General features: G+C 40.1%; 1 protein-coding gene across 5 annotated transcripts; it reads right to left on the bottom strand.

Moving 5' to 3' along the window:
• Positions 1 to 32,906: 32,906 nt before the first annotated feature.
• Positions 32,907 to 135,780, bottom strand: SCAF8 (SR-related CTD associated factor 8). Of its 5 annotated transcripts, none has more exons than XM_082306800.1 (21): positions 135,439 to 135,780; positions 111,251 to 111,334; positions 109,702 to 109,746; positions 105,922 to 106,083; positions 102,088 to 102,244; positions 100,205 to 100,335; positions 96,547 to 96,723; positions 88,853 to 88,932; positions 88,388 to 88,505; positions 86,562 to 86,693; positions 86,295 to 86,407; positions 85,597 to 85,790; positions 82,943 to 83,043; positions 81,180 to 81,293; positions 80,424 to 80,580; positions 79,097 to 79,227; positions 77,369 to 77,513; positions 76,769 to 76,849; positions 75,941 to 76,162; positions 73,585 to 75,298; positions 32,907 to 33,813 (listed from the first exon to the last, which is right to left on the bottom strand). In XM_082306800.1, the coding sequence occupies exons 1-20, from the start codon at positions 135,466 to 135,468 to the stop codon at positions 73,599 to 73,601; spliced, it is 4,074 nt and encodes a 1,357-aa protein (XP_082162926.1). In that variant the 5' UTR covers positions 135,469 to 135,780; the 3' UTR covers positions 32,907 to 33,813; positions 73,585 to 73,598. The 5 variants fall into 5 exon arrangements, with proteins under 5 accessions (XP_082162926.1, XP_082162927.1, XP_082162929.1 ...); XM_082306801.1 differs by lacking the exon at positions 32,907 to 33,813 and adding an exon at positions 60,498 to 61,101; XM_082306803.1 differs by lacking the exons at positions 32,907 to 33,813; positions 135,439 to 135,780 and adding an exon at positions 109,037 to 109,097 and having other exon boundaries at positions 65,260 to 75,298; positions 111,251 to 111,271.
• Positions 135,781 to 138,389: the final 2,609 nt, after the last annotated feature.

Genomic DNA, 138,389 nt, shown 5'->3' with positions numbered 1-138,389 from the left:
ACTGACAGCACTCCTGCCCTAGAAACTAGCTCAGCCAATTGTGATTATGACATTGCAATGAAGAAGTCTCTGCAGTGACTGGGAACTCTTTAAATATAAAGCACTAAACAGTTTTAAGACTAAAATGAGTGGCACCTCCCACTGGTGTGGTTTCTCCTGCTGATCTTGCAGAGAGCATTTAAGCAAGATGCACTGTCTAGAGAACTAGGAATATACCTGGTCATCATTACTGATGGAAGGAAGCAGAGGAACATTGCAAAACTGTTAGAGCATAAGCACTTTTCATTATGTGAAAAAAAAATAAAAGAAGTATCAGGCAAGTATCAGTCAAAAATCAGGCTCTTTCGTTGTGTTTAAGGTAATCATTCAGGAAAAAAAGGAGTAGACTTTCCAACATGGGATGGAAAGAGTCTGCTGAAGGTTACGCAGAGGAGCCATCTGCACCATGCTCTGGTTTAGCCAACGTCGCCATGGACAGGGGTCTCTGTTACATAATTAGGACATTTAATTTGGGATTGAGCTGTTCATCCTGTTCCAGATCACCTTCTCCTCCCTGGGGACAGTTTTTCTCCTTTATACGCCTGTAATTAGAGTATCACGTTGCTTACATGCAACAGCCCTCAATAAAGACTCTAGGGACAGACTTTCGGCTGGCGTCCATGGTGTCGGCTCTACGCACCCAGCAGGAGGTGGAGCAGAACACGGAGAGCTGTTGGAAACCATCAGTGGCAGTACTGCTAATATGGCGTATGAAAAAGTCATACAAAAAGTCATATGGAAGCCTTAAAAACGATTTTTTCTTCAAGAGCTAGCTCTTGAACTTTCAGGATCATGCCAGGGTTGTGTTTCCAATTTATTTTTCAAAGGCCTGAGAGCTACCTACCTGCTTTTAAAAAGAAATGGAAGCTTGAAATTGTCTCATATTCAAATGACCTCTGGAAGCAGGGATTTAAAAACAAACTAAATGTCGTAAGAAACACTAATACCTGTGGTGTTGGTAGCACCGGCAAAGTGGTGATGGAGGCATTAATGCCCCATTGAGCCCTATACCTTTGTTCTGCTGTAATAGATCATGTTTATAGTAAACTCATATTAGTAGTAAATCCAGTTTGCAGTGTACTCCAGGGAGGAAAATCTTTACATTTGCGAAGTGTTGAACCAGTTGCCTATCAGAAAAGACACAAGAAAGAGTCATACCAGAAACTTTCATCTGCTGTGACGAATACTTAAAGCTAGTATCACCATCAAATTCTACACACTGTTAATTTACTCTTAAGACCACCATTAAAATTCTTGAAAACATCACAAAATAGTACGTCCCTTGCAGACTCACATATTACGATGTTTTGCAGTCTCGGGCCCAGTCCTTACCTCATGACTCCCTCAAGCAAAACATCTATTGAAGTAAATGGGAATTTGATAGGAAAAAAGGTAGAGATGGGTCACAATCAAAATATGGATAGAAACACTCTGGTCTTTTAAGGCAGTTTGGTTCCTCATGTGGACCCCAAGTTTGCTGTTCAGAGCTTAATTCTCACATGAGATTACCAAGGGACTTCCGATGGGCCGGCAGCGTCCTGGCTAAGCAGGCTTTAGCGAACGCCATCTGTGGCTGTTCCTCATGCACACCGGGTTCCCAAGGTACACAGTAAAGTGCTGTTTTTGTAAGAATATTCAGTTCCCCCTTTGCCCCCTGTGTTCCTTGGTTTTCCCTCTCAAGGTGCCATTGTGTTAGATGTTTCTTCGATCTTAACCACTTTAATCCTCCTCCCTTTGGTTTATTGTGGAGCAGCATGTCTGACCGAGTCAGTGCTTGCATGGATTTTCTCTCTGTGGTTGGTGTTCCTGCTTGTCCTCCGAGTGTCTCTCTCTGTCTCTCCCTTTTAAGTAGTGAAATCCTTTATCTGTCCCCTCCTGACCTCCCTGCACGTCTGGCTTCTGGGCATCTGCTTTACTTTTGTTCTCTGCTCTCCAGCAGCCATCCTTGTCCCATCCGGGCATGGCGGCTGGTCATCATTTGGTCTGCCTCTGCCTGTTCCCATGGGGCCTTCTGGGACCCCCACATCCCCAGCACAAGGGGTACAGACTCTGGAGTTGGCCATTCCCTAAATTTCCACTCATAAACTCATGGTATTCTGCCAGTCAGGAGCCTGGGACTCCTTAAATATTTAGGATCCCTTCTATCCCACCTGCTCTTCTCGTCAAAAGAGTATGGAAGTGTGCAGACAGTTTCTAGCTCTATTACTGGAAAATTATATACATGATGCAAATCATCAGATGGCCAATGCTATATATCCTCTGCAAATACACTTTCTTTCAACATATTTAATGAAATACAGTCTCCAAGAATATTTGGCTGTAATTAACACAGAACACATTTTCACTGAGGGTAAATTAGTAAAGGTAAATTAAAGAATATGAAAATGTTTCTCTTCTACTCTTTACGTGCACATACATGCACACATACACACAAACACACTTAGGGAAAAATGCCTATCTCCGATATATAACCCAATCAACATTTTGGCTTCTGTGCCCCCTCTACTGGCCTTTATGCATCTGTATTAACAAAGCTACTTTAAAAAGTTGTATTGGAATTATTGATAATTGATTGATAAACAAAAATAGCCACACTAATAAAACTACTACAAAAGACAAGTAACTTTACCAACCAGGCAGAATTGTAATTTCAGAATTATTTGCTCCAAACATATATTCAGACTCAAAATATTTTTTAAATGTTAAGAAATGTCCAAAGCTGACAGAGCACTGTAAAAATTCCTAAGAAAAGGAGCATCTTCAAAACACAGATGTGTGTGGATGGGATGTTGTATTAATTCCTTTGTAATTTCCAATTTGTTGATGTAAAAACTTCCTCCTTTTTGTATTTTTCCCCATCAAAAACAATTACAAAAGCTTATTTATCACTCTCTGCATACTATATAGATACAAATATACACATATGTCAATATTTTGAGTTTACGCATTGAAACTTGTAAGAAAAAATGTGATTTCAAAAATAAGTTATGAAAAAGTCCAGAAAGATAAAATTAAATATTTGATACAAGCATAAATATATACAGAGGAAAACAGACGAAGACATAAAACTTAGATAACAGTTCCGTTAGAGCCACGCTCAGCATCTGGGAGACCTATACTGAATCCTGCACTGGTCTCATTGACATCAGTGGGACTGGGCTTTACCAGCCCGAAGCTTTCAGCAGGAAGGCAAAGCCATTCACAGCACATCCAAAACACAGAGGACCCACCAGTTCCAGTGCAGATGTGGAAAGGGGCCAGAGCTGACCTAGCTACGGGGCTGAGAGGCCTGGTGAGTAACATCTGCAGATCTTCTAAGCTATAAGAAGTCAAGCTGGGACAATTTGAGAGAAAAAAAGTAAAGATTGTCCCACTCACCCAGCAGTTTTGATTAATTACTAAAAGAGAAACTATGTATTGTTCAAACAGCTGAAGTACAATTTAATTCAAGATGTCACATGTAAAGAACTAAAGGTAACTGTCTTAAAAAAGATATAAAAACATGGAGCTGTTCTGCAGCTTTATCACTTTAAAAAAAGCTAGAATGGAAAGAGGAAGCTGATGGGCTCAAAGAGAAAATGAGCATCAAAGATCCAAGCTCCCTAAACCCTTCTTGTTCATGCCCCTGTGTGAGACTGACCTCCAGCAAAGCTCATGGCCATGGCATTATCCTCAGTGAGTATTTTCCACATGACTAGGTATCCGGGACTATATCACTGCAAGACAAAGACACTTCTTTGCATTGACAGTGCAAATGAAAGCAATGACATTGTGATCTTTAAAGTAATCAATACACGGGCTAATTTCTGCTGAACTTCATGTAAAATCTCTTGCGGTTGCTGCGAGCACAACCCCTCCTCCCCTGCACTCACCCTGCTGTGTGCGTGGTTTTGCTTACTGAAATTCTTCCTAAACTTTCACTTACTGAAATTTCTTACTGAAATTCTGAAATTATTGTATTTCAGAGCCCCTGGCTGTTAATGCATCCAAACAATACAAAACCAACATTTTTTTCCCTGTCCTTTAGCCATTGCACCAGCCAGGACAGTCAGGGGGCAATGCACAGCGAAGCGTGCATGGATGCTCTCAGGGACCTCCCCGCTGCACGACGCCCCAGCCGGCGTGCCCTCCCTCGGGCGGCAGAGGCTCGCCAAGCCTGTCAGGTCCTCCTTTCCTCAAACCCCTGTCGCCTGCACAGAAAACGCCCTGGCCAAAGTCTTCAACAAACCGGGGCTCCAAGGCCAATCCGGGATGCTAGCATTTTTCTGGCACGTCAAATCACCCCCAGAAGCCCTTGTCCGAAGCCTGTAAAGCCAATGCAGTTTTATATTGAATTAAATCAGATTCATCTGAAGCCCAAAGATGTGCATTTTCATTTTCAGAAATGACCATTATGTGAGTGCATCGTCTGGTGAAGGCTGTTTGCCCTGTTAGGCACCAATGGAGGGGGAAGATAAGGAAATGGCAGCCTCTGGAAAACACAAAGTCATGCCTAATTTCACAGTTTCCAAAAGCTCGACTTAAAAGCCGCCTGTGTGCAAGGCAAAGCCGGGCCCCTCAGCTCCTTAGAGACGCTAATTTCACTTTGAGATACCAATTTCACTTCGAGATACCAATTTCACTTCGAGATACCAAAACTTTGGGTTTTAGCACATACTTACATTCTCAAAACATTGATGGGGAGATGACTGGTGGGACTCCATATCAAAGTCTTTCTCAAGCTTTTATCACATTTCGACGTTATCATTTTTCAAGTCAGAAGTGGCAGAACTGCCAGGACTGCTGACACAACCCCTTTCTCCTAACCCAAAGGAGCCCAGCACTTCTGCTGGCACTGATACCATCACTGGTATGGAAGATACCACAGTCACAACATATCTTATCTTCCACGGCAGGGTGTTTACAGACTCTCCACTTGCCTTATTGTATTAGCACATGCCAACCTGCAAGGCAGCTCCTAAAAGGGACTGTGCTCTCCATCACTTCATTTAGGTGTCAGCATTTAGTTTATGTGCTGATTCTGGTCTTTCTTCTTCTCCTTCTATTGATTCCTGTTGTTACAGTGGGCAGTACATGAATCCAGTTCTCTGTGAATTCATTAGCCCCTTACTGCTAGGAAAAACAAAAGTGTAATCTCCCCTTTCTCCCTTGGTAGCAGCAGACATGACTCCAAATAGAATGAGGGGGAAGATTTATTATACAGTAAGATGATTTTTTTTATATACATTAACTTTATAAAACAAGCATGCTGTTTAAAGGAACTTTTGCATTTGTACTTTCTTCCTTGTAATTTCAGAGCTGTATTTGTTATCTGTAAAGAAAGCATATAAGTAAGGTCATATGACTAATGTTGCAGATTAGCTTTCCTTTGAGTCCTCAGTAGGTGCCAAAGCATATTTAACATCTTAGTTTAAAATGCATAATCAATGCTTTCTTAAAAATATCTTTCGTCATATAGACATGGCTTTGTAAACTGACTAGAACAAGTAAACTTCTTCATACAATCAATACTATGTGGCCCGAATTTTTGGCTTGAACTTTGAGACACTGTAAAAATGTACAATATCATCACTTGTTTCCATGGTTTTCATCCCCCCCTTCCTGTCTATCCCAGCATTCACAGTCATGGAAGAGCCAGGCAGTTGGTTTTTACATTGATTCACTACTGGTTCAAAAAAAGGGTGTGTTCTAATTAGGTTCCAGGTTTTAACAGACCGAAGCTCGTGCCTACATGTTGTCCTGAACCAAGATGTCTTCCAGAGTCCAGCCTTAAACTGTCAACATAAGCTTTGGTGCAGACACAGAGTTTCTTTGGAGGCCTCTTATCCAAGCACTGTCTCTGAACCTTATTCGTGCGTGAAACGCAAAGAAGTAGAAGTATCGTGCAAACTCTGACCGCTTGTACATGCAAAGTAGAAGGCTGTGTGCATCTCAAAAGCTAATGGTTACTTAGAAAAGTCCAAAAGAAAACCACCCTGGCCAGATACAGACATGGGTTGAGAGATATAAGACTGCATGTATCAAAGGACTTCTAGATACGCCACTCGTCCTAGCTGAACCTCGTGTGCATGACTGAACTTCTTCCTGTAACAAGAAAATTATGCTCTTGCTCTTTCCTATGTACTGTAGCATTTGGACTCATGGAGCTGCCCAGCAGTGACTTATTTCTTCTGTTTGCCAGCAGTTGCTCCAGAAGAGTGCTTGAGTAGAGAAAAGGGTCAGCATTACGTGTCTGAGAGGCAGGCTGGTATCCTTTTACATAATAAGCCTGTACCACTGAATCCCAGACCACAAGTTTCTGCAGCAGGCAGATTTTTCATAATTAAATCCTGATGAGGAACAGAGCCTTTAAAAGGGTTGTGCTAGTCTGTGCTGTTGCTTTGCAGGACAAGTCGACAATCGTGGAGCACAACAAGAAGGGTCTAGTTGTATGTGACCCATGAATCTGACTTTTACTGATTTACACCAGCCAATCCAGAATTAAGGCAGAGACACAATTTTCCTGGTCCTCCATTTTAGGTTCATGCTGTAGATGTCATTTTAAGCTTTTTGAGGGCTGGCAAAAGACAGACTGGCTGGTTTAGTTGTTTCCCTTCCTTCTTAGGGGTTTTATAGGGGTTTTCATCACCATGAAATCTGAGTACCTATTTCCTTTTTGATTTTCAGAGGAAAAGGGGGGCATGTGGATAATTCTGGTGGAAAGTTTGATGGAGTCCTTGCCAGCACAAGGACTTCCTAGAAGAAGGAGCTGGCGGGAGACGAGAGCTGACAGTAGGTTCAAAGAGGAGTGTTTGGTAGGAAACTAGGGGCAAGCTGGAAGCCACAGCCCATGCTGTAATTAGAGCACATCCTGAGCAGCAGCAGTGGATCACGCTGAGGACCACAAATGAAGGCCCTGTGAACATGGCGGAGATGACACTTCATGGCATTGACCACTTGCGTTAGGTGACGTTGTGATCCTTTTTTGCCCATCAGTCTCCACACGAAGGGGGTAGTTTTACATGGAGTGACTCACAACCCACACTTGCCAGCTAATTGCACCTTCGGCGTCTGAGTCAGGAGGAGGAGTCGGTCTGAGAGCAGTCCTCAAGAACTGAGGAGGGAAGGTACTGCTGGGTTGTCAGACACAGAGCTTTGGTAGGCAACTGCCTTTTATCTTCTCCTTATGTTGACTGAGCGTAATTTATCAGGTTTTTGTCTCCTTTGCTGTTCTAATCATTCATTAACTCATTTCTCTGTCAATTAGAAACCTTTGAATAACCAGGTTACAGGCATTGATTATCAGTTCATATTTATTTCTTCTTGGCTAGGTATTGTATTCTAGATTAAATTTATCTTCTGGTGTTTTGCTTCTCACATATTCATAGACAGCAAACGTATCCCTCCTCAGAGAGAAGGATTTGAAAGAATTTCCTCTGGGAGAAGTTAGTTTTTCTCCCCTTTCTGAAAAGATTAACATTGCCATGAAGGCACAGCTTGCTTGTCCTCCTGACACAGTAGAAATGAGCATTGCTACTATGCCTTTGACATTCCAGCAGAGCTACCCCAAGGGTGAGTGAGCATTGCAGACCACTTTGAGGGCTCCCTGGTGAGAAGGCAAGCTGCTCTCTGGTGCTGTGCTCCACCCAGGGCTTGGTGAGCACCAAGCACACCCAGAGGGACATGAGATAAGTACAATGTCTGGCCAGAGAGAGGGAGGGCTGAAGCCAAGCATACACAGCTTTTAGAGACAGAAGACAAAGCAAGAACAAGTCTACATGGGGTATGTTTTACTTATGAGACTGGACTGTGTGAATAAGAGGAGAACTTGGCCTCCTTTTTGCTCCTTTTTGGGAGCAGGGAGGAAGAATGGGCTGCAGTAAGATGATGCCAAGTAAAAAAATTTCTAGATTTAAGCAGGGCTGGATCCTGCTGGTGGTTCTCAAGGGCCAGGGCTGACCAGCACACCTTCCTTGTCTTTCTCTTAACCACAAGTTGGTTGAGCATGCTAATTTGAGATTGAGGGGTTTGAAGTCAGTATTAATTAGAGCACAGCATTATATTCCTTGGACTGCATGGAAGTTTTTGTGACGACAGACCTACGTCTTATCTCATGGCACTAACCCTCCTTGGTACTATTATACTATCAAGTACACAATAACAATGAACCCATAGCAACAACAGCATAAAAACCAGATCTGTTAACCACAAAGCACAAGTGAGAAGTTTGGGGTTTTTTTTACATTTCTAATTTGCTTTCAGTCTGGTTCCTAAGGAAACAAGACTTATATGAACTGCTGTCTATCTGCCCGTCCATCAGTTTTCCTCATCATCAGTCCTGCTACCTGCAATACCTTTTGAACTTTAATCAGTTTCAAACAAACATAGTGAAAGAAATCTCAAAGCTGTCCACATATAGTGTAAATCTGTTAAGGAGATAGAGAAGTGGCCACGTTGATGCTGCTAGTGATGGAAGGGTAGTCATCGCCATTTGGCTTGTGTGCTCTGAAGGGATTTAGGAGAACCAGTTGGCCAATTAGCACTACTGTAGGTGGCTGCCTAAACAGCAATTTCTGCATGGCTTCTGAAAAAGCCACAAAACACACTGCTTTCTGCTCAGCTGCTGGGATAAGTAAAGGTAGAAGACCTGTGAAGGAGCTGGAGGTAGTGGAGAATTGGCCTGAGGGAGCTGTTAGTGATACAGGGATGTGGAGGTGATGGGGACAGAAAAAGGAGCTGCTCATACTGTTTTGGGAAGTGGGAATGAATGTAGGAAAATACGGCGCAAGTTTATAGGGAGGGTACAGCAGAGATCCAGAAAATAACCCACTAGGACAGACAATTTCTCTCCTCCAGCTGCTTCAGATTCATTCCCTTGCAGAATTCCAGCAAAATCCTCCTTGCTATGGACCACAGCCTCATCACTGCAGCTAGTAACTGCATTTGTTGAAAAAACCTGTCAAGATTTGACTGCACATTTCATTTTCCATCTTGTATACGCTTTGGAAGCTCTTGAAAAGCACCAGCCTTAAATATTATACACTGGCTTGAGTTCAAAACCCAGGAGCAGTTTAGGCCCCTTGGGGTTTTTGCGTTTTTTCCCCCCACTCTCTCAGACTTACATAGTGAAAATAAACTATCATCTGTCACATGAGTGTATGTTACTCACTTAATTATAAAAGTTAGGCTTTCCTTCTGTTCTCAAGAGGATTGTTAATAATTACATATGCATATAAATATATAAATATTAAGATATATAAATACTAAGATATATATATGTAAATATTAAGATATGTTGGGTGTTTGGGTTTTTTTCCCAAGAACCGCATCTGCATGGCTCTGAATGGTTTCAGGAGGGACTAACTGGTTTGAACACATTTTCCACACATGAAAAGTTTGGTTTGACAGGGGGCAGCTTGAAGCAACACCTGAAACGCCAAGAGTGTCAGAGTACAGTCTCTGAACTGAGAACAGCAAAGGCTGGTGAGTTTTGTCTCCAGAAGACCCCAGCCACAGCCTCTGAGTATTTCTGGAGATAAAACACAAATGGTAGGAGATGCCAAGGAGCAGGAAACAAATATACGACACCCCTACCTATTTCTGCCTACTGAGAGCCTTTGCTTTTTCTCACTGGTGGGGGGACCACATACTTTTGAGGCAGTTATAAAAACCACAGAGTCTAATCGTGCTTTCTGGGCGTTCATTTTTCAGGTGTGCATTAATGCATTACATCTAGGGGGAACAGACCCTGGAGACAGGCAGCCTTTTAATTCTGTTTTAGGATCATCTAATGCTTTATCCACAGGACACGAGCAGCCTGGAGCATATTTCATTATCAGATCCTTTTGCAAACATTGAATAACGAGTTGTCACAACACTCTTGAAGCTACTAGGTGAATACAATCAACCTTTCTTTACCTGAAAATCTAATAAAAAAATTTTCTTTGCTTAGCTGGGATTTTTTCTGTTGCCCTGGTATGTGCATGCTGGTTCAGTAACAGCATTATTCTTGGTCATTTCTTATTACTCATAGACCCTATGAGGGTACCAACAAGAAAAAAAAAGATCTGTGTTTTTCCAAGGAATTATTGCACGGTGGTAGAGAAATGTGTATGCGTGATTGTGTGTGTCGCTCATTCTCTCACCTTATAAAACTGCATAAGGAGTGTCCAAAGTCTTTCGCCCCCCCTAATTCTGACTTGAAATGGCTGCTGGAAGTTCAAAGTCTCCCTTGCCTACTGAGGTTCCCCTGTGCCAACTTGCAATATTGCTGCCCTTCCCTCGGCTCAGTGCATGCTAAATATGTACTCTTTCTTCAGTACAAGGAAATCACATGCACAAATGCCTTTTGCACAAAAAGGCGGGGTATGTGTGAAATACGTAGATGTGAGGATGCAACTCTGTCTTTCAGAGCTTTGCTGTAGGTACTGATTTAATGCACTCTTTATGGTTATTCTGCAACAGCTTAATGGGCCATACAAAACAGTCCCGCCTGCTAAGGAGCCTTCTTCACGATTGTTTTGCTATCCAATATCCAATATCCAAAATTAACTGGAAAATAAACAGTATTGTCCACAGCTAAGGACCCTTTGACTAGCCAACTTCCTCTGCAATCAAAATGTTTCCCTAGTTTTGTTTCCTTAGAGTCTGACCCTTCTTCCTCTTTTCCGTATATTTTGTTGTCTCTCCTGAAATGTCATGACAGCAAACAGCCCATTAAAAGTCCTTGCTTTCTCTGAAAGCACTCAGAAAACTTCTCTTGCCATGATAATTAGGTTCAATGGGATGACTAATCATAGGGAGTTCTGCCTAGAGCGGCAGCACTGTGAAAGGGCCATACAGAAATGAGAGTGTAAGTGAAATGTGACTCACAGTCACACTTAGACTTTTCCTGCAAATGTGCAGGAACACAATGCCCTTTTTATACATTAGTGATGGTGAATTTAGCTGCTTAAGTACAAGAATAATCTCAGAGCTAAAGCCACAACCATACGTCTTGTTAGGTTATGTGGCACCCTAGTTTGACTCACTGTCTTTTCCTAAGATCTGCTTCCCTGGTTCTGAGTAGACACCAAGATGTGCAGTGTACAGCAAAGATGTCCTAAATCTACATTGAACCTGAAGTCTCAGGCCATGGAAAGAAGAACTGGGATTCGGGAGCTGTGTTCTGTGTTGTGGGACAAGCTCTCTCTGGCTGTATCTATACGGCTAAGTTAAGTGCTGGCAGGGAACACTCAACTGTGCTTGATTGCTGGGACTTGAGCTTGACTTTGTTAAATCATTTGAGCCGTGCCCAGCACAGTTTTGCCTCCCAAACTATCTCTGAGCACAGTTGGGATAGTCCAAGTACCACTCCCTGTAGGCAGTTTGGGTGCAGCCATCCTGTTTTGGAGGGCAGGAGAGTTTAATAGTAGCGACACGGTTGGCTTCAGTCCAGAGGGTGGTCCTGGGCATTAATTTACTAGTATAGATGTAGCTTATGCCTCCCTGAGTCAGTGAGCACACAGCAGATGAAGAGTAAAAAAGTGGTGAGATTTATGTTGCTCATCTACCTTACAGTGGATTTGGGAACATAACCTATTTAAGCGCTCTGAAAATGTCTATCTGGAACTAAATAGCAACTATTTGTCCTCAAATCTATTTCATATACATACACTATGGAATATAATATCCATTCCTAAGGAAAAGCTTTAAAGGAACTGACACATGCTGCTGCTTAACTAAGGTTTCTGAGAATGCTTATTTCCCCGATAAAAATCAAGCCACTTCCAAGCAGCCATGCTCAGTTACTCTCTTATCTTTTACATTTGGGTGAGTTCTGTTTTTTTTTTTTTTTCTTTTTTCCTACCATGCGAGAACTGTGCACAACAAAGCCAACAGATAATTCATAATATCAAAGGGAATCACACTAATTTACCCGTACCAGCAGTCTCCAGCTCCCAGCAAAGGAAAAAGCAGGGGTTTTGGAAGCACTGAATAGTAACTGAAGTGAATTCTGCAGAGTGCTGTTATCTAGGGAGATGGGAAGCGAAGAGGAAGGATGTTCTTGGATCACGTGTTACGCTGCACCCAGGAAAGTGCAGATAATAGTAGTGCTCCTGCTGTTTGTAAGGGCTCTGCAGCCCTAAGATAGGGCTGGGACAAAGCAGAGAGAGCGCAGGAAAAAATATTGAACGGGGTAAACAGATATTACAGGGATGGGTACTGAAGAAATTTGTACTAAAAAATACCTAAAAGCACTCTGGTTTCTTTTCAGCGTATTTTTTTTAAACAGCTGAGATCATTTTAGTCATTTGTATTTTGTCTTTGCTTAACATGGCATCTGCCATTCCCCCCTTCTGCATGTGTTGCTCAGTGACTCCTGTGATCAGACTGTCACAGAAGACTTTATGGGCGACCTGGGGCTCATTGCAGGTGTTGAAAGGCTTAGAGCTCACATGCATTTGTACATAAAAAAAATTCAGTTAAAAGCTGGAATATGAATACAGACTTTTCTCCCAGAGAAAGGCAAAGGGAACATACATAATTTGTCTGGTTTATTTGGATCCATGTATGGCTTCACTGCCTTCCCCCCCATTTCAATTTGATTTTATATCCAAATCAACCTGGATGGGGAGACAGCACAGTGGAAGGAGATGAGCAAAGAAACTACATAAGCCAGGCGGGTGGGAAACGGTCTGACCATTTCCTCCTCCTTCTTCAAGCTCAGGGGCTGCACGGGGCCACCCTGGAGTAACTTAGGAAACCAGGAGAAAATTCTGGACCAGCTTTGCACATCCAGACATTCCTCATCCTCAGGTGCTTCTGAGGACCCTAATAAAAAAACAACTGGTAGTAGTTTGCAAGAGTCTTTGCTGTTACAAAGCACCACTTGGCATCTGCTTTGCATTCTCTTGCTTCCTCTCCCCCTCACTCTGAGCAGCTGTTTCTTTACAAGGAAACCACAGAATGGATACTGCAGAAATACCTTCTTCCAAACACTTTGTGAAATGCTTTTATCTGAGACTGAGAGGTAAACGGACGCAGAGCTAAGGGGGGGGGACATTGCTCTAAATTGCCATCAGCCTGGTACAGCTGTGGGAACCAGTCATCGGTTCCTCTTGTAACCTGCACCACCCAAGGCGATGCCATAGAAGCCTGAAAGATCCAAACCAGGACCTGCTATAACACAACTACTGCACAAATACCATGACCACATCTTTCTGGTCCTTGTCGTAGGAATGACCTAGCTTCAAAGCGCAGTATCTGGCTCTACTTTTCATCAAGGCTGTACTTAGGAGCACTGCTCTTAATGCAGCAGGGCCTTGGAGCTTTATCTTCCATCCTCTGGAAGGTGAAGGCCCTGCATCTTCATGCTGATGTGCTGGTTTTATTCTGGTGGAGCTCATTGGTGCTCAGTGGAATTGCACCAGCGTAAAACTGACATAATGGAGCAGAGAATCAGGCCCGCAGGCTGCAATTTGTTCTGAATAGGATAAAACTATTTGTCTTATACGTATTATCAAGTGACAGTGCTGATGAAATGTGTCAGAATAAAGCCCTGGAAAGTGAAGTCCTTTTTCTGTCCATTAATCAGGCACAGAATGGATGGAAAAGCGAAAGCTTCGCCAGCAAGGCTATGTGCTGCTCTCCCAATATGCCTGCGCCGAGACCCGGGTGTGCCCTCTCCCATATGACAGGCTAGTTTTGTTTCCTTGTCCATTTATTTCATGGCATCTCTGTGGAGATTGCCAAGGGGGACACCAGTCAATGTCAATGTCAGTTGTGATGCTGTTTTATTGTGCTCTGGAAACGTACCCAAGAAGTGGATGGGCTCCCCTCACCCCACATAACAATTGGATAACCTACTTCCACTCCTTACTGACCTACTTCTATGCACACTGGTGACCTAGATATGAAAGGCCCTGTATCGCGCTTAGGTCTCTGGGTCCTACCACCATGAATGAGCTCAGGATGTTACGTGTATGCACATTTTACCAGCATAAATTTGGTGCTACAGAACCACTCACTGAGAGAGAAAAATCATATTCAGAAGAGCAGCGACCAAATGAAGGAAAACATTACCTTTGCATCTTATATTTTTAGACAGGGATCATTTGCAGCAACAGAAAGGACTAGGATGTAAAGAGTGGTGATGGATTAGCAAATGGCAGAGAAGAGTCAGGAGATTGTAAGAGAGAGAAATTGTTATGATTCTGCAATTTAGTAGCCCTTCACTGATGCATAGTCTTTCCCAAATACTACCAGGTAAAGCCTGAAGACCGTCTGTTATTATTGACAACTCAAGTTTTCTACACATGTAAATTATGAGGAGAACTCTATATGGTGCAGTAACAGATCAGAAATACAACTATTTTAGCCCATAGTTATCTGAAACAATTATCTGTTTCTGTTATATATTGGATTGATAAAAATTCTGCAGTTACTGACATTCCTATTTTTTGGTGGGCTGCGTCCTCAGGAAGTGCAAATTAATGCTCCTTCATCGATCTGGATCACTGGGACAGTCTGGCTCTCGATACAGGATATGTAAGAAAATGGACACATACACAGATACTGGCCTTGTAGTATTTGATGTGAGAATAGTGATCAATTCTACGCTCATTTTATCAGGAGCAGATCCATATTGGGGTCCACAGTATCAGAAGCACATATGCAAACTGGGGTCACCACACCAGACTTTGGGAGCCAAAGTCTCACGGCAGGAGAACAACAGAGGCTGTAAGCTTCACACAGACACATTTTACACACTGTAAGAAACAGATGTCCACCCTCACCTATCTGTTTTCCAAGCCCCTGTGGTCAAGTTTTGTAGCTCGGGACACTTAAGAAACTGGGACAGCCAAAGCATCATATCTGGCTACCCCTGGTGGCTCAAATACCCACATCTGGGCTCGCTGGGGGAAACCTTGGCTAGCAAGGCTGAAGTGGCTAGCTTTGGTTTTGTGGTGAGACAACTTCACTACTCACCAGACTTCTCATGTTGCACTCGCTAAATGCAATTTTGTTACTGCTCACCCCCCCTCGGTTTTGGAACACACTTTAAATCCATATTCTCAGTAACATCGTTAAAAACAAGAGCTGGAAGCAAGCAAACATCAAGCTGGCCAGAATGACCTCAGGTCCTTCTGGCATTGCCTGTTCTCATGGGCTTCACTGGAGTGATGTCCATACGCTATTCCTCTGCCTTGGCTGTTCATATCTGCTGAACGGGAGCTAATGAGATCCCTTCAGGCTGGCTGCCCTGGGACGTGAAAAGTTATCCGTGCTCCTCACTGTCCTTTTGGGTTGAAGGTGGAGAAGGCAAAAATGAACACTGCCTTTTCTCTCCCTGGAAGGCTCTAGAGCCCGACACAAAGCCAAATCCTACCTTTTCCCCCAAACAGTACCATTTGCTGTTGACAAAATTCTGCTCTGACTTGCTTTTCCTGACAAGTACAGTTGTATTCTTTTGAAAAAATTTTAGAAGCAACCAGGTTGTTACAGCTTTTTAGCATGACACCTCACTGTAACAGTGGATGGGAGAGGAAGAGATTGAGGAGAGGTGTTTGTCTACCTGCTGCACTATAAACCATCCCCCTGAATATGCTGTGCACTACTTTTCCCAATTTTACACTGCTCCACCCTATTTTCTTTATTTCTTTTTTATCTACAGTGATCCATTCACAGAATTTGAATGTGTAGCCAGGGGAAAATGAGTTTTTCAAAAGCCATTTTTCCAAAGGCACTCATGTGTGCCTGTAATTTGATGTATGACTTTGTGAAAGCTGTCACACAGGTATCCTGCATGCTCCAGCACTGATGGATCAGCTTACTGGCGTGATGACACAAATACAATCTTTCACCATTGGCAGCACTTTTTGAGTCTGCATTTTAAACCCTGACAATTAAAAGCTCTGGTTTTCCACTAGCCTCTCACATACCCTCTGCCTGTGCTAGAACAGACTTAGAGGTACGATGAGTGAGTCATACAACAGAAGTCCAAAATTTTGCAAGGTTCACGAGGTGAGTAATGGGGTGGCTCTGCATCACACAGTGACACACTTTAGGATTACACGCAAGGGAAGTACTCCTGCTTCTATATAAGTCCACAGCAAGGACATAAGATTTTCTGAAATACTTTTGCCTGCGAAGCAGTGAGTTGCTGTGACAACTGGTCAGCCTATGGTGAAAGGAAAGCCCAGCAAGGTTTCTTGTGCAAGACGGAAAGCTCATCACTATGATCTCCTGCCTGGACTTTAGCTCTGGTCACCACGTTTCACTCTGCTCTAGTACTCAGACGTCCGGTGTGAAATGAGGTTGTGTCCTTTGACAAAAAGTTGACCTTCTTTTAACCAAGGTGATGCACAGCCCAGAGAAATCCCACAAATGCACCATTGCAACAGCATTCCCTCTGACATGCTACCTGGCAGTCCCGGTCACTGCGAAGAAATTAATGTTCATGGAAAAAGAAGTGCCCCCTGAGCACCTGGGGTGATCGGCCAGTGCGATAGGGAGATGTGCATCGTCAGCTCCTGCCCCTGGTCCACGGGGAGAGAAGCCTCCTGGGAGAGGCAAGTGGTGTATTTTTAATTCAGAAACAGGACAGAGTACTGTCACAGCAGCCAATTGCAGATATCAGACATCAGCCTGCTTTCAGGGAAAAAAGAAACCCCTGTTGCCAGAAAGTCTGTTGGCTGATAGCTCCAATTTGCACACGAGGCTTCTCAGTATCAAATGCGAGTGCATCTTTCCAGCAGAACTGGCACAGCAGTAAGAGGTTCCCTTCGTCTCAGACAGGCTTTTGTCACTTCACTGAACCAACCACAACTTCTCCCCTCTTTTCTCGACACACACTTCTGCCTTTTTTTGTCCATTTATTTCAAATAGTACAGTAGGTGGGGGCAGGTTAAGGAAAATGAAAACCACCAGTCAAGATGTCAAGTAAAGCCAGAGCACGGATACATGAATAAATTTGCTTTCCCAAAAGACATTTGCAAGAAAATAAACAAGAAACAAAAATCTGCTGGAACTTTTTACCAGGGGTAAACAGATATTAGCACAGAGTAAACCTATCCCTATTCAATGTCTGCAGTATGCCAGGGCCTGCATCCAGACCACAGCTCCACAGCTGGCTCCCCAAGGACTAAGCACTTAAGAGCTCCTCGAAAATGCAACACTGCCTGCACTGTTTCTAAATCAACACGTCTTCCCCTTCAATTAGGTTCAGCAGGTTGACATCGCTGTTACAGAGCTTGATCCCAGCAGGACCTGCAGCCATCGTCAGCCTTCCCATGCCTGCCGCAGAGTCAGCAGCGTTGCAAGGCACGGCACCGGGCAGCTGCCGGCAAAAGCCAAGGTAATGTTGAAATCCCGACGAGTGCTGAATAGCACGAATGTCACCTCTCATGGGGAAACAGAATAATCCCAAATCAGTGTTTGATAATTGCACTGCCTTGTAGGCGAAAAATACCACAATACACCTGGCATTTATAACACTGCCTAGCAGCCAATTTATGACAGATGCAGTTGCAACATGAATTTACAGATCTGTATTGTTCGTGGGAAAGGAAGGGCAACGTTCTAGTGCTACTCCATGGAGCAACAATTATAATAGCATGACGAATAAAATGTGAAAGGAACAGGTTTTTTGCAATGTTACCAAGGAGAGTTTAATGCTAAGGCAGCGCTGTGGGCTGACGCAGGGTTTGTGTTCATAGCACATGTGTTTTCTGAAGAGGATGGGCTCAGCGTCTCCTTTGCTACATCCATTTGGCCTTCGTTCTTGTTTAAAGGCAGACGGATCCACAGGCGAAAGTTTTTACATGGCTTAGGTAATAATGGCTGGCAAATCCTTCTGCTAATGGGTTAATCCTGACCACCTAAAGGGGTTATCATCGGCTGAGAAGGGACTTTGTCGCGACATACTTGACAGAGACCCCTTGTTCCTTTCTTTCGGGTCTAAAGCCAGTGACGGGATCATTGAAAATGCTTCCTGGTCCTACTGTCCTGGGGCAGAGCGGTTGAAAGTTTCTTTTTCTGTTATGCCATTTCTCTGTTAGGTACAGAATTAGGTACTGGAGTCACTGTCTGGCATCACTACTGGAACTGCTTTAAATTCAGCACAGGGCTGGAGTGACACTATATTTGACCTGAGAAAGAGTCAGAAGGTATTTTTGGTTCTCCTGGCTCCTTCATGCTGTGACGACTCTGCTCAGTACTAACAGCAGAAGGATGAGATGAAGGTAATGTTACCGACGTCAACTGAGATGCGCTTGGACCCAGAGCTCAAAATTCATTTCTGGTCCATTCATAGAATCATAGAAAGCTTTGGGATGGAAGGGACCTTTAAAGGTCATCTAATCCAACCCCCCTGCCATGGACAGGGACACCTTCCACCAGACCAGGTTGCTCAAGGCCTCATCCAACCTGGCCTTGAACACTGCCAGGGATGCGGCATCCACAGCTTCTCTGGGCAACCTGTTCCAGTGCCTCACCACCTCATTGTGAAGAGTTTCTTCCTTATATCTAATCTAAATCTACCCTCTTTCAGTTTAAAGCCATTACCCCTTGTCGTCTCGCTATGCTCCCTTGTAAAAAGTACCTCTCCAGCTTTCTTGTAAGCCCCCTTCAGGTACTGGAAGGCTGCAATAAGGTCTCCCCGCAGCCTTCTCTTCTCCAGGCTGAACAACCCCAGGTCTTTCAGCCTTTCCTCATAGGAGAGGTGCGCCATCCCTCTGATCATTTTTGTGGCCCCATGTGGTATATTCTGCCCGTATACCTCATTACAGTGCAGTGCCAAAGCAATGGGATGGGTGTTCACACATCATGATAGTGCCTGTGCAAAGCACAGCCAAAAGCAAGAAAGAAAAGGAAATGAGTCAAGTCAGAGAGCTGAAAAATATATATGTATAAAAAAAGTCTTAAATGGTAGTGATAAACACTGATGAGAAAGTTCAATAGCAAAGTGTTTCAGACTGCTACCAGTTGTAAATGAAAATACTCACAAAGTTTCACTAAGAAGTTTAACATGAGCAGTTCTTACTATGAATTCTCACCATGGAAATGCACAATTAGGGTGGATTGAAATTATTTAATACTAATTTTCATGGTTGCATTAAATAAAAATGCAACTAATTATTTTGTTTAAATGATTAAAAACTTCAGTTACAGTTTTATCTGAACTTAAAAAAAAAGTTCACCTCTTTTTCTAAATAATTTTTTATTACTTTTTATCCACTAGAAGGGAAAACCAGTAGGAATATAGATAATATGCTAATTGGGGAAAAATTTAAAAAACCTTCATCAAGAAATATATTTCACTTGTTTGTTGCAAACTGTTGGTTAAAGAGAATGATGAATATAAAGACTTTTCTCTACATTTTTTCTTGCTAATGCAAGCCCAGTTTGTCATTAGAAAATCCCTGTTAATTAAAAAGTTTCAAGAAGTTTGGTTCACGAGCATCCTTTTCAAACAGAGGGTAGAGCCAATGCCAGAGGGTTCGGGCCCTCAGTCCCACACCACCAACACTGAATAGCCAGAGAGTGCAACTCTTAGTAAGAGATGCATTGCCTGCAGCATTTGTACGGGTTACTTAGTAACTACCTGTGAATAATGAAGGTATCCAGAGAGAATAAGGGTCACTTCACAAATGCTATTAACAAAAGGAGGCTAAAATTTCTCGTGAACGTATTTGGGAGTGACAGGTTGGAGAAGGGAAGCTCCCAGCAAGCAGCAAGATTTGTATTAATGAGATAGAGCACAGGCTTTGCAAATGAGCTGAAATAAAACACAATGAGATGGTTAATGGCAGATGAGTGGGATGTTTAAACGAAGACCTACTGTAGGGGACTTTTAAAATGTAGTCCTAAAACATACAGAGCATTAAGGAATTTTTTAGATCTATAAAACAGCAGCTGATTACGTACAGATGAAAGTTAATGAACCGGTATACTCTGAAGTGTCTTCTTTTCTAGATACGGCTCTGTAACTTCCATTAGCATCCACAGACTCTTAAAATACACAAACGCATTAGTCATGCATCAAATCACACCATACATTTTGTTAAGTATCCAAAGACTGAAGTGGCTCATACAGTCAAAATTTCTTTTCCCATGTGAATCAGACGCAATGCTCGACAAATCTCCACTGGAAAAGAAGGATGTCGTCTTTTGATTAATATCTTTTACAGCACCTAACGGCGTTAGGACCCTGTCTGTAAATTAGTCACACTGATTTCAAAACTAGGTTTTCAAAACTGTGTGAAAAAAACACATCAAAATATTAGAAAGCACTTGTCAGTGACAGAAATGAGGTCCAGCTCAGCATTGTCCAGCCCACATGTAGCCAATTTGCGCCACTCAACACGAGCATCCGATGTTACCAAATGGGGATGGTCATGTTTTGCAATCACGTTGCGGAGCATTAATGAATCAGAGCATTAATGAATCAGATCTCAAAGGCTAGAATTAAAACTGTCCTCGCTCTTTTGCAAGGAGCCTGCTTTATCCGACATTTTTCCCTTCAAAACCTCCCTTTGGTCTCCAGGTTGGGAATGAGTCATGTCACGACTCCCGAGGAGTTAAACAAATCGACGCATTCCGCTGTGATTCACTGACAGTGGTTTTGCCGTCTTCTGTATATGTTGTAACCCCAAGCAGCAACAATTAGCAGAGGGTTTGTGTTTGGCTTTTGTAATTCCTAATTCTGGTTTCTTTTTTTATTTTTTTTCCTCTCAGCTTCTCAATCTGTTTTTAATTAAATTCAGACTCAGGCAAATGTTGAATAGTATGAAAAAATTCACCGTCCGCATACCATGTAAGAGCTGCAGAATCTGGCAGCCTTCAAGTGTGTCACCGTGTTTTAAAAAAGGCAACTGGCCTCACTGTGTGCATACATCACGTTCTCTGAAGAGTTTTGTTTTTTTCTGTGTAAACACGGCCTGTTAATGACGCATGTAACCCTTTCCTTCTGCCGGGCAGGGGGCTGCGGCCACCTTCTGGTGACATAAATGCTCCAAGAAAGTCCATGTGGGGCACTGTAAAGCACAGCCTTGCTGGGGCCACCAGCTTCAGACCAGCGGTGGGCCTCCAAAAGTAGATGTGGACCAGGTAAAAGGAGACCCCTACCCCTCGGGTGTTCCTGCATTGCCAGGGACGTTGCTCTGGGGAGCTCAAGGGGTTTCACCCACGTGAAGAGAACTTGCTCTGTGGCTGTACTCAATCTTCCTGGGAGTGGGGGAGACTGCCGATGTATTTTCACAGCTGAAAATCCATTGAACCTGCCTTCGCGCCTATCTGCTCGCAGCCATCCCTCCGCTATGACACGCAATAAAATCCACAGAGCTGGCCTGGCAGGCACAGGGGCTATGTTTTCACTGATGAAAGAGCTGGGTTTTTTTTACACTGAGCACAAGACACGTGTATACTGTCTTGTTGTACAAGAGCCACGGAAAGCAACCAAAGAGTTCATACTCGTGAGTCCCCCTTGGAGTTGGCCCACAGGCCCACAAATGAGGGGACTGAGAAAAGCTGTTTCTGGAGAAAGGGGAAGGCCAATTTAAATTCAAAATTCTTTAAATGTGGGGATCGTCTATAGAGATGGAGGGGCAGGAGCAGGGCAGAAAAAGACAGTACAAAAGGCTGGAAAGAGAAAGAGAAGTGTGTTGAAGAGGGCAGAGAGGAAGGAACACTAGACGGGGCAAGGTCTTGCTCTTGGTAAGGCACAAAGGACACCACTGTATTTCTTGCTCCTCAGCCTGTCCCTGGCTGCCCAGCGTGGAAAGTAAGTGCTACAGCTGCCGAGGACCATAAAGCAAAGCAGACAGAGCCACTGATTAAATGGAAGAAAAGACAAATCTGTCCAAGTGAATGAGTATTACTACCCTGGCTGCCACCTCTGCTCCAAGTAGACATTTCTGCCAGCTGTTTAACCCAGGCTTAGCTGCTTTGGCTTCAGCAGCTTGATGTTTCTGGGTCTTTCAGGTTTAATGCCAAAGGTAGAGGCTTTCTATCTGGGACAAGAAACACCCTACCTGATGCAGGAGGTCTCAGTATTTCCTTCTGTTCTGGCTGAGTTATAATGGATCTCCTTGTCTGCTTTTCTCTGTCTCTCTCATCTCCTGCTACAATCAAATTGGATGGTCTGTTATTTCAATCCACCTTTGGATTGAAGCTTGCCTGCAAACACAGACAGTTGCTAACCAGTATGCCAGGGACCTGCATTCCTCAGGCTCTGCCTGACTGCAGCGCTTTCTTTCACTGCTCACATTACAGCCTGCCCAGTTTGAATATTCACACCGACTTCTACTTCCCCAGGCATGAAGGTCCTCAGGCTGTGTGAAGATGAGATGCAGTTTCTCTTTCGGGCAAGTTGCTTTTCCCTTTTCCGGTGTTAGCAGCTGTGTACAGTAACTCCCCTCCCAGTTCCCCGCCTCCGACTCTTCACACAGACAGCAAGGGGACAATAAAAGTTCTCTACACACATCCATAGCCCTTGCTTCAGGGAACATCTTTGCTTAGTCTCAAATGCACCATAAGTGTTTGTGAGCTCTGCAACCACTGCATAATTTTGTGGCAATTCAGAGAGCTGATGGGTTCACATCCCTTCTCAGTCTTCCTTCACAAACCATCCCAAAGGTCATGTCAACTCTTTATTGGCCAGCTACATTTCAGTTTCTTGCCATATGAGGATCTGGTCAAGATCCTGTCAAGCTACATCTGCACTGCACGATGCCAAGTCAGTTCTGACCATGCTGCTCAGAGGCGACAGGAACGGTAGCAGCTGTGTTTGCGCACAGCTCTGCTTGGGCTAAGCTGTCCTGCTAGAAAGCACCTTCGTTGCTCTGCTTGCACCAGCCAGCTCCCATGTCGGGCTTGGCTGCTGAAGTGGAGACGGAGCTTGAAGCCTCCTGACAGGGCTCCCAGGTGCACCCTGGCCATGGCTATACAAAGCTGGGGGCTGGATTACCTGCTTTCTGACTTGGCCTCTGCGTTGAGCCATTCCTCCGTGGCCAGCCACACAGGCTGGTTCAAGTAGCAAGTGCTGTGAACGCCCCGGTGCCCAGACATAAAAGCTAATCTCTTGGTTAGCTGCTAATCCCCAGACCCAGCTTCAGTGCGCAGAGACATGGGCGGCTGTTTGCTTTCTGCCAGGCAGCCTGCAGATGGGCTCAACTGCAGCTGAAGCCTGAGGAATGTAGAAAATTTCTGTAATAAAGCTGATAATGGTCATTGCAGGAGAATATGTCATTTCCCATGGAAGTAATGACAGAACGGGCTGTAAAATATAGCGCCAGACTCAAAATGACATTTTTCTGCTTATTTCTTCTTTTTTTTTCTCCCTGTTGCTGCGTGAAAGGCTTCCTCAAGTACGGGGGGAAAGTGGTGATCGGACCCGAGCATGGCAGCAGCAAACCCGCCTGCGTCCCCCCCAGCCCCCCGACGGGCAAAAGTGCTTAGAAACTACCCACCCCCAGATCGCATTTTTCTCTTTCGTTTGAAATGGTTTCGAGTAGGAAACCACAGCTCTTCCAGGACGGAGAACTGACCGAGAACAACCGCTTCAGCCCGCAAGACTCCCCCGGGCACCCCCCGGGCACCCGGGCGGCCCCGGCCCCGGCCCCGGCGCCGGGCGGCGGCGGCCCCGGGCGGCGGCGCTGGGCAAGGGCTCCCTCCGGTGGTAGCTGCGGGGAAAAGCCGCTGGCGGCGGCCGGAGCCTGTCCCCCCCCCGCTGCCCGCCGCGGCAGGGGCCGGAGGAGCGCGGCAGCCCTGCGAGTGATTTGGGGCAACGACCCGCTTGCCAGTGGCGCAGGACACCCGGGGCCACGCTGCAAGCCGGGGGAAGTGAGCCAAGGGAAAATAAAGGGAAAGCAAACAAGTCCGAAGTCACTTTGGTTCTGAAAGGATGAAAAGGTTTCACAGCGCACAGGGGAAAAAAAATGTGCTAGATTTACATCGGCCAGAAGGAAAATGTACTTGGGCAAACAGCCCTTGCTTTTGAGTAAAAGCTCTTTTGAGAGGTGTTTTTATTCAAGTCTCCCAAGGAATGCAATCAGTTACTCTGTCTTGTCTAAACTTCGACTGAATATATAATTTCATTTAGCTAGTAATTGGCTCCCTTTGCCTTCATGCGGAGACCCAGGAATGCTGCCAAAGATCCCTCCCGTCTGGAGTCTGCAGTCTGCAGCGGCAGCAACCCAGCTCTCGGGTTCGGCTTCAGCCCTTTAGCTCTTGGCAAGCCCAGCAGGACATGCCGCCCGCTCCTGGGCCCGGCGGGGGGACCTGCCACCCCGGCCCACGGGCCGCCACGGGAAGGGTGGCAAGTGCTGCAGCTGGGAAAGGCAGATACCCTCCACCCCCCTGCCCCTGCCCGGGGGGCACAAGCTGCCCTGGGAAGACCTTGCGGAGACAAAGTGCCAAACGTGGCAGAGTACTGCTCTTAACCCCGCCTAAGCGACAGTCCTCACCCGTAAGAAGAAAAACTGCCATTGGAGAGCATACTCAGAGCGTGTCTGATACTTAAGAAGATGTTCTGAAACAAATACGAAATGGGTCCTAACAACCTGGACTTTTTAAGAAGACAGACAAAAAGAGTGAGGCTGACTGGAATTACATCTAACTGGGCATGTGGTAGCAAAGGCAATGGCAAAGCATCTGTATTTCTTATATAGTTTAATAATCTGAAAAGCCTAAGACTGAAGTTAAGCTTTATTACAAGGCCCTATTCATCTGCATTTGAAAGTTACATGACCCACACTTCCCAGCTGCAGCAGGTCGGTAGCTGTTGACATCAGATTGCTTCGCTGTGCTGCTGGAGCTCTGACCTCAGATGTCCTGCCTTGATTTACCCTGGAACATAGCACCTGTTTTGCTGGGAGCACGCGTCAAAAGATGAAAGATGGCCACGCACTCACACTGGCTCTGCTGCGGCTGATTGCCCTGAAAGGACGTACACAACTTTGCCACAAAGCAGTGACCAAAATTTCCAGGATCAGCAACACTCATTATAGTTTTAATGAAGCAAAACTGGTCGTTGGCTTCAACTTCATTGCATGCCCATGACTCAGAGCATGGTTTTACCTTCCCTGTGCACAAACAGAAACACAGCAAGGATGGGAGGAAGGACCTACAGGGGACCAAGCCACATAAACATGTCACTGACTTTGAAATTGCCTTTCCAAACCTGAATGGCAGCATTGATCATTTGAAGTGCTGCCGCTGTTGACGAGGCTTCATCTTTCAACTGGTCTTCGTGTCTTTCTATTATTTTTCATTGTTCTTGACTAAAGACCAGGAATCTTAGGGACAAGAGAGCTCTTGTTTGGTCTTGAAGGTTAGTGTGCCCCTGGAACCGCTGGAAACTTATTTAAGATGGCAACCAAATCTTCCTTTTGGGTTTTTGAAAGATTAAAAATACAATTATTTCAGAAAAAATGCATTGTGCCATTCTGTATTTCTATGCTTGCTACTTCTTTCTTTTGGGTTCAGTTGTTGCTAGCCTTGAATATTTAGGACTAATCGATTCCCACTGACTTAACTGGGGAAAGAACCTGCTATGTTACTGAACGGACTCATATGACGTGGATATCTTCATCATCCAAGACACTCTTTTCTCCCTTGAATTTCTATGTCGACACTGGCTCACAGCAAGTTCAGTTACACAGGGATGTCATCCTGATGTAGACAAGAGCTTCCATATGTGGCGAAGAACCGTGATTTTCTGCATAGCAGTTTGTGTCTCTGCTGTGCACTGATACATATTTACCATCGTGAACCAAGCCTTGGTCCCACAGAAGTTTGTGCAAGTTTTGCCGTGGACTTCAAGGGGCAATTGAATTACACGAATTCAGTCTGTAATTCTTAGCACAAATATATCGTCTAAAACAGTGTAGGCACATACTCTGTACTATTATGGAAAGAGATAACAAAGTGATTACATACAAGAAGGGCCCAGGACCCGGAAAGCAATTCATTACAGAACTAATTTGCTGTGTATAGGTTCTATTGATTGCCTCTGCCATGGCACATGATGCTTTCCAAGACTGCTTTGATTCATCACCTAATATATGTGGCTTAGTGCTCCTGGAGCTCCTGAATTTATGCCTATGAATAAAGAGAAAAAAAATCACCATCTCTGGGTTGGAAATCTTAAAAGCAAACACAAAAAAGAACAATGACAGCACAAAAAATGGAGCCTCATCACTGACTATATTTTATAAACTGTGACATTTGGGAAATCTAATGTTCTGGCCTGGAGATGTGGTGGGATGGACTGCCCTTAACGATGAATCACTGCTCCGGTATTCCCTGCAGAAGTTGATTGTAAAACTGCCTGAGCAGTGGAGCTGGAATAGGAATGAATATCCTTCTCTTTGGAGATTACCTTAACAGCTAAGTAAATTCCATGCTTTTCTTATTGTAACAGTACTTGAAATCAGTTATGTGAAGTTAAGCTGCAATACTGAGTGAAGAAATGATGAAAATTTCAAAGCTATGCTAACAAGTCTTTCTTTTACTCTGTCACTGTGGTAAACAGGGGGAGGCTGTGAGAATGCCCATGGAAAAAGCACTGGCTGATGTGCAGAATACGCGTTCTGAAAAAGAAAAAGCAAATATGTTTTATTTCCTTTGAGTGTCATCCAGCTACAGATGACAATAATTGTTCAAACTCTGCGGGGACAGTTTTACTTATGCTAGAGGCTGTTCCTGCTTCCCCTGCTGCGCAGAGGAGCTCTTTCACCACCGTAAACGGCAGGTCCCATCTCTGCCAACTTACGGCTTGACTTCTTCAGAGAGCCTACTCCTCCAGGTCTGCAAGTGCTTCCGTTCTTACCCAAGCTAAAGAAAGCCAAGGCGCCTAGCACCTCACATCGGCCACGTAGCACCAAGCACGGTTTTGTGTGGGGCAGGGCTTTTGTCGGAGAAACTTCAGCACGGCACTGATCAGCTGCTTCACATACCCGCTGCTGGGGAGCGGGGGGACGTGTGGCATCAGGCAGGGTCTCCCAGCTGGAAACCGTGAAGGTCTCTGCCTTAGCTTACCTGGACTCACTTTTAAATTCTGGCTTTTATTTTGCAGTGCTTTTGGTAACAAAGAGTAGTAACAAAACGGAAATAAACCCAACAGCAGATCCTATTCTGGGCCTCATGAGTGTTATTGATTAGCAATCCACCTGATTGATTGATAAAAACTGCTATAAACGAGGGTGTTGGGAGGAGAATTCCTGAAACTGTCCAAATCTGTATCGCACAGGACATGCCAGTGTCGCAGCAAAAGCAAGGCTGACAGAAATGTTTTATAGCGCTTATATGATAAGAATCTAATCTGGATCTCACATATCTTTTAGGCTATTTCTCAAAACAAAGCATCTTGTACACAAACAAGTAAACACTCTTCTGTTTTTGACTAGCTTCCAGAATTTTACTAAAGATGATAGGTGACACAGTTTTGAATATTTAGTTTCTAATTTTCCAGTTTAACTGGATTTAATAGGAATCTTTGTGCCTCAGTAAGGGTTAGGGGCTTTATTTTGTTCAGCCTGAAGTTACATATTTGGGGTTTTAAGGAAAACATCATTTTTTGGCTGACTACCACAGGTACAACTGAAATATTGCTATTTTTCTGGCATCCACTGACAGTTACAGCTCCGCATTTCCAGCTTGCCCTGGAGGCGGAGCGTGAACTCTCCGGTGCATACCCACTACGTGAATACTGGAGTACGTGGAGGGTGGTAGCTGTGAAGGGTGTCTGGGATTAGATAACAGAGCGCTTGGGGTGATTCTGGTCTAGCTTCAGTTCATTCATTGCCTGCTCTCACTGCGATGGCTGTGCTGTCCCCAGGAGTAACGACCAGCTAGGAAAAGCTTTCCCTCTCCTGCCAAAGCTCATCCGCCATGAAACGTGCCGTGGGGGGCTGTGGCTGGGCAGCGCCTTCTGCCTCGCAGCAGCTCTGGCTGCAGCTCCCTGCAGCACGGTCCGGCAGGGCACGGCTCCCGCAGCCAGCAGCAACTGCTGCCTCCCGCTTCTAAATCCAGGGACGTTTAATTCAGCTCTTTGAGTTAATACCCTTTGGCGGGGGCTGCACGGCTAGAAGGCGTGTCCCCTGGGTGGTGGATAGGGGATCCCTCTCTGGAGGGTGCACCGGATAAAATTGAAGAAGGTGCCGTGAACCAACGCAGCCTAAGGGAAGGCCACCCTGACAGAAAAACCACTGGCCCTCCAAGTCATGGGGGTTGGGCAGGAGGCCAACTACCTCCTCCCGGAAAAAAAAATAAAAAGTTGCAGAAACGACGAACATCAACTCGGAGATGGAGAAAATCAGTAATGAAGTGAGGAGGAGGAGATGGAACTGGATCGGTCACGTCTTCAGGAAAAAACCAACAGAAGACTGCGCTGTGGCCCTTGGGACTCCAGAGCACGCGGCCGCAGACCGATCGAAGTGGAAGAACGATGTTCGCGCCTTGTGTGCCTCCTGGCACTGAGAGAATTCAGATTCAGATTGAGTTAATACTGAATCTCTCCTTTGGGGAGACCTTATTGCTCTGTACAACTACCTGAAAGGAGGTTGTAGCGAGGTGGGGGTCGGTCTCTTCTCCCTAATAACAAGTGATAGGACAAGAGGAAACGGCCTCAAGCTGCGCCAGGGGAGGTTTAGGTTGGATATTAGGAAAAAATTCTTCACCGAAAGGGTGGTCAAGCACTGGAACAGGCTGCCCAGGGAAGTGGTTGAGTCTCCATCCCTGGAGGTATTTAAAGAACGGATAGATGTGGTGCTCGAGGACATGGTATAATGAAGACTTGGCAGTGCTAGGTTAACAGTTGGACTCGATGATCTTAAGCGTCTTTTCCAACCTTAACGATTCTATGATTCTATGATTCTATATGATTCTACCTGTTTCCCTGTAAGCTGGAAGATGGCAACTTTTTTTTACACTGTTTTTTCTTTTTTTTTCAAGTTGATCAAATCATTTTCTGCTTATTTTTAGTGGTAGTAATAAAAAGGTAGAAAGTCTTTTAAAGGTCTGTGCTGGCAATAGGGAGCCTCGGTGAAAAGCAGAACTGGTGTGAACAGCACATTCTCCATTTTCAGTGCCGCTTTGCAATTTTCTGACCTCACCAGTTCGTTGTCTAAGTTTGTTTGTAAGAGAGTGCCTGGCTACCTTTCCTCTTTTAACCTAAGTAATGGCATGGGAAGTTCTTCTTATGGATGGGTTTTTCCCAGTCAGGTTCGCTATGGGCCTGTACGAGCGCTCTGCTAATTCCGCCCATCGCTTCAACTTCCAGCTCTGCCCTGGGGTTTAAGAAAACAGTGACAACATCTGGGAAGTAAACTCATAACTGACGGTGAGTATTTCATTAAGTCTGCGCCTCACATCCGACACGTGACCACCTATGGAGGGCCTTGTGCAGAGCCCAGTGACACACCACAGAAACTCTCCTTCTTTGTAATGCAGCCAGGAGCATGCTCTCTCCCTCTGACTTCATCAGCAAAGACTAACTTCAAAACCAGACATGACCTCAGAAGCATCATTTATCGTCAGGAGGAAGGTGCCAGCCAAGCCAGAGAAGAAGACAGCCTTGAAACTGGCCAGGAACTGACCCAACACGAAGTACGAAGATGATCCTTCCCAGCGATTCCCGGGAGGCAGTTAAGGATGTCATATGGAGTAATACAACCTAATTGTTTCTTGCAAGATGGAGAGGGGACAGGTACAGAGGTCCTGCAGAAGCTGAGGTGAGGTGAAGCTGCTGACAGAGGGGCTTGCTTTGCATAGAAGGAAAACACAACAGGGAGTGAGAAAAATTGTGCTAATAACTTTTTAAAATGTTGGCTTCCTTAAAAGGTTATAATTAGTTTTGTTTATTGTTGATTGCAGTGCAGCAACTTCTTGTGAAATATCAGTGAAGCTACTTAACTCTCCAGTGATGTGGCTTATCTACTTATACATTAGAATAAAATGTATGCTGCCTGGAAACTTCTGTGAGACTCCCTTATTTAGTATTTGACAAGTATTTGGAGATTTCTAGATGCAGGTTGCAACAGAGAATTTAAAAAGTAAGATAGATAATTGCTTATGAAATATCGTTGTAGTGTCTCAAAAACTTGGGCTTTTTTGAGTAATAACTAAAAAATAAATGACCGTTTGATAGCCAACTGTTGGGGTTTCCCTTGTATGAACAGTATGAATCAACAGCAGCAGGTACACACACCCGTAGTTCAAAAAACAAGGGAACGCAACTGTAAGGAACCTAAAGCAAGCTGGTATTTGTAAAAGCCGGTGCTATCACAGCAATGCAGACTGGCAGTAGGAACAGAACTGCAGTCGAAGGTAAGATTTGGTGTGGTCAGCCGTAGCAGAGACATGCTCATACTTTGTCACCAAAATCCCAGCTGTGACCTGAAGAGTCAACTGTTTCTTAGATGTCTAATACCCAAACAACACCGGACAAAAGACCTGTCTCTAAACCTACTATTTATTTCAGGTCTGGGCTCTGAACAGATGTTCTTATTCTTGGAATGGATTATTGTCTGCTAAGGAAATGACTTAAGACCATCTTACTTGAATGCAAACTACATATTCACATATTACATTCAGTCAGCAAAACCAACACTCTTGCCTGCTAAGCCACATAGTCCACATTAAGTATTTGTTCTAATTGTGCAAATATTGAATTGCTCCAAGTCATCAAAGTCAGCTAATACTGTTTGTAAAGCCAGCACTACCCCGATTCAGATGTTTAAAGTTGCCAGAAAATAATGACTTTTGAAACTTTCCTTTGAAGCTGACTGAAGAGACGGGTGCACTGCAGGTCTCTCCATATTCATGCCCCTTCACAAAGAAGGGCTTGTCCAGATGCCGAGGGAAAGCACGGGGAGGCTTCTCAAAGGGGGATTCATCCAAAGAACAAAAAGCTCCAACCTCTGCCCTTACCAGAGTGCCAGGAGGTTTGCCTGTTTTGTTGTGTTTTGGTTTTTAATCACTCCTTCACCAGATGGGCAACACTCACACACCTCCTCAGAAAAGTTCACCCAACAGGACCGTCAAGCCTCCAGCAGCCCCCTGTACGGCACAGACAAAAAGCCATTTCTCTAGAACAGGCCCTGCTCTTGGGGCAAGTAGTTTTGACATTCAAATTCAAACGATGCCATGGTCAAGCTCAAGCACCTACAGTTCTGGTGGGTCCAGCTGGCCACATACTGAGCATGTACCTCATTCACAGCTAAAGGTCTGCTAGCGCAGGAGACCTACGCTGCCCTGGTATTGCTACGGCACACAGCTTTCACTTCTGTTTTTCTGAAAAAGTTTCAATCTTCAGAGTAATTTGAATGGCAAGAATGTATTCCTTTCATGGCAATGTATTTTTCTTGTACCTCGAATACTACCACCGACAGGTAATTTTAAAGGTGTTATTATTTTTTTTTTTCCTATGGATTTAATTAATTTCCAGTGCTTTATTTTCTTTGCAGTGTCGCTGAATCAAGGAACACTTCTCAGCCATAAGAAAGCAATGTGCTTAAACAGAAAGTTTAGGTAAGATTAGTTAATTGACAGCTAGAGGGACCCGAAGGCATGGTTCCTCCATCAGTGTAAGCCGACCTAAAACTAAGCTGCTGATAAGAAGGTGTTTTTTCCCACCCTCTTCCTGGTGTCAGAGCTGGCACAGGAGCGGAACTCTGACGCGGGGATGTTTCCAGTCCGCGCAGGAAGCCTCAGAGGTGTGCAGCTCTTCGAGGGAGGCAGTGGGAAGGTGCAAGCGGGGCAGAAAGGGAAGACAGGGCTTCCTCCCGTCAGCAGCAGCACAGCCTTAAATCAGCTCAAATTGATCCGGAAACTGCACCGAGACGCTCTTGTCTGACCCCATTCATGCTTAAATGCACTGCTACGGACTTCACAGCAGTGAGCGCTCTGCCATCCGCATGCAACTACATAAGATGCAGGATAACGGTGATGCCCGACTTAAGAGGTTTCAGAGGTCCGGGATGCCCTGTTGACGTGAACTCAGATGTTTGCTATAAGCTAACCGTAGCGTCAGCGGGACAAAACCCTGCCTATAATGCAGCATGGCTAGGGTAGCCTTGTCAGGACCACATTAATTTTTGAAATGCAATGTGCAGTCTTTGCTCACACAAACTTAATTGCTACATGAAGAATATTTTTATAGTTTAAAAACTTGTCTTTGAAGAAGAAAATAAGAAGGGGGAAGGAAAAAGAGTCTAATTGGCTTTTAAACTCTGCTGTACATGTGTTCAGGATAACATATTGCACACACAGCAAATCAAAGCCAGCTTAGATTCAGCTTTTCTGCAGCTTTTTCCTCCCATACCTTTCCAGGATTACTAATTAATAGAGACCAGATGTCAAATCCTTTAGTATGGTCTTAAATCCAGGATGCAAAGAGCCTAATCTTACTGTCCTGGGGCCTCGTGTGTGAATTGAATTTAAGCATTACTATTGATTTGCTAACATTTTGTATCCCTCTGCCCTTTAACCTGTTGTAAACAATGATACAAAGGAGAACAAGGTCCAATCATACAAATACCTTCCTCTCTAACATTTTTTTGCCAAATCTTCTTCTAAACAGTGATCAGCCATAAGCAGGATTCCAATCAAAGACTTGCAGATACAACATAAAAGTAGAGAAAATGATGAGAAACAAAATTTTGAATTTAGATCTTTATTATACAGGCCCAAAGCTGTGGTCACCATGCAGTTACACTGTAATGGGAATGATCTTGCTGAAAGGATCTCGCTAAACAAATGTAAAGAGACCACAGACTACAGCATTCCAAATAACTGGCACTTTAATTTTTGAAAGAGCAAAAATAAATAAAGGAATGGCACATATGTCCTTTTCACATATGGTGGGGCATATACATATTCCTTCTTTTCTATAGCTATTCAAGAAACAAATTTAGGAAATACTGCCCGAAAATGCAGACCTTTCATGTGAGGGCTCAACTAATGTAGCTGTTTCTCTCCCCTTGGCTATTAGATCAAACACACATTCGGATAGGTGCATATGCCAAAAAAGAAATGCAATGTAATTTTTGTATTTCATTTCTACTTCCCGCCCTTTCCGCCTCCTTTCAGGACACTAAAAAGAAGTAACTGGAGACATCTAGTCAAATAAAAGCCCTGGAACTTTTCCCTTCTAGTTTTTCATTATACTCTCATAATTTAAGGGTTCATCACAAATCTAAAAAGGTTCAGGTGTCTCACAAGGAATTCATCATCTCTGGAATATAGACAGCCACAGTGAAGAGCTGCACATAGACTGCACACATAGTGTTATGTAAAAGTGGTTATCTTTAAAAAAACAAAACATTTTTTAAAAGTTGTAGATCAAAACAAAGCACGTCTTACTCCCTACAAGATTTTCTTGCAACCTGTTCTTCAATTATTTGCACTAGGAGATGCTACAAATGGTATTAGTTACAATATACAGTCCACTGTCATCTTCTGGTCCAGCAGAAGAACCTGTCTCTCCGATGGACGCAAAACTGTTCATCTGAGCAGATCATCCTCAACAGCACAAATATGGTCTAGAAACTCATAGAGTTTATGGTTTTAATTTATAAAATTAAACCTGCCCCAGACAGGTAATACTGGTATGTAAGTAAGTCTGCCATCCCTGGGTTCTGTCAGAAACGGGGTACTGAGGTGCTCAGAGCCGTCTCAGTCTGCAGCGCTGGGATCCTTCTGGCACTTCAGCCCCAAGATGCGATGTGATGCACGCTAGCACATGGGCGCACTTCTCACTTAACTCTGCAGAGCTCGGGACATGGTAAGCTGCCAGAACCTCCTTCATCTTGCCTGTTGACAAAAGGAACAATAACTAGTCATCACTGGTCGCTGGAGCGTAATTCCAATTTTTAAAAAGCCCTATAAATGAGACTTTTTTCTTTTTACCAGGCAATAGCAAATGTTTCATAAATAACAGATTTGGGATAAAGTTTACAGTCTCTCTGTTAGGCACAGGAAGCTTATGAGGGAGAAAGGTGTCTTATACTCCATGGTCCCTAGAATATTATCCAGGATTAAACATACCATTATTTTAAAAATATTATTAATTTTCCCTTTCAGTGTCCAGTAGCTTAGTACTTTAAAATCTTCATTACAATATTATCTCTGTAAAGAATAATTTTTTATAGCAGATTTTCTGGCCAGAAGTGCTGTGTTGTCTCTCACACACACTGTGCACAAGATACAGTGTAAACAATTTAGAGGGTTAATAAACAATTAACGAGCAAGAATCCAACAGATTAATAAGTGGCTTATGTAAGTTTGGTATAGAACTCTCTCTAGCACATATTGGTCACGTCCATTATGTACTGATAAAAACTATTCATCATAACAACTATAAATCCTTCATAAATGACTCCTTGAACAAGCTTCACAGAACCGAGGGTCAGAAAAGACCACTAGGTTATCTACTCTGATTTCCTGCCACTTATAATTTTTCCAGATAGATAGTCCTCTGTGAAGTCCAGGCACTTTGGTTCTCAGAAAACCAAACTTTTAGTATCACAGACTGAAAAAAAGAAATACCAAGAATACGCCTCCAATATGTATTTGCTGCAGAACAGGTAGAAGGAGAGGCAGAGGCACCTCTGAAGGGTGACTCACCCGCTCCTTAGGTAATGTCTAAAAGGTGTCCGTCTTTCTTCCATGGACTATAAGCAGACTAAAGACCAAACTTTCTTATGGCTAGAATTGAGCGCTTTGTATCCTACCACAAGTATCTGCCTATGTTCACCTGTTTATTTCACAAAGACCATTCACAAAGCCATCAGACCCTAGTAATTTTCAATCAATACTGACATGGGCAAAATGAGAAGAAGTATAATTGCTTCGATCTAATGTACATACAGAAGTCATGCAATAAATTCCAGAACTAGTATTAATTTTTTTGTCACATACCCTGAAATTTTGTGGAGATATCCAAGGTACTTTTTGCATGTCTAATTATTATCATTATCACATAGATAGAAATCACTAAAGGCATAGGGCTAGCAGGTAATTTGAGAGATTGCTTCACCCATCCCTGACCTATACTATGCCTGCTGATTGCCTAACCTATTTTTAAACATCTGCAAGGCTGAAGTTCCCGTGAATTCCCCCTAAACAACCTATTCCAGGGCTCCACTTTTCCTTGCCACTTATGTTTTTTTCCTGATGCTTATACTAAATCATCCTTGTTGAGACCTAAGCCTATTATTGCTTTCCTGTACCGACAGCATACATGGCAACTAACTCCCTTCCTCTTTGGAGTCACCCATTGCTATACGAAGGCTGCTATCATGCCTTCCTTTCCTCCTCTCATCTCTAGACTAAACAACCCTTCAATCTTTCCTTGAAGGCCCAAGTGTTTTAGATCTCTGAGCCCAGTTTGCTCTCTTGTTGGATCCTACCTGAGCTGCAGTTCCCGCAAATGGGTAAAGCTCTTCCACTGAGGCCTTATCAGTGCTGAGTAGAGCACAAGAATTACATTTTATGCTTTATTACTCCCCTTCCTATAGCCCACAATAGCTCTGGCCTTGTTTGCAGTAGCACAACAGCTTGGGATCGTTACGACACCAGGTCTTTTCTGCAGAACTGCTGCTTGGCCAGTCGTTTCCCATCTGTATTTATGTGCAGCTGATCATGTCGAGCTATCTGTATAGTTCTGCATTTACTCTAATTTAACTGCCGGAAAGCTGATATTTTCTAGGCTACTCTGCTACTTTATCAAGCTCATTTTCAATTGCTTTGCTTCCAACACACTTGTTCTGCTCTATGAATTTATTAAGCGTACTTTCTAACCTTTCATCCAAGCTGTCAGTGAGAATACTGACTAGTACCAGAACAAGGAACTTGCAGAACTGCACTTAATGGTGTATATCACTGAGAACTACTCTCTGCGTATGGTTTCCAAATCATTTATGCACTCACATAATCATTTATTCTAGCCCAGTTTCCCTAGCACACATGAGAATAATAACAACTGAAATATTTTGCCATACAGTCTTGTTCAAATAAAGCAGATAATACTAGTAAATATCTTTTAAAATGAAGTATTGTATACACTTTGAAAATGAAAGCATTATGGAGAAAAGATTTTGAGTGAGAAGACAGTCTTGCTGACAACTGATTTTACATCCATATAGCTACTTTTATGAAGTATGTGCTCTGCTGGAATATTGTTCAATTTAGGCTTAATGGAAGTCTTTCATAGCCTCTTAAAATTGAGTTTCGTTCAATGGAAACCTCCACTGAGAAAGCAACAAAGACATACCACTACAATACTTCCTTTGGAAATAAATCAGTTGCACAGCTTCACAAATCTCCAAGCCGCAAAATTACTGTTTACTATTTATCTTGCATAAGTTCTTGATCAGAAACATACTGAACAAGGACTGCTAACATCAACAGGACTGGTCATACTGAGCCTTTCAAAGAACGGATTACCATTTACATTAATCTTTATGGAGACAGAAGCCAATTCCACAAATACAGGAGGCACAGATCACTCTTCTTACCTAATTTGGGTTATTTGGCAGACCTTTTCTACTTCTCACTCTATGACATATTCTGTTTATGCTATCATCTGAGCTACTTAGAAAAGTGAAATAACTTGCTTCCTGAGGTGGAGACAGAGCCCCCGGTTCCTTCCCAGTGATGTACAAGGTTGTATTTTCAGTTCTGAACGAGAAGAGCAGGAATTGAAATACAAACTAGTGGTAAGTACAACACAAAACCAACCTGTAATTAACAAGAAATTTCATTTGATTTGATATTTAGGGATATATCCCATTGGATTTCCAGTGAAAAGAAGAGAAAGGCTGTCCTCTGAAGAATACGTGGTTACAGAGAGACAGCCACATAAAGAGTACACATGGATACTTTCTACTTTCTCCAGTGGAAAAGAGGGAAATAGGAGAAGGAAAGACGGGCCAGCCAGCCTGACCCAGGACCGCTCGTGACGTACAGCCCGCTGTCTGACCGCTGAGGCAGAGAAGGATTCCCACAAAAAATCGCTTGTTACGGGAAGTCAAAACGCCTGAGGCTGAGATAAACCAGATGTCTGTGCCTCTCTGAGAACACCTCTAGGGATTTTAAATTATAAGGATTTAAGAGACTTCATCGAGAATCGTTGACATCCAGATACCAAAACTACCTTCGTCTTTTTGTCAGACTCAGGGCTAGGATTTCTGACCTTTCCTGGGATCAAGACTTTTGCTAACAGGGAAAGGGAAAGACAGACGAACTGCTCAGTCAGAAACATAGCTGAGAGAAAACCCAGGCAGCAGCTCGCTCAGGAGCAGAAGAGCTGATCCCCTGTGGACATGGAAAGATGTATGTGTCATGGCGACTTCTCTCTTAAAAGATCATCATCGCTCTCTTTGTGATCCAGAATGAAATCTGCTCAGCTTGTCTGCTTTGCAGGCAAGGAAAGGTGAACTGCTAAGGGGTGAACCCTGCTTTCTGTGTACCAGCATCACGACACAGCCATCTCGTGGCAGAGAAAGGGAGACGAGAGGGATTGCACCATCCCGCTCAGTGGTTGAACTGTCCCCTCTCTGTGTGGATATGCAGATCTTGCCTACGATACGGGAATGGGCTGCATGTGCTTTGAAGAGCCCTGAGCTCTAACATGTGGATAGGATACTGCTTTGTTCCGCCAAGACTACTGAAACCTGCATATGAGGTCCCCTAAGTGAGTTTCCCAACTTAGAAACATGGATCTGATGATACCCCTCTGGGGAAAAGGGAGGAAGAGGAGAGGCATTCGCCTGTTGGCAGGGGCTGGGTCCTGCCACCGCAGCGGGAGGTGTCTCACAGGCCCAAGGGCAGGCCTGGCTGAGTGCAGGCAAAGCCTGCAACGCGTGAGGCAAAGCTGGACACAGGGCATCAGAGGTGCACCCCCTCCACGGGCAAAAGAGACAAAGTGGATGAGTTGATATTACTGTGACCTAAAACCATCTACGCTGGAAATAAAAAGACAATTCCTCTGCAGTAATTCTACAGTGGTCCTTGTATAATACTGCTGTATGTTCTGGAAATACCCAGTGCATTTTTTTCCTGAGTGACTTCTGCTTTTCCACGGTGGCTGAAGTGGCACACAGAGATGCAGTTCCAACGCGCACAAAATCTCTGCTTACGCCTCAGACAGCGTGTAGGGGAGCCGCCCCAGGCACAGGGAACGGGGTAGGGGGCTGCTCACCTCACCTGGGCCGGGTCCCCAAGGATGGGACTCAGTTATCTATGCTTAGGTGTCTAGTGCCTTCTCAGATGGCCTAAAGGTTTCCTGCCCCATTAGCATGGGAACCATCAGGACATTTTCAATGGCACTAGACACTACTGTATAGGCAAGCAAACCCATGATAAATGTCACGTACCCAGCCAGAGTTATCTACAGCCAGTCAATGATGGGATGAGAATTTGTCCCACGCTCGCCCAAGTGTCTGACACAAGCGGCAGGAGCAGCCGTGAGAGGTGGGTGGGTGTCCCACCCCCGCTACTTAGCGCTCGCTCTACGCTACAGAGACAAAACAGTCGGTTTTGCAGTGTAAATGTTTTGCGAGGGTAAAGTTAAGTGAGATGAGTCCCACGCATTTTTTTCAAAAGCAGAAATAGGAGTCTGTATATAAAACAGTGTAACGCTAGCATGTTGATTGACAGAGGGAAAAATTACACATTCAGTGTAAGTAAGACTGAAGTTACCAAATAGAGATTAATAGCAAATGCAGAACTTTTCCTGATGTCAGCAAGTAGCGTAAAACCTACATAATTTAACTGACTTTAAATTTCAGTGAAAGTTTATGGGTAGACTACTGGTAATGAAATACCTCGATCTGTTTGTTCCTTGAAGTCAAGTGTCTTAGCCTTTACAGTAAGGAAATGCTGATGATTGTGTACGTTTGAATTAAATTATGAAGCCCCTGTCTCTGATGTTAGAGAAGACTCTGTCAAGGTAATAATAACATTTAGAACATCATGTGATGTTGTATATTGCGATGTCATATCTAAACAGGCAGTAGAAAATTCGAAAATTATGACGGTGTTTTATACGACTCAATCTAAGGGTTTGGTTTTTTTTGGAAAAAATGAGTAGTAATGTTCAATATCTGAATTGTGGTATGATTTTTGTACCTGTATTTCAAAAAGTTTCTCAGAGTTGATTTTTTTTTACAAATTAACAGGCAAAAGTTAAGCAGAAGTATTAGAATATATCTAAGGGTCTTGATACCATAAAGGGAAGCTGCAATGTGCCAAATTCAAATTACACTTAATTACAATAGATAACAAAATCTCTAAGCTTTTAAAGAATTTATTTAGATATATATGTTAAAATTAACAAGAATCTGCCAGTTTAACAATCTCATGAAAGTTTAAAATATGAGAAAATTCTCACCTAGACAGAAATAGTAGTATATACCATTCTTTAAAACAATTTAAAATCATTAGAAAGAATCCTATATAACACGTTAAAAAAATCTGTTTACTTTTAAAAGCTTTTCTGCATTGAATGTGGTGGTATATGTGATATCAGTTAGAAATGAACAGAATGCAGTGGCATACTGCATTCTGTAGTTCAGATCCGATTAGGGCACCAAGTGATAATCCAGTTGCCAGTCCTCCAAGATACAGCCGGGGACCCGGTAACATTTTATGGGAGTGGGTGAGTTCTGTGCTGGAGGGGGAATGTCACAGCCTTGCAGCAGTTTCCCTGGTGTATGACTGAAAATGCGTGGACCACACTGCACAAGCCAACAACTGCAGCCACCTCTGACCTCTTCGCTTTCTTACCCTCCTTTCAGGTAATCTGTGCCTGTTTTTTTTTTACTCCGTACGTATCTTCCTTCAGCAAGAATTCTGTAATCCAAACTATATCCTCATTGCAGCTGTGCAAACTCCGGCCAAACTCAGTCCTTGGCTTTATCAAATCCAGTGCTGTCAACTCTGGAGAGTTTCTCATGAGCTCCATGACGTGATGTTTTTTGTAAAGCTTCTCCTTCTGAAGAGAGCTGCTCATGTCGCAATGTGAGTTTTCATCTTTTAGTTTATTTTTGTGTGCTCATAGATGCAAAGAAAAGGTGCAAAATGTGATTTTTAGAGGTGATAGGCTCGGAAGAGGCTGAGAAAAACAGAAGGCAAAATAAAAGGGATTTCCAGAGCCTTAATTTTAAGATTTCAAGATTTTAAAGCCAGTCTTATAATTTTTGAAGCCACAATTTTTGAATGTTTGACATTTGCAAGACAAAAAACATCCAAATTTGCTGTCTGCCAGCTTTGCAGGCTGAAGCAGTTATCCTGCTCTGTATTGCCATGAGGGAGACAAAGATTTATGTTCATTTTGGGGTATGTCTACACAGTTACGTGACTGAATCTTGACCACGAGCCAATTCTTGACATACTTGCTAGAACACTCCATCTACATTCAAGCCAAAAAGCGCTCATCGGGGTGGCTACAGTACGGCAGAGGGTGTGAGCTGGAAACTGCAAACACTCCAAGGTGTTAACGAAGAGCAGCCTTAATCTCTCCTCGGCTGGGCTTGACTGCAGGAATGCTTCTGGTTTGCTTCAAGGCAAAGGCATATCCATAAACACGGCAGGGGCGGTTCACGTGAACCCTTCTGCGCTGCGCTGAAGCGGTGAGGACGGGCTCAGAGTCGGGCGGCGCCGAGAGCCGGTCTGCCTGGCGAGAGCATCCCCGCCACACAGCCGCACGTCCCGTGGGAGAGCCGGGAGCTGACAGCGCGACTGCTCCCGTGCTGCATCAGTCCTGCGGGATAAGCCTTAAACTAACCTGGACCTCTTTGCCTTGCAGGAGCTGGGGCAGCCTACGGGTGGCTGTGGCTGATTTAGGGAGCTGTTTGCTGCCAGGGTACAGATGAATGTAATTTGTCCCAAACTGCTGCTTTCCCCTGGCGTGAGCCAGCAGGGAGGGGGATGGCTCACTGCCTGCACCTCTCCTGACACGCAGGTCAGGCGCCACTGCCTCCCAGTTGTGAGGCTGTCGCGTTCCCGTAACTGGTCGCACTGGGACAAAGTAACTAAAAAGACATTGCACAATCACTGAGTATCAGCTGGAATCACCTAACAAATTGTTTGCCTGCAGCACGAAGCAGCTCCCTGTGCTGTCTCAAAGCAGTAATGATGGTTGGGCTTCCAACAACGTGGAGGAAGCAAGCTGAAACCCAAATCAGCATCCCTACCCTGAAATGGATTTGAAGCTCTTACACCTCTCTGAGCATTTGTCAGGGCTGTATCACACTGATGGCTTGCAGAGATCCCAAGACAACCAACAAACCTAGATTTTTCTTCTCTCTTACAGCTGAAGTGTCTTCTTGCTTTTTTACTATTGTGTCCCACCTCACTGAACACCTATGAGCATCTGGTTCCCTACGGCAATCTCAGGAGCATACAAAACTGTCCATAGTCCTTCACTGTGTGGAATAGGAGGGGTACAAAGTAGGGGAACAGGAGACAAAGGTCTCAGCGTGCAGGCTCCTCGTATTCCTTTCCATTAACCGGTCAAACTCTATCCTAAAAGCTGTTGTTTTTTTTTCTTTTTTAACATCTTTTTGCTTACTGTTCCAGAAATTCATTGCTCTGATGGCTAGAATCTTTTTTTCTAATTTGCAGCTTACATTTATGCATGACCAATTTATATCCCTGAGGTTTGTGTCTACAATAAGCAGATTTTCTGTTTTTTCAGGTGTGCACTACTTGCAGGCAGTTAGAGAGACCGTGATCATGGTCTCTTTCCTAGGCTTCCTTTTACTAGATTAAGTCAACATCTGTTAGCATCCTCTTGCCTCTTAGTTTTCTTATTCTTTCCCTAGCTTAACTCTGAGTCTCTTCCAGTTTGATTTAATCTTTCTTGAACACAGTTGATGAGACTTACATACTTTATCCTACAAAGGCCTTCTATAAAGGTGCTGATAACTTCACTCTCTCTACTGGAGATACCTTGCTTGATATGTCCTAAGATAGCATTTTACCTTTTTTTTACACAGCTGTATTACACCAATGGCTCAGAGACATCTCACAACTAATAAACGCACTTTGTTTTTCCCTCGTTTTACTGTCTCCAAAAAGTAATTGCAGAAACTGTGTTTATTTCTTTAAATGCCTGATTTTATATTTGTACAATTAAATCTCATCCCAGTCTTTCAGCATCTCCTTTGGATGAAAGGTTCCCATCTGCAGTTATCTGCTAGGGTTTTACCAGTCGGCAGAATGAATGTGTTTGCCGTGTCTGCATGCTCCTCTGCTGTCTAAGAATTGTGTCTTCTCCCTGGCTTTAGCCACGCAGTGGCGACCATCAGCTTCCTTCGCACGTGCCCTTCGCAGTTCCACTCTGCAGTGGAAATACCATTTCCAATAGCTGCAGTGCAGGAATTGTCTCCCTGGTGAATTAGAAAAGTATGAATAGCCATGAAAGGTGAATCTTGCAACCTAGAGCTTCTCTTAAAGATCCTGAAAATTGCTTGAAAATATCAGTCTACATCTAAATGTATTTATTTATATTTAGCTTTAATTAACGCCTTAAATAACTTTATTTTAGGTACAAGTTATCTGACATTACTTGTGGTTTCTCTGTGACCTTAGCTGCTATTGATCAGAAAGCCAATAATTCCAGTGCTGATTCTGTCTTGTCGGGCCTAGCACTAAAAATGTTTTGGCACCTTTAATTCAAATTTATAAATTATGTAAACAGAATGCCTCTTACTCCAATACTCTTGTTATTCTATAAATGTCTCTGTATTGATGGTAGATCAGTCCAGCATTAAATAAGCAGAAGATACTCTTCCTGTACGTCATTTTCTTTCAGATCATTAACTCCATTTTCTAGTCAGCTGTCTCTCTGCAAATACTAAAAAAATTGATTGAATCTATATTGGCGTTACTGCGCATCTATTTCAGTTATTCCAATTAAATACCACAACATAAAAAACGCCTCAGATAATCATTATGGGACGACAGAGCTTCAGGCAATAGTCAAGGCTCTGGCACCTGTTGAAGACTATTGGCCGCTATTATGCCAGCTATGGTCTCTCAGTGACTCACTATTAAATCCACACTGGAGGTTTAACTGGATGAACTGTTCAATAGGTTTTGTTTCTACATGCACTCATATTACATTTTAGACATTTTAGAATGCCTAAATCTAGCTCTTTTAAAAAAAAAAAAAGAATAATCTTTAATGTCCTTCTTAATAAAAAAGCCAACTGAAATAGTTCTGTATAAGTAATTATGATAATTAGCAAAATACTTAAGTAAGCAGTATTATTCACACTACTGCAAGAACCAAACGAAATCTTAACAGAGAATTTATTATTTTACCAACTACTGAGCCCACCTTTCTCTTCTAAAATACAAACCCAGACACTCTTCATGTCAACACAAACATCTCAATTGCCACTATTCTTCTCCATTAAGTCTGACAAAGACTTTGATCTGTTTTTAAACAATGGTAGTTGCATTTGTTTGATACTACTGCTTTTAAAATGATCCCTTTTGTACATGCCCACTTCTAAAATCTTGTGAAGTTTCAAAGTTGTCAGGCATTCAATATTAGGTGCTTAAAAACCTTTAGATTTTTCAAACATACTATTGTCAGTAGACACAATTTTTTCAGAAATGGGAAAATTAAAGTCAAACTTTAGTTGTGCAGAGACAATTTTTTTTTTCTGAAAAAGACTTTCACTAGAGCTACAGTCTTTGTTCCTCAGCTCCATCACAGACCCCCCAATCTACAGAAAGTTATCCATCAGCTTTAGTCAGTGGAGGAACACAGCCTGCTCTGGATGCCAAGGGTCTCCCGAGAGCAGCATGGCCAAATTCATATCATTCCTGTTCACCGAAGGACTTAAACCAGAAATATTCTTGCTAATTACTATAATCTTTTCTTACTGTAACTACCACCAGCATTTCTGAAGAGACTTGACATTATGCAAAGCATGAAAATATATTAACAAGTTGTTTGAGGCAGAGGAAGATAAAGAAACTTCAGAGGATAGTTGGGTTTCTAATCAGATTAAGCTGTCAAGAATATTAAATTAAAAAACAATCTGAAGACCCTTATTTTACCTTGAAGACATATTCTGTTTCTTCTTTTGAACAAAAATTCAGCACAAAGGAAAATTCCTTTACTGTAAGCAAAGTTTTTAGTAAATAAAACAAGGCAGTGCAATAGGTGGTGTTTAAGATGTACTAAAAAGAACAATCTATTTCAATGCCAAAATAGCATTTAAAAAAAAAAAAACAGAAGTAAAAAAAAGGTAATTAACTTATTGACTGGTAGGTCATGCTCTTTGGCTCATATCACTAATAGAAAAATCTTGCTATCAGTATTTCATTATTAACTCTGCTATTATAAAATGAACCAATATATATTTTTTAGCTAATTGTAGAACATGCTTCTGCAGTGATATAAATAGTTTGAAAAACATATATGCTGCGGAGAACAAACACATCTGACCAGAGATAAATACATACAATATAATGGAGATAATGGAGTGAGAAGGCTTAATAAATCCAAAGAAAACTTTATCATCATAGCTACTTTAATTATTGAATTCCTACTATGTGGGCATAAGATTGGTGAAATGTAATAGTCACTTAAAATATATACTTCTTATATTTCTTGAACAGCTTCAGCCTAGGAAAATTGAGTCTGGTGCCTTTAAATACAACTTCTTTGGAGTTTCCTAAGAATGTAGAGGACTTTCCAAAAATGTCATTTGCAAAGTTTTTTTTGCGAGTGCAGTGCTGCCAAATATTTTTACCACTAAAGAGATGCTATTTCAGCTGTATTTGAGCAGAGTAATTGGTAGCTAATGGCCTATTCAGTTAATCATAGTTATTCACTCCCTGGAAATGCCTCAGAATATAATAAATGTTTTGTTTTCTTTGTGGACTCTTAAATTACAGGCATTATATAATACACATGATATATAACCTATCAGTACGAATACAAACCGAATCCAAAACCACTCCCCTAAAATCATTCTAATATTTGGAGCCTCCGAAGAAAGAAAAATGCTGCCGTTACCCACAGAGCTACTGAAATAGCACTAATAGCAGGGTAAGAAATGGCTATAAAGAAAGTTCTGGTTTGTGCTGGTTTGTGCTGGGATAGAGTTAACTTTCTTCATAGTAGCTAGTATGGGGCTGTGTTTTGGGTTTGTGCTGGAAACAGTGTTGATAATACAGGGATGTTTTAGTCATTGCTGAGCAGTGCTTACACAGAGTCAAGGCCTTTTCTGCTTCTCACATCACCCCACCAGCGAGTAGGCTGGGGGGGCACAAGAAGTTGGGAGGGGACACAGCTGGGACAGCTGACCCCAACGGACCAAAGGGCTGTTCCACACCACATGACGTCATGCTCAGCGTATAAAGCTGGGGGAAGAAGGAGGACGGGGGGGACATTTGGAGTGATGGTGTCCCAAGTAACCGTTAGGCGTGATGGAGCCCTGCTTTCCTGGGGATGGCTGAACGCCTGCCTGCCCATGGGAAGTAGGGAATGAATGCCTTGTTTCGCTTTGCTTATGCACGCAGCTTTTGCTTTACCTATTAAACTGCCTTTATCTCAACCCACGAGTTTTCTCACTTTTACTCTTCTGATTCTCTCTCCCATCCCACCGGGGCAGAGTGATCAAGCAGCTGTGTGGTGCTTGGTTGCTGGCTGGGGTTAAACCACAACATGGTTTAACTAAAATGAAGCTATTTGTCGTCCATTTACAGAGGTCTGAAACAACTGCTACAGAACATTTTTTAAACAAAGAAAACAAGAAACATGCTCAAATAGCTGAACCGCATATATCCTTTCCTAAAGGAAAAAAAGCCTGCATATGTGGGGTTGCAGTTTGGCCCATAAGAGACAGATCAACCATAAAGTTTTCACTCTGAGACCAATGCACTCATTGGGTGTTCTACCAATACAGGACTTATCTTGTTCAACTCTTTTTTTTACATTCATATAGGTTGTAGAAGTCCCTGTCAGACTTAGCTTTGTTCTAGCCTCTGCTCAGGGAAGATTATATTTATTATGCTGTGTGTTGACTACCTGTCACAAGGGTAAGGTTGTAGCAGGTTATACCTCATTTCTTCGTGGTTGTCATTATACTGATATAACACAGCACCCCTCATAGTTTCTTCAGGAAGTTTCTTTCAGACGTATTTTAAAAAGCTGCAGAATGTGCTTTAAAACAATGTTAGGCTTCCGAGGTCAGAGCAGGCCGTGGTTTTTAGTTGCAACTGCTTTGCAGAAAGGACTAGACTTGCTAGGCAACTGTAATGCAAAAAGGATCTGCAGGGGAGTTATAGTGGAGTATAAGCAAATTATAAATCAGGGTGATATCCAGTTGCAGAAAAATGCAGCCCAATATATATTCATAGTAATACTGTAAACAAATCAAGTAATTATTCTTCCCCTACCAGCAGTGGTAAGGCCCTGACTGCATTACTGTGTCCAGCTCTGCCTACCGGGCTGTCGGAGGACGGAGACAGTTGCAGGGAGTCCAGGTAAAAGCCACAAAAAATGATAACAGATGTAGAACAAGGGAAGGTTGGAAGAATTAGATTGTTTAGTCTAGAAAAAGTGAAGACTAAGAGAAGACATGATAACACATTTAAAATATGTAAAAGTTTGTTATGAGAAGAGGATAGTGACTAATTGTTCTCCATGTCCATCATGCGTAAGACAAGACTTATTATGCAGTTGCGGAGAAAAGCTTTCTAACAGAAGGACGATCAGCCTGGCAGCAGGTTATCTACAGGTATAACATGTAATGCTGTCACAGGAAGCAATGGAAGCAGTTGAGACAAACACCTGTCAACATGAAGAGAGGTATGCTTGATCCTCCCTGAAAACAGGTGAACAGCCCCGGTGATCCTGCGTGAGATCCTGTCCAGCCTTGAACCTCATGCTTGGCCACAGAAACAAGGCACAGATCAAAGCTTTTCATCAAAGAGACTAAATACCATGATGCGCACGACTGTCATTTGTCTTGAGATGCCAGGAAGGACAGGGCCTGTGGGACAAGGAATGGATCTCCCAAATCCATTTAGCTAATTAATTCAATTGGCTGGAAGTAGCAGAGAGCACCCGCTCAGTCACTGGCTGCATGAGCTTTTACTTGTTTAACATGCTCATGCCCGGTCATACCTTTATTTACCCCACCTTTGCTGCCAACAGCCCTTTTCACTGGTTTATGGGGACTGAGACAGAGTAATCAGGTATACACCGCTGTGCGGCCATTGGAGAAATGAGTTGAACAGGCTTTAAAAGAAATGGGCAGGGCCAAGGTGGTAATGATGTCTGGCAGGGACCAGGCTGGTCGTGAAGGCGGTAGCCTAGAGAAGGCAAATGGCATGCAGAGGAAAAGGGGTGATGTGCCAAGAGCTTGCGCCGTGGAGATTCCCGCTACGGGGGCACAGCTGGCGGCCGCTGGTGCCGAATCTCCGCCAGAGCGGGCGAGCTGCTCTGCTGCACAAGGCCCGCGCACTGCAGGGACCGGGCACCCCAGCCACCAGCGGGGCTGTTGTTCATGGCTGGCTGGGAAAATGGGATCAGAAACCCCAGTACGACACGGAAAGGGGAGGACAGCCTTCATCGGGAGACCGTAGGGGATGAGGCCCTCGAGTTTTGCTGCCTTTAGAAGAGGCTGAGGAGTAAAGATCAAGGGAAAAGGGTGTGAAAGGTCCTATCCCCTCACAGGGGGGTGAGCCCGAGCGTGCAGACCCTCAGAGCGGCTTCGCCCTGTGCACCGGTGGATTCACAACAGGTCTCTTACTATTAATATTATTTATGTTGTTGTTGTTAAGAAGCGCAGAATTGAACTGAAGTTAACAGGGATTTTCCAAAATGAATCCACATGTAAGCTGGTGAGCGGGGCTCATCGATGCACAGAGGAAGAGGGTGCAGGGCCAGAAGGTGCTGTTGGGGTACGTGTGCGGGGGTACGAGTGCGGGGGTACTGCACGGTGCTGCCAGGCCCCTCCACGGGTTTTTCCCTGTACTACAGCCACGCACCCTGTGCCTGCCTACAGCGCGCCTGGTGTAAAGCACCCTGCCTCAATTTGAAGCTTTCCCAGTGGAACAAATCCATTTTCCAAACTACAGCATGCGCAATCAGAGTGCAGAGCGAAACATTTCCACTTTTCTTGTCCGTTGTTTTACCCTTAAACAAAATTATCTATAAAAACAAACTACTCTCCATTAAAAAAAATAAAATAAAATGGAGAGCAATGCAAACATAGCCAAGAGTCTGCTCTTACGCTTGATCACTTGTAAAGACTGGATAACATACTGTGTATGCTCAAACTTTCTCCTTGCGTGACAACGCAGACTATAGCTCTTGCCCTGGGAAAATCAAACTCATGGATAAACGGGATTAAATGGATCCTGTCAATTACTCAGTTGTTCCTTCTACTTTCCTGTCGAGCCTAACAGCTTTCTGAAAAACTTCCTCAGGTTAGAATAAAAAAATAAGTTCATACTTCAACCATTTTTAATGATGATTTACATGACTTTCCTGGTATAATGTAAAAATTACTGTAATTACATTAGTTTTTACTTACAAATGTAGACAACTAAGGAGACTGTACAGTTTACAGAAATTCAGATCTGAATGTTTTAATGGTCCCTGCAGGGGAGAAAAAACAATATAAAAGAAATAGTACAATACTGATACAGAAATGTTTGTAACACAACATCCTGATTACCCTCCATTCCTTTTCAAATGCACTGAGGTAACATTAACATTTGATTGCCTAATGCCCTTTAAAATTCATTTAAATTTAACAGTTGTTTTCACCCTTAACCACTTCTCGGGGCTGCACCTGTAATTCTAGAAATGACCAACAAAGCAACACTCCGAAGAATTATTTCCTCCTTTGATTCCTCAGTCACTCTAGAGCCTCTACAGACCCCATTTGCATGGGTAATGATGACTCACGAAGAAGACTACTTGTGAAGGTGCGTTCTTTATAAAATGATGTAGCTAAGTGGGATATCATAAATTTCCAGAAAATGACTGCTTTTCTTCATTTTGTAAGATTGCCCTGTTGGACATCTACTTTAGTCTCTCCACTGAATGCCAGCACCAGCTAAATGCTATGAATGTAGTAAATATTCCTCTTTCAGCTATGTATCATGCCATCTTTAGATTGCTGCAAGTTGAACAATTATTACAGACATTTATGGTGGCATAAACACTGTAGAAACTACGCTAACTAGGGACTGAGGATACAGAAAAGAAACACGAGCTTCCAAGGACAGAAAAGTTGCCTGTAACTTCCCAAATTACATGAAAACATCCATGTCCTTCTTAAACAATTCAGTCAAAATCTCCCGGAAAGCATACAGGATGTTCAATGAGAAGGCATCACAAAACCGCCCATTCCCAGCAGTGGCAGTAGGGCCCGAGTCTGTTCCTAGCGCTTCTGTTATGAAACCTAACACACACATGCAAAAAAGTTCCTCAGCTAAAAGATCACACTCAAAACAGATAAGAGAAAGAACTGAAAAAAGGAAATACTGCCGTCATCCCTTTATCATGAATGGAAAACCACAACACTGAGACATGAACCAATTCGTTCAGTATCACACTGAAAGCCTACAGTAAGCCACGTGAGAGCTTAACTTCAGAGCACTCAATCCAGCTCCCATTAAACTATAATTCATATAATGGATAATATTCCTATGAATTAGTGATATATATAAGACAGGGTGTCAACACAGATAGAAATGCCTGATTCCCTTGACTTTTCTGAAATCATATTGCTGATGTGTTTAAATGAGAGCCCCAGATCCTTTCCAAGAAGAAATAAAGCGGGGACGCTTCTCATCTGAAATGGGAAGTGCGCAGCATGGAAACATGAGCATGTTAGTCAAAATGCTTGGCTGATGAGATACAATAAGGAGGAGAAAAATAAAGATGCAATGAGGGGTCAAGGTTTATGGAAGTTAATATTGTACTTTCCTCTGATCTCTGCAAAACAAGGAGAAGAAAGAAGGAATTTACAGAAAATCAGCAGGCGCAATACCCTAACCATCACCATAAAATTCTGTATTTTGCGACTTTACTGGTTTATTTTATAAATATCTTAGCATGAGAGCTTGAAAGAGAAAATAGCACATTTGTATAACCAGCCATGATTCAAAAAGAGTACAGCCTTTTTCAGCATTCTACTTCAACTATTTCAAGTTAAAAACTTTGGACACAAAGTTAAGTTCCGGCTTAAGTGCCTTGAGAAATGAGGTGATAGTATGTGCAAGAGCTGGGTGGTTCTAGAATAAAGGGAAGCTTGAACGTAAGAGACATCACACTTTGTGGGAAGACACAGGAAAATCCAGCATGAAAGACTATGTAAGTGCATAGTGTAAGCACGCACAGAATGCTTGTTCTGTGATGATCTAATCCTAGATAGGCTGATTTCAGCACAACTACCAGGAACTATCAAACATACTGATTCAAAATCTGCTTTACTTCCCAGGTGCAATTCCATTGGGATTAAGACCCACCTGCTGGGGAACAAAATTTGTGTCTTTGAAAACTTGTCCTTTTATACTGTGCTCTGTATCACACTCAGGATGAGCAGATGCCTCAAAGGAAGGGAACAATGGACTTGCGTAACCTCTGAGACTGAAATGATTATTATTTTATCTTTATTACTGAAGGCCAGATTGCCATGCCTTATAATTGATTACTTTTCCTAGTTATACAGTTATAAGCTAAAGAAACCTGATAAAGGTAGAAGCATTTGTTCCCTGTGCTGAAAGAAAGAGTTTTCAAGGGCAAAGAATAAAATGGCATTTTCATATCCTGCAAAGCAAAAATAATCTGTTACAGCAGAGGAGTCCTTTTTTAATGTGATGACACATTGATTTTTCGAGGCAACTACAATGCAGCTTTATTTTGTGTAGCAACGTCCATACAAATCATGTCTTTATTTGAGTCTTCTTTTGTTTAAACAGTGCAGTAATTCAATAATACAGTTTCAAAGTTCATCTAAAATAAAAGCAGATAAGGAGACAAATTAAGGATGTATAGCTATTTACATCTATATCCTGACTGTCCAATAGGGACTTAAAAGTGCTGTAAATTTTAGTCTGTTTAAAAGTCAAGCTAAATATCATACTGGGCTAAAAGCAGTCAGACACCAGGAAGGCTGTACTTAAAACTTCAAGGATCTTGGTGACAAGATATTTACTCAGACAATACCCAGGCTTATGGACACTCATTTGTAGGTATTAAAATATGGTTTAATACACATAAATAAAACACCACAAAAATCTGTCTCAGTTAAAAATCTTGCAGCCTGGAAAACATACTTGCTTTATGAAAACCTAATTAAAAGCCAAGGAAGGTATCATATCTCACAGTGCTAATGAAAAATCTGCTTTCTTGCTTCTATCAAAAATGTGAAGTGCCGCTGAAAGCAGATGGAAGGAAGGAGAATCTCAAGGAATGATTTGTGAAAGGTAACATACAGAGTATTTCAGAGGACTATACTCCTTTATGTGAAACATTTTGAAATTCGCCAAAGGTAACTCCATCAAGTAAGAGCTTGCTGATGGGAGGGTAGTTTCTGTATAACTTTTTCCTAATTTTTCATATGAAACTTAGGGAAATCAACCCAGTTTCATGAAATGTCGGGTTTTGTAAAAATTTGAATAGCGTTGCGCATTCTAGCATAGAAAAAATGGTTTCATTAGAAAAACAAAACAAAACAAATCTCACAAGCTCATCTACCTTGAACCACAATATCAGGAAAACAGAAACATGCACTAAACAAAAGGACAAACTAGCGGTGTGTTTTAACGTATTAGACTTTAAACTTGTCACTGCTTTATCAATCATGCTTACGCCAAGTAAGCAAATGATCAAGTTTACATAAGTATTGGTTTTAAACTAATCTTTCATTTTTTACAAGTGTTGTTCACATTATTTTCTGTTTCTCCATATTTGCCTTATTTATCCCTTTTCATGTAGGCACTACTACAACTATGCACTCACATGTGCTTAAATTTAAGCACATAAGAAATTCCAGTTATTCTAATCAGACTAGTCACATTTTATGTGCTTTGCTGGATTAGTATCTAGATTCTTAAATTTCAGATTAATCATAAAAACGAGTGGTTAAAACAAACAGCACAAACAGTGGGGGAAGCAGTTCAATCCACTTTTCAAAGTATTAATGAGAAATCAAAGGCATTTAATATTGTAACAGTTAAAGCACTGCTGAGTGTCTAGATGAGCACTCTCACAGCTGATCATGGCTCCAATGGACATATTCCAATGGATTATTTTTATGCTCTCTCTTTTTGTCAGCATTGCCCTTCAACCTCTTCGAATGTGGTTTGATCCTCAAAACTGTCAAGGATGAAATAAAAGTGTACAAAAGAAGGCAGGAGAGCTTTAAATTATATACCATATTTAAGTAATGTTTAATTATTGCTTTCAGATGGCCTCTATTGAAATCTTAGATGCACAAAGCCACTGTGCAATCAATAGCTACCAAAACAACATCCATCCCATCCGCCATCAGCTTACACATAAAAGGAAAAAACATGCTATCTGCTCTGTAACAGTAGCATAACTTGAACTGGCAGGAACTGGTCATAAATTTTCTTAAATCCATCAACCTGCCCTCTGGCAAGCAATAGTCTAATAATTTTCAAACCATCTTTACTAGAGGAGAATCTAATCTAGCCATAAATACTTCATTTTGACTAAATTCTACCACAAGTTTATTTTCCTATCTACCTGTTTACATACTCGGGCAGGGTATTTTTTTCCTATTATTAAAACTAACTTTATACTGTCTTGAAATGAGTATGGACGGGTACTGATCATGAGGCAGAGGCAACAGCTTGGACTCAGCTCCCTGGCCGGTTTGAGGGATGCCTTCCCCAACCTGTCGGGGGGCTGGCTGAGCAGGATGAGCGTCTGCTCCCAACACCGGAGCTGACGGCCCCGTGTGTCACAGGAAATTACCGAGTGCTTCATCTGACATCAAGCAGGAATCTGGGAAACAGGTGAGGTAGACATCTCGCCAGTCCGGGAACAATTTCTATCATAACTAAGCCTTGCTCTCCATAGTGATCTCTGAGTTAAGGTAAGGTAGCATCTCTAGCTGCGTCAGTGTTGAATTCGAGGCTGCACCTCGAGTACTGTGTTCAGTTTTGGGCCCCTCACTACAAGAAGGACATTGAGGTGCTGGAGTGTGTCCAGAGAAGGGCAATGAGGCTGGTGAAGGGTCTGGAGCACAAGTCTTATGAGGAGCGGCTGAGGAAGCTGGGGTTGTTTAGCCTGGAGAAAAGGAGGCTGAGGGGAGACCTTATTGCTCTCTACAGCTACCTGAAAGGAGGTTGGAGCAAGGTGGGGGTCGGTCCCTTCTCCCAAGCAACAAGTGATAGGACGAGAGGAAACAGCCTCAAGCTGCGCCAGGGGAGGTTTAGATTGGATACTGGGAAAAACTACTTCACTGAAAGGGTAGTCAGGCACTGGAACAGGCTGCCCAGGGAAGTGGTTGAGTCCCCATCCCTGGAGGTATTTAAAAGATGGGTAGATGTGGTGCTTAGGGACATGGTTTAGTGGTGGGCTTGGCAGTGCTAGGTTAACGGTTGGACCTGATGATCTTCAAGGTCTTTTCCAGCCTAAATGATTCTATGATTCTATGATTTAAGATATGCTTTAGAATAACAAATTTTTGTTAGGGATATAGAACATGCCTGGAGCAATGATGGGGAACTGCGACACCCTGATAACCACAAAAACCCCAGCAATGCAGACCCTTTTCTGTGTCAGTTCCTTTCATACTTCCACACGCAAGCTCAAATTTGCAGAATAACAGTGTAAAATACAAATGTTTTACAGAAGAAGTACATAGCTCCTGCTCTCAAAATCCCATCTCTTTTCTAGGCAGTAAAAAGTTTGCCATGCTGGAGATTGAGAATTGGATATAACAATAAGTAATTTTGTTGACTCCTTCCAAATGATACTATGATTCCTCCTGGGTCTCTCAGATTTTTGTAAGCATCTTAAAAGAAAGATAGGAGGGCTGTTAAATAAAATGAGAAGCAGCAGTTTTTTCACGGTTTGTCAAGTTGTCAGGAGAGCTGTTTCTCAACAGGACAAGTCTGAGTTTTTGTGTTTCAAAGAAACTCCTTTGGGAAACATCACCTTGCCGGGGCTTTGTTACAGGCATGCCCACCGGCGGATGAGCAACACTAGGGTGGGTGGCTCATAACCTAATGACACGAGCATGGAAAAAGAAGTATTTTCTTGATACTTGAAGTATCTCTAAGAAAGCTGACCTTTAGAAACTGATGCTATTCACTGAGCAGTACACCCTCCCCGGCAAACCCAGAGAAAGCTTGCACTTTGCTCTGACAGGAATGAGAACTTTCTGCACCCGCATTTACTTGGCCAGCAAAGAGGTGGACAGACGACTTCCCTGTTCCTTCCCACCCCACCGCTCTGGCAACTTGCCCTTTCCCAGGACGGCTCGTATATCAAACACAGGTGACGGAGCTGCTGAGCAGCCATATCCACAGCATGGGGACATGGAGCACGAAAGCAGCCACTGGGCTGCAGATGCCCCACCGGGGCCTGTGGCCTGACACGGGGGCCAGGGAACCTCAGGTCTGGCATTTACAGTGGCAGTGCAAAACATGGAAAAGTAAAATTACCTTTAGAAAGACTATTTAAGTTGAAATTATTTTAATTTTTGTTTTTAAGTTATTTAAATCAGCAAAAAAGAAGAGTATTTTGATAATTCATTTAATCTTGTTTTCCATTTGTATTTTTTTTGTGTTTTTTTTTTTTGTTTTTTTTTTGTTTGTTTGTTTGTTTTTTCCTGTAGCTATGTTTACTCTTAGTAAAATAACCACCTAAACATACTGATTTGGAATTAAATAGAACCATTATACTTTTTGCTGAGAGGATACAGTATATCAACATAAATATGTTTAGCAAAGATATAGTTTAATACATATTCAGATATTGATGTCTTACATCTAAGAGAATTACAAATATCATGTATCTTATTTTCAAGGTGATAATTTTTAGTTATCTTCAATTCTCACCCTTTGAATCTATGTACAGTCATTATTTCTAAACAATATTTGAAAACCTAATCAGATTTCCATTTGCTTTGTAGTCACCTATGCAATGAAGTTTGTCTTTTGCTTTACACAGGCAACACAGTTTTCTTTGGTACATCCGTAAGTATTCCTTCAGCTGCCATGTGAACAAAGTGACTGTACAAAAGCCCGTCCACCTCCTTACTCCCCTGACTCCACTGTGGAGAGCGGCCCTTTATGCTCTCCCTTTATGCAGGTTACTGCTGTGCTTCTCCACCCAAGCTGTCTTGGAAGCCATCCCACTTGCCACCTCCCCAGTTACTATCCACTGAACATTCAAATGCTGCTTCTCTTCTGTCTCAACAGGAGCTGGATAGCCTCATCTAGGAAAATCTGGAAGCTGGGAGACTTTTCCTTCTCTTTGCTACAAGAGGAGTGTGTAAGCAGAGCTCTTGACAGGAGGAAGGGACCATGTGAGATTTTACTGTACTGACGTGCCCTCAGTAACACGGTGGCCAGATGGTAAAGGAGTAGAAGAATCCAAGACGGACAAGCGCCAGTATGAGGTTATGAATGACACGGTTGCTACCCTTGGCTCCACACACAGGGAGACCTGTCCAGATGTGTGTGCTGGACCTATTGCACTACCCTGATAAGGGTAATTCAAGCAGCAACCAAATAGCATAACCTCTACCGGATCAAATCTGGGTATTGCTGTGTGGAAAGTACTCTTTGCACCTCCTTCACACAACCAATTCTAACACGAGGAAAATGACTCACAGAAGTTTCTTTCTTTGCTGATATAAATAAAACTGAAAAAATGCCTCTTTTCTACTGTTTGGGACAAATTAGGATTTCTGTTAATAGACTCAATGAAAAAAAATCTACTAGCTTGGTTTTTTTCAAGCAACAGTTTTAAAAAACACCTTATTGAATCTGTATTTGACAAGACTTCCTGCCCATGTAAAAGTGGAAGTGTATTCATACCCTAAAAGCCCAAAGAGGTGTAAAACCAGATTCTCCTTTACTTCCTTCCTTTCATTCACAGTAAAGAACAAAATTTAATCCATACTCTGTAGCTGCAGAGAATACTACAATCACATTGTTCTTGAACAGTGAGAAGATATTCACTGTAGTATGGGGGGAAAAAAAACCAGAAAGAATTAGAACTTCAGAGAAGAACCGCGAAAGATCTTAATAAAGAGATGAATAAGAAATTAGTCACTCACAAAAAAGGTTATCACATGAAAATCTCTAGTTTTCCGGCATTTCCTTTCACATTTCAACATTATAAGAGTAAACCCATGGGTTACTTTTGATGGATTGAGTACAAAGCACTGTGAAAAAAATGAAATACAAAATCCAACTAGCATTCCAACGTATTAAAGGTAACACTGGACTAAGGAAACCAATGTAGATACAACACTCTTATGAAGGCAGATCTCAGCTGACCCAAACGGTACTCAAACTAATTTTATTATGAATGAGATTAAGATTTTGGTAAAGCAAAGCAGACCTCAAATCACTTGCTCCTTTAGATGCAAACCTCCTTTCATCACCCTTCCTCCCAACCATTGCAAGCTGGTAAAAATGAGACTAACAATAAGTCAGTACAAATAATGTTACACTTCAAACCTATTGTACTAGCAGCTAGATGTTGCATTTCCCTGCAGAACCCATGTTGTTCTGTAAGAAGAGCCCCCAGAGTCAGAGACATCACAGGCTTTAGCTGCCTTACTGGTATCTGAGCATTCTTTGGGGCAGAAACAGTGTTTACCTGGAAAAGAAAGAACTGCCGGCATTATATACATAATGAGCTGCCTAAGTCATTGGCTTCAAGCCTGTGCATCCCAGACACCAATGGACTACGGTTTAGAGTGAGGAAACAAGTAGCTAAGGAAAGCAAACCCCGCCACAAGTAGGCTGAAATTTGCTGTTTGACATTGAAGTGACCAATTAACTTTAAAATATTTTGAGAGATCTCAGCAGGCTGAAGAAGCTTCAAAACTTGAGTCTACACCCGTTATCTAAATCAGTGTTCTCTAGGGCTCGTTTGACATTTTCCTACCTCTACAAGGACAATCAGCTGGGGGGTGAGAGGAAGAGCATAGGACGATGGCTGTAAATCCACAAGAAAAGCTTTTCAGGGCAACTGCAGTTTTGGGTTTCTGTTTTCACCTAAGAGCTACAAAAATAAGACTCAATTGGAATGATGAAAGATTTTTCTTACAAGCAATAATACAAAGAAATTTTTTTTAAAGCTTTGAGATCCAAAGTAAGACATTTAATTACAGTGTAACTCAGTTAGAAATGAGCTTGGCCTGCTAGAAATAAGCAAAAATCAAGCTGTATTTGATACAATGACCTTGATTCCAACAAGATGCTGGAATAACAAGATATTTTTTAGAAAAAAGTTACAAATAGGAGAAATTACAAAGCAGAAACATGTTAACAGGCAATTGAGCTAACGAGTGTATTTCAGTAATTTATGGCAGGCTAATTCACAGAATTAGGCACTTATTCTAACAACCAAGCATTAGAAACTCAGATAGCCAGACATAAGGGTAAAATTAAACACAGGATAAAAGTGCTTCACTGTGGGACAAAAAAAATCCTTCAAAGTGGCATTACGCAACTGTATAATGCTGACGATAAGTGTATATTAATATTTACATTGTGAAACTAAACTACAGATTGTTTTCTCCCTCCTTTCCTTAAGATAATTATTACAGAAATTAAATTAGGGCTGCTTAGGTGCCACAGCTCTACGGTCCCACACATTAAACTTACAAAGACTCGTAGTACCTGTGATGTATTTTACATTAAGCTACTGAAACTATATATAAAATGTGCTCATGTTTTCAATATACTCGAACTATTAAATGTGTTATTATTAAATAGCAATACATGTATGGATATAAATAATTCTCATTTTGTACGATATATTCACTATCACAGTTCAAGGCCTTTGATACGGTTCCCCACAGCCTTCTCCTAGAGAAACTGATGCATTATGGCCTGGACAAGTGGTCTGTGCAGTGGGTGAGGAATTGGCTGACAGGCCACACCCAAAGGGTGGTGGTAAATAGCTCTTTTTCAAACTGGCAACCCATCACAAGTGGGGTCCCCCAGGGATCGACATTGGGCCCAACGCTATCCAATATCTTCATAAGTGATCTGGATAACGGAATCAAGTGTAGCCTGATGAAGTTTGCTGATGACACCAAATTGAGTGGGGAAGTAGACACTCTGGAAGGGAGAGCCACCCTGCAGGAAGATCTGGATAGGCTGGAAGAGTGGGCTAACAAGAACCTTATGAAGTTTAACAAAGACACGTGTAAGGTCTTGCACCTGGGAAAATATAACCCAGGAGTGCAGCTCAGACTGGGATCCACCTGGCTAGAGAGCAGCTTTGTGGACAGGGACCTGGGGGGCCTGGTGGACAGGAAGCTCAACATGAGTGAACAGTGTGCTGCTGCGGCCAAGAAGGCCAGCAGGATGCTGGGTTGCATCAAAAAGGGCATCACCAGCAGAGACAAAGAAGTCATTATCCCTCTCTACTCGGCAGTTGTCAGGCCACACCTGGAATACTGGGTACAGTTCTGGTCCCCGTTATACAAAAAAGATATGGACAGGTTGGAGGGGGTCCAGAGAAGGGCCACCAAGATGATCAAGGGTCTGGGAAGCCTGCCATATGATGAGGATAGGCTGAGAGAGCTGGGTTTGTCCAGACTTGAGAAAAGGAGGCTTAGAGGTGATCTCATCACCATGTACCAGTACTTAAAGGGGAGCTACAAAGAAGACGGAGACTCCCTTTTTACAAGGAGTCACATGGTGAGGACAAGGGGTAACGGGTACGAGCTACTCCCAGGGAGATTCCGACTGGACACGAGAGGTAAATGTTTCACAATGAGAACAGTCAATCATTGGAATAATCTCCCCAGGGAAGTGGTTGACTCTGCCACGCTGAACATGTTTAAGACTCAGCTGGACATGGTGCTGGGCCACCTCATCTAGATTGTGCTAGAAAGGTTAGACCAGATGATCCTTGAGGTCCCTTCCAACCTGGTATTCTATGATTCTATGACAATACATTAATTGTTAAAACAGAGTACATAAAGGCAATGATTTCATTAAGAAATCTTTCAGATGAGTGTAGCAAAATAAATATTATCCATTTTGAGCAAATTCTTAAGTGATTAAAGCCAAAGAACTGTCTTATTCGTTAGACTTAATCATATAAATGACCAAACGCTATGCAAAAAAAGTTTTAAAGCATTCATAGTACTTCTCACAGGACTGATGTTAAGAGACTGGTTTACAGCTGAAAATGGAAGATTACAGCTACTTCCCCATTTCTGAAGTGTTGCAATTGGCAGGATATGCGGATGGACATCAAAACATAAATCATCATCAAAACATAAATGGGACTGCACAGACAAGCGCTGCAACAACTCTCGAGGAATGGTGAGACACCCGCAGCCCTGCCAGGAGGCAGGAGGTGGCTGCCAGGGGAAGGGGAATCCCTGCTGGACAGATGGGATTTGAAGGGGGCCATTACTGAGAGCTGCCCATCTCCTAAAGAGTAGTATTCGATTACCTGTCAGCACACCGACTTCCTACACAGCTGATAATAAAACAACATGAGCAGTCTAAAAAACAATGGAAGTACCTATCTGCTGAAACGTATCACTCACCAGAGTCACATTATCCAGAAATATGAAAAACGTATGAACATATTTACAACATTCCTAGTCTGGAAACAAGTTTTATCGATATTTTTCTGGGTTAGAGCACTCCTATATACATGTCTGGAGAAGGATCAGATATATTAATCTAAATACATGCAAGCCCGTGAACATTACTCTACAAAGAAAACTGATCTCCTTGAAGGTCTATGTAAATATAGGGGGATAATACACGAAAGATGATAGGATCAAAATCATCCTACTAAAAGCTGTGACAAATCTACAGAGCACCTCAAATCCTAACCCCCAGCCCTAGAGCAGATGGTTTTAGGTAAACGCTCTTTACCCAGTTCTTTCCAGAGGCATAGTTGGTTGGTTTGGCTTCCAGACATGATACATTACATGGTAAAAAAAAAAAAAAAAAGTACTCAACATAATAAAACTTACTTACTAACCAGTAGTTAAATAGAGCATTTCTACACGTGAAAAAAAATATATTCTAAAGATAATAAAAGCCGATTCCTTCAGCTACATTTCTTAACTGAGCTCTCCTGACCACAAATAAAATAAAGACTGTTTCAGGATCAAGCAGAGCAGAAGCACTCTGACAGAAAGAAGCCCAAGAGTTGTAAAAGGAAACAAACTTTTAAAAGTTACCTAACCCATTGAACTATTTTGAAATGGCCCAGACAGAAACTGGGAGTTAGCAGGCAATGCTAGCTGGTGGGAGTGGGGAGGGAGGGTGGCAGCCATCAGCAGAGCCTCCATGCTAACGCAGGTTAGTGTCAGGAGTGTTTTTGTTACGGCCAGTCAAAAAAGCAGAGAAATATCTCATCTTCCACTTGCATAGACCTTTCTCATAAAATCTCATGGTGATAAATAAGATTCACCAACATTTTTTAAAGTAGGCTTTGATCTGTGAAAATAATGACTGTGTAATCCTTGTTAATTATAGCAGGCATTTAAAGGCCAGGTATGTAGGAACTTGTACGTTACCCTGGGCCTGGCATACAACAGAGGGGATAAATTACCCCCAGTTAGCATGTACGCGCACGAATGGGATGGAAAACAGTGCACTGAAGCACAACAGTGAATTATTTTGAGAATCGCGTTCAAGTCCTATGGTACCTCACCTGAACAGGGCTTAGGAGGGCAGCTAGCCGGTTTCCACGCATCAACACCACAGTGGACTGTGAAGAAACAGCTGCGACTGCGTGTGCTCTGTGCACCCTCTGCTGGTTTCACAGCAGCAAGCAACCACGGCTCAGGAGAGAGATTTAATAAAGTAGAAGCAAAATCCAGGGAAGAAAAGCCATCTTAACTGCAAGCACTAGTAAAAAGAGATACCCAAATTACCTTCAAAACTTAAAAGAAATAAATACTTGCAAAACCTTTTTACTTTGAAATTACAAAAAGAAAACTAAATATCGGGTAGCCTCCTTTACTCAAAGATATTCGTTACAGGTTGCAAATTACTGGCCCTATGTTTCTACTGTAGCTTCTTAATAGTTGCTTAAGTTTACTTGCATTTTTCAAAGACTTTAAAATAAGCATTTAGTTAATTTCAGTATTCTGTTCTTTTTCAAGAGAACAAGTCAAGTAGACCAATCTTAAAGATCTTAGCAAAGAAACTGAAGTCAGCGATTACTTTTTTTTTAAAAAAAGTAAGGCAGACATTTTCCTACCATCTATTTCAGCTGTTTTTCATTATGGTTTCTATCAAACCAAGACAGACACCCTGCTCATAAACACAGGATTCAGCATTTCATGTTTTCAGAATCGCTTTTTTCCCTTTAACATAGCTTTTAGAAACATCATGGCTTGCAATGATCATTTCTCCTTAGTTTACAAGACTCCCCTTGACTGTTCACAGGGTTACACATGAACCTCCATGGTCTGTAAAGCTGACATAACCCAAACACTTGCATGTTTGAAATTACCAAAACCTAAAGCAAAACAAAATGCCAAAGTATAACAGTGTTAACCCTCAACACCAGCCAGCTAGTTAGGCACCAATTCTACTTCATAACCGAGTGAAAACACACATAAACCCCAGTAACTTCACTTAATATCCCTCACAAAGCCCTTAATTTCGCAGTTCTTCAAAACCACAGTAATCTCCCTTTGGTCACTGCTGACACTTTTAAAAATGTATTGAATCAGTACTAAAACACTAAAGAGAGGAATATCAAATCTCAAGTTCGTTGCATCACTAAGAAAATCAGCAAGTGCTTAGAAAATGTTTTACAACATGCAACATTTTGCATCTTTGTGAGAGCAGCTTCTATACTGTTAACTTTCACAAAACTAGGATCTCTTGAAAGAAAAACCCCATGATACTCTGTCATGTGACAGCTTGCTACTGCCTATGGATTTGATTACAAAAGCGTTCATCGTTTTAGAGTGCAAAATAGAATACTACATCCTTAACCACGGATAAGGTGATTGAGCTTCAAAGATCTCTCCCGTTCCTGCACACAACCCACTCAGTCCTACTAGAACAGACTTCCCAGCTCCTGTGCTATTCTGCTGCTGCTTGGCTGCTCATTTTTGCGTCCTCCTCTTGCTCCATTATGTTGTGATACACTCAGATGGAAATAAATGCAGAAAACATAATTTTTGAGAGAAGAAAGTTAATAAACTACTAATAAATTTTTTGAAGGAGCACACTGTACATAGAGCCAATATACAGGGATACAGGATACAAAGAATAAAGGATAAAAGGTAAAAGAATAAAAAGAAACTAATTCAAATTTCTTATACTGCAGTCTGTACAGCCAGAACATAGGTGTTTTTTTATAGAAATACTGTGATCCAAGAAAGATTTAACCACCACCTGAAAACAGTAAATTTAATGGCACTGGTGTAGAGTATAGGATCCTCACCATATCAGTTCCTTCTGTGAGCAGGGGATATGCAACTCCTCTCACCACTATTGTATTCAACTAGCTCTATTTTATACAGCGGAGAATTAAACAGTGAAAGAGCAATAGCATTTCATTTTTAAAGAAGAGACAGAAAAAGGTGCATGTGGAAGGGAGCGTTTGCCTCATGTCACAGACAAGACCCAGCAATACCCACTACCTGCGTACTTCACGAGTAATAGTACGGTTTAGAGCATTGCTTGGTATTTCCAGTGTTCGGAACAAATACGTCAGAACTGGCCACGCCACAGAAGGGATAGCCAGCTGCCGGCCTTGTAATTCATATAAGGCTCCTGAGCCCCAGTACAGATGATAGTTAACTAGGGGAGCAACTCATCCAGCTCCCATTCTCGTCTTCCTATATCCAGGGGCTTGCTGCAAAGAGGGGTTAAAAAAACTGGGTAAGGTGTCCTGGCAAGGCAGGCTCACTCTTTTCGCATGCTCCTCTCACTGCGCATACCCTGAGGAGCTGCTCTTCACAGAAGTTGCAACTGTCTTTTGGGGACACACTAGACCTTCCCTCTTAAGAAGGTGAAAAAGTAGGCTGCAGTGGCTGGCTGGACACCACTGCTTTATATGTAGGTGGAGAAAGCATAAAGCAAGAGTATACGGAAACTGTTCCTTCAAAATCCATCACAACTTCACTTTCAGACTGGAGACGCTGCAAACCATGATGTAGTAATCAGCTTTGAAATGCTCACTGCAAAGCGGTTTTGCCAAAGAGGAGAAATGAGAGCGAAAATACAAATTGGGGAAGTATTTTGTCACTCCAGTGGCGATTTTGTGCCAAAAGAAAACACACCAAACTTCCTATTTCAAACTCTTTAGAAACAGAGAGCAATGGCATCAGAAGGATTCAAAAGGCCACTGGAGGAGACCTAAGCACACCTTGGTTAGGAACAGTGGTGACGATGGGATGTAGCACTTTTGTGCCAGCTGTTACCAAGCACGGTCAAGACCACACAAGGAATGGGAAAGAAAATGCAAGTGAATGGTATATTTGAAGTATCCACCTACTGCTAGTATTTCAGGTCAGAACCCTGAAAAGTTTCAGAATTTAACTCTTGGCCTTTTCGCAGAAAGTGAGACCTAGAAGTAGGAATCACATGCCTATATTATCTTCAGATACAATTCTGTTTCAGAACAATCCAAACCTACAGCGATTTAATAATCTCTCATCTTTTTTCCTTGTAGCAGAGCTCCTTTCAAGTAGAGCACCTGGTTCACAAACCTGACTTGCCAGCAATGATTAACTCAGAAAACGTATTAGTTAACTTCAAATACTTCTCCTATTTATAAATATTAACAACGTGACAAAGTTCAGTATAGAAAAACTGTTCTGCTGCCTGCTGTAGTAGTACTGTGATTGTGGCTCAGGGAGAAAAGAAAACCTTGATCCCCAGGTGAGTGGGAGCCTTGGGTCTCCGTGGCTCAAGACCAGCCCACCCTCGAGGTGTCCGCCTGTGCGCCCGTAAGGCACAGCGGCTTGCCTGGACCTGTCTGCACGCCCTGCGTTGCCTCACCAAAGCACCATTCTCTATAGTATGAGGCTGGGAACTTTATACTCTCACATAACAAAATCGATCACCAAGAAGACTGAACCTTTCCTACGTATGCAGCAATATTTTGTTTCGTTTTACTTAAAAAAATAAGATCCTAACCACCAAATGGTGTAAAAATCTGGTGTAACCAACCAAATGTTTCATAGCAAGCTAAATTTAGAACCCTAAATTAATATTTACATTTTTAAATAGTCAGCTGATTTTCAGAGACGATGTGCACTTAAATCTATACATGAACACACCCCATATCTCATTTTTACTCTTTTGACACAGTAAGAGTGGAAGACAAAACAACGATGCATCAGCTGCAGGAACACCATGAGTGTAACATGTATAGCAAGAGAAGAGTTCGTACTGTACTGTGTGTTTCCTTTCATACGGTGTAGACTGTAAATGCTGTAGCTAAGCTTTCCAGATGCTTCCATAAAATGGATATATACACATATATCAATAGTTCAACAATAATAAATTCTAATATATTGTTTCTCTTGCGGTACGTAGCTCAAGTCAATGCTAGACAATTACTGTAAGACAAGATGTATAATTTCAAAGCTGGATTATAAGATGCTTAATAGGTCCTAGTTTTGAAAAAAATTAATGGAGACAAAAGAGCAACAGTGAAATTTCTTGGGAAGGGCCTCTAAGAAAATATAATTTTCAAATTGACGGCTTTCAAATAAAGCCAATCAGATGGTAAAACAAACCACACGTTAAAACCTTCCCAGTTGTCTAGCAGACTTTCCTTGGGTCTTATTTTCTTACCCATAAAAGGCTAGAAATATTTAGAAAATCGCTTTCATGTATTTGTTCCTTTTGGATTTATGTTTCCTTGCTTTTCTGTATCAAGATGAGAGACATTTAGAACAAATTAATTCTCGAAGTTGGGAGAAGTTAAATTCTTCATCATTTTCAGACAATTTGTTGGTTAAATTTCTTCACTGTGAATAAGAAAGACTAAAATATCTGGTGACAAGGTAAGGAATGGAAAAGGGAAATGCAAGACCTTGGCATTCACTACTGTGTGCAAGTGTTTCATGGACAGATCTTGAGGTCGCTCTAACTTGTGTGTAACTTTTCACATTGCATAGGAGAGACAAGGAGATGGTGTGAAAAATTTTACTTATGTTCTTGAACATGCTGGAACCAGACTATCATGACAAAGATATGTAATTTTTGGATAAAAAGTTTATTTCTTTTTTTACATGTCATCCATTCTTGTTTCTATTCTAGTTAATACAGAAATGTAAGAACTTTTTGTTGGAGAAGGAAATTTATTGAGGAGAGTTAGCCAGCGCATTCTAAAATGACATAAGAAAGCTTTATTAACCTAGTGCATTCATTTTTCTTTAAATCATTTGAAGAAAAAAGTGCTATTTAAATAAAACACAACCTTTCAAAAAAGCAGTAAGGAGATGGGGAAAAGAAAGCTAGAGGACAATGGATTCTAAACAAAGACCAGTGACCGTGTATGACAGGGCTGCTCTACGTGCTGCAGCGACAAGATCTACTTAGAAAGTGCGATCATTTTGGGAGAGCCAGAAGTAAGACCAATGTGTTTAACTAGCTTTAATTTGCTTGCTTTCTTTCACTCCATGAACTTCCTAGCACAGGACTAGACAAGTATAGTGCGTGCAAGTTTTTTCAGACCTTTTGTCCAATCTATTCCACCATACTCTCAGAATCTTGGAACAATCTTTATTAGGGCTGCCTGCTCATAAATATTTATGCAGGGGAACAGGATTTGAGAGAAAAAAATATCCCCTAGAAGGCTTTGGGCTTAAAAGCAGTAGAAAAACCAATGAAACTAGAACCAGGTAATCTTCTACCACCTGCTTTTCTAAAGGCCGCTGAAGAAGAAACAGACACACAAGACAAAGTGTTTGAAATTCTGGATCCAATGAAGCCAATGGCAATGGCCCACTGGTAAACAAGCGAGGCCATATATCACATACTGGTTTAGTACTAAGACTGAAGCAGCATTATTTTAAAGTCTCTAGGAATAACACAAAAGGTAATGTAGTAATTTTCATCAAGAAAACTGTATTTTCTACAGATAGCAGAAAGCAAATGATACTGTAGCTAGGACTTTCCAAACCAGGATACTATTGTGAAATGCAGTCTTTTAACTACTGAGATACTCAAAAGTAATCAGTAATTATCTCTGTACTAAGTAGACATTCCTCAAGAGCAATGCTTCAGATTGGTGTTTCACACAATTCAGTAATGTCCTCTTTTGATTTCTCTGATGGTTTTGCCATCACTCAACATCACTCCCAACTTCTCACTAGCTCTCTGTGTCTGTATTACAACGATGTAATACATATGATGTATTACATATTACACAAAATACATATGCCTTAATCAGAATGTCCTCTAATCAGCGTTCAGAGTGGAACCTCGAACAAGGTCAGTATTTGGACTGGGAGATAACACAAATGAGGAACAAAAATATCGTGGATTTTATACCAACACCTCAGTTCAGCACATTCCCTGCAAGTGAGATAGTTCTTTATCATGCTTTTACTTGGGTTCTGCATTATCTACTACTAGTTTTGTTTGTTTGTTTTTAATTAAGGTACGAGCAACATTAAGAAAAATGCTCAAAATCTTTGGATGCTTGCTTGTTAATTAGTGAATATTTAATCAGAACATGTGCATTAACTTTTACTAAATCTAAAAAAAAAGAAAGGTTTATTCACGCTTTATAACTGATGTTTTACCTGATTTCTAATTAGGCTAACAAGCTATTGCCTCTGAAACAACATTATCTATCCACTGGTTTACATATAGATCCAATCTGTACAGCATTTTTGGTGTCTGCTGGAATTTCATGCCACTTTCCTCTTTTCCATAGTGGTTCTGATCATGCCACGAGGACTGCAGGTGTAAAGCATGTATAAAGTGTACACGCAGAAACTGCAGACAGTATCCACACACAGCTTTAAGACTACATTTCAATATTTTGTATAAATGACGTATGCATCCTAATTACGTCAAGGTTTTACATTCTAATAATAATAACAATGGGTGCCTTGCTCATTTTATCAATTCATAGAACTATAGCCCATCAAGTTCCTATTTTTAATATGGTGAATTTTTTAATCAACATGAAATTTGAGAAGATGCCATTATTTTCTTTTAATAAATAAAATTCCAAATTAATCAGCAAGTATTTAAATTTGTTTTCAGTATTTTGCTTTTAAACACAGACAGCTTGAACAATAAGCTTCTCAATAGCAAGTTACCTACACTGGTAGCCATACTGTACAAGAGATCCATGAGTTTCACGAGAAAGACTTATGATTGCCCTAGATATAAATAACTCTATTATGCAACTAAATTACATAATTCAAATGTATTTCTAATTTGTGGTAAGAGCAATGCTGTGATGGCACCACTTGACAAAATAATGTACTGCAAGTATGTGAAAATAAATTAAAAATGAACTGGACAGACTGGTATAACTTTCAGTAAACATTTTTAAAGTTGAGTGTCCATTTATTATTTATGTATTTACATTACTGAAATGACAGAGATTTTCTTGAAGAAAATCACTGAAACTAAAATTACATTTAAAAATCTATGGACATAAATTTATTGATTTTGTCCACATTTTTGTCTAAAGTTTGATATGCTCCTTTCCAGAGGGAAAAACTTAAGGCACACTTAAAACTGCATCTTACTGCACTGCTGAATGAGATCTGATTACCTCAGAAAAGGTCTAAAGTAATTTTTTCCCTTGATCAACTACAGTGACAATGATAGAGCTTCCTTTGAATAGACAAAGGCGGATGGATTTTTAGAAAGGACTTTAAACACTAAGATTATTTCTGCTTAATTCCTGTTGTTATCAAGAAAAAGCTACATTTCTTATTTCCCCAGATGTAACTATAATATGATCTCTCCTTTAGTGTGGAAGTGACATTCAGATCCAAAGTCCCAGAATCTATGGCCTATGTGAATCCCACCAATCTACATCTGAGTTAACAATTCTACATCCATTTAATACTCTTCACCTATTAAGGATTTTTTGCACTGGCTTGCACACAATTATAATGCTTCAACACAATTATAATGCTCCAGTATACAAACATGGCTGTGAAGTTTACCCTAGTTTTAGAAACACATCAAGTCATCTGCCTTAAAGAATCTCGCAATTTTTCTGCATGTCAACAGAAAGCCTGATAGGTGTTAACGTGAACACATATCCGTTATAACACAGATATGCATACAGAAAATCATTCAAGAGGAAAATTGCAGCATTAAAGCATTAAATCAGGAAGGAAAAAATGTTCGACTAACCTACCTACAGGTTAAAATACTCTCTGACCAGACTTTTTTTTTTAAAGCACAAAATAGTCCCTTGTTATGAGGGCAATAGTATGATTTCATCTGATAGAAGAGGAGAAAATTTAAAATTAGCTTTAGTGAGTTAACTTTACAAGAAAAATTACAAAGTACAGAATAAGATACGTAAACCAGTGACACCACTAATACCACTGTTACTATGCAAGTGCTGAAATGTCCATTTTGAACTTCTTAAAAAGAGAAATTACATTCATCTTCAACTGCACAACATATCTTAACAACTTAAGAGTGCACAGACCACTAGTCCTTCCCCTCCTCTAATCTTTGGTAGCAGAGCATCTAAAAAATATTAAGAGTAGGATATTCAATGAGACTACCCTTTTTCAAGTTTGCGCAAGACAGAAAGGAATACAAGAATTATGGCAAATACAATTTTACAGTTTACCAACTTCAACAAAAACCCTATTAACAGACTTTCATACCATCCCATCACTGACAAGAATCACTTTTCAGATCCTGTACACCTCTGCTGGAAGTCATTACTCTTAAAGAGATGTTATGAATTTTCTTTTTGGTAGCTCTACTTGACTTGACTGTGAAATATCATGTACATACATTAATAAAATTAAAAATGTTTGAGTATGCAGAGAACTTGTACAGACTAAGTGGAGTGAATAACATCGCTAAGACAACCCTTCAAGGAGAAACATAAGATTAGCTACAACTAAGAAAGTCTTGCAATACGACATTCTCTTTGCCACTGATGCAAATGAATATAGTAAAACGACATGGCGGAAAGATGCTTTTGCCATTCTTGTTCAAATAAACAGCTTCAAATTAAAAAAGAATATCCTGCCTTTAAACCTTTTAAATCAATCTCTCATCTACACAGGCAGATGGCTTCACAGTACATGCTTACTTGTGAAAGCTCAGCACTTGAAAAGAAAATGTGACTACTGTAAAATTCAAAGAATCAGCGTTAGGTTGACAGGGAAAGAAAAATCCTTTCATTACCTGAATTAACAATTACAAAAAATGGTGCTATTTACTCTTGATGACTCCTGATACTCTGAATAGGTTTTAAAATTATATCTGTTCAGCTCCCATTATCAAGAGACAAAAGAAGTCACCCTTATTATTATGTTATTTTTAAATACATTACTGAAAATACAAAGAATGAAATTTGGGATCCATTTTTACCAGTTTCAAATCAAATGACCCAAAGATTTGATTTAGGGGAACATGAATTAAGAAAGTGAATACTTTAAGTGTTGACCGGCATAATGTATCTTTGCACGTGTTCAAAACTGCTGCCACTGTATTTTGAGAGAATTCTGCAATAAATTGGCTTATTTTATAAATACCTTCTATAGACAGTTTATTTGATAATTTTCCAACTGTGCTTAAGTAATACCTGTGCATGCCACACTACAGGCTTGATTACAGTATTTCTGTCTTGCCTTATTCCGAGTAAGAGTACCTTAACTTCATAAATAAAGCCATTTAAATTACTTAAATGGCTTGAAGAATGCTATAGTACTCTACTGAAGCAAAGGAATCTAACAGAAACTATTCCCTTGAGTTTGTAATAACAACGTGAAGCACTACATATAAAAATGAAAGTGTACCAATATTTCACAGAAAAAGGCTTCAGCAAAGAAATCATGTCCTTATAGCAAATGAAGGCTATGTTTCATCTTTGTAATCCTTATGGATGTAGCATTCTGCTCAAATACAGTATAGTGAAAGATCATAAGGCTGCTTAAAAACATAATAAATACGTCAAACTATACTAATGCATAAGGTTTTCAAGTAAATGTGCATGCCTAAATACATAGTGTTGCCTTCAAAGCTACCTGAAATATTTTTCAATATGTATGTTACTTATGTAAATAGTAGATCAGCTTCTTCAGTTGCTAGAATCAACACCTTTCATCACTAGAGCAAGCTTTAAACAAGCATAAGCCAGAACTGCCCAAATGCCTGGGCCCCATCTTCTTTCTGTCCCATTCTCACTCTTCCCTTTGCATCAGCAAAAATTACATGTCACTACCACGAACCACATCAAAGAACTGGTCTGGATCTCAGGACAGCTCCTTTCAGTGCACATGTTGGCTTACGACGGCTTAATCTACAGTGAGAAAGGAAAGTCTTCACTCAAACTCTGAATGATTTAAAAATTCCTACTGGCAAGATAAAGAAACCATACTATTTTGGTAATATTAAATCCCTTCTGAGTTTCTGCATATGACTATTTTGGTAGTATTTGTCTGCATGCTACATTAATAAAATAAGAAATGGAACAATTCTAGCTGTAAACATGATGCAACTGACAACTGTACAACAAACTTTTATTCTACAAAAAAATAAAATAGTTGTTAGAAATTGATGGTATAACACATATGTACAGTAGCCAATTTATTAATGCTTGAAAGATATTAACAAAGATGAAAAATTATTAAACGATACATTGTTTTATACCACTACCAACCAAATTGTTTAACATTCTCTCACCTGGTAATTTACCTAAACCATCATACTATGAGCAATTCAGCATACTGCCAGTCCCAGTTTAGAAAAACAGATTAACTTTCAGTTTTAAAGAGGCCTTTAACAAAATGTTTGAAAAGTAAAGCTACTGCCAATATGTGTTTGATTCTGAGTATTTATGTGGTCTATGACTGAAGCCTTTTCAAACTGCACATATTAAAATGAAATAAAGAAAATCCCCTAAGTTCATAAAGTATCCTTATAGCTATTTTGTGCATTTGCACTTTCACACAACCATATCTGCCTGACCAGAATACTACTAGTAGGTGGTGCAGCAGCATCAGTCAAGTTCTTTGAGCCAGAGTCTGCCCATGAAGGTACTTTTACCTTAAACATTGTTCATCTCAACTCCCGAGACACGTTCTGGTAATAAACACATCAGCAAGGTCTATTACAAAGCAATAGTTATTTAATTCATACCTCACTACATCCTAATGACTGCTACTTGCACAGTAGATAAAGAATCATTCATTCAAGTCCACTCTTTCAAAGGGCTACCTTCATTAAGCTGACAGTTTGTTTACTATCCAGAATAAAAGTTCCTGTAATTGAAAAACTGAACCATGATGCAGCATGAAAAAATACCCCACCTCCCAGAGGGAGAGGGCAACACACACATGCGTAACTTGCTTCTACGTTCAAAGGCATGCTTATGCTTTACACTCACGTGACATTCTCATACTTTCTTCCCTTTGGAGGAAGCAGAAGGGGAATTCAAACTTGCATGTTAACACTTTAATGTTAAAGATCAAAATTCTAATCTGAGCTAAAAATGTTTCTTCTACCAAAGGCGCATTCATGTAACAGAAGCTACCCTTGGATCCTACTATGCAAGAGAAAAACCAACTTTCTCAAAACTGAGTGAAAGGATGCTTTCAGACACAGAATTTTAACAAAAGTTATGTCGAAAGAAGTTGGTGAAATGCACTTGAGTGGAACAAATTGAAAATCTGACATTACCGTAGAGCCAAATCTTTCACCACCAATTTAAAGGATACACAAGCAGCAAAGTAGGTGAAACAGGAAAGAATAGAGCTACTAATTTACCTAAGCAGCCAATTCATCTCAACAATTTAACAAGAGGTTCTACTTCAATATTAAGCCATCAAAACACAAAGCTCCTCTTATTTCTGTTAGAAACATGTGGGTTTTTTAGACCAACAACAGCTTTTTACTTTTCGTGCAACATTTCTGGACTTTTGAGTCACTAAAAACAAATAACCACAAAGTACTTGAACACTACCGCTATCTATCCAGAATACCAAATATATTACAAAATAAGACAATGCAAATATTTGCTTAAGTTTTGGCTTCATGCATATCTGCATTTTAAAAAGTAAGCTAAAATCCTACTGTATATTCTTACAGTATATCATGTTCCACCTTCTAGAAGTAGTAAGAACATCGTAACAATGAGCATGAGAAGGTAAATATAAGCTTGAGAGTACTGCAGTGAAATAAGCCTTATCTTACTACCTAAAGAAGGTGAAAGGCAAATTTTTACAACCTAGTTTCATTTCAATTTTATTGAACTGTCTACAATATTCTGTGAGTGTATGCATATACACAGGCACGCACAGAAAAAGTGGTATCTACAAACAGTTTACACAAATATTTACAGACATGTTATTTACATAAACTAATATGACTGCATGATTTTCGATGCAAAAACCATATGCTTCTTGCACATATAACTGTTGCATTGGTCTTACAAAAGTAATATAAAACTTTTGCAACAACTAGCTAAGCACATATCATAGCTGATTCCAAGTTTTTAGAGCTTGCAGGTTTTTAAAAAAATACAATACCTAGAACACTGTTATCAAACAAATATGCTTTATTGGCATCTAAAAACAAAATGCACCCAACATTAAAATGTACTTTTTCATTTTTTTAAACCCACTGCAGTACGAGGAACAAATCACAAACACTTACTTTAGAGAAAACAGAGACTATAGTGTAGATTTTACAAAATCACTTTTAATCTCTGTGTTATGCTCCTTAAATAACATGGGCCATTTCTTTTTCTGCCGAATTATAGGAACATAAGATATCACAGCTTTGTCTATACTTTAAAATTCTGCAGCAGCCTAAAAACACGGACAAGATACACCAGCACCTGTTTTCAAGTATAACAATTTCGATAGCCAGCCTAAGGGTAGTATCTAAAAAATTCCATTTTCTTCCATAGGAAGTCTTTGTTTGACAAGCTGTTATTTTATCTTTGTGAAATTAAAAGCAAGTGGGGGCAAGTTTATGCTTTACCAGAGAAATAAAAAAAAAGTTTACCTACCATGTCCAAATTAAGAACAGTGTTCTATACAAGTCAGTTGTACAGTTATTTAAGTGAAAGATGAACATGAACATCAGATTAACTTAATTCTGGCAGACAAAAGTGAACTGCTAACGGTCCAGTCAGCCATTTATCTATTACAGAGAGATGACAACTTTACAAAAGGTATCTTTTACCTACTGAGTGATGATTATGTCCCCTCAGTTTCTGTGCTTTCTACCACTGGTTCACTTTCTATATCAGCTTCTGTGTCACTCTTCTCTTTGTTTATCTCGACGGAAGATGTCAGTTTTTCATAAAGTTCTGGATCGTCCTGCACCTGTGCAGTTGGTGGCTGACTTTCTGTCTCTGTATTTTCACCGTTTACCTGGGGCATATTATCAGCTTTGCGTTGGGAAGTGGCCCCATCAAAATATTCAAAAACCCGTGGATGTGGAGGGGGGATCCAGTTGTTTGACATTCTGTCTCTTCCAAACCTGTTCCCATTAATTTCTCTGCAAAAATTAAAATCTCTGTCATCCCTATCCCTCTGTCTTTCCCAGGGTCTTCTGCGGTCATCAAAATCTCTGTGAGCATCTTGTTCAAATCCCCTATTCCAACTGGGACCACTTCTACTATCAAACCTATAGTTGACATGCCGAAACCTCTCTCTGTCTTCATGGAAGCCTTTAGGGCCACCATAAATAGGGAAAGCATGGTGCTCTCTTTCATCATAATCTCCTCTCTGTCCCCAGTGCTTGTCTGAATTGAAACCAAAATGCTCTCTTCGACCAAGGTTATCTATACCTGGTCTTCCAAAATTTTCTCTCATGTCTACATGTGGTCTTGCAAAGTGTTCTCTTCCATCTACTGGAGGCCTTCCTATACCCTCTCTTGGATCAACTGGTGGTCGTCCAACAGAATCTCTAACATCCACCGGAGATGGTCTGTTAAGATTATCTCGGTTTTCCACTGGAGGAAAGCGATAATCTCTGTCTCCTTCCTGCTGAATGTTATCGCCTCCGAGTGGTAGTCTTTTCTCTGGATTAGAAATGCTATCGATATTTTGTCTTCCTGGTGTTCCGAAAGGTCTTTCTGTTTGATTAAAAATATCTCCTGGAGGAAAAGGACCTCGAGGTGGTGGGTGAAGAGATGGATCAAGGATTGCTGGAGGAGGAATACTACGCTGCGGCGGCATTCCTGGCTGCATTAGTGGAAACCTTGGTCCAGGCGAATGGGGCATTAGGCCTGGACGGATATCTATGAGAGGCATTCCCGGCATCCTTTGACTACTAATATTTAAATGAGGCATATTTTGAACTCCAGCTGGATGCTGCATTGCCAGAAGTCCAGAACTACTTGAAATGTTTGGTGGTGGCACTCCCATGAGTCCAGAACTACTTGAAACATTGGGTGGTGGCATTATGAGAAGCCCAGAGTTGCTTGAGACACTTGGTGGCTGTACTCCTGCCAGAACTCCTGAGCTGCTTGAGACATTGGGTGGCTGCATTCCTGTCAGAAGGCCAGGGCTGCTTGAGACACTGGGTGGATGCACTCCAGCTAGAAGCCCTGAGCTACTTGAGGCATTTGGTGGTTGCACTCCAGCCATAAGTCCAGAGCTACTTGAGACGCTGGTTGGCTGAACTCCGCCAGCAAGAGAAGAGCTACTGGAGACAGTGGGTAGCTGCACTCCTCCGGCAAGACCGGAACTGCTGGAAACAGTTGGCGGTTGCACTCCTCCTACAACTCCAGAGCTGCTTGAAACACTGGGTGGCTGTACTCCCCCTGCAAGTCCAGAGCTACTTGAGACACTGGGTGGTTGCCCTTCTCCAGTAAGCCCAGAACTGCTTGAGACGCTGGGTGGCTGCACTCCTCCAACAAGTCCAGAGCTACTCGAGACATCATTTTGCACTACAATGCAGCAACAAAAAGACCAGTTAATAGAAAATGCCAGTGTAACACATAGCATTCAAAACAAAAAGCAGCTTAATCCATATTCAATTAATGCATTCAGTGAAGATACTGCTGAAAAGGTCTGTCTCAGTTTCTAAAACAAACACATCATTTTAATCACACTGGTGATAAACAGACATTATGCCACAGAAATGAGCATCTCTACATAGTAAAGAATGTACAGCAGCTTAAAATTGACAAACCCCACAGCCATCACCCAATTTATGCAAGGGCAGTATTAAAATCTTTGATGTAATTCTATAAATATTATACTATCCTACCCTCCCCTGCTCCTTTCCATTGCCGCTTGTGTAGTAAGAATGCACTTTTAAGAAGTTTTCTAAAGGGCTCCCAGTCTCAGCTTTACTTCTCAAGTCTATGAAGAAAACATGCCTGAGCATAAGCTGCTGGAAATCAATGATCAGTGATGACAAAGATGGTTCCCACCACTCCTCCAGCTTAAACTGAAAATGATACCCAGACTAAAACTTCCTACTCTGTAGTTATTAGTGCAATGGACTACAATCTGAAAAAAAAAAAAACCAAAAGTATGATGTTTCCTGTATGTGATCATATTAGACAATAAAAGACATGTCTTACCAGATCTACCGTTTTCACTGGAAGAAATCTGAAGGTCTGTAAGATGTGATCCCTTTTCATCTGATTCTGGTTTGTTGATTGGCAGAGGATTAAAACCGCTTCCAGCAGATAACGTTGGAGTAGCCAGGTTGCTAGTAACTGTGCCAACTGGTAGAACAAGGCTAGTAAAAGGAACATCCTTCATCGTCTCTTGTGCAATTGGTAATGGAGGCTGTACTAAAGCTGTAGAGAAATAACAGAAGTGTATCACAGTAATCATATATTCAAGCCTTCAAGATTAGTTTGGCAGAGGTCACGCTGATAAATCAAAATAAGTGAAATCAATTACCCTAAGTGTTACATTTTTTGATAATAACTTCTTATCCTCAATCAGCACTGTAATATTTCATTTTTTTGTAGAGACCATGAACTGCAGGCAACCTAAGCAATCAGTACCCTTCAACAGATATTTTTAAATGTTAAATGAATACAGTTAAAAGGCTAAACAAAAATAAATTATTATAAATTATTCAGTGACTAACACCAAATAGCTCAAGTAACAGACACATCTGTTACAGCCGGGTTCAAATATTGAACTATGCATGCAAATAATAAATAATTAATTTGCCATAATTTTTTTTCCCCAGTAACTCCGTGGTAAATATCATTTTTCAGTCAACTTGAAAAGCTCTGTAAATCTTTTTCTCAATACCTGCTTAAACCAGTAACTTCCATGTTGCTGTTTTCCATTACACAGGATTAACTTGCTTTTAATTAAATAACAAGTAGTGTATCAAACAACTAAGCTTTTCATAACACACAAACAATTATTAGAAGAATCAAACTTACGTGTTGGAACAACTGGTGGGACAACAGGTGGCGGGACAACAGGTGGTGGGACAACAGGTGGAACTGGGGGAGGCATATAACCTATATGGAAAAAAATGACAAATTATTACAAGGGAAACAAAGTTTTGCAGTAAAAGCTTGCCTACATTATTCATCCCGAAAAGCTGCATCACTGAAGACTAGCAAACAACAAATGTATGGGAAGAGGCAATGGTGGTTATTGTTTTCAAAAACAACCCCATCTTTACTGTAGATGATCTGCATGTGCATCTTTAAAAGTAATTTCTGCCAGCAATATCCAAAGAAGAAAATTAAGAGTTTCAAAATTTTCCAAAGAAAGGAGATTAATCCAAAGGATTTTTAAATTTTCATTTTTCAAAAAAAATTCTGCTATAATTCCTATTCTCAACAGAATACACTGGTAAAAATGTTAAGTTAGACATAAGAAATTCTATACTAGATTAAAATTAAAGATTCAAAGGTCAACTGGCTCAAACAGTAACCAGTAGCTGATGGAAAACTATACAAAGCACAATGTACACAGAAGCACACAAACTGAGTATGCTCATTACATACTCAAGTTCATTTTTACTAACTTACCTGGAGGTGGCTGTGAAGGGTTGAAACTGGCTCGCAAGAAGGGTGGAGGAGGAATTGCGCTATAACCAGGAGGAGGGACAGACATTGTGACAGGAAACGCAGGTGGAACCAAGCTAACAGCAGGCACAGCTGGAGCTACTGGAATCTTTTTTCATGGAAAGAAAAAACAAGCAACTTCAATACTTAACAGTATTCAATGACATTAAAAGATGGATAAATTGATTCGTCTGCAATTCATGTTAAGCACTAAATATACCAAAGGCTTTGCATATACTCTGAACACCCTGATGCATTAGATTGTGTTCTGACATGGTACCTACACTACAGGTAGTCAAGAACACTGGAAGAATCCTATGCTATCTTTATTCTAAAAAGAACAGAAAAATACACCATTAAACACTATACTTATTCAAGAATAAAAATGTACCTAAGGGAGAGAGGTGAATGCAGAAAGGAAGAGAGAGAAGAGGAAGGAAAATGTAGATAGTGTGGCAATTTGAGAGCACTTAGAAAACAGTGATTCTAGTCTCATTAGAAAAAATTATGTATTTTAGAACAGTACTGGAAAGTCAAGTTTAGTGTATGTAATTATAAAGCTAATAATCCTGATGAAATCCTGAAAATTACATAATATTTCTCAAACTTCTGTTTGAGCTACATGTTTTGATACAGTGCAGCATAATTACAAGTAATTAGCAGCAGAATAAAAGCAATATATATGTATATTTAAATATATACTGATTACAGTGTACACTAGGAGACAGTTGAAATAAGAAGACTGAAGGCAATTCTTGTGAAAAGAGAAAAAGCTCAAAATTCAATGCAATTAAATGCAAATATGTTAACTTTCATAGTAATTTTATGTCAGCTCAAGTATTGGGAATGTCTATACATGTTAAGAAAGATAAAACAGTAGTAATACAAATAAAAAAAATCTGTATTAAGCAACTGCTTCTCATTTTACAATTTCAAATGGTCATTATAAAAAGGACTTAAAGAGTCCGAGAAAAAGCATTTGTATTTATACTTGATAAACATGTGTAGTGCAGTATAGTCAACAAAAATTACACTCTGTTCTTCTAGCCTTCCACAATACCTTGTTACTGATTGGATGTTAATAAAAACTCTCTTTTTTAGCAGAAGGAAAAAAATACAGCAGAGACTCAAAGACTCTCTTGAATTACTGCATATAGAGTGCAACAGCACACTACTTACATAATCAGATCTTTTAAAGATGAGACTGTTCCTATGAAATCCTGCTCGAAATTACTGAGAAAAAAAACTTATATTCAGAGCCGATATGGGGAAAAGTACATAGATAGAGAAGAAACAAGCACAAGTGAAAAAAAAATATTATTGCATTGCTTAGCTTACAGAAAGATACTTTGCTCTATAATCAAAATACTTCCTGTAAGCTCATTTTAATTCCTCCTTAAAAACCTAACGTGTCAGTATTTTTTTTTTTTACAATTGCTCTGTCTTCAACATTTAAGCCTTCATTTGCGATTTTACACAAGTTTGAGATATGTTCTGCACGAAACTAAAGATTTTGCTCAACCACAGCAACTGATTCTGCTCTAAAATATTTCAGAGATAAACACACATGGACGCAGGACTTAAGTATTTTTGACTTCGGTACTTTCACTCAGCATTACAGTTTATCTGTACTGAATAAAAAGTTTGCCTTCCAGCTCTGTGGGGTTTTTGCAAACTCGGACCAATACAAACCTGCAGCATAGTGACTGGTTGCGTGTAAGCTTCTGTCTGTGTTGTAATAACTGTACTCTTATCAACTGCAGCACTCTGCGTAGTTTGAATATTTTCTTTAGCAGCTTCTGAGCTTCTGGCTGTTTCCCATTCTTTAGAAAAAGGTATATTTTTAATATAACAAGAAAATTAATGTGTTACTTTTGTTTAAATACTAAAACGTCCTCTTCCTTCTTAAACAATAAATTTTAATCTGGTGTCTATATAGAGTCATTACAAATAAACCCCAAACTTATCATGAAAAGAAGCAAGTGCAATTACTTATTATTATATATTTTAAAGAAAGTAAAATATCTTTAATCACCTGCAATACTCTGTTTAATTATGCCTGTATACAAATTGATTTTTCAAAACTTCCCAAGTTTTTTCACCAATCATTCTGTTTATAATTTGTAAGACAAAGTATGCTCCAGTTTTCTAAAAACTGCTGTTGTCAACATATCTACGTTACCAGCTGGCTACTGTACAATGACAGAGAATCCTCATGTTAAACAAACCTCACCCCAACCCCCATTTCTTCCTTCTGTCACTTCCTCAAAAAGTTTTGTATTTCAAGTATAACATAGTGAATGTATTTCAGTAATGTTTCATGTTTTAATTTTTCTGTCTTTTATGTTCAATTTTTACTCAAAGCAAGACTGCATTTTGACATGAAAAATTATTGTCGCTATTATAAAACGGTCTTAATCTACTGCTTTCTTTAGTATAGTCCAGTTATTTGGTGCTAGATCCATTTCAACAAAAAACAGTACTCATGAATCTTTTACAAATCTAACAAACCTCTCAATTAACTGGGTTTCAGAGTAAGGTCTAACATTACTTGCTTTCCTATCTCTTTGACTTTATGGAGGAAATACCTTAAGGTTCAGCTAACCCGTGCCTATTTGGACAAGTTCTAATTCCAGCTTAAGTCTTATACCTGAATACAAGACTCTTCACAATCACAAGCAGATCATAATTTCTACACAAATTAGTATTTTATGTGCTTGGAAATGAGTACACAGAAAATTCATAACCGTTTTAAAAAATGCTAACCTTTATTAACTTGCTTAAATTAATTCCCCTTTGTCACTAATTCCTCATTGTCATGACAATCAATTAGTTACTCATCTAAAAAGACAATCTAGACGTCATGTCAGTGCCATTTATACTGTAAAAAAGTAGTTAGTAAAATTTATGTAAATTGTAAAAGAGTATGTATTAACTTAAACAATAAATGTTCTGAGCATTTGCCATTACCAAAATAAACACATATTCTTACTAGAAGAATCATTGTTAATGTTCATACCTGTATTTACTGTCTCCTGGTCAATCATGCCACCTTCAGCAAAGCCCTCCAAGTCATCCAATTTTACTTTCTCCCAAGGAATATATGAAACTCCCAGATCCACATCCCAGAATTGCTTGTATTCTGTTTTCACACCTTTATTCAAAGCCCAGGCAATCTGAAAATAAAATCCAACCAGAGAATCTGGTTAAGTCATATAACCTGTGAACAGAATATTTCAGATCATTTCCTTCATGTTTCTGTCGCAGATCAATCTTCAGTATCTATTCATTAAAGTTTTAACAAGTTTTTCATTTTAAATGAACCCGTAGGAAGTATACTTGGCCCCTGCAACAACAGGTATGTGAAAGATCAATTACATCAAAAAGCTTAAATTTGTCCTACATTAATTCTAACATATATATGGGGAAATTAAAAATAGAGTATTTCAAGGACTCATCCTAAAGCATCAAAGAAAGCAGAAAAAACCCACAGCACTAGGTTGTTTAAGTCTTGTACTCTTATCACTAGCACATACATAAAATGTTCTCCAAGTATTTCCTAAGAATCAAGTCATAATTTCATTTTCCTATCTTCCTTTATAACTTGTTAAAAGCTGCATTTTACAGAGAGGAAAGAAAACAATTTACACCTTATTGCTTCATTCTTCTTCTCCATATTGTACATTTGAATGAACAGCTGCTAAATGACAAATCATCATATTAAAACTGTACTGTATTTGAAATGGACAGCAGCCTTAGATTAAAATCAACTTACCTTAATAATTTTAGACCCAATTTTATAGGACCCAGAACTAAGTTTCTGAAGAGCACGATATGCATCTTGTCTATGAACCATACAGACATAAGCACAACCTCTTGGGGGAATCATCTATGGAAAAAAAGCAATGGTCTTAAAAAGTAGGAAAACCAGTACTTCAGATTACATAACTACACTAAGTCAATACTAATATTAAAAAAGGAAAGGCTTACACTGTAAACAATCATTACCTTAATCAGCAATATTAACAATTTTGAGCATCAGCAAAACTTAAGAGTGATATTTGTAGGGTACTTCAGTTATAACAATTTCAAGAAGCAGCAGCAAAGCTGAAGAATGGGTGCCAAAAATGACATGAAAGATTTGAACAACATGGAGCAGACAAGAACTGGGAACTATACTATGACAACTTCAGAAAAGCAGAGGTTGCTACCTCTTATTAAGCTCCAAATTCACTATGAGCTGAGCAACTACCTTTCACAGAGTTGCAAACTAGTGATTAAAAGTATCTTGCATTTTTGAAGGGTAGAGTCCTCATTCCTGAAGTGTGACTTCCACTAACTTTAATGTTTTATTTAGGAAAGAAAAGTATGATGTGGCATGTAATCTTTGAAAGTTTGCAAATCATGTATGACAACTGCTTATTTTCGTTTTAGTCAAAAGTTATAAAAAATAGGTATGCTTTTATGTTGTTTAGGAGCACACAGTAACATAATGAACAAAAATATTTAAGATGTCCGATTTTAATGCAGCTGTTACAAAAGTATGTTTAAAATATAGAACAATGTTATCCTAGGTACTTAAAGCTTTGTGGAATGCATAGGACGAACTATTTACCATATGGTTTGCCTCTGAAATGTAACAGGCACCAGGACATTACGGTTGTTACATTACTTTCCTTTGAACTTTCTTCATTGCTAGTTCCTGCAAATCAAAATGAGGCTTAAATGTCAGGCTATGGGTTTTTTGACTTGTGAAGACTTTTAAAAGATTCTGTAATGCCACAAAAAATGTTCCTTATTAATTATATACCTGAATATATTAACGTGATAAAAAAATGGTAAAAATATTATCTAAAATGAATGAAATTGCATGAGAAGCACTTTAAAACTGCTGGAGCAAGAGACAAAAATCCAAATTCCTCTCATGTAGATATGTTATTTTAGGAGAAAAATACTTTCTCTTGAAGCTTAATTATAGGTAACACTGAAGCATGACTCTAAACTTCTACTCTAAATGACTCTAAATCATGAGAAACTATGAGAAATCATGAGAAATTATAAGCATATTTTTAATTGTCACATTTTAGAACAAACACTTGTTTACAGTACAATTTCTTTTCTTCTAAATGTTTTATCCACATTGATTCCACTTAAGGAACCCTCTGTATGGAACGTAACTAAGAGCAATGTGGATTCACATCAGTTTGTGTCCATTAGTCCAAGGAAAAATGATGTCTGCTCCATGCCACATCATAAAAAGAGAAAAGACATAACTTTTCATTTGTTAAGACCCTGGTTTAAAAAATTGTGTAAATTGTTAGTGCTTGGGAAAAGCCATTTTACCATGAAGTACACTGTCTTTAGCACTTCAAAAGACAGTACATGGAAACCAACAAACATCATAGCCACAGCTTTTAAACAGTGAGAAAAAACCAGTCTCCTAAATACAAGCTTAAGCTGCTAAAAGGAATTCAGAGGCATAAGCATGTTTAAATTGCTAGTCTGTAATCCCTGAAAATGCATAACATGCTTACTTACATTAATAGACTCTATTTGTCCAAATTCTTCAAACAAGTTAGTTAAATCTTGCTGTGTAGCCTTCTTGTCTACTTGACCTACCCAAAGAGTAGTACTGCAAACTGTCAAGAGACACATTTATGTCAATCAAAATACTAGAATGTTAGCTTATAAAATACTCTACAGCATGGATACAAAAGGCTTTACAGTTGCACAAAAATCACTCATCCAAAAGCAAGAATAGCAAATCTATTACTTACTATATAGAGATTAAGTACATTAACAAAAATGTTAAAAGGTTAAAAGACACCAAACAGATAGTCAGTACAAGCATTCATTCTTCTTGTTTCATTTTCTTTTAAACAAAATAGCTGCTTTAAAAGAAATGAAAAAATAAAATTCTGTAGATTATTAGCTAAGGTAAACTGCTCTAGAGATTAGTAATAATCATTTCTATTCCATGTTCCATAAAAATGATGCCTGTAAGATTTAAAGTCAGTTTTAACAAAGCAAGATTAAGTTCTAACTGGCTAGAAGTGTATTGCAGAAGGAACTTAACTGCAGTATTATGCACTGCATTTTCACTTGAAAGAAATGGAAACTATACTTTTACTTTACCTTGGGGAACATCCCAGAAAAACAAACTTGGCTGAAGCCCACCACTGAGCTGAAGACGTCCATGATACTTCTGACTCTTGTCAATGCCACCACAAGCCCACATCCCTGCAATTTGTCTCCCAAATGCCTACCCGTCCCCCTTGCCAAGTATGAACGCTCACTGACATGTGAGCTTGAACTTCCTTCTCACTTATGTACATGGTTCCAATTCTTTTGTCTTCCAAATATTACTCAGTCTATGTATGCAAGCCTTGACAAATTCATAGCAGTCATTTCCATTTAAGACAAGGTGATGTAAATCAGCAAGATATTAGGCCAATATTGGTAGTTTTCCTCAAATATCTTACTACCCTGAGTAATCCACCCAGGATCTTAAAGGATCTAAGGCAGAACAAAACCAGACAACCTGGATCTCTTGGGCCTGCCCAATCCTGAACCAAGGAAACATTCTTTCTTCATCATCATCATCTTGATACATCGCATGTCCTTCCTGTATCAATCTTGGTGCACCAAACTGGAAAGCAGTGCTGTGCGTTCCTCTGTCAGCTGACATTTTCAACTGACAGCAGTGCTCAGTAGTACTGAGAATGACTAGCCTTAAGATTTCTCTTGGACAAAACTTGTTCCTCACATGCTTGTAGATGGCCCTTCTGTTTCTCATGGCGTTAAGCTCTATGAAACAGTTCTTCAGACCTCAGCAAGTGATAACAGTGGCTGTCGCTGAACAAATTTCATGAAGTAAAATGATTATCAGGTGAATTACCTATTTATTTACCACCCCAAAGTTTCCACACTTCAGTCAGCCTTCTTAAAGTCTCTTTTCCATGAGCCGGGTCACTTCACAGGATCTCAGTTGCTGCTGTTGTTCATCAGGTCACTTAACATTCCTGCCTCTCAGTTCCCATCCATTCTGATTATAGCTCTCTGCTTTGTGGACTACTGGGAGAAATCTATACCATAAAACTGATTTGCTTCTTCTCATGTGAAAAGCCAGAGAAGAAAAAAATATACATCTAAACTGTAGTAAAGTCCTGAGTTTAAAGCCACCTTTGAATGATGTAAAACATTAATGTGAACAGAACACTTTCTCCTTTGCAAAAATGAATTTTGAACTGCTTAACTTGTCAGATAAACAATATAGTTTTAAAACACTAAATAAATGCAAAACTACATCAGAAACTGTGTAGAAACTATCTAAAAAAAGTGAGATTTGGGAACACAAGTTCATTGCAAAAGTAAATTAAGTAGAATTATGCATCCCAAGAATCCAGAGTCCTGCTAAGAGCAACAATAGGATATACTGATACAGCAGCAGATGACTACACCCAATTTCACTGAGTGCTTGCTCATCTAAAAATACATTCCCTTTGATTTAAGCAACTGTGTGGAGAAAGTTCTTCTCCCTAATACCTTCCTTCTTTTTAGTATATAAATTCTCTGTAGACACAACAGCCATACACGGCAGCACTCTGCAGAAGCAGAAATCCAGTTAGTTTTTGGATGCTTTCTTAAGATACAACGATTATCGTCTGTCTTCCGATAGCAAATCACTTGTTTCACATTTCCACCTGCTTCGGCTCTATGTTCCTGTGAAAACCTATTTGAAAAGCACTCTAAAAGTTTAACAAAACTGGCCCCTATCTAAGATATTCAGCAAAGTGTCCAAAGTGTGTACCAGATACTTGAATGTCTTATCAGCATACCAATTTCCAGATCAAGCACTGATCATTTTCAAATGCCCCACAGAAGACAGCATTAAAGAGAAAGCCGATTGTAACTTAGGGACAGCCCTTGCTACTCTCTGTTCAGAAGTAATAACATTGGTGCAACAGTATGAGTAAAATCATCAGTAGAACAGTATGATACTTGCTTTCCTCTAGATGAAATGACCTACCTGTTCAAGTTGTAAGAAACACCAGAAATGAAACTTATAAAAAGGATTATGGTTACTGTATTTTGTAACAGTATTCAAGCTAAATCTTGTTCTTTCAATGAAAAACAAAGCCTTTTTTTCCTTTAATACTACATTATTAAAACAGTAAGCAGCTGCCACTTACCACTTAGTGTTTTTGACCGTATAGGAGGCAATCCCTTTTTCTGACGTTCTTTTTCCCTTTCCCTAGCCCTTCTTTCACTGGAATATGACCGAGACGACTTTCTCTTCCTTTCTCTTGATCTTGAACGTGAACGTTTTCTGTGTTTACGCTTACGAGAACCAGACCGTGATCTAGACCTTCGTTTTCTTGGTGACCTACAAAATACTTAATTTCAGTATGCTGAATTAAAAACAACAACAACAACAAAAATCTAATTTAGTCGTATTTTAACTACAAACTTTAAGCATGATACAGACATTTCTGTTATATTCACTCAAACTGCTTCAGGAAATAAACTTAATGCCATTAGTGTGAGGAATAGAACCTACACCTTGAACTTAAAACAAAACAACACATATTCAAAGAGTTCCATAACAGTATCTACTTTTCTGGCATAGAAAACCTGACCAGCTGCTAGTTGTTAGTTATTTTTGTTACTGGAACAGGTCTTAAAAAATTTAAAGTAGACCGTAGATATGTAAAATGAACTGTCATACAGAAAGTCTGGGTCTAACACGCAAATATTAAATGAACATTTTTTTCACTGCCAAAAACTGCTCATGACAATTTTGCAAAATACAGAATTGGGAACGATAATCACAAATTGCAACTTTGTTTCAGGAAATCTTCATTTACTTAATACAAGTTAATTATGAAACCTTGAACGAGATCTTGAACGAGTTCTTGATCTTGAACGAACAGCTGATTTCTTTTCTTCTTGTTCAAAAATCTCTTCTTCAGCAACATCCTGTCCTTCATCTATATCCATGTCCTGAGGTCAGACATAACAGATGTTCGATAACATGTAATAAACATACTCACAATATATATGACTATATGAAAGCATACATCCATATTACCCATTTTGAAGTCATCTTAGTATGTTTTCCTTTCAAGTTCTGTAATCAAATTAAAAATAGTTTTACCTGTTGTTGAATATCCATTGAATCATCCACATTTGTTTCCACTTCTAAAAACTGCTGCTGACTACTCCCTTGTGATGGTGAGGCAGAGTGCTCTGAACCAAAATTTCCTTCTTGATTCTCCTCAGGGCTTGCCTAAATAACAAATGATAATATATCATAAAAAGCCTCATAATACAAAATGCTTACTGTGTCAAAATGTAATACTACATGAAACAATTGTTCAAATATCTCTGAAAAACTATTTATCAAGTTTCTCTTATTTTCCCACTTCCCTTTAATGTGAAAGCTGAAATAGATGTCCCTCCATTCCATTCCATTTTTTGTATCATCCTTAAATACAACACTTTGAAATAATTAATATTAAATAAGGAAAAAACTTCTGGGAGAGCACTTGGAATAGAATAGAAGATCAAATAATAAGGGACGAGTTGAATGAACATTCTACCCATAGATGTACTGTAACTTAATTTCATAGATAAAATTAATTTAAACTCTAATTCTGCTTATTGTACAATAAAGTACGCATTCACTATCTTTATTTTCAAATTAGACAGTTACTTTTAGATACATCACATCAAAAGCTCGTAAAACACATGCACTCTTCAAAGTTATATTCCTTTACAACATTTTTTAGTGTGTAAAGATAGAAATTGCTAGATATCCACTAACATCAAAAACTACTGTTTGTAGCTATTTTGTACAAACTTTCTCAGTTACTGCATTTAAATGAGAAAAGAAAATAAAACATAGTAAAATAAAGAAGTAGAATAAGAAAATAATATCTAGTAAAAATTAGATTACTATTTTTCTGAACAACTGAAAACTCAAAGTCACGAATTCAAAACTCAAATTATGTCCTTGATTGAAAATTGAGCGACTGCACCTTTGCACAGGTTAAACTAAAATCCCCAGCAGATGTTTGTTAAGTTTGTGGTCCCTTAGATTTCTATCTTACTGTGAAACTAGATCCAAATACTTCCCAGAAAGTTCACTTTATACCTGGTCAGTATCAAGACAGAATAAACTTCTGTTTGTTTTGTGTGGTTTTTTTGTTTGTTTTTGTTTTGTTTTGTTTTGTTTTGGGTTTGTTTTTGTTTTTTTCTAATGGGATCAGGAATTGGGATCAGGAGGGGAAAAGAGGAGGTAAATACTGAGGACTAACCTCAGAAGAGATAAGCCAATTTACTTCAATATAGAGTAGAGGGGACCCAATTCACATAGTTAAGAAGGAATCTTGGGTTATCTTGAGCATCAGTTCTTAATTAATCATTTCTCAGGAAATATGTGAGACTATTCTTTAGCTCAGATTCTTCAACAGAATGAGACGTTTATTAGCCAAGGCTTAAAGCTTCGTAGGGGAAACTAAAGTTATCCCCAATCTCTAGTCTGTCCTCTTGAATGCTTCTGCAGCAGCAGCTTGCACGCTGCTCTCCCTTCACAGGCAGGAGCGCAATCACTTCAGTGCTCACCTTCTTTGTCCTGACAGCAGGGAAAAAGCTTCACCACCCCACCCCACCCCCTTCCATATAGAGCTAAACAACCAAAGCACAGTCAGTCTGCAACTCAGCTAAAGGGTACTCTTTCCTAACAGAAGAAGAATGTATACCCCACACATTTGTTTGTATTTTTTTTCTGCTTTAAGCACTTTCTTTCACTTATTTTACTTACTCTGCAAGTTTCTGTTAGATGATCAGCTAGTGAGAAAGACTTTCATTATAAGAGAAGCACCAGTAACAAGACAATTTTTTTGTCCTGAAGTAGAGTATGAATTTTTTTTATCAGTGGAGAACATAATTATTACAACAGCCACAAGATGGAGTTCTTACCTTTTGAGGCTGCTGTTGCTCCAGAAGCTGTTGTCTGAGATGTTCTAAATTTTGTTGCTGTAGCTGTTCAGCTAGTTGGTGAAAAAGTGAGTTGTTCACAGATTCTGGTACTAAAGGCCTAAAATGAAATAATTTAAATAAAAAAAACACAACAGGTTTTCTCTTGGTTTAAACAGTTGGTAAACAGGTCTTCACAACGGAGTTTCAAGTTTAACTAAAAATGTAAAATAATGAAGACAATCTAGCTAGTTCTACCTTGTTATCATCATTATCACATTACTGCTATGAATATAACTAACACAGCAAAGAACGTGCTAACTTTAAGATGAAGTTAACAAAACTTCCGGCACACGGACTTATATTAAATGATCTGAAAGAAACATTTTCCTTACTATTTAATCCTAATGTTCAACTAGTGTCAGGCAAATTTTAGCATTTTCCATAAGAAACATAGCTTGATCTTACAGTTGGGAAGTGGGAGTTTCCTTTTTAGGCTCTTCATTTTGTTCAGATTCTTCCCCAAAGTCAAACCTGTCCATCAGCTTCTAGGAGAAAGCAAAATAAGCATTACTGAGTACTCCTTATACATCCCTTTATGTATACTTACTTTTCAAAAGACAAATGGTCTTATTTCTCAACATAAAAAAAAGTTAGGAAAATAACCTGAATAGAAAATCATACTACTATTGCTACCAAACTCTTGAATGCATCAAGTATTACATTTTGTCCATGGCTTTCCTGAGTTCTGGCTGCTGTTACAAGTACAACCACATGTTCTTTCCATAGTAAATAACAGCTAGTTTGGAGGAAGGCTTAAATAAAGATTAATTTTATGTAATGGTACGTTTAATTAGAAGAAATTACTATGAAGAGGCCAACTATTCAATCCTTTGGCAATCAGCAAACTGCTCTCCTCATATCAAGAGAAGACCTACAGCTTGATTACTTCACAAAGAACTACTATATTTTCACACACATGTCATTCAGACAGCCTGAATTCCTTCAAATATACTGCTCCCTGAAAACAACTTCTCACATAGTCTGCAAAAAAACCAAAGCAAGCAGTTATCATGTAAGAGGAGTAAGCCTTCAGAGGGATAAAAAGAAAGGTATCTGACAGGGAAAAAGAAAAACTTGGATAAACTTCATGTTTATCTGTAAAGATGCCTATGCTGTAGTTCGCTGAACAAAGTCTGTTTTGTTTATTAATTTTTAAACAGCCCAGAAGCATTTCAGCAGCATTTTACTTTCTTGAAGACAAAACTAAAGAACAAGCATGAAGAAATACAACAAGCGTTATTTGTCACTGAGATTGTCTTTTTTCATTAAGTCTGCATTGACAGAGCAGTGCTATCAAGCCCATGTCCATGCATCTTTACACCTTGGAAGTTTTCCGAAATGCAGAGTTAACGCTGTACTAAAAACTACCATAACTTCTCAAACCCTGGTCTCAGAAGAAAAAAAAAAAAACAAGAGCATGAGAACACAGGGCAGTCATTCTAAAATACCAAGGTAAAAACGTCTCCAGTAACAAGCCACGATGATTCACTAGCCCATTTTCTTTCTCAGGATGCTCTATTTACTCTCAATTACTGGAGTCCAGCAAGAAGAACAAAGCATAAGCTAAGAGACTGATCAATCAAGAATTATTAGAACTATTTTCCCAATGAAATAATCTAATATATATGAAAGCAGGACTGAATATATCCCTGAGAAAACAGCAGAAACATAGACCATGAAGCTTATGTGAGACAGGATGCTAAAATCCAGAATAAATTTCACTATCTCTATCTAATCCTTTTAAACCAAGGTGGCCACCACCTTTTTTTTTTTTTTTTGTATTTTTAGAAAATTTTCAAGTAAAGCATTTGCAAAATGCTGCTGCTCTGAAAAAAAAGTGTGTTTTAGAAAAACAACCAGTCTCGTCTTTAAAATATTATTAATCATCATGTATCTTCCACCATGACAAAGTAGAAAGGAAGATAACAGATTATATACTATTTAATCATCTGAAAAAAGGAACAAATGGAAAATAGTCAACAATTTATGATATGCAAAAAAATTATTTACTTAAACTGGGGCCAGAGAAAACCAAAGAACTTCCAGCCAAGACAGGCAAATGTGCAGCATGATTTTCTTAAAAATTTGTTTTAAATAACATAGTAGATATTAAAGCAAAAAATCTGAACTGAAATATCTTGATTTTAAAATAAATTGTAACAAAATACTCTCTACAACAAAGCAATAGAAATTAAAACAAATTAAATATTAGGATACCTAGGTTAACCCACCACACACTCAGGTAAAAGTATAGAACTTTCCATGAATGCTACGCCTGTTACTTTAATTACCTAAGAAGAGAGTATGTTCAGAAAAAGCAATGGGAATGATTAAAGATATGAAAAAAGCTTTTTATTCCAAAGGAAACAAAATTCTTCTTAAGGATCAGGATATTCTCTTTAGAAACTAAAATAAAAGGAATAGGACAGAAATGTATAGGAAATGTTGATTAAAAAAATCTTTCTTTACCATAACACAAGGATACGGTCATGTAGAAAGATCACAAAACACACACATTTGATGTTGACGAAAGAAAGGAATTTTTCATGTAATGCATATTAATTTGCACAACTTATTACCACAAGACACTATGGAGACTGAAGAGCTTGAGAACTAATGATTGGAAGAACTGCTGAATTTATTAAAAATAGGGATTTTTAAAAAAAGATGGACACTTATGTATTAATCAGAAATATTTTCCTGCACTATTTGTATTTGTTATCCAATTCACTATCATTATATCATGGAATGAGAACTAAGCTTCACAGTTTTCTTTAGATCACGATGCTTACTGCTTATGTATCATAAAAGCTGTCTTTTTTTTTTTTTTTTTATGTCTGCCGACTCAGAACATTTGCCTTTCAGACACTGCCTTGAACCATGTAAGTATTTCTATATCCACATCATGGCCCCATCCTCCAAACTGTATCACAAGTCTTCAGTATCTTCTACAGAAACTATTCAATATTTCTAATTACTGCTTTCAGGAATTGCTACATTCTGTAATCTTGCTGCTGCAGCTTTTTAACTACCTCAGGTAAGAACACTTCATCAATTTCCACTAGATGACAGTATCTCTTCTGCCACATTCTTCATAAATCTTAGGATCACAGGACAGTCCAAGTTGAAAGGGATCTCAATAGGTCTCAGCCCGACTTTCTGCTCACAGCAAGCTCAGCTGTGAGCTCAGGTCAGGCTACTCAGGTCTTTATCCAGTTGAGTCTTAGAAACGTCTTAGTTTCCAACAACTGAGACCGCACAATTTTTCCACGCAACCTATTCCAGTGCTTGACTGTCCTCATGGGAAAAAAGGTTTCCCTTATACCCACCCCAAACCCTTTTGTTTCAATTTCTGTCTGTTGTCTATAATCCTGCTGCTATGCCATGCTGTGAAGAACCTGGCTTCATCTTCTTGCTGACCGTCCCATAGGTGCCAGGTGGGGCTGCTGTTAGGTCTCCCCCAAAGCTGCCTCTGCCCCAGGCTGAACCAGCTCCAGTGCTCCAGCCCTGACCATTTTGGTGGTCCTCCACTAAACTCACTTCAGTTTGTCAATGTCTTTCCTGTATGGGGTCAGGGGCAGCACAACTGGATGTGATACTCTAGATGCAGTCTAGAGTAGATGGGATGTCTAGATGGGACGATCATTTCCATCAACCACCTGGCTATACTCCTGCTTACACAGCCCAGGATGTTGTTGGCCCTCTTTGCTGCCGGGACACGCTGCTGGCTCACGTTCTGTTGTTGTAAGTACACTTGTTAACAACTTCTTTTCTTATAAAGACTAGAACCCCAAAGATTAAGCAACTTTATGTCTGGTACTCAAACAAAGGCTGTCAATAGCCTAGTGTTGCTGTTCATTGTACTCTTCTGACACCTTGGTTTTTGGTACTTGTATCTCTAATAGTATCGTCACCTGCAATTGAGGCATTTTGTGTTAAATATAAAACTATTGCAAGCTCTCTAAAATACATACAAAAACTCCAGAACTTCAAAGCATCCTGGAAGATCACTAACAAAGATCTAGATTTGTTGTCAGGAAGCAAAGCACTCCCAAAACTTTTCCTCTTAAAAAATCTAGTTCATAGTTTTCATTTTACTTGGGTATGCTATTTGGACTGTGTTACTAGTTACTCTGAAGCAGCACCAGTCCAGCCCTGTTGACTGAGTGCTCGTTAGCAGGTGCAGTGTATCTTTTACCTGGGATATGGAGAAGGCTGAGGTACTCGACTTTTTTGCCTCAGTCTTCACAGGCTCAAGCCACACTGCCCAAATTGCAGAAGGCAAAAGCAGGGACTGGGAGAATGAAGAACCACCCGCTGCAGGAGAAGATCAGGTTTCGGACCACCTAAGGAACCTGAAGGTGCCCAAGTCCATGGGACCTGATGAGGTGCACCTGAGGGAAGTGGCAGATGAAGTTGCTAAACCATGGATGCTATCCATCGTATTTGAGAAGTCGTGGCAGTCTGGTGAAGTTCCCGCTGATGGGAAAAGGGGAAACATAACCCTCATTTTTAAAGAGGGAAAAAAGGAAGACCCAGGGAACTACAGGCCAGTCATTCTCGCCTCTGTGCCTGGCAAGATCATGGAGCAGATCCTCCTGGGAACTATGCCAGGGCACATGGAAAATAAGGAGGTGATTGGTGACAGCCAACATGGCTTCACTAAGGGCAAATTGTGCCTGACAAATTTGGTGGCCTTCTACAATGGGGTTACAGCATTGGCAGATAAGGGAAGAGCAACTGACATCATCTACCTGGACTTGTGCAAAGCATTTGACACTGTCCTGCATTACATCCTTGTCTCTAAATTGGAGAGATGTGGATTTGATGGATGGACTACTTGGTGGATAAGGATTTGGCTGGATGGTCACACTCAAAAGAGTTGTAGTCAATGGCTTGATGTCCAAGTGGAGACCAGTGACGAGTGGCATTCCTCAGGGGTCCATATTGGGACTGGCACTGTTTAACATCTCTGTTGGTGACATGGACAGTGGGATCAAGTGCACCCTCAGCAAGTTTGCCAACAACACCAAGCTGTGTGGTGCGGTCAACACACTGGAGGGAACGGATGCCATCCAGAGAGACCTTGACAGGCTGGAGAGGTGGGCCGGTGCAAACCTTATGAAGTTCAACAAGGCCAAGTGCAAGGTCCTGCGCATGGGTCGGGGCAATCCCAGGCACAAATACAGTCTGGGCAGAGAGTGGACTGTGAGCAGCCCTGAGGAGAAGGACTTGGGGGTGTTGGTTGATGAAAAGTTCATGACCCGGCATGTGTGCCTGCAGCCCAGTAAGCCAACATATCCTGGGCTGCATAAGAAGAAGAGTGGCTAGCAGGTCGAGGGAGGTGGTTCTGCCCCTCTACACTGCTCTCATGAGACCCCACCTGCAGTATTGCATTCAGCTCTGGGGTCCCCAGCAAAATAAAGGCATGGAGCTGTTGGAGCAAGTCCAGAGGAGGGCCACAAAAATGATCAGAGGGCTGGAGCACGTCTCTTATGAAGACAGGTTGAGGGAGGTGGGGTTGTTCAGCCTGGAATAGGGAAGGCTTCAGGGAGACCTTATTGACGCCTTTCGCTACTTAAAGGAGGCTTATAGGAAAGCTGGAGAAAGACTTTTTACCAGGGCCTGTAGTGATAGGACAAGGGGTAACAGTTTTAAACTAAAAGGAAGTAGGTTTAGATTAGATATAAGGAGGAAATTCTTTACAATGAGGGTGGTGAGGCACTGGAACAGGTTGCCCAGAGAAACCGTGGATGCCCCATCCCTGGAAGTGTTCAAGGCCAGGTTGGATGAGTTTTTGAGCAACCTGGTCTAGTGGAAGGTGCCTCTGCCCATGGCAGGGGGGTTGGAACCAGATGATCTTTAAGGTCCTTTCCAACCCAAACCATTCTATGATTCTATGCTTCCTATAAAAGTAAATATTGCCTTTTTAACACTTTATTAACGCTGCCATGTCTAGTAAAAAAATGATACAATTAATTATATAATAAAATGGAAGTAAAGAGTCTAATAAATAGAATTATATTATTATGACTCATGGTTTTCAGCTATTGAGAAGTGGGATTTGGGTGGCAGGTGATATTGGTGCTGAGAAACCATTAAAAAAGGCAAGGAAAATTATTATCCCCAAAACTTATCATTGCAAAAATAAGATTGCCCATTAATACATATACATTAATATGTACTCTTCTAGAATACCTAGATTCAGAAATCCTCAAACCTTGGAAAAAGGAGAAAATAGGTATGGTAGCACCAACGTTCTATTAAAAAAAAAAAAAAGAGGAAATTCTAAAACGATATGCTTTTTCTGCAAAGCAGCCTCAATAACCTTTGAGTAAAAGACTCAATGGACTAACAAAACATACATTATCAGTTCATTCATAGTGATGCTACAGAACACTGAACAAGGAATTTGAGAGGTGTTATAATCTAACACTAATTGTATAATGCAGAACTGCGGTACAGATCACATACTATTAACACAACTCTTCCACGGCTTACAAGAGCAAATCAATGCTACATACCTACTAAAAGATTGCAAATTATCACACTGCCACAAGAATTCCTTCCACAACACTTACCTTCAAAGTCCCAGAAATCACAATCATGTACATTCACTCTGCTGACAAGACTCCTGCACATTATTACTGGCATAACCTAACTAAACATCAGGCTGAACTCACTCAAGGTATACAAACATCTCATCAGAATGCCAATTCCTTCAATTTGCTCCAGTTAAGTTGCCCAACATTTAAGACAGCCACACCTGTGAGTACACCTATCCATATAAAATGCTGGAATTCAAGTCTGCAGAATAAACCACAATGGAATATCATATTCTTAATTACTTTTTGTATCTAAATAGTAAGGCAGTCCCTATTAACTGATGCATTCATTCGCTGTGATTATACCCTACTCGAGTTGACGGTTACAGCTGTGCTACAGCCATCAGTACAGGCCATTTTTTTCCTGACTTATTTTTACAGCTGCATTACTTTCACTAGTAATGACAACTCTATTATTTCAGAGATTGGAGTTTAGCTGAACAAATTCTAGAAATATAAGATAAATTGTCCTACAATGTTAAATTCAGCACTTACCAATTTCTGAGCAGCTAATTGCCTGAAAAAGAGATTATCTGGGCTACGAAAAAAAAAAGGTTTTCTGCTTCTCTGACTTCCTTATTATTTATTCACTCCAGGACAATCCTACAGAGATTATCTACTCAGAAGCTGTTTCTTCCAAAGATAATGGAACAAGATTTATTTATTTATTTATTCATCTGTGAGTAGAAATTCTTCCTCTTTTATTCTACTGTTATTACACTATTACCACTGTAATTGCCAGCATGGTTATTGCTACGTGGCATTCAACTATATTAGTTGTCTCAAATTCCTGCGTTCTGTATTTATTTATTTTTTTTTTTAAGATAGGCACATATGTTGCAACACACACAAAGTTCCTTCACCTACAGGGTTTGTTTGTTTTTTACATTTTGACATCCTTTAAAAAGTGTCACATGACTAGTTTTATCTACAGTCATAAACTTATTTCTTCACTTATTATCACTTTGTGGCTAATATTAGAAGTTTTCTTGGCATTTATAATATAAGAAAATTACAAGTCCCATCACATTTTACTCTTCTGGGAAAACAGTGTACATAAATTTCTGCATGTTTCCCTTGCATTACCTTGTAAGAAGTCATTTCCTACCTTAGATCATAAACACAGGAAGGGGAAATACAAGACATGCTCAATTCTCACCACTATGTTACAGAGGGTGAAGAAAAAACATATAACAATGGCTTAACTTTGCTAAATCAAATCCATCTTCATACTCGATGACCCTTATGGGTCCCCTCCAACTTGAGATATTCTATGAAATGCCATTTAGCCCTAAACTCATATAAAATCAATATTTTCATTTGTACTACTCTCTCTAGACATTTTTTTTTAAATTTTCAAGACAGAGCACTTTATAGTCTATTCATGTGTTTTTAAAATCTCTAAAGTCAAACCATAAAATCCAAAAGAAGACTCTTTCACTGACATATTTTAACAATGAATATTTCTTCAAACTTCTATTATTCTACTTCTACCTTATTAAAAGAGACACTCTGTTCCAGTGGATTAAGTGTGTTAGCAGCAGCAGCTGCAGCTGTAAGTTGTGCTGTGAGGGCCTGCAACTGAACGACAAGACCAGCATCCAGGGCTTGAAGTAGTGAAGGCTGAGGTTTCTGCTGCTGTATCTGCAGTGTCTGTATCAACTGCTGAAGCTAAAAGAGAAAAGATAACAAATGCATTAAACATGAAATTCTTTTTAAAAAGCAAAAAACTAAAACCAAACTAGTCTTTTCCCTTTCCAATTAGGAAAAACACCCCTCAGGAATGCAGTATCATCTAACCTATGGCTATTATTTCATCTTAATTTGTTTTCATTTACGGCAAATTTTGTTCCCACTTACTGGCTAATTTGTTTTCTGTGGCTGATAAGACATGCAGATGCTTCTTCCTCCTAACTTGCTCTGACAGGTTGCATGATGACCAGTCACCACTCAGGATTTCCTGCTTTCTAGGGTTCCCCCTCTTCTGTTTCTCCAGTTTGATTCCTTCTGACCTGAAAAAAATCTGTTAGCCTACTCCAGCTCCCTAAGGGCCCACCTATATTAGGAAAATCTGTATGCTGTAACAACATTCCTGTAGAGAAAATAACTGCACCGTTGCAAACTCCACTTTAAGCTGATGCAACATGTCTATACGAAGAGTTTGCACTAGTGTCTCTGGATTAGTCACAAGGGAAATCTCATGCTGAAACTCAGGTTTTCATTGATAGAATGCAATTCCCTTGCTATGTTAACAAAACATAAAAAGCAAATTAACCAGGAACTAGGAATATAATTTGACTTCCTGCAATGGCACAGACTCTGGGCTCTGCATAGCACTATCGTAGGATAAAAATTGCCTAGATGCAATGTTGAACCAGAAGCAGCAGCTCTGGGGCAACAGATGTACAGTAACAACAAAGTATGTTACAGTAAAAACAAAGTATGGGTAATGCCAAAAGACAGATGTTTATTTAAAAATAGTGTTGGGTGTTTCAAATATTATTTTAAAGTAGTTTTGGGGGGTGGTGTGGTGTGGTGGTTGGGGTGGTTTGTTTGTTTGTTTAAACAACTCCACTCGCAACCCAGGAGAGGTCTAGGATTATACTGGAATGAGTACTAAATATTGTCAAGGAAGGAACTTTCAAAAGTGTAGTGAATGGACCTAAGACATTTCATCAGAGTATATCAGGATACCCTAAGAGTTTCTTTCTTCATATCTAGAGGGGGAAAATAAAGAAAAATAGAATATCTTCCACAGTTTTTTTAGAACAAATGTACAATCCAATCACCTGGCGTATCTTGATTTCCTTACTCCGACTTCCTATTTGTATATAATTTTTTAAAAGGAGCTGCCCAGTGAGGAAATAAAAGGCTTTTTGCAGATCTATTAATCTGTTGAATAAAGATGCTCCCATAAAATTGTACAGATTTACCTTAACACAAAAAGAAAAAATACTATCCCTATGGAAAGAAGCCCTCCTAAAGTACCATGGAATTAGAAGAAGCAGTCCTTTGACCTCCCATGAGGTAAACCTCTGGAGCCTTACCTTTGGGTATTTCTGGAAAAAAGATTGAGGAAATCCAGGTAGTTCAAACTTTGTGGACATAAGTCCCTGATTATCTTAACGTTCATATTCCACCTCCTCATGGGGTTCACCACTGAACTCTTACAGGGGTCAATCCCTCCCTTCTTACTAGGGTTCACTAGAAACTCTGCATAAGCTGATTAGGTTGATCTTCTTTTCCACAAGGCATCAAAAATGTATGATCTTTTTTCAAGATTGTTTTACAGTTACCTTCTGATAATGTGAAACAACTCTTCCTATTCTTTAAAAACAGTTATACAGACTCCTTATAAAGCAGAGCCTCTGACAATGCTTCAATTGTTGTTCTGCGTCACCAAGAGCTTTCACTGATTACTGCAATAGGCAACGCTGAAGAGCTGCCCCCTCCCTTCTCGGCTGATCCACAAAAGATGCGCAAATATGGCTGGGCCACCTTATGCGTTGCTCTGAGTAGGAAGGAATCAAACTGAAGAAGCAGAGATGGAAGCTCTAGAGTGGGAAAATCCTGGGTGGTCACCGTTCTAGCTGTTTTCACATTCTTGTTGGTTACATCTTTCTTACTCTGCCCTCTCCTATGTCTAGACTCTCAATTTACCTGCATGCATTCTCACCCATAAAACACAATCTTAAGACAAAATCAAGGACTTTGGAGCTTGGGGGTGGTGGGGTGGGTGGGGGTTGGAGTGGCTTGGAGAACAGGAAGGAAAGACGTGGATGGGATGGAAGAAAACGTTGCAGTTCATCTACCAATCCTAGAGATCTGCATGTACATATTTATTGCGTACCCAGTCTGTCTCCACATTTCTGCTGAAGACTATCTTCCATCTTTTCCCTCTCCCCAAATCCATTCTCTTAATCATTTTACCATTTTGAGCTAAATATCCAAATGTTATTCCTTTGTGATCTGCTGTCATCTTTGAAACTCTAATTCCCTTCTCATCTTCATAATCTTTTTCTTTTGCTTTGTCCTTTTTTTTTTTTTTTTTTCCTTTTTTTTTAAGAATACGCTCTAGGTAATAACCTTTAAAATTACCTTACTGACTTTCCATATATTTCCCATTCTCACTTCACATCCCTTCCTTATTTAAGAACTATTGCACTATCTTTCCTCCACATTTCGCAAAGTATTCCACAAACTCATTTTGCTATGCTTTTCAATGACCCATCAATTTCTTTCAGTGTAATCAGATAAAAATACTCCCTTTGCTTGACTTACGAACAATTACAGACGATTCTGCTTAGCTGAACACTGTAAAACAATCTCACTAAGTAAAGTTGTTGTTATTGTCAGCACCAGTGCTTCGTAACAGCTCACTGGTGACTGCTTCTCATTCATATGCATGGGATTTTTGTTTACTACCCCAGCAGGTAAAGCATCCTATTCCTCAGCCCAAGTAAAAATCATAATGCCAAAGTTATGTTGGTGCCAGAGTTCTAGCATAAACTGAAAAACAATGTACAGAAAGCTGGTTGTGTGCACTCAACTTATGTGGCTGCAGGTTAAGAGGACAAGCAGTTCAATGCATGCTGCATATCAAGCCACTTTTTTGGAGTTTAGCATTTAGAAACTGAGGAACACAGCCACTTCTAAGACCTTATTTTTGAATGCTGCAAAATAAAAACTATCTAGCTGATGGAAAGACAAAGAAAAGAATCAACACACAATGCACTTCCAGAATGTGTACATTCCCATTATATAATTCTGTACAGTGTTTAGCTTCTTGGGGCATCCAGCAGAGAAATATGCTTAAACTGGCATTCTCTTTTATACCTATATCCATGAAATCTTAATGCTGGTCTTGATTTAGTCATCTGCAATACTATATAGGAAACATATGTATTACAGACCATCTTATCTGAAGTCATGTTCTGCAGTACTTTTAAGGAACAAAGAAGGCTGGTTAAAAAGGCAGCAGGAAGTTTTAGTTTACCTAGAACTTACTTGTGATGAATAACCTCATGGGATAGTTAACATGAACACCAGACACAAAACTAAGAGATACTCATGAAAGCAGTATTCCTTAAGTGTACCTTAAAGACACAAAGTATCAAACAGTGTACAGTGTAACTGTCTACAAAATATTTACCTGTTGGCCTTGAGGACTCTGTAAAATCTGTGCAACAGCAGCAAGGGTATCTGTATTAGCAATCTGAGATACCCAAGGATCAGGTAAACTCTGCACCACATTGGCTGGAGTAACTGGAGTCACAGGTGTTCCTAAAAAAGAGAAAATCCAATATGCCAAAATATTTTAACATACAGACTTAGAAATAGTGTTACAGAGGGGGAAAAAAAAAAAACCTGCTGTAAAAAGAATTTATAAACCAGACATAAACATTCCTGTTTATTTTCTACAGCAAAAATTTCTGGATTACAAGAAATCAAATTATAAAGATACTAGAATCTTCCTAGGGCATCAAAACCAATTATTAAATACCGAGAAAGCACTCTATTAACATCAATTTAAACTATTTTTCTGACACACACATAGAGCGCACAGAAATAACACATCAGCATTCCTCAAGCAGGAGGATTACTTTGTGTAAGTGTAGTTCACAGCTCTGTCCACTATTGACCTATGGGAACTACTAACAAAAACACTGACAAATGCAAAATAAATATGTTTCACAGAGTAATCCAAACCACTTAGTGGAAACAATATATACCAAATGACAATTATTAGCAATCTACTCAGAAACGTCTGCTAGTCCAGAATTTACTGGACTTGCAGTTAATCCCCAGGAGAAGCCTTAAGCGTTCTACTAAAAATTTCAACCTGCAGCAGCTGGATTCATGACGATTGCCTGTTTTACCATTTTTTTCAAGGGGAACATTGAGACTAAATCAGCAATCCGATAATTAGTTTCACGCTATAATCCAGAATAATCCTCCAACCCTGAAAATACTCCTACTGTTAGATCAGAAGTAGAGATATGCTGATGAACACTAAATGTAAATGACTAGATTACTGTTTTAAAAGACAATTTGCATCGGAATTCAAAAAAGCTTTAAAAGTTATGATTTCCACAATTTAAAGTAATCAAAATAATGAAAATAAAAAATATTGAGCTAGAAGATGCAGTAAGTCCAATTCAAGAGCTGGAACTTTTACACATTTACAGACACCAATGAAAAATAAGGTGGATTTGTCCACCTCACTGCTCTTCAGCATGGGATCAGGAAAAGGTGGGTGACAAAAGCAGGTCCCTATATGCCAAAAACCAATTTCTATATGTAAAATTTCCCATATATCCCATTCTTTAACAAAAAAATCTCCACAAAATGAAAAAAATTGAAAAGCCAGTTCCCCACCATCTACCTACATAAGCAAGGAAGATGCTTTAGAGTACAAAATGATCAAGCCTGCATGTATAATAACGTTAACGTTTGTTAACTTGGCAGCTTTTTGCCTACATGATTCTCCGTCATGATTTCTGGCCCACATACTTCAGATTTGAGGGAGAGGGAAGTATGTCACTGGCTGCAGCTTATACTGTCAATATGGCTTTTTCCCCTCGAAATCATTGGCTGTCAGCCAGCAAAAGTAAAGGACCACTGTCTGACATGATCCAGCAAGCTCAATCCTATGGATAGCAAAAAGATACTGATATATCGTTTCTCTCAACTGTGGCACCACTAATTAACAAAGATTGCATTAACTGCTGTGTTGGGTTTTTAACTCTGTCAGTGATCTACTGTTTTGACTTCCGAGTGCAAAACCAGGTCTTACTGCACTGTTACTCAATCTAAATATATTTATAATATACAGTTGGAAAGTAAACACAACAGGTTGCCTCTTGGTTTTGCTATTTCCCTGACCTGGATGCTGGCTATAATATATTTCTTTCTAGCATTCATTTATTTGCCTAAAGGAAACCAGTGAGATTTTTCAGCATGTTAACAGCCAACATACCAAAGCTGACACAAGTGTTTTGATTCAAAGTATGATTTTAACATGTTTTTGTTTACCTGGTGTATTGTTGCTCATAGCAGCTGTAGTACTGGGCAAGACAGGAGTCACAACTGGAGGAGGAATTCCTGCTGCCATATCCAAGAGAGGCTGAATAATTTCACTCTTGAACACATTATTCTTCTGCCATAAATTTAGTACTCTAACAATTTTACTCTAAAATGAAGAAAGGATAACAAAAGACCTGAGTAATTTCTTGTTATTTTCAATTATGGAATTCTTAACAAGCAATGTCAATCTGTCTAGATTGAAGCACCTTTAGGTTTACAAACAGTAAGAACCGTAAGAACAGTTACACTGGGTGTCACACCAAAGATGTCTAACCTATGAACCTGAAGCTGACCTATATAAGATGCCTGGGCAACAGTAAAGACACACTATGCACATACTGACAGTCTTCTCTCAACAGAAAACAAAATATAGTAAACCAAACCAAAACAAATGTATCTGACACTTTTATGCCTTTACTCTTGGAAGAGAGTATGGAAGGAAAACTATTTTAAGGAAACATTTGAAAGCATTACTAATAATTAAAGCAAGGAATTATTAGTCTCCCAAACATTTATAGTCAACATATATGAATGCAATTCTGCTCTACCTATGAACCAAAATTACTTATGTCCACTGAAAAATGGGCATATACTAATAAGACTGCTAACTACTTTTATAAGGAAAGTAGCTCAATATTTTGCAAGATCTCTTGATGAAGTGAAGAATTTAAACTGGAATACAATTCCCTGCCTATTGAAATTACATAGTAATATTAAAAATGTGGAATACAGGGAAGAAAAAAACCAAAATTAAGACTTCATACAATTCCATGACATGTAACCCATTGTTCAGCTTCCAAGTACATCTCTATTCCACTGTTCTAATCTGCTCCCGAATCTTTTCTTTTCTAAGCTTCACTTCTACCCAGAAGCAAGGTTTTGCTTGATCTTGAAAAGTTGGATAGTAATGTATGTGACAGAAAAATACACCTTACTTATTTGGCGGGGGTGGGGGCCAGTTAGTTGTATTATAAAGAACAGAAAATTCTTCATAGGATCTTGTGTTTGCTGTCACGAAGAAGGTTTAATTATTTAAATTCTATAACATGTGAACATAGAGTACTTAACCACACAGTGTTCAAGCCAAAGAAAAAAAAAAATGTCTGTTTGCCCAGAATTCCAAAAGGATACTTAAATTTAATAGAGAGAAGTGCTGAATTTTCACTGCATGGAAGATGTAATTTAGTGTTCCTTTAGAGAAATCTCTGAAGGCTTCCATTCAGCATTACAGCATGCGAGCCTTTTTCCTTAGAAAGTTTGTTTTGTAAGGCAATCCCCGACAAGTCCATCAGAGGCTTTAACTTCCCTCTTCTATACAGAACAGGAGTAGAAAACTATTTCTGCACCTCAGTATCTATCTCCCCCTTGCATTTTCCATGGCTGAGCCAGATGCAGGACTCAGTGGGGGTTTTTTTGCTACTTTAAATGAAATGCTGCTATACTTCTGCTTGATTTTTAAAAAAACAAACAAATTGTTATGTTTCTCCGTTATGCCTTTTAGTCAGACTAAACATCAAAATGCTAGAAAACAGGTACATAACCTTTGTATCTTTGACAGCACAATTTTTTGCTGGTCAGATATATGGTAACTACTTTCACAGCACAGACGTTCCTGTAATACTGAATCCATATGCAACACAGCAGAAAGACTTCAGACTGCAAAATACATTTTCCCTAACTGAGGTGAAAAATATCCTAGAAATGAATGTGATAGGAGCTTTATAGACCATAAACAGACTATGTTTTACTATCCCTCTTCACATCTGTGCTGGTTTTGGCTGAGATAATTTTCTTCATAGGAACTAGTATTGGGCTGTGTTTTGGGTTTGTGCTGGAACAGTGTTAATAACACAGGGATGTTTTCGCTACTGCTGAGCGGTGCTTACACAGAGTCAAGGCCTTTTCTGCTTCTCACATCACCCCACCAGCGAGCAGGCTGGGGGGGCACAAGAAGTTGGGAGGGGACACAGCTGGGACAGCTGACCCCAACCGACCAAAGGGCTGTTCCACACCACATGACGTCATGCTCAGCGTATAAAGCTGGGGGAAGAAGAAGGAAGGGGGAACATTCAGAGTGACGGCGTTTGTCTTCCAAGTAACCGTTAGGCGTGATGGAGCCCTGCTTTCCTGAGGATGGCTGAACACCTGCCTGCCCATGGGAAGCAGTGAATGAATGCCTTGTTTTGCTTTGCTTGCGTGTGCGGCTTTTGCTTTACCTATTAAACTGTCTTTATCCCAACCCACAAGTTTTCTCACTTTTACTCTTCTGACTCTCTTCCCCATCCCACTCCAGGCAGGGTGAGGGAGCGGCTGTGTGGTGCTGAGTTGCCAGCTGGGGTTAAACCACAACATCATCAGACACCTCTAATGTGACATATTAGTTGCCATACATTGAAATATCACAGAATAAGTGGCACTATTTCTTACCCCACAATAAATTTACTATCTTTTTTTAAAGCCAGACACAAACTGAGTACTTGCGCCTATCCTTGTGCCAGCTCTCCTTCTTCAACAAGTCAGATTATTTCCATGTTAATGTATTTCACAGAGTAGTAAGGTAAATGATTATACAAAAGAACTAATACTGCTTAAGGAATACAGCTAAACAAAGAAAAATATGTTAACTATCATGCCTATATATAGGTAAAACACTCTGAAGCAGCACAAGTTGATCATGCAGATAACCTAAAACCACACTGGAAAAATGTTATTTAACTTAAATAACCTGTTCAGCAGCAGCTCAGAACTCAGCTGCAGAAGAGAAGACAGACACCCATAGTAGAGTTTTCCAACCACTTAAAATTTGCAGAGCCCAGCATATTTTCCTACAGCGGTCCTAACTCCTCTAAAAAGGCAAGAACCCTAAGACAACCGCAGGAGACAGGCAATGGCTGAACTTGCCTTAATCACCCTTCCACGGATGCCTTGGGTTTTCAGATCTTTGGTTGAAAAGCTGTAGGATGGCATGCGACTATTCAAAGAATAACCTGTCTTGCTCTTCCTGTGGTGTCCTGCCTCACTTAGTACTTGACTTAATGACTCCATTACACAAATTTACGTGGAGATAAAGCCCTTAGCATTTCACATCTTTTTGTAATTTTTCAATTCAATAATAGGAAACTCTAGCTTTTGTAAGATCAGTGACAAGTATGAAGGAAATTAAACTGCCTGCACCCTCCACTATTCCCAGCCAACCTATTATAGAGGTAATTTGGTAGCGATCTTGACTACTATGGTCCATGGGAACAGCTGAACTACTGGGTCAAACTGTTCAAGTTAGGCCTTATTTAGCTGTTGGTTGATTCAGTATCAAAGGAAAAGTAACTTTTAAGATACTTTGCCATTCTTCTATTGCTCCTTCAGTTCAAAACACCCTAGTTTGCACTGAAGTTACTGCTACCAAGAAAGATTATTTATTCCTTGACGCTATACAAAACCTGCTCGTTCATTTTCTCACTGAAGAGGGGAAGAAGACAATAAAACACTGACTACAACTCCCTGTCCCACCAAATGCCCACTTAATTTTTCCCCATCAAAATACATGAACTCAAATCCATCCAGCCTTCCTGAAACCCTTTTCAAAATTCTAATTAATCTAACTGGATGCGTCTTCCCCTATCCCTACACTCAAACGAGCAAAATTAAAAGAAATACATATAAAGGTGTAAGTCTGTAATTAGATCCACTCTAGCAAGCAAGAATTGAGATCAAAATCTTTATTCTTTATAGATAACATACTAAAGATTGTTTTAATTCAAAAAAAACCTGTAATAAGTGGTTTACCTTGTCATCCCCAGGACAACGGTACAAGTTCTGGAAAGTGCTGATGATGTTATTGCTGAATCTTGGAGCAAATACATCCTTTTCTTGCCCAAACTGATGCCGGGACTGTCTTACAATAGAGTCAATGACATACAGACCAGGTACCTTGTATTCTGGTTTGCACTACAAAGAATAATAATTTAAAATGTGCATATGTGAAAAATACCAAAACCCATTAATAGCAGAGTAAATACAAACAGTCCTCTCTAATTTTTAAATGGGTCAAAGTATTACCAAAATGTTCGCTATTTAACAAATTGTCCTGAAAAAGGAAACTCTCCCAAAAATAGCTAAACTTTAATGTTTGAATTATCCCATCTATATGTACACTGCAAATATGTAAATGGTTTAAAATCAATTTATTACCACTAAAAAAAACTTTTTAGAATATAGCTATTAAAAATTAGCACATGAACCACATATCCTTTTCAAGTGCACGTACCTATTTTAAGAGAAGTGCATAAAGCATGACCAAATTCTTAACAGTACATTGGGACTAGCTATAAATATAATTATTTTTTTCCTTCTTTATGATCAAAGTCAACATTGAAGTTAACATTTGTTTACTTTACTTTACATTGTTGTAAGTAGTGTGTGGTATATCCTGCTCCCACCAGAAAGAGAACGTATTTATGCGGACGTCTGTTTGGTTGAGAATATACCAGTGATACTTATTTTAAAACTGTGGAAAACTTGCATAATTTACAAACAGCACTGTATTTATAAAGCATGTCTGCTAACTACAATACTAATTACTTAGGTAATTTTACTTACTTAACAACTAAAGCTAAATGTTTTGCCTTTTAATTACAAAAGTAATTGCACCTGACTAGTGCGCCCAGTTTTAAGACAGAATGAAAAGTGGCACAAAAATATAATGAAGTCATCACCGGAATATACTATGACATGGATTCACTTCATGAATATTGGTTGTACACACTTATCACACAAGGTACCATGGAAAATATGGGAAAGTACACCCATTCCCTCTCTGGTCCAGACAGTCTATAAACATACTATGTAACACACCAAATTCATCATCTCTAATACAGTGCCAAACAAACTCTTCAGACTACTAATTTTATCATACCCTAGATACAAACTTCCTGTTTTGAAAAGTGTTGATTTGCTAACATTTGCAACCTCAATAAAGCATTTATTTAGGCTCTAAACATGGTCCAGTGTCTTTAAGTATGGCATTCTTTATTTTTAAGAACGTGTGTGGCATCCTTTTAAGAATAATTGTGCATTATTAAAACTATGACATTAAAATCTAATTGTATATAATATACTATCTTCAGAGAATCACTTCAATGCATTGTAGCTACTCAAATTTTAATTAAATTACCAAAAATGAGAGTATTCTGCATACAGAATAGACAGGTATATGACTTTTCACAATATTGAAATTAATAAAAACCACAGATATTTAATAAGAAAACTCAGCAAATATGCTAGGTGGAATATTTAAAAACACAGCACATAGAGAAAGCAAGAAAAGATTATAATGAATATAATAATACAGATGATAGCGAGGGAAAAGACAATAAAATACAAAAAAAAATTAAATAAAGAAGAATGACAGCTGGGGCAGTGAGCCTGCCTCAAAGAAATTATTCAAGTCCTGCTCTCACAGTGGAATATCCTTACATATATAGAATCTGGCCATTTGACCTCTGGAGTGATTTTTTGCCAGAGAATAAAACAGTCAACCAAAACAACAACAGACCTGTGAGTTAAGTGTCACAAAACACAATGTCATGGACAACTATTTCACCTGAAGTTTCAGTAACCTCATGAGATTAATTTTGAAGAAAGAAAATATTGGAGCAGAAAAGAATCAACACTAAACTAATTGAGATGGCACTGACATCACTTTGGACAAGTCCATGGCAGATTTTAATGGAAGATTCAGTAGTTTTGCGCTTTAACTTGAAGTGATTGCTTCCAGAAAAATAATCCAATTATTTTCCAAACATACAACTTAAGCCCATAAATATCAAATGGCTAGAAAAGAGCTTTCATCTGCTTATCTCCCATTCTACTAAAATAAGAACTTACTATTTGATGTTATTAATAATTTGCATGTTTCACTAAATCATTCATGAAATACTGAAAAAAACACATCAAGCCCACCAAAGGGAAACACCTAATCATTGACAAGGTTATCAATAACAACATACATCTGCCTTCTCTAACCAGCAATGAACAATGCAGAACTCCCTTATCAAGCAATACTGGACACAGAACACAGATGTGCAAAGATAACCCATACTCTTAGTAGCTTGTGGAAAGGTGACGAACAACCAGTCCAATTCCTGACCAAGTACCACTCTTGCATTCAGAGGATAAATCTTCTCTCATGCCTCTGAATACAGAATTGCCAATCACAGCCACTGCAATTAAAGAGCAGTATTTGGAACTCGGGCAATTCAGGATTAATTTCAGGACATGAAACTGCGAAGTGCTACTCATCAGAGATGGGTAAGACGTACACCTGCTCTCATCCTCCTATGTCCACCTGTAGTATTAAGCAGGGATCAGAGGATATTGATCCTTTTTCTTTGAGGTGGAAAGAAGTCAGAGGCAATGTCCCAAAAGACAACTGCTTGACAAAACACTACCGGTGATGGTAAAGTATACTACTAATCTTTACTACAGCCATGAAACATGCATATGACACCTTTTCCACAAAGGACTGATGTTCTAAGTACCTAAATAATTCATTAATGAACTGTTCTGAGACAGTTAAAAACACCAGGCTGAAGCTGAACCCCATTTACACTGTCCAACCACTGCCAAAAGGCACTGCAGCACACACTGGGCACCAAGGAATAAAAGGTAATGAGGAAGACAGGTTACTGACATACAGCAATCTAGACTGCTTCGTAAAATGGACAACAGAAGAAAAATTGCATCCGACATTGCAACGTTAACAGACTAACTTCTGTAGCTTGTCAAAATAAAAAGGCAATTTGATCATAATTTACTCCTATTTACAAAAGGAGAAGAAATTCAGTACCAAAATGATCAACTGAACAATCAAGTATGATGCAGACAAAGAGGAAAGACTCACAAATTGGAATCCATGCATTTCCAACTGGAGATAAAATGCAGTTTTACCCAAGAATAATTAACTGTTGCAAGAAAACAAAATGCAATAAAATTCTTTGTTATTCAGAATCTTTAAATTAATACTGCATCTTCCCAAAAAGTAATTCCAGTCTAGCCATATAAATTTTTTTTGTTTTAAATTACTAGCAGGAACCACCAACTGAAATGCTACATCTTATGCTACACAAAAGATGAGGCTGAATGGTCACCTTCCCTTCAGCTTTAGAATCTACGGGAAAAAGGCAGAAAAGCAAAAGCAACTGTCACTTGCCAAACCACTGTCAATTCTTTTGCCGTTAGCTGTTCACATGGGCTACACTGACAGCCTCTTTTAACATTAAATGAATACATACAGAGCAGTAGTCCTAAGAGTATCCACAGTCATTCAGATCAAAGTATACCATAACTACAAAATGGGGAAAAGTATTGGTCTTTCTGCATCACGGGTTATGATCAGCTACTGATTACTAGCAGAAATTGAGTGTGACTAAAAACTGAAATAAACTAATGTGTGATAAAAATATTAATCCATATGTGTACCTAAAACCTGATGGTCTTCAATACTCTGTAATCCGAAATGAGGAAATTTTTCTCAGTGCTAACACAAAATACCCATGACTGACTTACCTTTTGAATGAATTTCTCAACACTCTGTACAACGTGCTTGTAGAACTGGAAAATAAAATAATATTTCAATAGAGGAGAAAATCTGAAGATGCATATACTTGTTCAAGTCTTGCAATATTACATAGTAAAACCAGAATTAGAAACTTTGGTTGATTAACCAGCGACCCAGTACCCACAGCTCAGTATGCTGTCTTCCTTGGAACATTTAACAGCATATAAAAAAGCTAAACTCAGTTTTTCTTGCCTTCTGAAGGTTTTTTTCCCCCACTAGATTTTTTTAAATAATGTGCACTTATTAGTGAGAACTAAGAGAATAATATAATTGTTCCTTCAAAAACATAGTTATTTCATTGTATATGACTGAAGATGTTAGCCTAATGTTACTAAGCATAGCACTTCTCTTTATTTCATTTATTTTTCAAGTGTTCACCTTAATAACCTAAAAACATGAGTATAGGAAGACCCTATAACATCTACTGAATACTTTTACTTTAAAATTGACCTGTTTAGGTTTTTTTAAATCTCTCATACCACATTGGCTCTACATCATCTCAATAACTGCTCTACACAATTAAATGTTGTTATAGAAATGATAAGTGGAAGCAGGATTTCCAAGTTAAATACATGATACAACATTTTGGTAACATTTAATTGTTTAATTTATAGAACAATTTACTATCATTTACTACTTGTTTATGTTCAATACAAGTTTTTAGCATTTTCATTATACTGCAACATATAAACTTTAATTTACACAGACTTCTCATATTTAAGAAGGACAGTGAATTTCACTCTTCTGTCATCAAATTGCTCTCTCTCCAAATTACACAAAATCCCAATGTGGATTTCATTATCTGAAAATGCGTCTGCATTCTCAGCAGAGGCATGTAGATACGAAGAGCCTAAGTTCACAGCTTTTTAGCTTTTATCCTATCCTCAAAATTTTTCACCTCTCCAGACTTCACTGAGTTTCCATTTGTTTTAATGCTTAACACTAATGGCATACTTCTTTCCTTCATCACTTTTCAGTGCTGTTTTCTGCTGCTCCATTGCTGTTTGGCAAGCAACATCAAAAATAAATTCTATGAATACCACCCCCCCCCCCCCATGAAAAGGTATGTTTGGCATTTATAAAAATGAAATAAAACTTGAACAATTGTATTGATCCAAAGGCACACATATCTTACATTTTCATGTGGGGAGGGTGGGGGGCATTGTAGTTCTATATTTATTCATCTGTTCTCAGGCAATGTTAGTGTTTCCTTTTTAAACTGAGGAAAAAACCCCTGTCTTTCAGATCTGATTGAAGAGTCAAGTTGGTATAATTCCTTCTCAAACATGACACCCAGCAAATGAAAGTAACACAGTAAATTAAGCCTTCTGTTGCACTCCTGAAAATCCCATCACTATCACATTTGATCATAACTTGCAAATTGTACACAGAACAAGGGAGGTGGAAAGTTCTGCAGGAAGTTCTTTAAGCTATTCAGTTATTTTGACACAAATGAGAAATGGAAAGGAAGTCAAAAGAAGTGAGCCAATTTCTTACCTTTATAGCCTTGATTGCTGCCTTGGTGATCTGTGTCATTTTAGCTTTAGAAATGGGTGGCTTATAATCATTTAGCGAGTACAACTGCCAAAAAAAAAAAAGTTATCAGAAATATATTCTGCTGTTTTAAGCAGTATAAAAATACATTATTTTTCCACAAAAAACGCCACTCTAATTTTCATCATATTTTATGTATATATTACACCAGAAAAGGCATCCTCATTTGAGAAAAAATAAAAAGGCCCAATAAAATATAATGTAAGATCCAAAATGCTTAAAAGATAAGTTTTTTCTTTGCAATGGTCACTATATACCTAGTTTTACAAGCACTAAATACAGCAGACATCTGCAGGTGAAGTTACAAAGGAAATACACACGATACGTAAATACAGTGGCTCTCATTAAGTGTTTCTTTCTAGGGAAAAAAAAATTAATATGCTTGACTACTTTTATGGAAAAATAACAGATGCTTAACCAAATACTTTCTATGTTCATCATCATATGCCTGCTGAGTCAAATCTTTTTATTTTCCATTAAGCAAAAAAATCCAGCCCAGTGAGAAAGAGCATGTAGCACTGTTGCCGCTTAAAACAGCATATTTGGAAAAAGAATAGACTTCCTCCATTCACTGCATTAACTCAGAGAAATAATATATCAGAAGTATTACAAATGCTTAAGCAAAAATCCAGCTGGGTTCTCAATTTTAACACAGCTTTGTAACTTCATTAATATCTAACCACCAAAACAGCCACAGTACACAAGTAACAGAGTTTTGCAACAATTTTCTCCCAGTGTGCAGTAATAACTATTATTTTTACTTGTACATATATCCTAGCAGAAGCAATCCAGCATGACAGATATTCATCAGAAGTTTGCTACACAGTGAGAACTGTACGTTAACTAACTTCATAGCTATGACTGATAAGTGGTAATTGGAAAAAACTCCTTCCTTCACACTGAGTTGACTCCTTCATCCAAGGCTATTTACTTGCTGTGAAAACCTCTGATTATTCACAATATATGGCTTTTAACAAAATGCTGCTCTTTTCTCCTTCAACCCTGGGTGTTAACAGACAAGGGACTGTCTAGTATTTGCTGCTTTCATGAAAAGACCAGATACAAAATGCCAAACCAGTTTTAAGGATATTCTTGACTTAACTTACATTGTACTTTTGTTTACAACACACGTTTAGAAGCACATTAGCTCAAAAATAGAGCCCTGATAATGGGAATGACCATCAATAGACAACTTTTTATTTCCTTCCTAAAGACAGGAAGAATTGGAGCGTTTCCATAAAACGGTCACTGAAACAGAAACAAGGCCAAAAGTCCCCTCTCCTACTACACACCCTGAGCAACGCAATATATTGAACTAAATTAATATCTATAAAGATATTAAGAATATCCTTAACTTCCTAAAATTCATTCAACTTTCAGCAAACTGCTAGCTCAGAAAACATAATTCAGAATTGTTTACATTTAACAGAGTAAAATGCAACAGTAAACAGGAACACACAGTGGAAGGGATTAGCCAATCTTAAATATAGGTCATGCTCCCCAAGTTGCTTATAATAATTTATAGCTCTGAAGCTAACATATAGATATTCTTCAGTTGTATCTGAGTTTCCAAGAGACAAGGATTTCTTCTCCCTGCAAACACGAGACGCTTTTTTCTATCCTTTCCTGTCAAAACCAGTTTTAACTAAAACTTCGCATAGCTGTCAAAAGACAAACTGAAAAAAAATCGGTTTGTCCAAGCATAAGCATCAGTCTTCTCAACTTGAAAGGATTTTCATTAAAACAGCAAAATTATAACCAGTTCACAGCTAGACAACTGTTACTACTTCTCACTAATGCTAATGCTACTTGCTGTTGCAAAATATTCTGAATTACTTACGTGCTTCTTATAGAACAAAAAGCAATGTGCTTCTAGAATTCAAATACATAAATGCACTTCACCACCACAGCAGAAAGGGAGAAAAAGAGGCAGAAAATCAAAAGTCTCCAATCAGTTTCTTCTCTTTTATACTCATAGTTCAGTGCTCAACTTTCAGTTACTCGCAGGTGATTTACCAGACTGTGGGTCACTCATCCCGGCTACCAGTGTGCCTAGATGACATGCAACTACAGCTCAACTACTTCTGGGGCCACTACAGCACCAGAAACATTTTGCTTACATTCAGGCAGTGCCTTAGCAGAGTCAGTTTGGGTATTCCTGGTCAGCACTCTGAAAGCCCAGAACACTAGTAAAAGCAGTTCACAGATACGTGAGTCAATGTGAAATCAGCTGAGATTCAAGAAGCCACCTTGCCAATCCAAAAACAGTCGCAGCAGAGACAGGAACAGCAGCTCTTTCACCTAGGACACACACAGCTACGAGGAGGCAGAACTGCTGACTCACGCAGATATGCTGGGACCACACCTGACCAGTCCATCAGCTTTCAAATGATCAGGAAAAAAAAGGGGATGGCGCGGTTCAAAGTATCAAGAAAGCTACAACACAGTGCTGGGAAACATGGAAGAGTTGCACACAACTGATTCTGAAGCATCAGCTGCGTGCAGGCAGGTATCTTAGTACCACACATCCGAATATGCCAAAAACCAACAGGTTAATACGGGTTGTTGCTAGCATCCCATTACTTTATTCCAGGTAGCAGAGAGCCAAATTCAGTATGAAATTTAAGGACAACTATTTCAAGCTAGAGAAACAAAAAATGAACCAAAAGAAACAGCAAAATTAAGAACATACTTCTGTAGAGACAGGCTTTTGGACAATGGATACACCTGTTTCAGGTTTTAACAGCCATTTAAAGGAGAACACAAATCCCAAATTTAGTACCTGGAAGAAGCCAAGGAAAAAAAAAAAAAAATCATTCTTCTGAATTATTTTTCCTTAATTACCTTTAAGAAGCTTTTAATTTCCTATAAATACATTTTGTTTTGAAAAGTACATTCACTTGGAAAACTGGTGATTTAGGTCTGTCAGTGCATGGCAGAAGTCCGAAGCAGCAGCATTTGTACTAGGGACAAAGTGAGGGACCAGTGTGCAACAGCTACTTGCAATTTTGCAACATTTAATGCAACACTTGCTTTTTGCTTTTGAAAAAATTCATATTGTTTCACTCTGAAAATTAAGAAATGTGAAATTTCTTAAAATTTCTTAACTCAATCTTTTAATATTAAACAGAATTTAACTACATAAAACATAGACGTTCCCAGCATAGTTTAATCCAAATGAAAGAGGGCCAAAACCCCACCACCACTTTTCTGAATACAGATACCCTAACATGCACAAACATCTTCCTGACTACCGGCTGACAGCACACATGTTCTTCGCTCCATCTTCAGCAAATTCATACATTATGTTTATTAATAGTCAACCAGGAATCCCTTCCACTTAGACTCACAGAATGGTTTGGGTCAGAAGGGACCTTTAAAGATCACCTAGTTCCAACCCCCCTGCCGTGGGCAGGGACACCTTCCACCAGACCAGGTTGCTCAAAGCCCCATCCAGCCTGGCCTTGAACACTGCCAGGGACAAAGCATCCACAGCTTCTCTGGGCAACCTGTTCCAGTGCCTCACCACCCTCATCGTAAAGAATTTCTTCCTTATATCTAATCTAAACCTACTTCCTTTTAGTTTAAAACTGTTACCCCTTGTCCTATCACTACAGGCCCTGGTAAAAAGTCTCTCTCCAGCTTTCCTATAAGCCTCCTTTAAGTAGCGAAAGGCGTCAATAAGGTCTCCCTGAAGCCTTCCCTATTCCAGGCTGAACAACCCCACCTCCCTCAACCTGTCTTCATAAGAGACGTGCTCCAGCCCTCTGATCATTTTTGTGGCCCTCCTCTGGACCCGCTCCAACAGGTCCATGCCTTTTTTGTGCTGAGGACCCCAGAATTGGATGTGGTAACCACGTGGGGTCTCACAAGAGCAGAATAGAGGGGAAGAATCACCTCCTTCAACCTGCTGGCCATGCTTCTTTTTATGCAGCCCAGGACGTGAGTGGCTTTCTGGGCTGTAAGTGCACATAGCCAACTCATGTCCAATTTTTCATCTACCAACCTTCCTGAGGCCTTCTCCTCAGGGCTGCCCTCAATCCATTCATACCCCAGCCTGTACTGATGCTGGTGATTGCCCTGACCCATGTGCAGGAGGACCCTGCACTCGGCCTTGTTGAAGTTCATGCAGTTCATGTGGACCCTCTCCTCAAGCCTGTCAAGGTCCCTCTGGATGGCATCCCTTCCCTCAAGCATATGAACTGCACCACTCAGCTTGGTGTCATCTGCAAACTTGTTTGAGGGTGCACTCAATCCCACTATGTCATTAATAAAGATATTAAATAGTATTGGTCCAAATATGGGCCCCTGAGGGACACCAGTTGTTACTGATCTCCATTTGGATATTGAGCCATTAACTGCAACTCTTTCAATGCTGCCATCCAGCCAACTCCTTATCCATCGAACAGTCCATCCATCAAACCCATCTGCTCTACTGCTAGGCCGGCTAGAGAAGCAAGACTTGGTTGCCTCTCCAGTAATGAAAACTTTGGTTTTTCATCTAGCAGAGATAATTTTTAAGACAGTAGCTATTTAAAGAAATGAGATATTCTTCAAACCTAGTTAAAGCAAAATAACGGCAATTTATTCAGGATTATAAAATATGAAAATAAAGAGTTAAAAATATATATATTGGTTTTGTTTTTAAAACTTGTGCTTATATTCTGGCTCATTTTTTCCTGTATGCCCTTTTGCACAAATGCTTAGCCAAAACAGTTCGCTATAATTATTTCCTGATCATGCTTTTGTAAGGTATTCATGCCGATTGGTAGAAGATAACTGCTTGCCCTCCCATAAAAGAAGCCTTTAAACAAACTAGGAAAAAATGGCAACGTGGCTAAATAGTAAAGTCAGGGAAACTAGCTGAAGTAAAATGACATATTTCAGAAAATCAGAAGTGGTATTCAAAAGGGAAGAGGGAAAAAAAAGTGACCATTAGCTCCAACAGGTAATGTACATGTAAAAAATACAGAAGTCAAGTTTGAGAAACAAACAGGAAAAAGCACAGAAACAAGCCCGTTTCAGAAGAGAGAAGGAATAGCAGATCTATCTGCTCCTCCAGGACCAGAAGACAATCAGCACATAAAAGAGGACTCATAGGAGATAAAGCTCTACAGAAAAAGAACCCTTCCCTTCTCTTTTTAGATCTACACACTGAGGAAAAACTGTGGAGACTTCCCATACCAGAATCTTCCTCAAGTGTGTTTATGAGAAGGTAAAGAACAAGCTCACAATGTGAAAAATAATGAAGCGCTAGAATGGAATTCAAGAATGAAAGACCTCCTAGCTGTGATTCTTGAATTCTCACTTGAAACAGTCTCAATCTCGTAGCTCTAAGAGACAGGAAAAGCAACATGAATTTCTGACAGGGGTTCAAGGGGAGAATTGGGAAGGAACAGATCACCTAGGTTCAATGTTTGTATCAGAAAAATTTGTATGTATTACTTGAAAGAAAAGAACTAGTGGGTGCACAGATAATTCCATGCAGCTATTGTAAGGAACAGCAACATCCTAGCCTGTTGTCCTTCTCTGAAAGACTCGATGAGCACACTGAAAAATCACTGATATAGTCCACCTGAACTACCAAAAGACATTTACCAAAGATCTCTCACAAATGGCTCCAAAGAAACTGTCTCCTAAACAGGCCCTTGCATGACAAATAACCTGACCAATTACACCTTAAAGATAGCCAGCAAACAATCTGAGTGAACAGTCATTTTGTTTATAGTAGAAGGAAGTCCGAATAGAGTCCCACCTATGCTGGGGACTGTGCCTGTGCCATCACATATATTCCGGACAGGACAGAGAAAGTCAGACTATCAAAAACTGCAGAGGAACATCAGTGACACTAATGAGTAATAAAAAGGCAGACAAACTAAGCATGAGTACACATGAAGTAGTGGACACTGGCTTTGAAGCTGACTATTGCCATTCAGGAACAGGATCTGCTGATATATGAGACATTTCTTTGAAAGCATCAACTCAACAGTAAACCAGAAAAATCTCAGTAGTAAATGCAGCAAACGGGCTTTTAGAACCACAACATTATTTAGGCAACTGCACGGCACTCTCAATCTCTCAATACTTCTGGAATTTCTGCCCTCCCCTCTGATCGCCAAGGCTGGCATGAAATCATTAGGGATAATGAAAACTATGGAGAAGCTTCTAAGTGAAGAACAAAGATAGCTAGGACTCTTCAGCCTGCACACAGGATTACTAAGGGGATGGCAGATACCACTACAATCTGAGTAGTGGAGATCAACTGGGAAGGATGGGACCGGAGGAGCGCACGAAATGAGATGAGCAGGGAGCAAGTGAGAGCCAGGCTGGTGGATGTGGCTCCAGACTGCCTGACATGGTTATCCTCAGCCTGGGAGGGCAGCTCCGGTGTGCCTCCGAGGGACCTGACTCACTCCTGAACTGCTGTCACCAACTTGCTAAGTCTGTGCCCAGATACCGTAATGAAACATAACCCCTCTTTTAAATAACTGTATGAAATACAGTTAGCTATCTGTATGCTCATATAAAATGTAGCTCTCAGTTTAAAATAACATTCAAATGAAGTTTGAGCCTTATCACATCAGGCAGCTGCATTTTTTCCACAATAGAAATACAGTTCATTTAAGAGGGTCAAAAGAGAAATACTGTAATCTTCAAGTGGCAGACAAAACCAGGAGAAGTTTCAGAGGTTTTGAAGCACGCTAGTCAAATTTACAATACAAGCCAGAAGAAGAAAGCAAAGGAGCAGACACACAAACCATTATGCAAACTTCCAAAAACATGCTTTACAGCTGAGCTACCGTCTGATTCCATGAATTATGAAGAAAATCTGCCTAATTCCATTCACCAGCCATTTATCTGCCTTTCTGGATAAACATCAACTCATACAAAACGCTTGCCCAAAAACTGATCAGTATTTCTTTAAGTGTCTGACCATGGGTTGGATGGGTATCTGACCACCAACGAAACCTGTTTTCTCTAGTTATTTTCATAAGTTCACAGTTGGAAGGACTTACATAGCGAAAGTATTTGCATCATTTCTGATGTGAAAAACCAGTAACTACAGAAACTTTCTGTTGAAATCTGTGGCACTGCTGTAGTGAGCACGACAGTTTGAAGTCACTTTTTAAAATGTACTCTAAGAGAACAAAAATTTCTCTCCAAACACTGCACACCTATCACCAGTTGATGATATACATACATATCAAAATCCAGTTCAAAAACCACCTCATGTTGTTGGATCAATTTATTTTTCCCATTTGTTTAGTAATTGATTTTGCACCAGAAACTAAAAAGAATATGCTAATCTAAACTAAAGCAATATTCATCTCCCAGCTATCCTAATAGCTAACGGGGAGAAACCGTCTCCTGATATTTCCCCGTAAAAGAGCACTGCTGCGAAGAGCTGTGTATTCACCCAAGAGTCACTGTGACACTTTGTGAGCAAAGTCACGACAACACAAATACAACATCTGGGAGAATGCTGCTTCAGTAAGACCAGCTGAATTGAATAAATTGAAAGGTTAACCTCTGATAAAAACTATAAAAATCCATTATAAAATTATACAAAGCTTTGTTTTGTACTGTCCATTCGTGAACTATGGCACATCACTCAGAAAACTAAAGGTGAGACATTCCCTCTCTAAAGGTAGATGGCATTATCACACACAAAATTAACTAAGCGTCAGAAAGAAACTGCATGTCTGATGCTTAATAAAACAAAATTAATCACTTCCAAAGAACGCAAATGTTGAGAAGGAGCAAAGACCACACTTCTACAGAATTTGATGCGAGGGGGCAGGGGAAGTCTAACACAATCAGAGACAAGTCACAAGGAGTCTGACCGTACTGGTAAGAGAAACAGAAACCATTCCCAAACTATTGGCTCAGTTTTTGAAAAAAACAGGTGTTAAACAATCAAGTTAGAAAGAACATTAAATATACGCCTTCCATATGACCTTTTGGGAACAATTTTATTTTCCTTGGTGAGAAAAAGCATAGCAAAAGTAAAGCAAATCCTTTCAAGTTACGGTAAAAAGTGCCAGTGATTTTTCAACTCGGTGCACTTAGTAGTAGTATACATTTGATTGCAACGTCAATGAAAATTTAATGTTCTATCAGTTTATTCTAGAAAGCAGTGGACAAGACTCTGAACTGCCTATCTCAAGTATTCTAGATGACTGAACATGCTCAGCTCCATACACACTGCAAACAATACTGGAAACTACAAAATACAAATGAACATTAATCTTCCCAAGCCATTTAGAGCTCAAGAAAACACCAGATCAACTTGCGGTGAATTTGTGTGTGGGGAAGTTGTTTTACTGCTTTGCTGTGTGATGATTCCAGCCATGCCCTACACACATCACAATTTTGATAATTAGGTGGGGGACAATCAATAAACTTTAGATATCAGTATGCCTGTTTGATTAAACACTGAATATAAATCACAGGAAATCCTTAAAGGGAAGGCTTGAATCTGAATGGCACTTCAGGGACAAAATGAGTCCACAAAGATACACTTATCACCAAATCCTAATCTGTCTCAATAAAAGCAATTCCCAGGGTAATCATCTTGCAAAGTAAGAATCAGCTGCCAGCCAAATGGCCATGTGAGCGCGTAGCAGCTTATTAGACAGGTAACACTGAAAGTCTTCAACATCATCGAAGTAATAGGTGGGGTTTACGGATGGATTTTTGTTCTGGTTTTATAAGACTATCTCTAAACCTGGTTTTGTTACTGTCTGAATTGTAAAAATAAATTTTGCCAGAAGTTTTTATCTTAACACAACTGTACAGAAATGTTAACAGAGAGATACAGAGGATCAAACCTGCATCACATCTTCAAAACTATCAGTAATTCCTCCCCACATCTCTTTAGTAGGGTGCATAACAGCTAATCAACCCATCTTGAAATCACGCCTCAAATAACTTCCCTATCCAACTGTGCTTCACTCCTCCAACTCTTTGGCCTTGTGTCACACCAAAACATTCAGCAGCATGACTTACTGCCATAGGAAGGTGAAAAACCCCAGTGTGGTAGCTTATATTGTTAACCAAGAGTATTGCTTAACAGGAATGTAAGTTGGAAAATTCTCAGTGAAGGACTTGAGACACAGAGACTTAGGTGTGCTTGTGGGATCCTGACTCATGCCCATTCCATGGTGAGAGGAAGACCCTCTCACCATCTAGATATCAAATATGCCAGGTTCCTTTTCCAGCTCCTGAAATTGCATATACACTCCCTTTTTTATGTACCCTCCACATCCAAAGCCTCACCAAGTCTTGGGATGTTCTTGTCAAACTTCACCCAGCCCTAGTCAGCTTGGCCATTTCAAGCGCCAGGAAGAGCAGTAAGTTTAATAGCAGAGATCTGGCAACTGTTTCAAGCTCCCTGTCTAATCATGCCTCTGGGCTGAGCATCAGCAAGGAGCACCCACTCCTACTCGGACCCCACCAAGAAGTGATGGTTGCTCTCAGGCCTGCTTTTCCTGTCCCTCTCTGGTTCCCTCTTTTTAAATTGTTTTTATTCTTAACACCTTTCTACCTTCTCGTAATAATTTATTTTTACCTCCTCTTTTTTTCTGTTCTCTTTTGGTTTTTTTTTCTCCTTAACTCTCCTCGTTTTCTTTGAACTAGGGCATGGTAGAAAATGTCTTATTTACTACACATACCACTAGGTCAGAGAAAACTAATAGGAACAGCATTCAATAGTTGATGTTTATAGAAGGTAGTATACAGTTGCCCTTTTAGTGATACTTTATTTGCATATTATTTTAGCCACCAGCAACCCACAGCTCAGTGATTCCTGAGCCAGTACCAACTGATCTTTTTCATAAAATTTCCCTCCACAAAAGGAATTCAAATTTATTTATTAATAGATGTAAATTTTTAGCATGCCCAACATCTTTTGGCAAAGGCACATAGTTTAATCAAAACCTGTGCAAAGAAACAATTTTTTCTTGATCTGAACCCCTGCTCATCTGTGACACTGGGTTTACCTAGCTTCTGCATTGGAAAAAACAGTGATTTACCTCTTTTGTATCACCAGTATTACAGACCCCTATCTCACCATCTTCCAGTCATCTTTGTTCTAGCATGAAAAGAATATTAATATTTAGTAATTTCTCACACAGACCTATTCCATTCCTTTGACTGTCTTTTCTGCCCTTGTCTGTACATGCAGCTCTGCCAACATGGCCCTGTGAGGTGCAAACTAGGCTGCACGTGGCATAAGATAAAGATGTAATGGCGGTATAGCGAGTCTTTATTTCTTTCCTAATTTCCAGGATTCTGATTGCTGTTTTGACTACTGCTGAACTTTGAACAGGCATCTTCATTTCAGTTGCAAGGTCTTATTAATTACCAAATTATATAATTCCAGTGCCCATCACTGTGTACATAAAGCAAGGGTTGCCTTTTTCATACTATCTCCCCAGCCCGCATTACCACATTTAACTTGATGAAATTGCAGGGTGCCATCTAACAGTCAGTACAGCAATGTCCTTCTGCAATCCTTCATGGCTAGCCCTTCAGTATCAACATCCTGAATAACTTAATACTGTCAACAAACTTTTTTGCCTCATTATTCTACCCTTTTTCCACAGTATTTATGAATACATTGAAATGCATGGATTCCGAGCACAAACCCACACAAGACTCCATCATGAAAAAAGACAATTTATTTCTACACTTGAACTTTTCCCTCATCTCCCCTTTTAGCACTCATCTATCAATATAAGAATGCACTCCTCATGGCAATTCAACTTCTCTTCAAACTTTTTGGGATGGACCTTCTCAACTACTTTTAGGAAATCCAAGTAACGTCACGCAGTTCTTCCCTGTCCATGTGCTTGCTAAGTCTCTCAAAGAACTCTCATACACACATAACATAGTACATTCTTTCATAGAAGTCACACCAATTCTTCCTCATTTTATGATATTCACCTATGTATTGTTTCAAACAAATTCAAATTCTGCTACTTCTCACCACTTCCAATTCAGATATCTTTTCTGTTCTTACATTCATTAAAAAACCAAAAAACTTAATACTCAGTTTTTAGTATCATATCCTAAACCACGTGTTTATTCCATACCACCCTCTCCATTGCAGTCAACCAATATTATCCAGAAACACTTGGGAAATTGCCCTCACAAGGATTTTGTATGCATTCGTTGGACAATGAAGAAGCATCATTTCCTCATGCATCTCCTTCAGAAGTAACAGGTTCCAAATGGAACAAGTTACATAGATTTACTACACAAACGTACATTTAAGAATCATATCCAAGAAAGGAACAGGCTGGCAAATAAAGCCAATTATAGTCACAATTTTGTGTTTTCCTCTATCTGATATAACAATGTCATGATTTGTGCAGCAAAAAGCAATGGTGTTGAGAGCTAAGAAACTAGGTAAAAGGCAATATTCCAGTGTACATAGAAGTCAGGCTTAACAGCATTATTTATACTGCCTTTCCCCAACATAATTTTAAATAAACTAAGTCTTATTTCCAAACATTGAGGAAAAAAACATTGGCTTGCTCAAAGATTTAATGAGCTATATAAATTATACATTGGGAATAAGGGAAAGGCAAAAGGTCAGGTTGATGCTATAGATAAAGCACTGAATTTCTGCTCTGTATTTTTTCTTTAATTCTGTTAAGAAAAGTGGTCTTCAGGAGAAGGATTACTGAAAGTCTGGGAATTCATCAGCATATTTCAAATTTTGATTTTTCAGTAATGCAAACAATATTTTTATCATTATGACTGTAATTCAAAAGGTGCTTAATAAGTTAATTCTACTGTAAATATCTGTAAAAATTTAATTCTATCGTACAGCTGTAATTTACAAGGCAATATACAACACAATACTAAGGTACGGTCTAAAGTTTCTCAAGTGAAGACCAGGCAGCCCGCACATGAACTACATCCTCTGTGGATGGTCAGTCGCTTATAGAGCAAGTTACTGCATCTCCATGGAAGGCAATGGCATACTATGCTTCTACAAAGCCCTGCACTTAACTCCAAGATCTTTCACCACCCTTATTCAACAAGCAAGAGAGCCAGACAGCTATTTCCCTACCAAAATTTTGAATAAAAATTAGAATAAAGTACTAACTTCATTAAAATACAGCTTCATAAGTAATATATCCTTTTCCATACCTCTGGCCACATCTTACAAAGGCAAGAGAAGAGTGGCTATGAAATAATTTTTCATATAAGACTAATTTTGCCACTAGAAGGATTGAAAGCTATGAACACCTCTGGTCTCATGTGATCCAAAGGAACATATATTCATACAGATGAATATCTGTTACACTTTACAGCAACTAAGGGAATAAACATTTTGATACTGATACTCTAGGACTCAGACCAATCTCTACGAATGAGATTATGACCAGAAGCAGTGTCAGGGATATCAATTACACATATCTCTACTGAAATATTTTTACAGTTTTCTCTGGCTGCTACCAGGACACGACACTAACCAGACATTGTATATCATAATAAATGTCTGCAATTTCAATATGCAAAAGACAAAATAAATACCTCTAAGTCAAGCCTAATACATATACCTTAACAAAGTATGTTACTTTCTTTCATATTTCAATAGCATTAAAATAAATCAAATCCAATTGTACATACAGAAATAGTCACTGAATGGTTTACCAAATATTTGTATCACCACATTGGAAAGAACAAGAAAAGAGTATTGCCAGTCATTGCTTTTAAAAAAGGACAGAATCAACAAATTTCTATTACGTTGCATTTTACACACTCTCCTGAAATTTAATCTCTAGGAAAAGTTACTTAAATTACATGAGCCCATCCCTCAGTGAACAGGATTTTTCCTTGATGCTGACTAGGACTTACCCGTGAGAACTGTTATTTAAACCCAATCAGCACCTTGTTGCTCTCTGAGCTGCACAGAAATGTTAAAATATATATCAAAGACGTGTATGTAGGATGACCAGAATGGCAGATGCTCCATGCTGCATAAGGTATTTCAGTTTGGAGGGAAAACAATGAAACGTTCTTTTCTTCCAGTAATCAATCAAAACGATACGAGTTGCCAAAATCCAACATTAAAAAAAGCACAAAACAAAAGAGGGTTGCAACTCAACAGCAACTATCTATAATACAACTGTTTTCAAACACTTAAAGTTCATGACGTGGTTTAAATTAACAAACATAAAGTAACAGGCAATATGCTTGATATCCTAGTGTGTGTCTTCCTTTTACTGTTGCACTTAATTGATTCATAAAATATTTAAAAGCAACCGAGAACACTCACATGAAAAGCTTACTCCCTACACATTAGTTGTATCATACACCACTCTACACATATGTTTGTTTAAAGAGGACATCTGAATATTTATCCTGAGTGTATAAGTAATTAAGTGAAATAAGATGCAAAGGTGATACAGCAGTCCCTCCAGCCCATCACATTTCAGTGCATGAAGAAGTCAGGTGTTACCATCACTGCCTTTGCTCACTCGTTCTTGTATCAGGAACAGTGTGGCCAGCAGGACCAGGGAGGTGATAGTGCCCCTGTACTCGGCACTGGTGAGGCTGCACCTCGAGTACTGTGTTCAGTTTTGGGCCCCTCACTACAAGAAGGACATTGAGGTGCTGGAGTGTGTCCAGAGAAGGGCAATGAGGCTGGTGAGGGGTCTAGAGCACAAGTCTCATGAGGAGCAGCTGAGGGAACTGGGGTTGTTTAGCCTGGAGAAAAGGAGGCTGAGGGGAGACCTTATCGCTCCCTACAACTGCCTGAAAGGAGGTTGGAGCAAGGTGGGGGTCGGTCTCTTCTCCCAAGCAACAAGCAATAGGACAAGAGGAAATGGCCTCAAGTTGCACCAGGGCAGGCTTAGATTGGATATTAGGAAAAATTTCTTCACTGAAAGGGTAGTCAAGCACTGGAACGGACTGCCCACGGAAGTAGTTGAGTCCCCATCCCTGAAGGTATTTAAAAGATGGGTAGATGTGGTGCTTAGGGACATGGTTTAGTGGTGGGCTTGGCAGTGCTAGGTTAACGGTTGGACTTGATGATCTTAAAGGTCTTTTCCAGCCTAAACGATTCTATGATTCTATGATTCTCCTACCCTTTTCATTTTGAGGAAACACAGTTATGACTTCCATATTTACTGGACCTGAATAATTTGAGATGGAACAACAAAATTCCATTTTAGTTTTCATATATTTGCGCCAAAAGGCATATTACAGCCTATTTGCAATTTCCTCTAAACCCTCTTCATTACTACTTTCAAAGAAAGCTTCCAAGTTCTGTTGGTACAGCCTGCTTTGTACAAATAGACTATCAACGTAAAACTGGAATTTAAAGACACTGCCTGGATTCAACTCTAGTCTCCTGAATTGCATGCAACTAAGAAATGGATGTTTAGTTCAGAATAGCCTCTAGAACATACTTCACTTGCTCCTAGCCCTTTACAAGCCATAAAATACAATTCCCCTTTTTCCCTTCATAGTAAAAGAATGTTTACTGCATGGGAACCAAAAGCTTAGAAAAAAACTAAATGGAACACATAAAATAGCTAGGCAAGACTGAGTGCTTTATGAAAGTCCAAACTCCCAACAACAGAAAGGAAAGATTGATCAAAAAGACCAGACGATCTTTGAAAGCGTATCACATAAGAAAACAAGGAATGTAACAGCGGTATTTCACTTCCTGCCATTTTCTCATCATTCCTGCCATATGGCTAATTTCCATCATTAACATTTTATCATGATTTTATAGCTAATTCTAGATCACCAACAGGAAAATTGATCAGCTTCAGGCACAACGTCAGTCTCTGTAGATTTCCAGAGGCGAGCTTGTGGGCTGCCCACACTAGAGAAGTGCCCTTTGTTCTTGCTGCAACGCACTGGTTTGGTAAAGTGCGGCGCAGCATGGAGTTAAATGCCTTAGAGATGTCTAAATACAATCACACCTCTACAATTCTGAGATATGAAATATAGGGACAGATCCTAAATGTTATAAAAATCAAAGACTCACACATTTTCTCTGCCAACTGTTTTTAGGGCTCACAACAAAAGCTGTCCTGTCTTATTGATTTCAAAATGTTTTCTCCTTAGATATGGTTTTAAATCCCCTGCATTCACAATGAAACTTCATGACTTAGATTTTTTTAAAAATCATGGTTTATAGTGGGTTGGATTTCTCCAACCAATATATTTGTTATATAAATGTTTCTCCTTTCCTGTTAAGTGTTCCACTTCACATTTCTGAAAATTAAGCAGCAGTGGCTACTACTGCACTGGTAACCAAGCTACGAAGATCAAAATGTTATCTGAAGCTGTAATTTAGAGCAGTTTCAGAGAATAACCTATTCCTTTTCATGTGAACCAGCTTTGTTTTGTTAATATGTATAGGAGATTCGGTATTCTGAAAAACTTCAGTCTGATCAGATCTTTCCATAGGCTTCCAACAACCTGGTTAATACATTATAACCTCTTTGGATTTAAACTCTGGAAAATCCAGACATTTATAAGCATGATCATTTCTCTTTTTAAAACTGCAATCACATCAATATCAAAATATTAGAATTGTATTTTTATCTATTGTACTAATTTCTAAATTATCTGTCAAGACAGCTCCATAAAGTCATGCCATGAGGCCAAGATTTTTAAACCAACAGTTTTACAGTGAGCAACATTCAATTTACAGTATTTTGTACTTCTTTAAAGAAAAAAACGAGCCATAGAATAATAGGGATGGAAAGCAAAGGATGCACATAGTTAATTCTACTTCAGTTTTTAAAAGTAACTAATAAATACTAAAACCAGAAAACAAAAAAAACCCCAAGGAAATCCTTACCACTCAACTCTAAATGAATGGGTATTTGGAAACATTGAACCCTAGGCCAAATAACACAAGAACATGGATCTTCTGAAATATCTTTCCCCAAAATGCATGCCATTTCAATTATAAACTCCAATTCAAACACGTAAGACAGCTGTTCACTGCCTTGCATAAAACACCTTGTGCCGCTGTCATCAGTGTTTATAAAAGAATATTTACTCCAATCTTTCAAAACTAATGTTATAGACAGAACTTCACAACAAACAAGCTCAAGGCTACCAAAACAGGTGCCTTTCGTCTCCCAGCTGTTGCTATGCTACACTCTCTTACTGCTCATCCACCATCCACCCAAACCACCATTCCTTGCTACCACTGCCTCCTGGATCTCAGCTCTGCCCCTCCGCTTTTACACATCTTTTGTGCCTTCATTGTAACTGGGAACCAGAGCACTCTCTGCCAACCCTCAAAAACCATCAACAGCACACACAATAACAACGGTGCCAAGCCTTACCTCCCACATATGTATTTTATTATATTAAACACGTGCATTATATTTCTGAATGTCAAAGCTTCAGAAAAATGCCCATCAGCTACTTGTATAATCACAAAGCTAGGAGAAAATATAGCAATCTAGTATTACTCATTTGGAACTTAAAAAAACAACCAAAACCCACAAAAAACTCATACAATCACAAACTGTACCCAATAAAATCAGGTAAGCTCTGTAGGCAAACTCTTGAGAAAAAGTGGAAAGAAAATGATAAATTGTTGTATATCCATAGTTGCCATTTTTGTACAAATGGTAGCTCACTTGCCAAAAGCATAACAGCACAAAGAACAGGCTATTACAAGAAATACACATTTATGGTGGGGATAAATCTGACAGAGGGTCATGGTGGCAATGCACTCCTTTCCTCTTACTTCCCCCAAATTTTAACAAATCCTTTTTAAATTCTATTTAAAAAAAAAAAAAAAAAGTCTTCTTTTGGTCAGTGGTCAGTACCATTGGCGAGGACAGGTGAAAACAAGAACTAGTACAGCAGTAGCTGAAGATGCGAATTTTCTCTTACAGAACACGTACCCTACAGTGTAGAAGCAGCTGCTGAATGAGGTTAATAAAATTATCTAGCTGACTGCTGCTGCCATCAGCGCTCCCACAAAAATACTGCAGAAAAGTAGCTCCAAAGAAGTGCAGAAATGGAAGGAAAGAAATGCACATGCAATTCATGGCAAGTTCTGATACAGGAACAAGGACTGATATTGTTTATTGAGTTCAAAGCCAAGCTTGCTGAACTCTGGATACACACGTGAACAGACAACTACACACCACTGTCCCAGGCCTCACAATGGAGTTACACCAGCAGTTGCTGAGGCCAGGAACGCAGGCTCTAACCAAGGCTGAATCAGCCACTCGGGATAAATTTATTGGTGGCTGTCTGGAGGTAGAATGATGGACCAATTTTACAAACAAGAAAAAAAGTGGGCCTCTTTCTAGCTGAAAAAAATCCTCATGAAAGCAATCAAGCGTCTAGACCATATTTTAAGACCTGCTTTATCAAATACGTTTGTTCTGAAATTTTTTTTTCTGTAAGAAAGCCATTTGGATTACTAGACTCCACTATTACAACTGCCACAGGAAAACAGACTGCTGATGGCAAACTCAAATAAGACTTGTTAAGACAATTTCAAGTAGTCTGCCAAAGATTGTAGCCCCAGGCATGGTCTTATTGAGTAGGTGAAAATCAAAGGATCTGAAGTCATCAGAGTTCAGAAGTGCATTTGTTTTAAACTACAAAATGGTTCATTGCTCTCTAAATGAGTAGCAAGCAGGATGGATACTCATACTTGTAACTATCCAGTTACAACTCAAGGGTGTTAGCAGAATCTGGAGATCTACATTAACATTACCCTCCCAGGCTCACAGGGATCTAATCTAGCCCACAGTTTAAGAAGAAATTTAAAGTGTACATATCGAAGGCAGAAAAACAATCAATGTCTGTCCTATACTATTTCATGAAAGAAATGAGGTCCTTGAGCAAGATCTACACAAAAAAAACCCTAACATTTTGGGCCTTTAAACACAGCCTTGCATGATCATGTCTTTACAAGGCCAGAAGTCAAGATTCTGGGGCTGGCGAAAAGTCTAAGGTCAGATCAGTCTTTGAAAATGTGATATTAAAACTGTAAATATTTATTCAGCACACATGGAGACATTTAATCAGGTGAACATCAATTTAATATTTACTGTATCTTGAAGAGAAAAGGGCTTTCTTTTCCTATGCCCTTTTAACAAAAAGCAAATAGTTGAGAGCCAGCAAAGTTCAACCCTTGCTGGGACACAACAGAGTGAAATATTTACATTTCACTGATACTGCTCTTAATGTCCCTGACAGCAAAAGGGAAATTAACAAATTCTTACATGTTTTGCTGTATCTTAAGGGAATTCATACAGTTTATAAAGATTCCGTGGTTCTTCTCTGAGGAGCACTATAGGATTACAAAGCAAAATAAAACTGAAAACCTTTTTCACATCCACCCCAGAGGTTAAGAATGAAAAACAGAGTCAACTTTTCAGATATATGTGTGTCCACATGCACACACATGTATCACTGAGTTAACTTTTTCTTCTGAAAAATAAGAATAGAGATAAACCAAAAGCTTTCATCCCAATTTGCTACAGACAGAATTTACAAATATCAGACCATAAATGTTGTATCAGATAAACAAAAAAGCAGCTTTAAGTGTATCATAGTTGCAGAACCCTTCAAAACAGCAGAGGACATGAAAGAAGGTTGCACTTTTTTATGATTGGTAAAATATTAGTGAGAGAGAAGAGGAAACAGACACAGGTTTTCTTGTTTTCTCAGCAGCTAGGAAAAAAGCTCTGCAGATGTTCCAGGTGCTTCAGCCAACATGAAACGTGCAGCAGAATCTAAGAAAACTGTCTTGCCAGGGAGTAGCTTACATGCCCTTCACCGTTCCTCATATGTAACTCAATCAAAGCCCTGGCTCCTCATTTCAAAAAGCATCCTTTTTTCACTCTCCCCAGCTATTCAGGATCAATCTCTATTTAGCATCTTCATGAGGCATACCATTTAGCTTTTTTTAGCATCGAGACTGGCATTCTTTCATGAAAAAGGCACCTCGGTGACTTAGAATATGCCATTTAAATAGAGCAGTCTAAAATAGAATATTTGATTTACACTTCTATACTTTTGTGCACCTATACTCCAGTGCTCAGTAATTAAAATGTGGGTTATTTCCAAGGGTCACATTTCTGAAATGGTAGTCGACTAAACTGTTCCCCACTGCCACTTAAAACATACCTTCTAAAGAAGCATCAAGATCAAGGTGACCAACAGACAATGAAGTGCAAATAGAGTATATAGACAACAGCATTGCCAGCAAATGAGCAGTGACTGTTATGTCGCTACCACTGACAAACTTCAGAAGAACTAGTTAACCCAAAAGTAGAAATGATCACTTTATCTATCACTTCTTATCATCTTATGCGGCTCTCTCAACCATTCTGCACATCAAAAGCTCACTGTGACTCCGCTTTATGATGAGCTATGGGAGGACAACCATTTTCATTGTTACTAATAGCTGAATTCCAGCCTAGCAATGCTGTAGAGGTTTTAATTGTGACTCTCACACCCTAGAAGACATTTAGATTAACAAGAGAAAAGGCATAGGGACCCACATCACTCTTTCAGCAAACTGTAATCACTACCTTAATCTTACAGTGCTTTATGTGCATCCTCATCTTGAAACAGTTTAAGATGGAGCATATTCCACATCTCCACGATGACACTGAGCTTTCCATTCAACTCCCTTGTATATTAAAAGATTAGCACCCAATCGTACAGAGGAGAGGAATTAAACCTTTTATGCAAAACATACTCAAATGAACAAGGCATTTCTGAAAGGAATCAGAGACACATGACTTTCTTGTTCCCAGGCTTCAAGGGAAAAGCTTTGCCTCATTCTTTTTTCCTCCTGTTTTAAATATACGATTGCCCTTTTCACAATTGCCTCTCCAATATCATAATATATTGTGTCACCCGACAAATACAAAAACTAATTTTTCCACTACATTTCAGCTCAAGTTTGTAGCACTGGATGCTAACAACTATTGTTCACTGGAGTCAACAATGTAAATTCTACGACCAGACATGTTTTTGGACCTTTTCAAGGTATCAAACTGCCTTAAGTAGGTTTTACCATCGCTAACCTTCTAAATGGCTGTAGTTCAAAACTGCAGGTGCCAGTCTCAGCAACTTACAAAGTACAAGTAATTTTCAATGATTTAACCAGAGTGTGCACAGCTTATGCATGAGATACTTTTGTTTTGTTTTTAAATAAAGAGCATGAAAAAAAACCCAGTAAGGGCAGCATCATGGAGAGCAAGACTTAACAAAGCTCATACATGAAGAGATGTGTGCCTGTATGTAACTAAAGATATTGAGAAATTTTAAATTAATAAAATACCATGTTTAATTGAACTAGATCGGTGAATTACTATTGCAGATTTTAAAGAAATAAGCATCTAAGCTGAATTTGCCCTTTAAAACTTAAATAAATGTCCTTTGACGATTCCTGTTATTCAATACTTAAAGGTGCAGTTAAGATGACTTAACAAAGTAAACAAAGTATTACTTCAAATATCCAGTTTATGCTGTATTTAAAACTAATTACTGGTCTCCATTTCCCCTAAACTAAATTCTAGTCCTACAATTATTTACATGTCTGTAAAACTATTTACATTTATTCTACAGATTCATATTGAAATAAATTTTAAAAGAATTAAATGTGTTTCAGAATTAAAGCATCCGTCAGTCGTCTTTCACATTTGTCTGCATACATTCTTCACATCATAAAGCGAAAAATAGTTTGGAAATACAAAGCTTGCCACTGCAAAAAGGACAAGTATTGCAAGAAAACTCTGGGGAGTAAAGCACCCAAAACAAAGTTCAGGTACAGTACCTGAAACCAATGTGAGAATAGCTAGATTTGAAGCTGACAAGAAGACTTTAACATTGACCTGACTACATAACAAATACTGAGTTTTAATTATATAAGTCTGCAATTAAACCATTACCATCTGAGTGCTGGAACTGTGATGGTACTCCTGCTTACCTCTAGTCCATTTAAATTCCTTTTTAACAAAATACGTTTTATAGAATGTATAAAGAATTTGAAGCATTTCAGTTATTTTCTTCTGTCAAGACCTGTTCTTGACTTTGATGTTGTGCTTTTCAGAAAAAACTCAGGGCCTGAACTAATTTTCCTGGAGGAAAATGATTCTGCAATGGTTAGCCTTCATGATGTCAACTGTAGCAAATGATAATCTGTGTGGTATAAAACACTGCCAATTACCTCAATGGTATACTAAGTCAGTCGTATAATATTGTATTTTCCAGTTGCCAAGCAGTTTTAATCAAATAGTAAAGCATCAACCATTACATGAAAACAATACCAAGCATGTTTTATTTAGGAGTGTGATCATTTCTTATCTTTAAATTCATCTTCCCCAAGACTTTAAATGTTAGGGCTAATTTTATATATATGATTAGGTACAGCACTGACAATGCCACATATCATCACTAAACATGGAACAGCTTTCTGCAATAGCCACCATTATTTTCAGTAGTCAGAGTCCAAATAAACTTGAAATACTGCTTCCTAATCAAATTAATGACAAGCCTATGTTAATCACTTCAATTTTGACTGTCATACAGGATAGCTATAACACAGGATTTCGCTCAGCTCACACACACATTTGGGGTAAGCTATACTACCTAGATGGACAGCTGCCTTTATTTTAGCTTCACTGCAGAATCCAAACACAACTCCTTCCTTTAAAAACCAAACAAACAAAAAGAAAAAACCCAACCCCAGAAGTATCCAACCTGCAGACCTAAGTGTTTAAATATATTTGGAATGTTCTTTCTAAAGTGTCATCTGGATTTCACCCGTAAGTTACATAAACTGTTGTAAAATTATTAACTGAATGCAAACTGTATAAGAGAAAGTATGGCAAAAGTTTTTCTACAATTTAGTCTATCCCATCTGCTGCTAAATTTAATTTACATCTATTTTAAGCCAAAAATCTCTAGAACAGAACTCTGATGTCATTTTTGGAGTATAACATGACTTTAAAACATAATATAAACAAAGGAAGGATTTTTAGAAGTGAAGTACAAATATTTTGTAAGTTAATCAAAAGCATTTAGGTACAGCACAAAATACAATCTACTGATTGATACACTTCAGCTACTTTAAATGTTTATTAATCATTTCACAGTTCTAAAATGCGAAATGTGTACAGGCCAGTTAGATGGAAAATTAAGTTAAAGTCAGCTTCTGCACTGGGTACAGAGGTGTTAAGAGTGGCTAGCAATGACATGAGTTTTGTACTGTTTACTTCCAGGATTAGGGGTTTAGTCATAGCATCTTTAAAACTTTCCTATCAGTGTAGCCCAGCATTCAAATACAGAGACATAGGTTAAAACAAAAACTGAAAGAGAAGTCATAAAAACAAGTCTATTCATAGGTGCTGTCTATTTATACCACTGGAGGTAAGTTGGTTAAAATGTCATTGCCTGATCTTCCGCATTTTCTTTTCTGACAACCCAAAGTTTACTGTTTTTTAAGCATTTAGAAGATTTAAGGCATATTCTAAGGCTCTCCTCTTCAATACAGTTTTTGCCTTAAGTCTTCAGAGTTAATTATTTTTACAGTACTTATACTTGAGTGCTCAGCAAGTCAGCCAGCAGTTGCTTTTCAATGAGAAAGTGAAGACTTTTGCTCACACTAGTAGGTACATACGAGGAAAAGGTTCTAATCTACTTATGTTCTTCTCTTCTTGCCACTAGACTCTTTCTTTTCGCCACTGAACAATATAGCACATAAGCCAGTCAAAAAATAAAATAGGGGAAAAAATAGTTTCTAGCAATTATTTTTCTTCTAGTGGCCACAGTGTGATTTTTTTCCACTTAAGAATTCAAATTGCGTAAAGTGCAACACCTAGAATTGCACATCAGTTACGGCTGTTCAACTGCTCCTAAGTTATTAGAAAGTACCTGCTTTAAACCTATCTTATCGTGGCTTGTAGAAACAACATGGTTGGCACATTGTTCCACTAGAAATCAAATTAACATTTTAAAAACCCAGACCAGCACTGTATTACTTAAAATCATTAAAATGTACTACATCCCTACTGGGGGTAGGTGAGAGAGAGGGCAACCAGGAGTCCCAACACGGGAGCAGTCTGTAGAAGTATACATTGTAGCCAGAGCTGATATTTTCTAGGCTTAAGGTAAGGAAAAATCTATTTTTTAAAGACGTGTGACTTCCTATAAAGAAAAAACATATTTATGTCCCTTGCTCTCACATTAACTTCAAAACACAAACGATATAAACTCTGGCAGTGAAGAGGAACAAAGCGGAGTTGCCACACGGACTACCTCGCGATAAAACAAACATGAACTGCCGGCACAAAGGAGAAGCCAGGCGCCGTGCGAAGACCTGAGCCTGTACGCGCGTGCCCGCGGGCGCCGTAGCCCACTCCCGGCACGGTGCTTTGGTGCAGTACCCGAGCTCGGTGCAGCACGCAGGGAATGCCCGCTTCCACCCCGGCCGCAGCGAAGATACTGTTCTCACACACCGAGACAAGCCTCCAGGCCTTTGTATTCCCAGCCCCAGATTTAAAAAACACCTCCACGAGGTGTTAAGGCGCGCTGGCGGGGCGCGGGCACAGAGCTGAGGAGCGAGGAGGAAGAGGGCGGCCGAAGAGGCGAGGGACGCGGGGAAGCGCAGAGACCCCGCGCCCGGCCGCCCCGCGCAGCCTCCTCCGGCCCCGGCGCGAAGTTGGCCGGGCAGCCCCCGCCCCACCGCACGCCCGGCGCAGGAAAGAGGCCTCCGCCACCCCGGCCTCCTCCCGCTCCCTCCTCTCCCCTCAGCCCGCCGCCAGATCCATTCTTCTCCCTCCAGGCTCCCCCAGCCTCACGGCGGAAGGAGGAGTGTGTGTGGGGAAAGGGGGGGGGTCCATTACCCTCTCCCCCCTCCCGCTTCCAGGGACGGTGCCCACGGCCCGCTCCCGCCCGGCACACGGGGGGGGAAGCCCCCGGCGGGAGCGCTCCCCCCTCACCCCCCCCCGCCGCGCCGAGCCCCCCCCCCCCCCCGGTTCCCGCCCCCTCCCCGCGGCGAGGCGCGCGCAGCGGGAGGGGGCAGGGAAGGCGCCGGGCCTCGGGGCCCCGCCCGCTCCCCGACCCCGAGGGGAAGGAGCGGGGAGGGGGTTACACACCTCGCTGTTGAAGGCTTTCACGGCCTCCATGTCGCGGCGGAGGTGGGAGCCGGGCGGCTTCTCTCCGCTGATGGCGGCCGGGCCGGGCCGCGGCCGGGAGGGGGGCTAGCCTCGGTCTGTGTGTGCGTGTGCGCCTCGCTCAGGGGCCGCCGGGCCTCCTCGCCATGGCGGGTGGCGCAGGGGGCGGGCGCGGAGGGACGCGGGCCCCGCTCGTTTCCGTCTCCTCCCGGCAGCGCGCGGCCTCCTCGCCCCGCTTCCCGCCCGGCGGCGCCGACGTCCCCTCCCCCGCTCGGCCGCGCCGGCAGGAGATGGAGGAACAACGCGCGGCGGCTGCGGCGCGGGCGCCAATATGGCGGGCGGACGGGGGCTCCTCGCAGCGCAGCTCCGAGAGGAGCCGAGAGCGGCGCAGGCGGCTACAGCGCCCCCTGCCGGCCAGCGCCCGCCCGCCGGGCCGCGCCACAGAGGCGCTGCCGGGATGGCGGCGCGGCCCGCCCGCCCCCCCGTCCTCCGCCCTCCCTCCCGTCCTCCGCCCTCCCTCCCTCCGCCCCGTCCGCGCCCGCCCCGGCCCAGCGAGCAGGCGTAAAGTGCGGGGTTACGGCAACAAGGTGCTAAACGCCGCGGTTGCGTCTCCGGCGGCAAATGCGGGAGTGCGCGGGACACCGTTCTCGCCGTTTGCAGCGAAGGCCTGATCCCCGGAGGGAGGCGGCCGTTCGTCCCCTCACACCTTGCCCGCAGAGCCTCACCTCACAGCAAGGCCCACCCGGGAAACCGGGAACGGCGTGCAGGCTTGAAGAAAAACAGCAGGAAAAAGAATCAGAGGGACATAGAAAGGCGAAAAAAAAAAATCGCAATTAAAAAAAAAAATCACAAGCAATTAGCAAAGAATATTATTTATCACGAGGAAAGGCAAAAACCAACAAAATTGTAATGCAAATAAATCAAGTCCCAGTGCACTTACTACATGAATGTTATAACTTACAATCTGACACCAAAAAGGCTCCAAATCCAGCACCGGGCGCTAAGGCATTACTGTTTCATTACCCAGGGCGCGTTCCCGTGTTAAGTTCCCAACAGCGTGCGCGTCCCTGCGGAGAGCAGCGCTACCCGCGCCTCCCGCCGCCGCGCCAGCCGGGCAGAGAACCTGCCCTCCCTGAAGCACAAACGACTCGCTCAGCTGAGAAATCCCAGCAGCGGCAACAGCCATATCAAAGAGGACTTGCTTCCAGGGCACAGATTTTTTTTTCCCCTCAAACACAGAAGCTCCATGTGACTCACCTTCATCAGGGAGAACCTCGAGGACCTCCAGAGCGCTGAGGATGAAACCTTAGATTTGTCTTTAGCTGCTGGTTTTCCAGAGCTCAGTCATGTTCTTTGGACTCTACCAACACAGCAGAGCTACGACAGTGTGAATTAGGCTCTGATCTGGATTGCGCTTCATTATTTTCCAGCCAAGACTCTAGGCCACGCTCTGGATAGAGTGTACCCTCCTGCCCTCACAAGCACCTCTCAGACCTGAGCCACAAGGGCTCTTCATGGACAGTGAATGCTCCTGCTACAAGCCAGAACCAGGGACTCTCAAGCTGAAGTACGCTTTCCTTGACAAACAAGGTAACTTATAAATTAAGCCCAGCATTTGAGGCAGACCTAGAATCCTACAGCTCCATTCTTACAGAAACACGAGAGATTATTAGGTCTTGTTACAAACACAATTGGAAGCTTCCCCACCCACCCCGCGACAGACTTACTTAGAGAAAAAGCCCATCTCTAGCCATCACTGTTGTTGCAGCATCAGGCCACCAAGTGGGTCAGGAGGCTAGAGCAAATGCCCTGTTAGGAGATGAGAGGACTGGGTCTGTTCAGAATGAAAAAAAGATGCCCATGGGGTAGGGAGGACACCCAGTAGCAGCCAATACCTGCAAAGTAAAATGGCTAAATAAGACTTCTTAACATTTTTGATCATTCTGAAACAATTGAATAAGGCACTTTAACAGAGGTACACAGCAGGAGGTCAAGAGGCAGGGGTCTTAAATTTAAGCAGGGGAGGTTCTGACACAACTGAAGGAAAATCATTTCCATCGTTAAGGTGGCCAAGTGGTATAGCAGGTTTCCCAGAGAAGCTGTAGAGTCTCCATCCCTTTCCAAGGTCCCATGGGATAAAGGTCCTAGCAACCCACTCAGAGCTCACAGCTGACCCTGCTTTGAAACTGAGGTTGGACTAGAGAGCTCCCAAGCTGCCTTCCAAGCTGAGTAACACTTACTGTATGAACTGTGTAGCTCAGTGCAACCTTCTGGCAGAACCGGTCCCCCTTCATAGATGATTTAAGAGAAGCACACTGTGCTTACCGGGAGGGACAAGGCCTCTGTTCCTCTTTTGTTCTTTCTTTTCCTGTGGGAATTAAGAGTAAATAAAATGTGAAGAGACAGCTCTGTTCAAATTATTGCAGAGGATTTAAATGAGATTCATTGTATTACAAGAGTAACTGGTAAAACTATCAGCTTTGTACTCCTTTGGAAAACTTACTGAAATATTGTAGTTACAAACAATCCTCCTGGATCTGGTAGCTTTCCTTTTAGGTGAAATGGAAGCAAGTCTAGTTTTCCTTATTAAAATGGATGGAATACCATGCTGCACAAGAAAAAGCTTTGCAAAAACTATTTTGAAATTGGCCTAGAAGTGACCACAGAACTCCCACACAGTTGCTTTTCCAGAATATTTATTCCAGAAGCATAAGTTATTCTACTGAAGGAAGGGGAAGAGTGAATAAAGGAGAAACCAGAGAAGAAGGGGTAGGATTTACACTTAGAGATATATGCACAAGGCCTTGACCTCAAAAGCTCAGAGCCTGAATTTTAAACTAAATGGTTCCCCTCCCCCTGTATTTAGCCTGTTCACTAAAGATCTGTAATAAACATTTAAACAAATGTATTTACCACTTAAAGAGTTCAGGTAA

The sequence above is a fragment of the Platalea leucorodia genome, assembly GCF_965183815.1.
Source record: "Platalea leucorodia genome assembly, chromosome: 3".
In the NCBI taxonomy this organism is placed as follows: Eukaryota; Metazoa; Chordata; class Aves; order Pelecaniformes; family Threskiornithidae; genus Platalea; species Platalea leucorodia.
Note: the sequence above shows the minus strand (reverse complement) of the source record. Positions and strands in the feature narration are given on the sequence as shown.

What these genes read in the sequence shown, in the direction of transcription:
- SCAF8 (XM_082306800.1), bottom strand. Translation starts at nt 135,468, where the DNA reads ATGGAGGCCGTGAAAGCCTTCAACAGCGAG. An exon ending in ACGGTCAAAAACACTAAGTG is followed by an intron (nt 83,044 to 85,596) that starts GTAAGTGGCAGC and finishes GTCTCTTGACAG; the next exon opens with TTTGCAGTACTACTCTTTGG. An exon ending in CCCTTCACAGCCACCTCCAG is followed by an intron (nt 76,850 to 77,368) that starts GTAAGTTAGTAA and finishes TTTTCCATATAG; the next exon opens with GTTATATGCCTCCCCCAGTT.